This window comes from Phaethon aethereus, assembly GCF_964289735.1.
Source record: "Phaethon aethereus genome assembly, chromosome: 19".
Taxonomy (NCBI): domain Eukaryota; kingdom Metazoa; phylum Chordata; class Aves; order Phaethontiformes; family Phaethontidae; genus Phaethon; species Phaethon aethereus.
Window position 1 is genome coordinate 4,640,941 of NC_138595.1, and position 113,754 is coordinate 4,754,694.

The 113,754-nt window shown below is 42.8% G+C and overlaps 5 protein-coding genes across 5 annotated transcripts; 1 reads left to right on the plus strand and 4 right to left on the minus strand.

The window, feature by feature from the left end:
- Positions 1 to 1,899: 1,899 nt before the first annotated feature.
- LOC309411686 (transient receptor potential cation channel subfamily V member 2-like) lies at positions 1,900 to 11,396 on the minus strand (the record flags this gene model as incomplete). Its single annotated transcript, XM_082008373.1, has 15 exons — positions 1,900 to 2,030; positions 2,770 to 2,864; positions 3,674 to 3,792; positions 4,196 to 4,503; positions 4,584 to 4,650; positions 5,380 to 5,545; positions 6,252 to 6,322; positions 6,851 to 6,946; positions 7,083 to 7,241; positions 7,690 to 7,866; positions 8,320 to 8,618; positions 9,100 to 9,240; positions 9,911 to 10,063; positions 10,385 to 10,518; positions 11,158 to 11,396. The coding sequence occupies 15 exons, from the start codon at positions 11,394 to 11,396 to the stop codon at positions 1,900 to 1,902; spliced, it is 2,355 nt and encodes a 784-aa protein (XP_081864499.1).
- Positions 11,397 to 20,069: 8,673 nt separating this feature from the next.
- LOC309411906 (polyubiquitin-B) lies at positions 20,070 to 20,921 on the minus strand (the record flags this gene model as incomplete). Its single annotated transcript, XM_082008678.1, has 1 exon — positions 20,070 to 20,921. One exon carries the CDS (start codon positions 20,919 to 20,921, stop codon positions 20,232 to 20,234), a length of 690 nt encoding a protein of 229 aa, XP_081864804.1. The 3' UTR covers positions 20,070 to 20,231.
- Positions 20,922 to 20,927: 6 nt separating this feature from the next.
- On the minus strand, positions 20,928 to 21,377 carry LOC309411907 (polyubiquitin; the record flags this gene model as incomplete). The annotated part of the gene is made up of 1 exon (XM_082008679.1): positions 20,928 to 21,377. A coding segment is annotated over one exon (450 nt), but the record flags the coding sequence as incomplete, so codon positions are not given.
- A 7,878-nt stretch (positions 21,378 to 29,255) lies between these two features.
- CENPV (centromere protein V) lies at positions 29,256 to 32,536 on the plus strand (the record flags this gene model as incomplete). The annotated part of the gene is made up of 5 exons (XM_082008403.1): positions 29,256 to 29,543; positions 30,537 to 30,635; positions 31,474 to 31,543; positions 31,958 to 32,072; positions 32,412 to 32,536. Exons 1-5 carry the CDS (start codon positions 29,293 to 29,295, stop codon positions 32,534 to 32,536), a joined length of 660 nt encoding a protein of 219 aa, XP_081864529.1. The 5' UTR covers positions 29,256 to 29,292.
- Positions 32,537 to 34,296: 1,760 nt separating this feature from the next.
- On the minus strand, positions 34,297 to 97,602 carry PIGL (phosphatidylinositol glycan anchor biosynthesis class L; the record flags this gene model as incomplete). Its single annotated transcript, XM_082008425.1, has 7 exons — positions 97,246 to 97,602; positions 92,602 to 92,701; positions 56,357 to 56,447; positions 49,604 to 49,671; positions 41,483 to 41,514; positions 35,547 to 35,680; positions 34,297 to 34,395 (listed from the first exon to the last, which is right to left on the minus strand). Exons 1-7 carry the CDS (start codon positions 97,517 to 97,519, stop codon positions 34,297 to 34,299), a joined length of 798 nt encoding a protein of 265 aa, XP_081864551.1. The 5' UTR covers positions 97,520 to 97,602.
- Positions 97,603 to 113,754: the final 16,152 nt, after the last annotated feature.

Below are 113,754 nucleotides of genomic sequence, written 5' to 3' on the forward strand. Positions count from 1 at the left end.
AGGAGAAGCAGGTTCAAGGAACGGCTGAAGAAGCAGGTTATCTTGAAAGCAAGCTGTTGCAGCCCACAGCTATCAAAAACACTACCAATAAACAAGATTTCTCTTTTGTTGTTTATTAAGATTCCAGGCAGGGATGGCAGATCAGATTCTGCATTTCTTGAGAATCTCTGTTTCCCTACCACAGCAAAGCACCAAGCATAGCAATAGATTACCATATGCCAGATGATCCTTTTGTGCAATATGAGCACCTTGCCAAATCTTGGGAACACTTAGGACAAAGCCATAGATGGAAAAAGCAGCTGAAGGCTTCACAAAGCAAGAAAACAGCAGAAGCTGAAGTGAGAAAAGTTAGTTACAATTCAGAAACCCAATGCAGTGAAGCTGCAGAGGGAATTGCCCAGCACTGGAGAAGAACCTGAAGTGACAGGGAATAAGTTCCAAAAGCAACGCTTTTGCTGCCAGTACCATGCATGTAGTAAGCAACGGGATTAACATGGTTGTCTCCAAGACAACCCTCCTAGTTTCACTTGCTCAGAGTAGAAGTGAGAGACAGGAGATCTTGAGTTGCATGGTTTATCTTACTGAATGAAGAGTGCTGCCAACATTTGTAGTCTGCAGCTTTTTCAGGGTTATCACTAGCCATTCCCTCTATGAAGGATGCATCCAATGCAACACCAGCTGTTACAGCTTCAGATGCGGCTGCATAAACTAACACGAGGTCATGAAAAAGAGTTCACTTGCATGGCAGTGAGGTCAGCACAGTGCTGGGTGAAAGGTAATCAGGAATTTGGTAAGGCCATATAGTCCACACTGATCACATCTTCTCCTCCTTTTTGAGAGAGCCTGAAGCTCTGAAAATACATCCAAGGATGAACATTTTCTATTAAGGAAACTTGCTATATTGATAGTTTACAGAAATACACGTTACTATTTTTAAATATAGACCAAAAGTGAGACAGCTCGTGTTTATCTCTCTTCCACAGAGTTTAAAGTATGTTTCCCATCCTGCCTGAGGCAGCGTGCACATTACAAAAAGCAATGAGGTCCTTGTAATCCTTCACAGCAGGAGAGGACACTCTCACTAAGACTGACAGGAAATATTAACCTCACGATGCATTTTGGCCCATCTGCCTCTCAGAAGCCACATACAAGATTCTGCTGCTGTTTTCTACAGAGACAAAACAATCTGTGAAAGACAGATGTTTCAGAAATTCACCATGTGAAGTTACAGGTCCAGGAAATCCATGTCACTTTTATGCTCTCAAGCAAAGGCACACATCATGCTAACGATTCCATTATAATACTGTAAAATGGGAATTCTGATGCAGGCTGAACACGGAGCGCTGCAGGTACTGACACAAAGACTCAGTATGGCTCTTGATGACTGAAAACTGAGTATTTGCCCATTCATGTCTCACATTGACAGTGTTTTTGTTATTCACAGAACCCAACTCCATCCTTAGCAACTCTTTTTAAGCCTCTGCAACAGTCTTTATTCCAAAGCACTTCAGTGCAGCCTCTTGTGCTAAAAAAAATAACAGTCAACCCATTCTTAGACAGGTCACTCCATCCTTTGCTCCTCTATGGCAAACAGCATCATTTCTATACAGCTCAGAAAACACCACCTTCCCAAAGACCACTCCCCACTGCCCCTATGATCTTGTTCTTGCACCTTTAGACATAGCAGTAAGAAAGTGTCAGGCAGAGAAAAATGAGTAAAAATAGTTTCTTCAGAGGAAATTAATGATTAAAGTGCATGAAAATATTTAAAGCCACAGGCTGAACCAGAGTCTTTGATGAAATGCACTTTAATACTGATAATGCCTTCAATTCTTCCAGCCGCTATAGGAAGAACTACTCCTTTGAAGTCAAAAGCAAGATTGCAATCCAGAAAACCTGCTAAAGATTTCTGGTTTGTCCCTCTAGAGGCATCATCTCAGTTGCTGACAGCTGAGGCTGCAATAGTGACTGCTCCTCTGAAACAGCTGATCTCAGTTGTTTCTGTGGCATCCGTTTCCATGATCTTGTCTCTACAGCAGGAGACACAAAAAAAGCAGCCCTTTGTCAGCAGGAAGCTGACAAAGGGATCCAGTTTTTAGAAGAGCGCAGGTTTAGGACAGTATTTTAAGTGTTGCAACCTCCCCCCTCCTAGAAAACTAGCATCTAGGAAGAACCTACACTGGAAGAGAAAGGGGACGTGTTTAAATCCGGTGGAGCTTCTGCCCAAGCTCTGCCAGGCTGAACAAAATACTTCTAGAGCTCTCCTTTTTCTGCAGAGTTGCTTCCCAGGTGTAACAAGAGAAGCAAACATAATTATCTTAGGCAGAATTTGACAAAGTTGCCAGTGTTAATGCCTCGATTTGTGCTATAAAAGCCCTGTGATTTTAATACTTACAGTATAAGTGGGCCTAAATTTTACCTTTCCTAGAAAAAGCACCAGACATTTGGGCTACTGAGTCAAAGGGAAGAACAGCTCTGGCTTTTCTCAGCAGCATTTCCTGCCCATTTCTACCAGAGGCAAGTAGGAGTGGCATCTCCTTCATTGTCATTATTTGCTTCCTAACTCTGACCAGGTCACTACCTACTCTAATTCTTTATTTTCTTATAAAGAACTGATGCTGCTACTCTTGAGGGATGCTGTGTGGAAGAAATTTCGTAAGCTGGCCTGCCTAAAATTTCTGTTACCAAAGACATAATAACATGCCAAGAATAGTTGCTGAGCAGGAGGCTAAAAAGATACTGAAGACCTTTCTTCATTATTTAATTTACCTTCTGGATTTATTTCTGAATCACTCGTGTTTCCAGGGTCTTCCTTAAGAACTCCAACATCCTTTGCCCAATTCGTCCATTTAATTTCCTCTACTCTGGAGAGACAAAATGCAACAGACACTGAGGCATGGAGCCCAGCATTTCAGTCCACATCTCATTGCCCCACAGCATCCCAACTCAGCTCATCCTGCCAACACAATCCTAATGGTTTGGCTGTAGCAACAACATCCTACAGAGCTTTTTTTTTTTTTTTGAGTAAAGATCTTCTGTAGTTTAAGCTCCCCGAAGTAACTATCTTCTTCCCCTGCATATTGTCTGCTGGTCTATGCTGTTTGTTTTAAAACACTCCAGTTCCTCCCAGGGAACGTACTTAATACAAAAGAGAAGACTGCATTTTCTATACATGCTCTGTAGCCCATAACACCCTGGAGTTACAGAAGTGCTCCCTGGAGTTTGGTTCGCTGGGTGGAGAAAGGTTCATCCGCTCTCCCAGCCCCTACCTGCGAGGAAGGGTGTTGCCCTCTCATGTCGCACATTCCTGAGCGAAGGGGTCACCAGCCTGCTTCCCTCCCACCACAGCCTGCTCTGGGCCAGCTCTACTCGCAGCAGCAAAGAAAGCATCATTGCAGAAACCCTGCCGCCATAACCACTTGCACAGATGTGTGTTAAACAGGACATCTTTCGGTGACAGCATGTCTTGGTGACAATGCTGGCAGCTCAGCTAGCTCTCAAACTTCCAATATTGCAGTCACCAACCAATTTGCATGTACCAGGAACCTGTGGTTGCGTCACTCCGTTAAGTCAGTGCTGAAATGCCCTGTGGTGGTCCAGGGTTACCAGCTTACAAATCACAGGAACCCATTACTAGGCTGGAGCGTAAGGGGTAATGGTGCATCTGTCTTACCTGAAACACCATCTCTCATCTTTCTTATTGAGGCCCACTGACATGAAGCAGCCAGATCTCCTCTTCCCACCTCGGCGCCACAGCCAGGCCTTCTCTATTTCTAGAATAGCAATAGCCCTCTGAAAGAAGAAGTCCATGTCAGAGAGAAAACAGAGCATACAGAGCCCAGCCCCTCTTTTCAATTAAATCTTCCTCAATCAGCAACTACTTTGACTTAGAAAATCACTTTGGAACTCAATCCTAAAGTGCTCCTTAGCTTAATAGTACCAGTCAGTCAGTCACTCACTCTCTCAAGTTACTTATGCACATGGATCTGGACTGGCTGGTAGCCATGCAAACAGCATGAGTTTCAAATACATCTAAAAGTGATGTTAGGATTTACCCCCAGAGTGGAAAATCTGTGTAAAAGAGAAGTTTATAGCTGAGGCTTAGGACAAAGACAGGCACTGTCATCTCCGATGCTATGAGACTCAAGTAGGAGTTTGGGCCACGACATAACCGCTGAGCAGCACTGTGTCTCACCTGCAGCTTCCAGACACTTTTGCTATAACCAGAAATATCTGTGACAGTCTCGCTCATGAGTGCAATCAGCATGTTGAGCAAAAGAATGTAAGTGAGGATCACAAAGAGAAGCAGCAGGAGCATGACGAAGTATCTGAATCTGGCATGTTCCTGGAAATCCAGGTCACCCATCCCAATGGTGATCTTGAAGAGCTCCAGGGAGACGCTAAGCAGCCCGCCATACATAGCATGGCTCCCTGCGCTCTCCATCTGTGCAAGAGACTTGTTCTGAGAGACTGAAGGAGCATCCCCCATCAGCGTAACCAGAGCTATGAGAAAAACAGAATCTGCTCAGAAAAATTTACTTCTTGCAGCCCAGCCTACAACATAATGCTGAGTAAGTCCTTACCTGCAGCAAAGCCAAAAAGGAAGATCATATAAACCAAGAGGAAACGCAGCAGATCTCTCAGGATAGTCTGAAACACAAATAAGGAGGAAGTGCCATTCTTCATCTTACCCGAAATCACCAGGATGATCTCCTGTTCTTACACATGATAAACCAACCCCCAGTAACAATACTGAAAGCAAGTTGGAATTGCTTTTATCCAGTTTAAAAAACTACTAATACATCCTCAGATAGGTAACATCATTGGTAGTTTAATCTGAGAGTACTACATGAACTTATTTGTTGTTACGTTTTTATGAATAGGTTCTTTGAAACAAGTATCATGTCAGTTCCCCAGTAGGGCTGTCTCCAAATTGTTTCAACAGGCACATCTCTCTCTTTTCTATCTCCACTGGGTTTCACACAAGTGGTGATCAGAATTCTTCCTTGACACCTGATTTCACCTCTGCTTTGTCTTGTCTTTCTAGTCGCAGACTCCTCTAAGGACCTGTGTTTACTTCTCAGCCCAAGCACAACAGTTCCAGAGAACTTGCACTGGTTTTGACTGCTAGTTTTAAGTCATTTTATGACAAACAGTTAAATATCAGCCGCTCTCACTTGCTATATTCAAAGATGGCAAACTAGCAGTTTGCCGCAACTGTACTTCCTTGAAGACACTGATCTGATCTCCTGCAATTTCTTTACTTCCATGGTCAGTACATCAATTCCATTTATGGTTTTCATGATCCTAAGAGAAGAAATTCCATTAGTTCCTCACACCCAAAAGCCTTTCATACAAAGTTTTTTACCGAGTACCGACCTTCTGTATCATGACACTGTAGATCCCAGTGCGTTGAAAGCCCCGAGTGTAATACAACATGTTCACCCATCCCAAAAGCAGGGAGAACACCATCACTGCCACATAGTTCTCTGAACTTGCACCATACAGGACTGCTGACAGCAGCAATGAGAAAGCCTGGATGAAGCTGGAGAGAAGCAGAATGAGTGACACAGTGACTTACTCAACAAAAACGCCCATTTGCAGATCTGTTCTGTTTTGCAAGGAAAAGCAAACACATTTTATGAGGCTACATGGAGCATATAAAGTGGCTGTTAATCGGACACAGTTTATATAACAAATCCTGCTATAGCCAGACCCACCAATTGTTGCAGTTTTGTTATGAACTGGTTAATCTCATAGTATGGAAACTCGGAACTGCTTGATGTAACTCACACAACTGATACTAAATGGAAAAGAACTTTAACACTGAAGAAAACATACACACATCCGTGCACACACATGCATCTATCCACATTTCTCCTCAGAAAACTGAGAAGTTACTTTCCTTTCAACCAAATCAGAGCCGTAATGACTGTATGATCTAAAACTTGAGCTCTTTTTCTAACAAGTATATGTTCTTAACTGTGGAATAATTGAGGGTCTGACCTTTGCTGCATTCAGCTACAAATCCAAGGAGAGACCCTACCCAAAGTCTATTACAACACAGGGTTATAACAAGATGCAGCAGGTAGGAGAAGCAAACAGGGAAGGGATGGAAAGAGGAGACAGTGGCAGAGAATCAGTCTTTGCTGCTCACCATCTCTCTAGTAATGTTAGGGCAACTTAGCTGCACACAGCACAGAATCAGTTTCACCCATGCTTTCATTGCAAAAAAACCTCAAGAGACATACATCAAGATCTCAATGCAGCTGTCAGAACACATAGTCTTCAGGGACTGGCGTCTCCTCCGCAAGTACAGACTCTAATAGAGAAAAATCAGTGGTAGCCATTCATCAAAACAACAGGGCATGCTAGAGTGATTCCTGCCTGGCATGGCCTATCGCTCAGGGGAGAGGTTTGCTCCATAATCTCCCCTTCATGCTTTCATTTTCAAGATCCCAAATTTCAGCTAGTCATCCTTCCAAGATGAAAAAAAGGCTTATTTATAAAGGGCAAGGATAAACAAGGGCTGAATCATGGCTCAGCCCAATGTCTTTATTAATAGGCTGCATTAAATGCCAAAGATTCATTTTAGTACCGTAAATCACAGAAATCTCTCAATTATTTACTGTTGTGAGTCTATTCTTCCTCTTGCCCAGCAACCTGGCTTATGTCACTCCTGTCATTGCTAGATTGCACTGACACTTCAAGTGTCTCAGAGCAGGATTCCCTCCTGCCATCCATTCATGCACATCCTGATATCAGGAGAACCAAATCTGTTGCCTCAATGTCAGTGATGCTCTCCTGTTTTTTCTTTCTTATAATGAAACTAGATGAGAGATCCCCATACCTGAGCAAAAATTAGATAAATGCCTCCTAGCAAGATAATGATCAGTCCAGAGACCCATAGGAAGCCTCCAGCTGTGAACTCCACTGGAAATGAAGGCTGCAAGACAAAATAAAACAACTCAAAACACTGAAGACCGGCAGAGGTAGTGATGATAACCACTCCACACCATTTAAACATAGCCCCATCCATTCAGGCCTTTCCAGATAAAAGATTTACCTGTAAGGGTACCTACCTTTAGCCGTAAGGGTTGATAGTACGCAATGGCTGTAAAGATGATCATGAATGACAAGTATGAGACAAAACTGAAGTAAAATCTCTTGGAAGCAAACGTTTCCCATTTTTGCTGAAGCAGTTTGTTCAGTGGCTCCAAAACCACCATCTTGTACCGGTTCTATGGAAAAAAACCAAACAACAAAAACATACCCATGTGTCAACAGGAACGCAAATTCAACACAGGGTTGTCTTTTTCAGGGTTGGAGCTCAGTGGCTCCAACGAGGGCACCCCTAAAAGTTTATTTGGTTAGGTCCTTCAGTATGAGAGATATCAACTATCCCATAACAAGTTACTTCTGCTTGGCTTCATCAAGGTACTTGGGGTATTTGGACACAGCCAGGCTTAGGACAACCAAAGGATCAAAAATTTCATATTACAGATTATGAGAGGCATACCAAGCAGACTATAAATAAGAAAATACGCAAATACTTCCATTATAAGTTTCTTTTCCAAAAAAATGATCATGTGAAACACTACATTAACTTGAAATGATTTGCATAATTACACAGCAACACTACAGATAGATGGCAACATTTTTTTCTGCCTTTTTAGTAAAAGCACTCACCGGTGTGTCACTACTATATGCCAGAATCTCCAGCACAGAATTCTCCTCAAAGCTGTCTATAGAGGACAAGTCATAGAGAGACACGTGGATAGGTCCATAGGTCCATTCAGTGAACTTGCGTGACAAGTGCCTGTACATTGGGTCTTTGATCTCTCTCTGGATGATGTGCTTGAAGATCTGAATAGAAACAGGTTGCATACCAGAAAAATGTGTATGTAATAAAGGTGTAGAATGACACAAGCATACCCAAACCACATTCAAGTACAGGACACTTGGTTTTCTGCATTATACACTTTGATGTACCCAAACACCAGACTATCTGGCTAAAAGCAGGCAATCTAACTACACCTTGTATCAGCTCTTCCAGGAGTAAAACCAATTTCAGTCCATACCAGCTGTCTTGGCTGGGATAGAGAGCAGCAGGAGCCAGCTGAGACTCCGTACGACACTAACTGGAGTGACCTGGAGGAAGCCTCCTTTGTCTCCTGTGGCACTGCCACTGTCAGCAGCATTACTATGGGTTGGGTGCAAGATACTCCCACATCAAACCCCACTGCTATGCTGGGGATGTATGCTGCAGTCCTTCCTTGTTTCTCAGCAACCCCAGGGATTCCCTGTAGTTGTCTTTACCTCCACTTTGCCCGTCTTGGCAGCAAGCTGCAGAGGATTTAATCCATCATAATTCACTATCTCCTCCAGTTTCCACGTTGGGTCAACCTTCACACCTGCCTTCAAGATCTCAACGTATGTTGTGCTCACAAACTTGGTGTTCTCCTCGGTGTCATCTGCAATCATCACCAGGGCATGGAGGACTGTGTTGCCCTGTGTATCCTGCTCCTGGAGCCTGGCTTTCTGGTGGGGATTGTTTAGGAGATATTCCACCACCTCAAGCTGGTTGGTACAAGCAGCCAAGGACAGGGGAAGTTCACCTTAAGAGATTAGAATGGTATTTGGAGGGGAAGCAGAAAGGCATAAAAACAAATTAAAGAAAAGAAAGCAATTCTAGGAAAATATATTTAGCCTATAGTTTAACCACTGGAACACAGAACAAGTTCTTTCTCAGTATCCCTAGATTCACAAAGGGGTTTTCAGTAAACAATTACTCCTTATTTCTGGGGGCAGCTGAAACACTTTCCCAGACCCCTAACGTGGCTAAACTAATCAAGTATTTGTCTCTGTCTGAAGCCTCTCAGATGGGATTAAACACAAAAATCCAAATATGATGGCAAATTCTCATTGAACACCTCAGTCTGTGAAAGGATCCTGCCATTCAAATAAGTCAAAAGCTTGATTACAGGACAGGAGAGATGGCAACCCACACACAGAGGGACAAACCCAACTGAGAATTAGCAGCATCGCATACAGTAAGGCAATAAAAAAAGCAAAGGAACATGTTCCAAACTGACTCACCAAAATAAAAGTAAACTCCTTCTTTCTTCTTCTTGAAGAATTCACCATGGGCTCTGGCATGGACATCAGCTCCATTCTCTACTAGAAGTTTTACTAAATCTAGGCTCCTTTTCTCTATGGCAATATGGAGTGCTGTCTGGCCTAAGGAAACAGGCAAAACTTGTCACTTGCTGCCACTATCGGAGGAAACAGGCAAAGGACTCTTCAGCAAAGCGCTATGTCAACAATCGCAGTAAGTTCTGCATAGCAATCCTACAGTCTCAGTGCTGGGCAAGGCATGGGTGGCAACTGATGACTTTCAACAATGTTCATTGGAAAAGCACATTGCAAACACTGAGTCAGAAGACAAGGCCCAAGACTATCAAAAATTCAACAGAAGACCAGGCAATTAAACCTGCCTGGCACTAAGATCCCAAGCAGCTACGAGAGGATGAAGGCAGACGTACATGTACATGACTATGCTGCATGTCTGCTATTAAAAGGGTAACCCAACCAGCAGAACTCATTCTTTAATAGTGATACACTATTTCAGTTGTAGACATGCTTTTTAAGCTTTCCAAGTTATTCCTCAGTTATTAAGCATCTATCACTTCTGTTTTATAGACTGAGAACAAAGTTGTAGAAGTGAAGTGCATAATGCAGGGCTGAAGAGGGCACAGATCAGAATCAGAAATCAGAACTAAGAGGTCAGTAGGCTGTTACTGGAACTGCAGTGTTGCAGGTCCAGTTCCCCTCTTTTTTCTTGTATCTGCACATCTCGCCTGTCTGATGGGGAGGCTACTTTGACACAGCGTCAGCACAGAAACCTTACCTCTGTAGTAACAGTCAGAGCATGCCACATTGACAAGTGGCCTGGGATTCTGTGTCTTTTGGTCTATTTCCAGCAAAAGTGGGATTGTGTCATTCTTTCCATTTTTTAAGTTCAATAGGGCTTTCATTAAGCAGGTCTTCCCCGTCTTTGCATCTAGTAGAAAAATGGGTTATGCATGTACTTTGCACACATCTATTACCCAATTCAGTGTGCCCACAACTTAACTGTCAACTGCAGAACCAAATACAATAATAGTTTTAAAGGCCTTTCTCAGTATTTTTAGTCTGCAGTAGAGCCAAAAGCCTTAGGATATATACAATTAATGGCATTCTCCATCCTTAGATGGACATTAGGAAAATAAAAGGATAGGGGGCTGGAGAACGCAAAAAACCATGAATAGGCTACCTTACTTCTCTCCTACATTAACAAGCGCTGCCTCTAACCCTGTTTATGGATTATTGAACAGGAATCTACCTGTGTATTCAGAATTGGTGAGAAATTTGGAGGTCCTCCTTAAGTACTCAAGTAAACCATCCAGTGCCTCGGGCCTGCCCCTTGAGACTGCGCTGAAGAGCCTGTCTCTGTCAAAGCGATTGGGGTCCTTTTGGCTATGGAAGAAATGCAAAGCATTAAGAAGTTCTGGAGAGAGGAAGACAAGAGTGTGTAGTAAGTGAGACAGCACACAAAAGGAGGGAGGCAGAAAAATTTGTCAGAAAAACCAAGTATTTTATTTGAGTCAAGGGAAAAATAGAGATAAGTTATTTCCCAGAATTCTCTTAAGTGGCTGCTCTTTCCATCAGCTGGAGTTCTTCCCAGATTCAGTCTGATGTGCAACCCTGGAATGCATCCAGAGCACAAAGAAAGAGAAGCCCAAGATAGCTGCAGGACCAGAGTCAGTCCCATCACATGGTGTGAGACACTGTGAGCCAGTTTACATCCCTCCCGGGCAAGAGCAGTTCAGTTTTATAGGGCTCAATGCTAAGCTGCCCTTACACCCTTGGCTTATTTGGTGCTAGTTCACATATACTTGAAATACACCACAACACACACCATGCGCATACCTTCCAAGCACAGAAGGAAAAAGCCAATATATCCCCTTTCTGCCTTTAATTACCTCCCACCTAACTCCTGTAATATTCTTGTATTATCATTTTTAGTTTAGACTTTAGTAAAGTCTATAGGCGCCTACCAGCAGGGATCAGTACAGATCAGAGATCCCACCCTTGTCAAATATCCAAGTTACTCACTTGCTGACGAGTCCTGGCCGATAGTTCAGATTAATCTTGACTTTAGGAGGAAAGTCACTGCTCTCCTTCTGATAAGGTGTCTCCAAGGGCCGTGGCTCTCCTTTCTTTCCATGTCCTGCTCTTTCTTCCTTTTTACTAGATGCAGGTTTATCTTCCTGGATACTGTCATCTGTTTCTAGCAATCCTATAAACCTGTTCCTCTGAGCTGGGCCCGGCTGCCCATTTGTGAAGTTATCCATTTCTAGTAGAGATGGTCTTGCAGATCACCAAAGATGTTCCCCACTTGGGAGACTAAATCTGCAAGGGAGAGTGAGAACTAGCACAACTTGTTCACAAACCTACAACATGTACAGTGTGGCACAGACATAGGGGAAAGCCTGTTTCCCGGTCCAGCGTTCCTACAGTTGACTATGGGTCCCTCGAGAGATGGAGTCACTAAAACTGCACAGTGGGAGTATTTGAATAAAGGATCAAGGCCTTAAATAGGGTATCACTGGTGAAGAAAAATTCAAAAGCAGTTCATGAAATACAAGCAACTTGTCTACCGAACGTATGAACCCCCTTTGTGAGATGACCTCACCTGTTGGCAGCAGCACAGGTTCCTTACATAAAAGGCAAAGAAAGTAGATCTTTAGGAGACTACGATCATTGTTCTTGTCTCAGTGCAGCCAACAGAGGCTAGTCACCAAGTGGCCAAAAAGATAAGATTGACCATAGGCCTTCTGTGGAACATAGTGACATTTGTTCATGTTCTCTGTTGGTAAGCATTACACTATTTCTACAGGGAAAACATGCACAAATTATGTTCTTCATGCATTCTTGCATTTCATCGTGGGGCAAAATGAGTCTGATGTCCCCAACATTCGGAGCTGTTGGCTACCCATGCAAGCACAGGCTTTGAACTTCCAGCTCCACAGCACAGGCAAACACACACCCCAGCTGCCATGTGGACACTCACAGCCCTCAGAGCCTGAACACAGCACAGCTCTCCCAAGAGCAAAGCTGGATCCAGATGTGCTGTACAGAGAACACCGGTATTCATAAGAGTACCCAGACAGCCCACTTCCCTCATCTAATATGTCCTGTACTCCTTTTTTACTCCTTTGAGACATCTCTTCATATATCTGGATCCATCTCCAATCCACACCCAATGCAAGCTATCTGTAGTCAGTACAAGACTGCAGACTGACACACAGTTTATGAGGCAGCAAGGAAACATCCATGATTACCAACCTGAAGCAGAGCTTTTTTTAATAACTCCGTCTTATTCACATGTACTCCCTCCAAATGGTTAACAGGTTTTCTCTGAAGAGAAATCTCCCTTGCTGGGACTACAGCCAGACTCCATAGCCTGTACCAGCAAAGAGGTAAATTGACACAGCATAAGCATTCTGGCTTAGATTAGGATGTGGAGAAACATAGTTCTAGGCAGAAAACAGCCACAAAACATCTTTATGCAGATCACAGCAAGAAATTCAAGGGCTGATTTCAAGACAAACCATTACGATAACTCAGCCATTCAGTTTAGTCTGCACTCTAATGTCAAACATTCCTCTGCACACAGAGGCATACACCCTATAATCACATTTCAGTCTTATTTCCTCCCCCAAAACACTTACTGGTACATTTGCACTTCCGTAATAGTTTGCTTGTGCTTTTCTGTCTTCCCTTCCCCAAAATCATTTCTCAGCTGCAGTTTCCATCTCTCCGCAGTGCTTGAGTTATTTATTGTCAGTCTTGTACAGACAGACTGTCTGGTTTAAGAGCAAAATGGTCCTAAAAAAAAAGGACACTATAATATATACATCCACTTTGTGTGTCCCCAGAAAACACAGAGGGCACTCTGTGTTTGCCAGCTCAACTTTCACTTCTCTACTCAAGAGCTGAGTTGTTTCTTTCTGCAACTTTACCAAGCCATTTTGAGTAGCGCAGCACAAAAAAGCCCTGCTGTCAAAAGAGAAAGAGCACAGCACTTACCCCAAGTTGCTGCAAGCTCCACCCAAGAGCTGATCTGACAAGGAGTCCCAACGGATCCTTCAGAGGGTAAATAATCTCTCAGTAGGAACCAAGTCAAATACCAACAAGTGTTAATAAGCATGAAAGCAGACCCCAAATCATTTACATCCGTGTGTAAGAGTCCTCCTCTTCTGCAGAGGAGATCACGCTTATATTAGCACTCTATTAATGGCACAACGTTGAACTCCTAGTTGGTGGTGGTCCCGGAGAGAATCCAGGCTGCCTGTGAGAAGGAATAACCACAGATTATTGTTATTTACTCCACTTTGCAGAAAGCTATACAGTAAAGAAAGGCTTGCACAGGAAATGACTAGATAGATTTCTCAGTAAGAGAGAGCCAATGAGTGCAGTGCTCTTATATGGGAAAGCTGGCTGGCTATTGCAAATTCATAATGCTTAACCCCTGCCTGCACACGTAGAGGCAACATCTCATGGCTTTCCACAACAGTCCGCTCAGATCTCAAGGGAGGTGGCTGATTTGACCTGACAGTGCTAGAGCCTGTGGTTTAGTTGTGAGGTTTGTCACAAGGCTCCCTCAGCTAGCCCGGGGACAAGCAAGTATGCATTCAAGCATCTGAGGTCAACTGTGTCTGTGGGAAGCCAGTTCTCCTCACACTTCACACACCCCAGTTACAAGGCAGCGCAAACCCTATGAGAGAATAAACTATCCAGAACATTACCCTACGAAATACACAGTGTCAGCGGCTCATCACAAGCACAGGAGACTGCACAAAGCCGCCCCAGTTCCAAAACACTCAGGCCATTGCTTACTTAACTTGCCAGTAGTGCCCATTTCTTAATGGGCTGGTTCTCCAAAGGGACAGTACTTCTGGGAGCACGGCCTGGCCATCCCTACAACTGATTGTAGTTGATGCCATGCACACACACCAATACCCCTTCACTTACCACCCACAAAACAGGACACTGGGAAACAGACGACATCAGCCCACACCAAGTATCTTAGTTTTTTCTCTCGTAGTCCTAAGAGAACTGAGGCCTGAAGGAGGCAGGGTGACCACCATTTCCCACAGCATCAGTGCAGGGTGACATTCAGCACCCATAGTCTCAACAGCCTTCCCCAGCACAATGTTGCTGTGGAGTGATTCTTATCTGCACTCTGTAGAGGACTGATGGTTTACAAAGCCATTTATGCGATCTAGAGAATCTTATTAACTAAGAAAATGGTATAGAGCTTTGTAACCAACAGCTTGATAGCAGGGGCACATTCCACAAGAAATCTCAAAAGTTTAGTTAACCATTGGTCCAAAAACATTGAGAAGGGGTTTCACATCACAACATACTGAACTCTGGCTGTGGCTTTCTTCTTCCAAACCTACCATGAGCCAAAAGAGAGCCTAAAGCAATCCTCATCTGACAAGGCTGCAGGATGATGCGGGGCTTCCTGGAATGTGGTTGTCACCCATAGAAACATTCCCAGATGGCTTCTACTTTGAGTCAGATGCAGGCTGCGAGACAACCTTCCTATAAATACACCCATTAAATGGCAGGGTGCCTTTTTCCTCTTTCATGGTTTTGCATGAGATCACAAGCTTATTTGTCAGATTCCTGTGTTTCAAAATTAAGCTGATGCAGAAACACCACAAAGCTACTTATTCTTTCCAGGCATAATGACTTATTGGGACCCACAGAATAGCCTATTAAGAACAAACATAGGCAGAAAAATGCAGGACCAGATTTCACCTCTCCTATCCCTCATTCCAGCCTTGCACTGATTTAGTTCAGCTTGCTTTAGTTGTGTTACACTTAATTCATGGTGGTATCAGACATTCAGGCCTGGGAGTTTAGCTCAGACTTATGGGTTTAAATCCTCTTGGGCTTTTTCTCCAGCTTTCATGGGAGTCAGCCCACCATTCTAGCCAAGGAATGAAGTCAACCCACAAAAGCGCATCATACAAGTTCTTTCTGTGCATCTGGTTTTAATAGCTTACACAGAGGAAGGAGAATGCGCAGCTTGCTGGGAAAGAAATCGTTGCCAGCTGAGAGGTCACCACAGCAAAACAGAAACACGGAGCTGCTGGAGGAACGCAGAAACATTGGTATGCAGACACACATGCGCACATGCTTTCTCAGAGAGTACACTAGGGTAAACACTTGCGCTTCCATTTCAGAGAAGGGAGAAGCAAGGCAGGAAAAAAAAAAAGATCTGCCCAAACATGTACTTGGCCAGTGACAGCGTTCTGAGATCAGTAATGGGATTACGTCACTGCAGTGCACTAGCTGGTTATGATGCTTAACAAGTATTTTGCCACCAAAATTTAAAATCCTGATCACTACTAGAACTCAGGAAAAAGCCATCCAAATCAGCACGCAGGGAAAACAAAAGCAGCAATTTAATTACAGCTATGTGCCAGCCTGAATTTTCAAAAGCAACATGTGATCCTCTCGCCTTCGGAGGCTTTTATTTTGGGGAACAAGGAGGAATCTTGCAATTGCTCAGTACTTATTTTGCTGATGAAAATTAGTCTGATGGCACTAAGCTTCTCCTGACAGGAGACACACGTTCTATGGAAACCTTAAATCTGTGAACAGAGAAGTCGAACTCTTAACTACTAAGTGAAATTAAGTCAATTCCATTTTTTTATATTAGAAATTATTTTCATAATTATGATATAATTATAAATTAAGAAGCACAGTAATTCATGTCAGGAAAAGCAATGACGGGAACCTGCTTAAATAAGGCAAAAGAAAGCATGAGGAAGACGGCTTTCTGAAAAGGTGGAAACAAGCACATTTCCTAAAAATATTACTCTGTTCATTTTTGTGCACATTTTTACCAGATACTGAAAAATTTAATACTCTCATGATTAATACCACATTTTCTGTATGCTGTAAATAGAAGATCAAGGTCACTTACACATATCTGTAATTTAATTACAGCATTGATCCGTAACCACTCTAAGCAGCAGCAGCTCAAAATCATCTTCACAGGAGGAGGGAAGCCTGTAGTAACAGCATGCAAGGGTGGACCATTAACATTTTTCTCCAGAACAGGTAGGCCATTGCTTCATTCAAACCTCACGAAAGCCACATGGCTAAAAGAGGAAACTTTATTTTAAAGGTGTACTTTCACACTTGGGAAAATATCAAGTATTTTTGCAAGGCCAGACTTTTTTTTTTCATGCAACTGTTACATAAAACCCACACTGAAGGGATGAATTTTATAAGTTTCATTGGTTACAGTTACACAGATGGAACCCTATACCTCTAGAGACACCACTCAGTGCCCAATCTAAAATCCAAATATTCTTAAATACAATTCCTTGTCAGAACTTGTCTAATAGCCCTGGGGACTCAATTTATGTGACAGTATTTCCGTAACTAGTACAAACGCTTCCAAAATAACACTTTTGTGGAGCAACAGTGACATCCAGTGGCCATGAAGTAAACCTGAATTCCTGCTGCTTGTGAAAACAAGCCTCGATAGGAAATTCCTCAAAAATAGCAAAAAAGTTGCAAGCTTACACTTGAGAATTATAGTCATTCGCTTACTCTTTACACCAAAACAGTTAACAGAACTTGTCTAATTTAAAAACTCAAGTTCCAAATAAGGCTGGTTTTGATAATGCAGCAATGTTCCATAAGTATAAAATTGTGCAGCCAAGGATCTTTGAACACAGCTACTACGCAATGCCTTTGGACCTGCAGACAAGACTGCAAAAATACTGGTGAATTCCCAGCAGGTCACTGCCTTAGCTCTCACCTTCCCTACATGATTATGTTTTGGTGCAGTTGCTACCACAGCAAAACACTAAACATATCCAAAACTCAGTTAACAGCATTATCTCATAGGTCTTCTTAGAACAGGTTTGTTTTTTTTTAAAGCACAGAAGACAAAAACCCTGAAATCTTAGAATTTTTTTTTTTTTTTAAAAGAGACAACAGACTAGAAATTAACTGAAGCTGTAAGAAAAAAGGCCAGTCACAAAGTTCAGCTTGCAGCAGGATTAAAAGATGTTACCAGAATCTGCTGTCACTATGGAAACATTAGGATTATTCTATTTTAACAGCATATAGATTCTGGCTAAAGCCTATTAAATTCTTATTTTAGTTAGGAATAGTTAGCTCTAAGCAGATTGAATTGAGGTACCACCTCATTGTAAGAAAAACAAATGTTGTATCTTAACAACATCAGTCATTCATATTGCCTGATACCTCTTGCTTTGTCTTTCGTTTGTAGCCTCTTCACTGTAAACAATGCCCGTTACACAAATTCGTATTTACATTTCCTTGTAAGTTATATGTGTTTCTCTAATTTACTACCATTCTATCACTGAAGATAAATTGCATTCCTGCTAGTGACTGCCACCTCTCCGTCAGCTGGGGGATCAGCAGCCTGGGTAACAGCTCCCGCAAGGGAAGCGGGCGACCAGCGCAAGCGCCTCTGCATCCTCGCGGCAAGCCCAGCGCCCGGCTCTGCGCTGACCCCGGGCAGTGCCGCCACAAGGCAGCACCTGGGGATTTCACTGGCTTTAAGGACGTGCTGTTCCATGCCATTTCTAAGAAGCCAAATGTAGAACCCAGCTTTCAGCACAAGTCTCACCTAAGCAAGCCTTCCTACAGGGCTGGGGAAAAGAGCACATGGACGCGTGTGGTTTCACACAGTCACGTCAGGCTGCCCGCACTAGTCCCGAGCTGTTCCTCCCTCTTCCCGCTGCTTATTACCTCAGGTGCAAGGTCAGAGGGAAGCAGGCTCCACGCACAGCTCCACTTATGGACCACCCACAAACAGGAACACCAGCAGAGGCAACAGCTCAACGTAGGTTTGGCTCAGGCGGAATCAAGCTAGAGCGAGCACACGCTGGGAAGCTGGTGCGGCTACACATCACCTTCCCGGGGGCCCCGTTCCAGCAGAGCAGACCAAACCCCAAAGATAGCTCCGCACAAAGCCAGCTGCACCCGCCTGGTGGTCCTGGGCATCACACCACACTTGAGCAACACTTCTGCAATGGTTCCATCAGTGACTGACCCTGGAGAAAGGCTACCTGCCATTTACAGACTCATCTAAAACAAAGCAACTGTACCTGCAGCCTGCATTATCTGACCACTTCACAGCTGTCATGGTTACCACACAGCACAGCTTTATTATTAGAACTTGAGAAAGGACATCCCTTAATTACAAGCCAGAGAAGATAACGCAGCTAGCAAATCTTGGAGCAAATCAACAGCAGCATCAGATTAAGTAATGTAAATCTATTCAGTGCCGTATCTCCTCTGGACTATGAATTGCTCAGGGAGTTTAGACACTACTGAGCAGAGAGCACGCTAAGGCACCCAGTCAGAAGTGACAGGAGAGGAGAATGGTTGGGGCTGGGGGGCTGGAAGGCTTGTCCAGGCCCCCTACTCAGCCAGGGCCAGCTACAGCTGGTTGCCCAGAACCACATCCAGATGGCTTTTGAGTATCTCCGCAAGCTCTCTGGGCAACCCGCCTAGGTGGCTAAACTGGAAAAAGCAAGTCTAAACTGCAAAAGCATAAAATCAAGGCAAGGCAAAAAAAGCAATTGCAGGAAAATTGTGGGGCTGGACTAGATGACCTTTAAAGGTCCCTTCCAAGCCAAACTATTCTATAATTCTATGAAAACTCAAGTAATCTAAGAAAAGTGTCTCTTATGCCAGAAACAGCAAATGTTTACAGAACCTTAGATTTCTGCTACCACAGCCATGTATAGTAGACAGGGAAGGAAACCCTGCTGCTGGGGATTCAAAAAAGAAACTTTGATATCAGGGTTATAACCATCAAAAACACATTTCATATTTTAAGTTTTCTATGAAAACTGTAACTTTTTGGCTGGAATTGCATCCGTGCTAAGAATGCACTGCTAATACAAGTGCATTACTTACCACAGAAAGTAATGTTAAATTGAACGCTGAAATTCAAGAGGCACAAACCTTCATACCAAGACTACAGTAGACAAAAAGTCAACCAAGATGGTGCATAATACAGGGTTATCAGTAAGAAGTGCACCAGCACAGACGCACTGCGCACACAGCATACAGATGCCAAAACTCCCATTTCAAGTTAAGCAGCTGTCAAAAGTCAACAGGTGACATTGACAGTCATGATCTTTACAACCTGGCTAAGTATCTGTGGAAAGGCACATTAATTTTATCTACCCTTCAAGGCCCACCACTACACAGTTGAACCCATCTGTTTGGGTGGGTTTCCTTAACCCACCCCATTAAAAAACATGAAGAGACAACCCAGACTCTAGCAACTCCCTAGCTTATGGCATTAAATGACTGTGTGAAGAACTTTCACTTAAACCAGGATGGCTGCTCAGTCACATCCAGCCATTTGGGATTTAAGACGGCAGTTTCCACTGGAGCCTACATACTAAGGCAGCCTTCCCACCAGCCCACCACACACCCCTGCACCAGCAACCATTCTCACTGCAATCCCACACCCACTTTCATAAAATTCACCTCAAAGAGTAATTGACAGTAGTCTTTCCACTTAAAACATGCAGAACATTTGCTCCCATAGTCCCCCCAGAGCACACCAAAGCTCAAGCCACTTCACAGCAGCATCAGGCAATGAAACTGCCTACACTCAAGACTAGTAGCATCCATTTAAACACACATTGCAGCAAAACCCACCCCACTTTGCTGGCAATTATACCACCTCTAGTTGGTTTGTGGCTTTCTGGGGTCTTTAAAATAAAATATTATCCTTCCAGGAAAGAGAGCTGCATTAAACTCTAGGAAGAAAAAATAATATGGTGTTAATGTTTAAATTAAGACTTTAATCCAGATCTGTTTCATCCACAAGATCCTCATTATACATACAAAGAGGCTTAAACTGCCAAGGAACAAAGCCCAAGTGAGCATGTCACTTGAATACACCAGTTTTACCAGCTTAAACTGAGACAGACCACGAATTGTCATGTGCAACAGAAAACTTTATTAGCATTTCAACAGACAGTTGTTCAGCAGTTACTGAAGCTTGCATTAACTTTGCATTTAACTTAAGACATTAAAGAACTACAGTGCAACCACAAGTGCTATTGGCAATCTTGTTGTCAAGCAAGATGCACAATAACTTAACAGCCACCCCTCAGGCGCAGCACAAGGTGCAGGGTAGATTCCTTCTGGATGTTGTAGTCAGACAGGGTGCGACCATCTTCCAGCTGCTTGCCAGCAAAGATCAGCCTCTGCTGATCAGGAGGAATGCCTTCCTTGTCCTGGATCTTGGCCTTCACATTCTCAATGGTGTCACTGGGCTCAACCTCAAGGGTGATGGTCTTGCCAGTCAGGGTCTTCACAAAGATCTGCATGCCACCTCTCAGGCGCAGCACAAGGTGCAGGGTGGATTCCTTCTGGATGTTGTAGTCAGACAGGGTGCGACCATCTTCCAGCTGCTTGCCAGCAAAGATCAGCCTCTGCTGATCGGGAGGAATGCCTTCCTTGTCCTGGATCTTGGCCTTCACATTCTCAATGGTGTCACTGGGCTCAACCTCAAGGGTGATGGTCTTGCCAGTCAGGGTCTTCACAAAGATCTGCATGCCACCTCTCAGGCGCAGCACAAGGTGCAGGGTGGATTCCTTCTGGATGTTGTAGTCAGACAGGGTGCGACCATCTTCCAGCTGCTTGCCAGCAAAGATCAGCCTCTGCTGATCGGGAGGAATGCCTTCCTTGTCCTGGATCTTGGCCTTCACATTCTCAATGGTGTCACTGGGCTCAACCTCAAGGGTGATGGTCTTGCCAGTCAGGGTCTTCACAAAGATCTGCATGCCACCCCTCAGGCGCAGCACAAGGTGCAGGGTGGATTCCTTCTGGATGTTGTAGTCAGACAGGGTGCGACCATCTTCCAGCTGCTTGCCAGCAAAGATCAGCCTCTGCTGATCAGGAGGAATGCCTTCCTTGTCCTGGATCTTGGCCTTCACATTCTCAATGGTGTCACTGGGCTCAACCTCAAGGGTGATGGTCTTGCCAGTCAGGGTCTTCACAAAGATCTGCATGCCACCTCTCAGGCGCAGCACAAGGTGCAGGGTGGATTCCTTCTGGATGTTGTAGTCAGACAGGGTGCGACCATCTTCCAGCTGCTTGCCAGCAAAGATCAGCCTCTGCTGATCGGGAGGAATGCCTTCCTTGTCCTGGATCTTGGCCTTCACATTCTCAATGGTGTCACTGGGCTCAACCTCAAGGGTGATGGTCTTGCCAGTCAGGGTCTTCACAAAGATCTGCATGTTGAACTGTAAAATATACAGAAGTTTCAACTTTAGCTACTTGGGAAGAACGCTCTTCAACAATTTCTATATGAAGCAATTACTACTGCTATTTTATACTATATAAATAACAGTTGCGACTTTTCATCAAAATTTTCTACCACCCTTCTTCAACTCTTCACTCTTGCCTAACTAAACCTCTTTATGACACCCACTACACTATGTTGCTAAAACAAATTCTTTACGCTGCTTCTCACCAGTTGTCTCCTACACCTCCCCCGCAGCAATGCGGCAATGGAACGGACACAGCACCGTAGCCTCCCGCACAGCTGCTGCGGGACCTCACGGTGGCGAATTGCGACAACAGCCCTGTGCTGCTCCCGCGAGGCAGTGACTCAGCAGCCTGCTTCCGGGGAAGACATGCGCAGCCTCCGCCATTTTCACCGTAATGCTACTTCTTTCTCGTAATGCAATACTCGTCTGTTAGTTTTTTTTTTTAACCTCTTCTCAGTTCTGAACGACATGGTTCAGAATAAGGCAAAAAGTGACACCATCTCCCAACCGCCCCCTAAAAAAAATACTGCCTCACAAGCACCCACTACCACCCTCTACCTTCCTGCCCACAAAAAACGTCCTGGTTTTCCCCCTTCCAACCACCCCAAAACCTCCCACCGCTCAACTCACGTCGCCGGCTCTGAACGTTGCCTGTCCGCAGCTCCACTCCGTTCCACTGCAGCGATTCCTACAGCGTGACGCAGACCCACCCGCATTTATGCGGTTACAGCCACACAGACCCCGCCCTCGTAAACTGACGTGTCCATCCGCCTCCCAAAGTAGTCCCAAGTAAAAGACGACTGTTGTGACAAATACTCGCCTTTCTCCCGCTCCAATCTCTCTTCCGGAGGACCAAGGGGTCCTGGACACTCGGTGTGGGGCCTGAGACCCTTAAAAATCTGGAAAGTTCTGAGGGCGAGGATGGATCTTGAAGTGTGGTGAAGCGGTTAGTAGAAAGACCGGGAAGTCCGGCACTGATTGGCGCAGCAGTAAGAAGAGTGGGTGTTGATTGGTTAATCCGGGGGGACGGTAGAGAAGAGCGAGAGGGGGCGGCTGTAAGGAAAGCTCTGGAAGGTTCGGGTCCTGCTCGGCGCCGATTGGTGCGCGGTGAGGTCAGCGCTGTTGCTAGGGCGGAGCCACTTTACGGCGGCAGATTTCGGCGGGGGAGGGAGCTGTGCGCATGCGGGGTAGCGCTGCCGCACTGGCGGGCGGGGGGGTGAGGCTGGCGAGGGAGCAGCGGCTAGAGCCCTGCGGGTGTGGGGATGGTCTTGCTACTGGGGCGCTTTTTTTTAGCCCCACCGCCCCGCCCCAACCTCAACCTCAACCCCAGGCAATGGTTAAGGAAGAGCCTGGCACGGATTGGGGGAAAGGTGCCCCGGAGAAAGAGGGGTTACCCTTGGTGCCAGCTTTTTGCTGACCCACAGAGATAGCAGCACATCTGACCGACCCCTGTGCCTGGGGTGGTGTGAGGCATGCATGGCAGAGGCTGGAAGAGTCTGCAGGGCTAGTCCTGTCGTGTGTGGCTGTGAAGAAAAGCCGGGAAGAGCAGAAGTGAGTTAGCAAAGCTGGAAAAAGATGTTATTTAGAAATTTGGCAAGTGTTACTGGCTCCTGGTGCGTCACGCTTGCTACAGGCTGAGCGTGCCCATCGTCATGCGGCCCATTTCCTGAGCAGTCCTTTGAACCCATTTCAGTCGCCTGACAACTTAATTCTTTAATGTGAGGTTGCAAAACAACCCCTGTGATGAAATGCTGACATTTGAAATTCAAATGGCTGTTTACTTGCCTTCAGAACAGGAAGCTTTGATCAGGTTATGGGGCAACTTCCTTCTGTGAACTGATGTGGAAGTATGCTTTGTGTTAATGAAGCTTCATTATACCTTTCAAGCTCTTCACTCATTTTATATCATATTATATCTGGAGTACACAAAATCCAAAAAGGTTTTTATGTGGTCGTGTTTTATCTGCTGCTACGTCCTTAGTGAAACCAGGTGAACTTGCTGTTAAATCCTCCACTCCCAAAGCATAAGCACACGTGAATGGCAAGACTCAGTACAGAGCTACTCTACTGCCGTCTTTAAAAAAAAAAAAAAAAAGGAGAAAATCCAAAACCACCAAAAAACCCCGACAACAACAAACCTGTTTTTCTTTCCTTTCTCCTGACAAGGCTTGTGTCTGCTAGCACCTCGTGGCTTACAGTAAAAAGGAAATAAATCATCCCAACAATAATTATTCACAATGTAGAAACAGGAAGAGAAGAAAATGGTAACTGGAAAGTTCAGAGACAGCTCCATGGCAATAAGCAACTTTGGAAATATTATTCAGTTCCATAAATTTAGGACAAAAGGCAGACTTAGGCAATATCACATTTGTTTTCTTTATGCTGCCAGTTTTGCTCAGTGTTTCCAATAGGCTCATTTTGTTTGCATGGTACCAGGGTGACTAAATGATTGCTCCAAGGCTGGCCTGTGTATGCTGTATATCCCAGGCACGGCACAGGAACCGTGTCCCCCAGTCAAACAATATCATGGAGTTCTGAGAGCAAGGCCATGAGTAACTAATATTTACAAATGTGAAAGGCCACATCTCTTAAGATGGAGATTAAGCACTGGCTAATCTAAAGACTGTCCTGCGTTTGAGCACATCAGACTTGTATTAAGGATTTTAGTGTGCAGGTCTTTGTTTTTTAATGTCCCTCTAGGTGGAGGAGGAGACATTTCTGTAATTTTTTTTTTCCTTTCTCTGTAAACCAGGAAACACAGGAGCCCTCCCTTGTTTTTTCCCAAGTATGGCTAAATCCTATGACTAATCTGCTTTCATTATTATTGTTCAGTTTCTGTTTAAGTATTCAAATCAACAGATCAGAATAAGGTCCCAACAAGATGGGTCTAACACAGGTAGTTCTTTAAATACCTTGTTTATAATGGCTTCTGAAAAATTCATTCTTCAGGGAAATGACGTTACCCAAAGCAAGTGCAGGCAGCAGCATGCTGACATTGAATGCAGACTCCATTTTAAAAACAATTATGGATTAAATTCATCAATTCCATGCAAAAAGCCTCATTATTTTCCTCAGTTATCCCTCTGTCAAAAGAGATAAACAAAAGAGTTAGGCTTTGTGCACACAAATCCAGGGCTTAGCAGAATCAAACTAATCTCTATAGCCTGCAGGCAAGGTACTCTACACAGGCCACCATTTTGCAGCCTCCACTGATTGGATTCATTTAATTCTTCTAACTGTTAATCTGTGATAGCCATCTACATGCCTGTACAGAGCCCACCTCTTTTGTTTCCGGGCTGGGCTGAATACAGAGAGCTTCTTAAATACCTCTTGTCCTGTCCCCTGGCTTTTCTGTGTGGTAAACTCATGCCCTGATTGTTACACACTTCCTACCTGCGTAGATTCTTTATAGTACTTCAATGATAATTATTATCAAGTTGAAGGGTATTTCTTTTTAAAGTGAGAATGCAGTGTTTATATATTGCGGGACAGATCATGCCTCATTTTCACATCTTAGGTGTACAGAACAATCTCCCAAGCTGGAAGTCATGGCCTTGTGACTTCAATTTACTGAATTTCAGCTTTACCTCAGAATTTCTTTAGAAAATATTTTGCTACCTGAATTTGATACAGACAAAGGAGATCTGTTTATTCCTAAATGGTGCGGTAACTGTTGTGGTTGTACAAAGCATATGCATTTAACATACATGCCACTCTTCCTCCAGTAGCTCTTGGTGAATAAGAATCATCAAGCAGCTGACCATGAACTGTATATAAATAAACACAAAGCTGAAAAAACAGAAATCTGTATCCTGTGACCGGCCTGACTGCGCAGGTGGTTCCAGCCTTTGCCAGGGCATGGGGCCTGCAGTTGGGAACACGTATTTCTTTCCAAGTGGTTTCAAAAGTAGGTCATAGGGCAGTAGTACAAAGCAACCTACTTTCAGAAGGGAAGAATCTGGGGTCAAAGAAATGTTTCCAGTGAATCTGTACATTCTAGAACACAAGCTGGGTCTGGTTTTTATGTACATTAAGGTCCTAGCAACAGCGTATCATTTCTACATAAGTAATGTCAAATGAAACAATCTTTAGTTACAAGGGTTTAAGTCCAGACGGATATAGCAAGTTCAGTACTGGTACTTTGTTCAGGTAAAAATAGGGCTACTTGCCATAGGGAAGAAACAATGTATATTCCTATCTCATGATATTACTCATACTGACCTCAGGTCTCCCTCACTGTGTACAAAGGGTAATTATATTCACCTGTTTACAGTTGTAGAGATAAATATTTTCTCCCCAAACCTGTAACACTGCAATAAGGCCCAGTCTTTGCTGAAGTTCCAGCCACAAGACAAATCGAGCTGTGGCATGTTACTGCTTGTCCTTGTACTCCCAAGCTCAAGGGTTATAAAAATAGTGAGTCACAATTCAAAGGACTGTGAGATTGACTGTAATATTATGAGACTACCAAAAAAAGACAACTATCTGAGTCTTGGTTTTTAAGCCCTATGCTAAAAATACCTTAAATAAACAAAGTTTTTAATAAGCTACCAACTTCAGGAGCTGAAAGCTTAAGAAAAACAGATAGATATCCAGATTTGTAGTAAAAAAGAGGAAAATGAGCAATACTCCTCTGTCTCCGTGTTTGTTTAAAGCGTATTTTGACTTCACAGGACACATGGGATACAGCTTTAAGATCTGTGCTGCCATGATAAACAGGCTTGGGCACATCTTTCTCTGTTGGTCTAAATGACCCAGAGGAACATATGGCAATTCACTATGCTTCTGATGTAAGGAGACTTCTAAAGGGCATTTTATAAAGACGCCATCAGCCTAAAATCACAGGTTTGTGTCTGCATGTTATGCCAGTGAAAGCAACAATTAATAACTAGGTCTATTCTAAAAATTACTTGTCTGCATCTTTTCAGTCTGTCTCCTGCCTGTGAGCCTTTTGGATCTGATCCAAGCTGCACTGCAGTGAAGGAGCTCTCTTTGTTCACATTCTGCTGCGTCTGAGCTGATATAGCATGTGGTTTCTGGGGTGAGGTTTTTTAGCAGGATAGCAAAGCAGCACCTTGAAAAACAGAAAGACAGAAGAAATAAGTCCTACAATGCTGTTAATCATTATTAATATGTTTCAATAGAACCTTTCTAACAGTGAACAAGAACAAATAACTGTCAAGGCCATTCTGAACAGCTTTCATCCATTGGCCCAGAGGAGATACCGCCTGTATTTTGTTTTTAGATCCAGCTTGGATCCCTTGATGGTGAGGAGACTGTCCAGAATGCTTCCCCCTCCGCAACAGGAAGACTAAAATCTAAGCACTGACATTTTCCTCCCCTGCACAAACTATGTAGTTTTAACTACCTCAGTTCTTTTAAGTGTGATGTTAGGTATACACTGCTTCTAATTCCCTGCTTATTAGATTAAAAGCATCCACCGTTTCCAATTCTCTTTAACCCACAAACATGTAGCTGCTTTCAGTGCTGCTTTTGCAATGAAAATGCCCTTACAGACAGAATCCTAATGCGGGCTGCAAGCCAGGTCTGCAGAGCTGAGTCATTGTTATACAAGCAGAGCTGAGATGGCACAGAAAAACACCTCTGTACTTTAACATTAAAACACGTCAGCTGTTGAACTTCGAATATCACAAGACACCCAAAGAGAACAAACAGTGATTTTCTGGACTTTTCCTCTTGTCCATCCCATCATCTTTCTGAATAATTCTTCCTTCCCCATTTTGTCTCAGAAGCTTAAAAGCAAAAGCATTCTTCATCAAGCTATTGGTTTCTACTAAAGTTTGGCAAACATTGCATCAGATTTGGAATTAATGTACCAGTGAAAGCTGTTAACTCTTTGGGCACTGCGAAACCCCTGCCACCCGGTACACTGACAATACAATATGCAACCATTTAACTTTAGGGCTTGCAAATCAGAATACCAGTGAAATTTATCATCAGCCAGAGACACACTATAAAGCTCTTGAATTGATTATTTATGTGAGAGCCAGTTTTGAGCTTTGAGAGTCCTTTGTAATAAAATATGAAACAAATGAAAAAGGGGGAAGAACTTCTTTACTATAGCCTTCTGAAACAAAACTGCATTTTGTTCTTCCATTTTTGTCTTCCAGTTCTTTACCCTGAAATGTCATAGGGCAACAGAATTTAGCTTCTCAAAACACTTTTACACATTTAAAATATGCTGAACTAATTGTGGAGAGGCACAGAGAGTGATAAATTTGCAGATATTACATGGACTGCATACTCACTTCAGTTTTCTCACTGGAACTGCTTTTTTAGAGTCTGCAAGTCCTGTCTTGCAGAGAGGACATCATTTGTGTGAACTGATCACTAACAAGCTCCTAAAATATGCTCTGGCTTTCAGTTTAGTGCAGTTAACTGTTTTGAGAAAAGGACAGATGATGTAGGCTGAAACCTGCAATTGCTGCTGGCCGTACCCCACACTAAAGGCAAATGAATCCATGCTGCAAACTGCACAGGCTCAGTTTCAGTTCCTGCTCTCCAGTTTCACCTCAGTGACTTTTCCTCCCAAAATACAAGGTGACTAGCATGAAATCTAGTGTGACTAAAGGTCTGGGAGTGGCTCAGATCAGGAGCTACAGATGAATGTGCTGGCATGGGCCAGAATTTGTCACATACAGTGTATTAAAATGGTTCCATTAGGATGAGTAACCAGTACAGAGGCTCACATGAGGAATAACAGGAAGTTGTAACTCAGTGCCCTTTCCTATTGTTGGAGAAGAGAGGTGCTGAGCCACAGGATTGTTATGTGAGTCCTGGTATGTGCCATCTCAGGAGGCAGTCTCCACACTGTAGTCGCATGTTTTTAAAGCTATTTTCCAGACCAGAGAGTGCTGATAGCTGTTTCATCGTTGTCCAGTTGCAACAATAATGGCTGAGACATGACCCTTCAGTGACGACTCTACCCCATAACAGACTGTTAGCGCACTTGTTTACATCTTTCCCTGTTCCTTTTCTTGAGAAGAACAAGACATTAAGTCCTGTTGAAGATACAAATTCTTTATTATAACACAAACAAAATACATTTCCAGTTCTGCAACATGGAGCACAAAGATTCATCCTTGGAGTGATTTTTTTTTTTCCCCCAACCAAATGTGACTTGGACACCTACAAGTTTTGTATTCCTCCCCTGCATTGAACAGTGTTCCTAGAGAAACAGCATTGCCTTTCAGATGTTCAAGAATAACCTTTTCTAAGATATTGACCACTAAAGGAGTGCTTTAACATTTTCCTAAGCCTTTTTCTTTTTTTAAGTATGTACTATCTATCATCTCGATTGTTTTCCTTTTTAAGACTTTGGTGACAGAATTTGTGGAAAGTTGTCTAGTGGGAATCATGTTAGAATCCATTTCTCTGCAAGGCTGACGTAATGATTTCAAACCTCAGGAAGGATGAAATACACTTCCAAAGGTGCATCCTGACACACTACAGTATTGCTAAACAGCAGTCTTGTTTCTAAATGAGAGTAGGCGCACGGCAGAGACGTGAAACAATATAATTTTAATAGCACCTCAGGTCGGCAAAGCACATTGACATCTTTGAATACGTGAGGCATCGTATGTCTGTAATTAAAGGAAAAACCTCATGCGAATGCTTGTGGGTAACCGGCATTTCTGCCATCACAAGGGATTTCACAAGAACGAGGCGAGCCTGCTTTCCTTTGGGGCAAACCGGTTAACAGCCCGAGGCCTGAGGTTTCCCCAATTTCCAGCTTTGCTCGATGATGGTGCCCGCTCCCCGCCGTCCCCGCTGTTAACAGAGACCCGGCCCGGGCCGCCCCGCTGCGCCGCGACACTGCGGCGCCCCCTGGCGGGAGCAGCGCAATAACGCTCGGCGGCGCATGGGGCGAGCCACGGCGGGCAGCGCGCGGCGGTCCCGGCGGCGCAGCGCGGCCGCCATCTCCCCCGCGGGCGGGAGCCGCGGGGGGCGAGGGAAGGCGGCGGGCGGACCCCCGGCCGGGCCGGGGGCGCAGACGCAGCCCCCCGGCCCCGGCGCCTTCGATCTGGGGGCGCAGAGCGCGCGCTGGGCCGCCTTCCAGGAGCGGCACCGGCTGAGCTGCGAGGAGGCGGCGCGGCTGCTGCTGGACGCCTAGTGAGTACGGGGCCGGGGCGGCTCTTCCCGCAGCTTCCAGGCTGAGCCACCCTGCCCGGCGGCTCCTTCCCCCGTTAGATCACCGTCCTCTTGGCAGCCTTTGCACAGAGCTGCAGAGAAGGGCGGGGGGGTGTCCCCTCACGCACCACGGAGAAAGTGGCTTTTTATGATAAAGCTTCCTGTGTTCTAGGGCTCTGCCATCAAAAATGCCCTTGGGGGCATCGTGCGGGATCAGGGCGGCTCAGCTTCTAAATCTCCACCCATTTCCTGTGCTCTTTCTTTCCAGAGCGCAGCTCATCATCGCTGGGCTGTCATCAGTAACTGTCCGTGGGAGTGAAAATCTGAAAGGAAAAGGGTTTTCCTTTGCATTTTGCGTTTGACCTTTTGCGTGATGGTTCTGCCCAGGTGCTATGGAGGCGTCCCAGGGGAGAGGGAGAAGCACAAGCTCAAGAATTACTTGATCATGTTCCTCTGCAATTACAATACAAAATAAAATGCATTTCAAATATTATGTTGAATCCATTTATCTCTGCTTTTCCCAGCTTTTAAGTGGAGGAGTATTAGTAGTGCTGGAGTAGTTGTGGGAAAATTGTGGGAAAATTCAGCTCCCAGTTCCAAGAGTGTTGTCTTGTGATAATGCCACTAATTTCTAAGGACTGTTGTGCATGCATAATGCTGTAGCCTGGGTCAGCATTTTGACCTGACCTGTGGCAGGGGAGCAGATGTTTTGTATTGCATGCAGAGTGTACTTTACTTAAACTGTTGCTCTTCTTTTCTTTTCACCACTTCGGTTAAACCAGAGAAGCAGAGGACAAAAGCCATTCTCTAGCTCACCCTAGCACATTATTAAAATACATTTGAGTGGATACATTTTCTGCTGTTCTGCAATTGCCCAAAGCAGAATTGAATAATGTACTATATAGCCTTACTGTTTTCTTGTCCCTCTCCAAAAAAAGTATGATCGCAAAACCTCTCTGTTGTTTCTCTCTCCAGTGAATACAGAGGTTTGGTCAAACACACAGGAGGCTGTCACTGTGGAGCCGTCCGCTTTGAGGTCTGGGCTTCAGCAGATCTGCATGTTTTTAACTGCAAGTGAGTTTGTTGTTGTTGTTGTTCTCTATACTCATAGATGAATATAAGCTTGTATGCTTTTCCAATCAATACCTTAGTGTTACAGAAGATGACACAACAGCAGAACATCCTCTGAGCTGTTTCCATAGGGTATACCCCTAATTATGTCCTGATCCAATATGGGATCAGTCCTGGTGATTTCAGGTGCTGCTTCTTTGGGCAGGACTTCAGGTCCCACATCCAGGCTCACGCAGAAAGTGTCTGGAAGGATCTAATGAGTACAAGGGCTCAGCCATCTGCTTTAAGGTTCCTCCAAGTGCAATGTGCTCAAAACACATCAATCCTTTTTTAACTTGGTCTTCTCAAGTGCACATTACATGTCTGACCACATATGCTTCAAATTACAACAGTGTCTGATTTCAATAGTGATCCCCCTTTGCCTGCAACTAGTTTGCTTCTAGCTCATGGGTAAACTTCTGAACCTTTCTTGTTTGCAAGGTAATTAATGTTGGCAAAATTGGCAAAGTCCAATCTGAAAGATCAAATGGATTTCTCAGGGCTAGAGTTTGTCCTTGTTATGTCTGTTGAGAGTTGGGTATGTGAAGAAAAAATGGCATGTAATGTTTGGTGTAGGAGAATACCTTAGTGTACCTGAACAGGGTCAGTCTGTTCTATGGGTGTGCCTCGCCAAACACTATTGATACCACGAGTCCACTTCTGCTGCTTACCTGTGTGATGCTAACCAGGAGCCATTTTAGCTGCAGCTGGAATTCCTGTTGTCAAGAGGTCCATGCTAGATCCGATTGCCGTACTACAACTTGTCCGCTGCTTCTAGAAAGGTCTGCTTTTTCTTTTACAGTTGCAGCATTTGCACAAAGAAACAGAACAGACACTTCATTGTCCCAGCGTCACGTTTCAAGCTGCTGAAGGTAGAGTAAGAATGCAGTAAGAGCATGGCCATGAATACCAACAGTATAATCCAGTGCTAATCCTCAAAGATGCAAGTGACAGCCAGTTTTCTGTCCTAAGTCTGTCTATGGCTGGTTGGGGGAGATGGCTGAATTTTTAACACACCCGCTGCCATTAGGTGCAGGTGTGTTAGTGCATCTTATTTATAGTGAGCTGACGTTAGAGCTCTTGCAGTTCTCAGGCTTGAGTGGGATGGACACATATATATACAAAGCACAGGGGTTCAGAAAAGGAGCATGAATGTGGAACTCTGTATCTCAAGTAAAGACATGAAGGTGGTATTTTAAATTTTACATTTCTTAGCTACAGGCCCATAGAAAGTAATTAATACATCTATTTATGTGGAAAACTTACATTGCTTTTCATTTGCTCAGGGTGCTGATAATTTGACAACATACACCTTCAACACACACTGTGCCCAGCACACATTCTGCAAGACCTGTGGTGTACAGAGCTTTTATACTCCTCGTTCTAATCCAGATGGTTATGGTAGGTAGAAAGAGTAAACTGTGGTAACCAAAGCTAACCACCAAGCAAACCTTGGATAAAGACTCCATTGGCTACTAACATGACAGCAGTGAGCAGCATGTGTCTTGTTTGTTCCTAAAGTGCTAAACATCTGGAACCTGTAGCTCCTCCATAAGAAATAGTCTTACTAATGACTTGTGGGCTTCTGACCATGACAGGTTTCTCATCTAGGCTCCTCAGCCTTACAGCAATAGCTGGACTGAGCATTCACCATTCCCTGAGATGCCCCATCCACAGAGCGGTGCAGGCATCTCCCACACTTAGCTATGAAAATCAGGTTTCTGTGTACTCTTTCTTCAGGAATAGCTCCCCATTGTCTGGATGATGGCACCGTGCAGACCGTTGTAACAGAGGATATCAATGGCAAGGAATGGGAGAAGGCAGTGAAGGAACATAAGACCATCAGAGACATGTCAAAACCCTGACACACCCTTCCAGCAGCTGAACTTGGAGCACTGCCATGGAACTGTAGTCTGGGTTTTCCTGGGTGAGGGTTGGAAAAATCAGTATCTACATTCTTGTTATCTGTTCTCTGTTTCTTAAATAAATCTTTCTATGCTGCCTGCCCCATTCGATTGTGACTTTCAGTTTTCAAACTACCTCTGTTCCATAAACAACCCCAGGGCTGCTATTTTGGTACTTTACCCTTAGCTGTGCTAAAGTTTAAATCACAACGAACAAAGCAAAGTACAAAAAAAAATTTCTAATCTTCGTATGGATATTTCCTGTGTTTCAAATCTGGCTTAAAAAAATGCCCTATATAAGACAGTCTCTCACTTTGGACATAATACTAACTTACACTGTTTTTTCTCCATTGACTTAAATGAATTGACGATGGTTTTAAAGAAGATTTGAAAGAGCTTATCAGGCTCAAGTTCAGTAAAGCTCAGGCACAAGTTCAGTAAAGCATTTACACAGGTGCTTAGCTGTATGCAAGAGAGGGGCCACTGAAGTTATTCATGTGATTAAGTACTGTTTTGCTTAAGCTTGGACTTACTCGTGGTCTTAAGGCTGAGCAGGCATATGCTTAGGCACTGACTCATGGCCAGGGAACAGAGTTCAATGCTGTCATTCTCTCACAACAATGGGCACATACTTCAGTACAACCACAGACTTCTTTGTTGTTTTCAGGAGGAGGATGTATTCACAGCAACAGATCAGGGTCTGGTAATTTGGGCTCTGATCCTGACTATGCAATGACTAACTGTGTAGAAGCAGGAAAGATGCTCCTGCAGAGGTTAGGCCACATTAATGAGTGCTAAAGAAATGTTGAGTATTGCTGACTTTGCTCCACCATGATCCCATGGAAATCCAAGTCACAAGTATAGTCTGTACATACACTAATAAATGAAACCTCGAAAGCTGCTTCACTTACCTTTTAACGTAAAGGGAGAGGATCTTTAACTCTTGCACTTGTTATTTACATAAGTGGAACAGCTTTTGAAACATCTCTTGCAATTTTTATCTCCACATCTGTTCTATAAAAGACCTAGTTAAAATCTGGGTCTCTTCTGCCTCATATGTTCTGTTGAGACTCTTGTGAGTTGATCTCGAGCTCCATGTTCTGAAGCAAGAAGAAATGCTCGTGTTTCATGAGGGACATGCCTGCAACACAGTATGTATGAAAAAAGCAGCAGTAGCAGCAAAGATCAGTGCAATTAGAAAAATTTGTATGGTTTCTGTTGTTTTATTCATAAGCTTTGGCTTTTGAAAGTTCTGACTGAATAAGACAGGTCTTGTGGTTCTGGTTTTATGTGTGGCAATAGCATGATCCTTGAAAAGTCATTCCTGATACTTGGATTTTACAAAAGCACCAAGAGATAGTTGCCAAGCAGTCCTCACAGCTATATCCTCTTGGGGAAAAATAGTTTATGCCGTATCTTCTCCGATGCAGAATACTCCTGCATTTTACTCCTAATTAGGTTAACCAAAATTTCTTACCCTATTTAGCTTCTACAGTGAGAAAATAGAACAGCTGTTAAACCCTGTTCATCTCAATGTATCGGGCAACAAGATACTCAGAAGCAAGTTCATACAGCCTGTTTTTTGTAGTCTGAAAGAACACTACACAAAGAGAATCCTATCCTCTTGAGCTCGTAACAGGTGAGTTTTCTTCAGTCCTTGGCCTGACACAGTCTTTTTTCCACTCATTCTTTTACTCCTGAAGTTGTGAGCGGTGTCTCTTCTACAGAGGGCGGAGTGAATTGATCACCATATAACGTGAGAAAAGCATATAGATGTGGCGAAACCAGAGGAGCTGGCTGCGATGACACCGCATGGCGCTCTAGAAGGAAAAATAGTTGAGAAAGCATTACAAGAACCTTCCAGACCTAATGTGAGGGCAGTTTCCTAGGCCTCCTTTGAAGTTCACTGCCAATTGATGGGACAGCCTGTTTTCAGTGAGCAGGGAAGAAGTAGTGGGAGGTAGAAGGCTGCCTACTCTATGGGGCCAAAGAGCAGGGAGGGGCCTGTCTGACCCTATGTTGCTGCTGTTGTGCTGCCTGGTGTTCAGAGGGGTCCTGCTAGAAAGGATGTTATCAGCTGGACATTGGTGCTGTGACAGTCTCTTTGTCATATGTAACTCCTTCTCCCTATGTGATCTCATGCCTGGGTATTCACATGCTGGAAACAGAAACCTAATAGGTGTGTATCTGAGAACACTTTGCATGCTGCTTCCGATCACAGATTGGCAGCTGAAACTTAACTTTATCTATTTATAGTACACCAGCTTAGAAAGATCAGATTTCAGAAACAAAAAACACAAGGCAATAATGCCACCTTTATCAGACCAGTTTCCATATGTAACTCTCATCTTCTAGCAGCCTCAAAAGCAGGAAAGTTCTGTAATTTGTGGATTAACAGGACTGTTTCCTGGGCAAATATTTTCATGCGATGGAAGGGGACCTAATCAGATTCTGATATAGGGAACTATGGACTCAATGTATGAGATCTCATATGGCAAAATAGTTCTAAAAATACAGAGTACAGAAAGGAACTCATAAAGAACTTTGGGCCACAAGTTCACAAGCTGTCTCCATCTTTAGTAAGAGCTATGAACAAAGGACATTGTTTCTGGCATGCGGGCATGCCATTCTTTGAGAGGCCACTCACATGTTCAGAATATTATGTTGGATCCGTTCTCCTCTGAAATACATCCTACATCCTTGACATAGTGTAAAATTCAATGCACTTGACTACTGAAGATCTCTGAGCTGCGAATCTGCTCAGCACTGGCCTGCTATCCACACAGCACATGAAGCAACCTGTCTTGTCCGTTCATGTTTTACAGATCACTGAAGATTGTTCATTAGTGACATTTATAATCCATGTATGCAATTATTTTTGAAGTTCTCTCTGAATATGAGACTTCTGACTGAAGTCTCCACAATGATGATGAGCTATTCAAACAGGTTAAGCAGGTACCACGCATCTCACCCTGGCTTGTTCAGTCTCCTCCTCTGTAAGTATGAAGAGTGCATCTCTGGGCAGGATGCAGGAAATGGGTACATCCAGGACGGAGATGTACTTCCGGAGGAGATTTACTGATTCAAGCACGAGCACACGGCACCCTAGACAGAGAAAGAGGGTAAATACTTCAAAACAACAATAGTCTTGTAAGGTTCCCACCTCTCCGGGCTCAGCAGGTCTTTGCAGGCTCCCCTGTATCGCTGGTCATGGGGATACTTTTTGTGCAAAAGGGAAGCAACTCCTACTCGTGCTTCCACCAGGATCTCTTCGTGCCCAGTGCATGTCAACAACCATTTGTACTGGCTCTTGTTCTGTGTGTGGTCTGTGGAAAGCAAAGCTAGCTCTAACTACCAGAGGGTTTGGGAGTTTTTTGCGTATCATTTAAATTATTCCTATGTAGTTAGATTCAAAGGAAAAAGCACAGGATGGCTCTCTGAATGCTGGCACTATATCATATAATGGAACTTTAAAACAGGAGTCTCTGGTTCAGCTACAAAAATGAAATTTTCTCTTTCTCATAGCTACAGAAAAAACATTTACAAGATCCAGGAATGGCTGTATCAAATATTAACACAGGCAGGCAGTTACACTTTAACAGAGTTCCAGAATTCATTGCTCAGATGTTTGTGATGAAGCAGATGAAGGTAACATGTATAAACATTCTGCTGATATGGAATTTTTTTTCTATTTTAAAGAGCCCCTTGAACTCAAAAGTTAATTACTATTTTTTTACCATGGCTAAATTGTCTTCACTGATGAGCTCAGAGCTCCTGACGGTCCCATTAAGAGCCTGTAGCTCTCAAGGGAGCTGCTTTGGGATTTCTTAGCGCTTGGAATCTGCTGTGATTATGCTCCACACTTCAGACATTGTATTAAAGTTCGACAGAAGAGGCCAAAGTCACAGTTTACAGAGGTGGTCAGATAGGCAAGTAGATTTGCAATGAGATTTTCTTCAGTGTGCCCTTAAAGAGTGGAATTATACAAAGGAGAGAAAGAACAATGCTGAATTGCTACAAAGGCTGCCTAATGGACCATTTTAGTGTGTGAAGCCTGTGCTCATGTCTAATAGTGCTTAAGCTGTCATGCCCTGAGCACAAAGTGAACTTAAGGTGTTCAAATAACTCTTGGCTCTAAAATGTAGGCAGGACTTGCGTCTAAGGCAAGTCGGACTTGTGTCTAAGACTCCCTACTAAGGGAGAAGACTCTCCAGGACAAGGGCAGAAGGAAACATCTTTTCTGAAAAGAGTAACTATGTGAGGCGGGTTTCTGTAAGAGAAGCGATGATGCCTCTGCTAGGAGCCCTCTATGCAGATCTACAAAGGAATCTCACCCCACAAGGATCTGAAGTCAACCTGCTGCCAACTTCCCTACTTTGGACACTCGGTAGATCCTTCAGTCTAGCCTCTATCAAGTATGAGATAGGAAAGCAAAACTTGCTGCTCTTATGGTGAATTAATTTCCTGGAGACAGAAGGGGAGAAGCCCCCAAAAGTCTCTAAGGTAGAGCACAGTACTGAAAGATATCCCACCAGCACCATTCCTTCCCCAGCCAGGGGTCTGTGACACACTGAACCGAGGAACAAACAGCATGCACGGGACGATCCTCCACAAATCCCTTCACAACTGATTTGTGTGCCCTGCCTCTTCCCTGTGACACTACCTCATTTCACTGCAAAGAAAGGTCTTGCTTTTATTCCAGCCAAAGCCTGCAACAGCAGGACAGGGCAGCCCTGACGGACTCCATCCAGCATACCTCCAGGATCTTTCAATTCCTTCCTTTCTTCTCTCTCCTTCAAGACAAGGATGTACAATTTGTTACAACTTTTCAATAGCCTTTTCCACTCTCAAAAGCAGAACTGGTAACTCTTTATTTCAGTATCACAGAGGGCTCCAGGACCATGCTACCCTTCCAGTTCTCTTTCTGCATGGATCCACTCCCCAGCAGGGTGGACAGAGCATTCAGAGGAGATATTTTCTCCTGCTGTGGGCAGCAATGGGCAGGGTTAGAGGCCTCAAGGGAAATCACCGGCACTTCCATGCAGACAAACGCTGACCTAAGTCTCTGCTGTGCCAGGAACCGGAGGAAAAGCCCTCCTGAAACTCGCGGACGTGTGCTGCAGGCGCGGCCTGCCAGGAGCTGCCGGGAGATGGCGGTGTCCGCCAGCGGCGGAGGGAGCCGGGACCCGCAGCCCGCTTCCCTGCCGGCACTGCCTTGCCCGGGCTGCCCATGTTAGGACGCCTTTTGGCACCCCTCTCCCTGCCTTGAAGGCCCTCCTGTCTCGCCTTAACTATGTCAGTGCTGTACCATGTCCCTACTCCCGCCCTACGGCAGCCTCAGCCATCCAGCCCCCGCAAGGCCATCGTGCCTGTCCCTGCAGAGCAGCAGCTGTGCAATGCCATCTGGAAGGACCGACGGCTCTGCCAAGCCCCCCGCAGCGAGTCCCTTTGACGTGCAGGAATGCAGGCAGCTGTGTGACCAGCATGGCCTGTGCCACTTCCTGACGGCGAGCCCGAGCCCCCCTCTCGCTCACGGGCCACCTTGACAAGTGACAGACTGAGCAATTGCTGTTTAGCTGCCATAAGGCTTCAGCCTGCTATTGCGAAGGATGCTCTGCAGCAACAAGTGTTGCCGTTGCACACAGAAGTGCCCCGATGGTTCTTTTACCCTTGTTTCCATGCAGCAAACTTGTGATGTGCCATGAGTAGGGGAACCACTCTTCCCCCGCTTCTCTGCAGAGATTCTCTGGGCCCAATCTGTTGGTGGGTAGTTTCAGAGAAAAGAACTAGTACAGTGCTGCACTACGGCACAGCAGAGGAAAGGAATAGGTATGGATCCCCTTGCTCCTGTAATTAGTATTCCCACTGGCCACCTGTTTGCTTTTCAGTTCTTACTGGGGAGGACAGGGCTAGAGCAAACATGAGGCAATGGGTCTTTCCTTTCCTGGATGGTTGTTAATGGACCCTGGCAACGCCACGTGAATTCCTACTTGCAATCACAGAATCATTAAGGTTGGAAAAGACCTTTGATCATCAAGTCCAACCATCAACCCAACACCACCGTGCCCCCTAAACCATGTCCCCAAGTGCCACATCTACATGTTTTCTGAATACTTCCAGTGATGGTGACTCCATCACCTCCCTGGGCAGCCTGTTCCAATGTTTGACCACTCTCTCAGTAAAGAAATTCTTCCTAATATCCAATCTAAACCTCCCCTGGTGCAGCTTGAGGCCATAAGTGACCCATGAGCAAGAGGGGGGCTCAGGCTCACGGTCAGGAAGTGGCACAAGCCATGCTGGTCACCCAATGGCGGGAAGAGAGGCCTGGCGCAGGGTTACCCGCCACCAATCTCTGAAGCCTGGGCTGCTCTGTTAACAAAATGTGCTCTCCCTTTCCTCATAATTTTTTCCCCTAAGAAATATTAATTCATGCAGCAATTACGTCCTTTTGTTCCCCAAAGCTCAGCAATAAGGACTCAAGCTGCAAGTGATTTCAGTATTGATCAGCCTGACCTCCTGGGCCCCCGTCGGTCAGATCAGGCAAAGCAATGGCATTCGAGCCTCACAAAATGAAGAGCACTGTAAGAGCCTTCTGTGTTAGTGATATGACAAGGATCTCCACATGCTGACAGCAAAGGCTGCTCCGCATGGGAACGTGAGATGAAAGTAAGCAGAGAAGGAATGTACAGTCCAGGGGGAGATGGAAAAGGGTTCAGAGAAACAGGTTGCTTCCTGCCAAGCAGGGTAAGAGAAGTGCTGCCATTGATGAGTCTACTCCTGTGACACCAGCAGGTGAAGCTTTTCAGAGCCTGTTGTGACTGTGACCTGGGCAGGATGGGATTAACAGTGTAATACAAGCTCTCTACATTGGCAGAAAGGGCAAGATCAATATAGCTAGTGGATTAGGACTAGAATAGAAGTGCATGAAGCCTGCAGCCTCGTCGGCTTGGTTTTCTACTTCCAAATCACTTATGCAGCAAGTATGTCTAGAATGAGAAGATTACTAACAGATCTATGTGTGCTAAAGGCTTGCACTGCTCCTGACAGACATCGGCACACCAGTTCTTTTGGAAGACCACTGGTTATAGCTGGATGGGGCCAGCAGTAGGGGTGGATGCATATCCAGCAGCTGTCTCGGCTTCTTAAAACAAGCCTATGTGCTTGTGCCTGGGCTGGAGAACTTGATTACAGATTATAAAAAGCCTGTTGTGTTTATGCTGGCTAAAGGCATTAGAAAGCAAAGCAGGATATTTAAGGTGCTCATTTGCATACCACTGAGGTAATGCAAGGCTTAGCTGGCTTTTGCATTTGCAGAGAGATTTTCTGTAGATTCCCTGATCACATGGGCCTACACAGGTTCACCCACAAATAGTTCCCTCTTATCAACAGGAGAGCAGCACGTTTCCATGCCCTCAACATGCCTTTCAGCGCTATCCAGACAGCCTCAATCCCAGCATCACTCTTGTTTCAATTAAGCCCCTCTGATGCACAGCCCTGCACGCCTGCCAGATCAAATTATAAATACTGGGAATTTCAATGAGACTGGAACTATATTTGGAAAGGCTTAGCGTAAGCAGCAGCATGGGAGCTCCCCGTTCCTTTGGTGTTTGTAGGTCATGTCAGATGTGATGTAATCAGAGCAGCAAGGCTTTCACATAGCTTCAGGAGTCTCTTGATGCTGCTAGAGAAATGGAAATGTTGTCTATACATGCGTCTGTTTCAAACCTAAACCAATTTGAGGCACAGCCCATATTCAGGACCATGGTGTATCTAACAAAACCTGCATGAACAGTACGTGAAGGTGGTTCAGTCTAGATAAGGCCTGATATCTAGCAGTGACATCTACCACTGCAGTTCCTTTCTCTGTACTGCACACAGCACACACAGAGCTCTTTGCTGCATCCCAAAGCTGAACAAAGAAAAGGTCCTAGGAAAGAAGCTGGCATTAATACTCCTCTTTCATAGATGGGGGAATTGAAGACACTGAAGTCAGAACTCAGTTAAAGGACATTCTGCCATCTTGGCTCATGCTCTCTTCATCAGATCTTGGTCTGCAACTTGCTGCTAGCAGAGAATAAAAACTGATTTGCCATGACACATTCAAATCCTACAGTGATTCGGGAATTAGCATTAAAGAAACACAGTCCGGATGACTGTCAAGGGAGCAGGAGGTTGACTGGGTGGGCCTGGTTGAGCCATCTTCCTATGCTGTGTCCAAACAGCTGACAGCTTCGTGCTTAAACTAGTTCCACAAATTTGTCCTTGAGTCAGGCACTGTTTGCTAGAGATAAGGACAGCAGATCTTCTCTGGGACAGCAGCTAGAAAAGGGGATCAGGAGCAACCTGCTTCTGTAATTTGCTTCTTTCTTTTCCCTACTTATACTGAGAGTTTCTCAGAGAAGCCTTTCCAACAATTTGTTGTGCCAGTGCAGACTTCAGATACCTTTCCCATACTGACCACATTTTGATGGAAGCTTAGCTTGGTACATGCAACCATTTTTGGCTGAGCTGGTAATGGTTTCTGAGGCCCTTGTCACAACCCACCCCAAAACCAACCAACCAACCAAACCAACCCAACCCAAACGCTTGGAAGATGTGACCAGAAACTGGAGCTGAGCTGAGGGACCTGGAAATAGCACTCATATTCAAGCAAGACAGCAAGAGGCACAGGCCAGACACTGAATCACACCACCATGACAGGACAACCCCAAAGGGCAGAAAAGCGACTGTAGAGAAGCCTGAGCTGGTAAAAAACTGCAGGGAGATAAAAGGGCAAGGAAGAGTTCAGCTGCAGGTTTCATTTGCATTGCAAATAGAGGTGAGTTAGGCAGATGAAACCCTGGACAGAACATTAATGTAAATGATTGCCTAATGCCTGCAGGGTCATGGATGTGTACTCTGACATACCTTCAGGTAACTTCCCCTCTGAATGCAGGTACCTGTGAATGAAGAGATACATGGGGGTAAACACTCAATGAAGTTACTCACATCCTGATTTTACAGGTATAAACTCTGTACACTAAATCAACCCCTTTCTCTTCATACACACATGCATTTATAATGGTTAATCTTGTAAGAAAGTTCAGGAGCCAACACAGGGTGCACATGTCAGGCAGTGGTAAACCTCATTCCCTACATGATTCTGCCATTACGTTCCTCATCCTGGCTGCTGGGACACAGCACAAATAAGCTCCATAAAACCAACTTGCTCTCAAACTTCTCATGTGACACTAAGGGAAACTGCAAGAGGCTGCCAAAGGCTATTCACCTCTGAGAGCACTGGCTCTTTAAACTCTTGTGTTTGCTGACCAGGGACATTGCCTCAGTGACAGCTCCTGTTTGGGGACTAGCTTCTTTCTTTCTAACCCATGCTGACACTGGGACATCTGAGAAGCTGCTCTGACTTTTTGCTTACTAAGACTTTGATCCCTTCATGACTTTGTCCTGGGAAGTCTCTAGCAAAAATGCGTCCCTTGGAAACAGAATGAGGGGACCAGTGCAGATGATGTGAACAGTGATGGTGCTTCCATCAAGAAGTGTAAGCAAATGATCCTGATATGGTGAAGACATCAGAGGGTATTAGCTTCAATTCTTTTTTAATTCTTTTGTTTCTCCTGCTCTAGCTTGTGGTTCATGGCTTCAGAGCACATATGCTCACATCACCATTTGCATTGTCTCCAGATTTGGCCCATCACAGGGATGGGAGGAAGCAGGTCTCCAGCAGATGGCACTCAGAGCTGTCCCACACCCAGGCTTGCTCTTCCATAAGAAAAAAGAAATCCAAACAACGGAACATTTGCCAAAAGGAGAAAGGAAATAAAAAAAGAAAAGTTATTTAACCCTGTGTAATATTTAAAGAGATTGTTATCATCTTATAGTGGTGTATTTAACGAAGGACAATGTGACAGTTCATGTGTAAATCAACCAAGATAAAACATACATTATATGTAAACTGTTATGCTTCTCCAGTCACTTTCAAACTAGGATTACCTCTGGCTATTGGTTAAGTTCAAGGAAAAGGATTAGCTACACAGGTGTAGACAAAATAGGAAGCACGGAGTAATGAATACACAAAGCAATTAAAAGCAAAAGTCAAGCCAGAAATGCAGGTCATGGCAGAACTCAAACAGCAATCAGAATACGTATGCCTTAAATAGATTCTCCTGACAATGGTCTCCTCTTCTCCAGAGCCAAAGATCTGCAAGCAATACCAATTTCTACTAAACAATGGCCCTGTAATACTTGGCCACCTTCTACCCCAACTACTCAAGTCCTACTGTTCTGACAAAGATTGTTAAATATCGCCTTGTAAACATTATCAGCAATTTTTCGGGGGCAGTGGGAAGGAAGGTTTAAGTATCTCCTTCAGTGTCTGCTCCGCTTTTCTGCCAGAGGTTTCTTCCCCCACAACTAGCATCTGCCCACCCAAAGAAGTGGTTCAGCACTTGGTAAAGCTAGCAGGGTGGGAACTTTTTAAAACAAGCTTGGAGAGATAAAGCAGTGAGTGGTTGTGAAATTTGGCTAAGTATCTGAAGTCTTACTGTCTGGGTGTGCTGCTCTACCATGGAGGGACCTTCAAAGCACTAACTGACAGCAAATTAAAGGATGTGAAGAGCTGCTCCAAGAGTGAACTAATAGCCATTCCGGGCCACTAGAAACAGAAGCAAGGAGAGATCCAGTTCATATGGAAACGTTTCAGCAGGAGCAGAGAGCATCTTCAGCAGGGAAGGAAGGTTTGATCCAGCAGTGAATGAAGGGGTTTGTGCTTGTATAAAGGTTCAGGGAGACACAAACTGTATTTTGGTTACTGAAAGGTCCTCAAGGCTGCTGCCAGGCAGACCTGACACTGATCTGGAAGAACAGGCATGAAGAAACTGATTCTTTCCTCATCCTTTTTGTCCTGAGCCAAATGCTTCAGTACTCAGCAAGGCTCAGTGCAGAGCTCCACCCAGCTGTAATGCTGCAGAGGAATTGCAGCCTTGCTCGTTTGTATTTCTCAGGCAAGAAGATGGCAATGAACTGTGGTTGCAGAGAGAGAGAGAGAAACACAAAACTCTACCTCCTGCACACATTCATAAAACTAGCCAATCCTCTCCCAAATCAATCTTCTCACTCCCATCTCCACCCTGCTGGAGCTGTCTCCGTGGGATATTCCAAGTAGGGGAGAGGTTGCAGCTCTCTTGTTGCCATTTTGGGAACGTTGTTTTATAGATTGGACTTGCTGTGGTTTGAGTGAAATGAAAGAGTTTGGCATAAAATCTCAAAAAGTCAAACACAAACAGGCTCTTTTTCAGGAGCTCTTTCCATGTGTGGTTTTTTTTCCAGAGAGACTTTTTATAAATTCTTTTTCTTTTTAAACATAAAGTGATCTAAGGTGGCTTGTTCCCATCCACCCACCAAGTGCCAGAGGCCGGCTGATTGCAGGGCACCTCTCACTTGCACCCTCTTTGTTATGCCTGTGGTAGGTTCAGACCCTCATTTGAAGGAAAGTGAGACCCTCTGCAATGAAGAACTTCAAAAGGCTGTGAGATGTCTGAAGGCACCCACCATTTCTGCACTGCAAGCACTCAGCACCGGCTCCTCCCTCAAGGACTAGCTGCTTTGAAAGCTATTGCCGTCTATAGCTATCAGCTGCGTCCTCTCGGCAGAAAAACTGAAATGGTCCAAGAATCATGGTCCTACAAACCGCAGGACTGAGCTAGCTGCCAAATTCCCTGTCTTTATTCGGTCATCCTCAAGGAAAGATGCCAGCAGAATGAGTGGGCTAACTCCTATGAAGCACTGACCACTGATACCTCCCTCCATGATGGCAAGAAGGAACAAGTCAGGATGGAGCTGAAACCTCGATCTTGGGGAACACAGAACTCCTCTGGGGTAGAAGCAGGACTGATGCCCTGGTGGGCGGATTACAGTTTTGGTCATGTTCTGTTTGATGAGAAATTTTCATTGAAATCAATGACTTCACTCTCCAAATAGTGAAGGCAAAAGTTTTGCCAAAGGCAAAACCATTCCCTGAACTGACTGCACTGGCTGCTGTAGAGCATGGGGGAAATACAATTTTGAAGAGCATGGCAAAGAATGGATGTCTTAAAGATGCGTTGGGGCTCCATTTAGGATCCTAACCTCTAATCTGCCCAATTAATCTGATGAAACAGATGTGAAAGAGGAAGAACAGACAGTCTCCAAGGAATCACAAAGACATTAGAGGGATATACTTGCCAGATGTTGAATGTTTGCTATCTGGAATGCCTCCTCCCTCCCTAACCAGACTTTCTGGCTCCATTTCCATGCACCCTGAACTACACCATGTAGCAACATGCAGTTTGTAAAACACTATTCAGGCACTCTGTACTCATGTGTATTGCAGTGGCCAAAGATGGTTCTGCCAGTCAGGAAAAAAAGGTGTTGATTCAGAGATCTTCCAGTTGACAGAGCTGCCCTGTGGCTCTGTGCTTTGGTCCCTGCACTGCCTGGGAGAAGAATGTGCAGTGTCACTGCTCCACTCATGCTGCTAGCAGCCTAGGGATGCTGGGAAGGACATTCCTTGAGGCTGTTTCTTTGGAAAAAACCTTCTTGGGGCGGGGGCATCCCTGCAATGCTGGTGCCCTGTGCTCAGCTTTATCCTAACTGCTCTCAACAGTATCGTGAAAGGGCACTGGGATGAATAACTTAGTCAATTTAAGGAAGAAGGGAGCAGGGACAAAGGAATGAGAGAAAATCTAGGACAACATACCCAGCTATGGGATATATGCCAGGCACGGGGCAGAGTCCTCTGATGGGCAGGGACAGAGTTTCAAAAGGTAAACAGAGAAGGACAATTCTGTCTTGACCTTACAGGGGCAGTCTGGGTGCAATCACAGGCACCACTCATAAGTTCCCCCTGGGACATTTGAGTAAAACAAAACACCAGAAGGGAGCTGGACTGTGAAAGGACAGGCTGAAACATAAGGTACTGGAACCTGTTACTTCTTCAACACTCTTCTTCATTTTGCAGGGAACCTAGAACTCCAGCAGGGGCTAAACAATCCCAAACAAGGACAACAGTGATGCAGGAAATCCCTTTCCAAGACAGAGCAAATAATAAACCAGTTTTGAAAAAAGGATTTTCTGGGAAAAGGCAAGGGAAATACAAAACAGCACCCTGCTTTAAAAACATAAACGAGATGCCATTCATTTGAAATGCACGGGCTACAGTTGCTTAATCAGAGTCCCTTTCTAGCCCCACACTGTAAGAAGGCATAAAATAAAAATAGTGGGTGGGATACCATTCATTATCATCAAGCTAATCACCCAAGAAACAGCTTGCTTCCTCCTCAACACGTCCTTAAAGACCTGGCCTTGGAAATTCAATACAAGCAGAACTGTGCTTTGTAGGGATGTAATGGAGTTGGTGGCTTTTGAGAACCGTACCCACCGAGTCTGTGGGATTTGGCTGGACAATGCACTGTTCATTGTTTCAATATATTTATTTGAAACGGGCATTTAATCAATCCTCCTCTTTCAGGGAGCCTCAGTGCAACCCTTCTGCACAATTCTATGTTCCATGGCATTCATAAATGGGGCATTCAATAGTCAGGCTGTGACATGTAAGTGCAACAAGGCACTGGTGGCACTCAAGCTGCATCATAATCAACTCAAGAGTGATAAAGCACTAAGCTCCCAAATATCACCTCTGCAGTCTCATTTACAACCTGCCACTGAGATGGTGAATGTTAAGAAACATCCTGCAGGACTAAGAGTTTTTTTCCCAAATGGAATTGATGAGAATAGGCTCAGCTAATGATTCTTTGATGTAGGTTTTCATATGGCATCATTGATATAAGTTTTATGGATGCAGTTGCTATAACAACATAATGCACAGTGGTTAAATATAGCAGCTCCTATTTTCCACTCCGTTTGCTCTGCCCTAAGCAGACAAGGACTATTCTTCTCTGTTCTAGCTGGGATGAAATGGATTTGATGCTCACTGAAGAAAAGAAGTGGTACAGTCCTTCCTCTCCCTCACAAAGACCATTCCTCTCCCCCCTAAGCAAGCAAGCAAGCAAGTAAACAGCAAAACCAACAGCCCCCCATTTGCTAGGCTACTGGGCAAGAGGGCTTGTTTAAAATCAAAATGCACAATGACTCTTGCAAAACTAAACCACCTTGATATTACATGGGATCTCAGTGCAAACACTGTCATTTCAAAGTGCAGGAAACAGAGGTTCTCAAATATTCCTGTCACGTAGTATTTACCATGCTTATTACCATAATGCCTAGTGACTGGCCAAATGCTGAGAGGGGAGTGTAGTGACCTTGATGTCACTCAGGACCTGCTCTTCCTTGTGGATGTGTGTACAGGATCCAGCCTCTCTTGGCCTCAGGGAAAGCTCCTATTTTAGGGATAAGAGAGAACGATGTTGCCAAATCAAGGTGACAAGGAAAGAAGCAGAGCTACAGAGGATTGCTTCCAATTCTCCCTTCTTTGCTATTGTGGATTTTTTTTGTTTTGGGCTGGGTTTTTTTCCGTCTGGAAGCCAGAACTGAAATACTCCCAAGGGAGACTGAAATCAAATAGAAATTTGCGTTCCTGTCCCATCCTGTTTTTTTCTGATTTTTCCCTTGCAGAAGAATAAATTCACCCTCAAACCTTGGCATTTCACAGTTCCTCCCAGATCTGAAGCCTAGACACATAGCACCAGCTGGATTCCCTGCAAGCTGTCAGGAGGAAGGTTGCTGCAAGGGGAAAGGCACATTTCTTCTGAAATAGCTCCTGGTCCTTTGAACATAACCTCTGTTCCAGACACTAGACAGAATATTTATGCCCTTAGTAGATAATGCTGAGCATCTGCTCAGCTATGACCATTTCCTGAACTGTTTTGTTCCTTGAAGCCATTCCATAATTTGCGTCTCCTGAAGGAAGGAGTTGTGGGATGGGTCACACGGCCTGTTCAACCCCTGCTTTTACAGAAAGTAGTCTCTTAGGTAGTGGGCACAAGTCTATCTTCCACAGACGGGAAGCACCCAAAAGAGCTGAGGATCACTGCACCAGCCTTCTGCTTCAGCTTTTCCACTTACTGCCACAGTGGAGGCAGAACCCTTCAGACCTTGTTTAAAGATGGTCAATAAATACATTGTACGTGATACCTGGAGGGAAGAGTTCATTTGCCTTTTTCTTGCCATGCAGCACTGGAGCCCCAGGGGCAGCAACCGCTGCTTTGCAAAGCCCTGCTGGCAGGGAGGTACGTGAGAAGTCTCAGCATATGCTCCCAGTGCTGCCTGTACTAGCCCATATATGAGAACTCACCAGGGCACCAAAAATCAGGAGTGATACAGTCACGCTCTACTTCTTCCATGACACAAACAGAAAAATAATGAGGGCAAGCAAGCCACTAAAAATAAACTTAACCTTTCAGTGGCCACAACATCTCTCCTGCCACATGCAGATGACTGGGCCACCATGCTTATTTCTGCTGATTCAGGACTGGAAGAGAGACAAGACACAAACCAGCCCTTAGTTAGTGAGAGCTGCTTATACTCTGGTGTCCCTATCAAGATGCATCTCATCAGCTCAGGACAATGTTCTGCTGTAGGCCAAGGACTATTGCAGAGATCTGAGTTCAAGGGACTTGCAAATAATGAGTACTTCCTAGTAACATACTCTGAGACAAGACGACGGTTAACATCCCTACTGCACACACAGGAAGCCTAAAGCACGAAGGTGGGAAAGTAATTTCTGCACAGCCACAAAGTGAGACAACAGTAGAGCTGGGATCAAAATCAAGAGTTTTCCTTAACTTTCTCATACATAATTCAGTTGCTACCTTGTTTTCCCTGTACCTTTTCAGGACGTAGGGGTACACAGAACAATCTGCCCTCCTTTCCAATTTGCAGGCTGTACAGCAACTGACGGAGCAAAGAGGTGCAGGCAGCTGGAAGCTCTCTAGTCCCTCTGTACCAATGGTGTGAGCATCGGTCATCAACGTCTATTCCTCACTCACTCAAATAACACTGTGCTGGAAAGCATCTCCCCGCTTAGCCCAAACACACACACTGCTTTAACTCCACCCCCTTTCCTTCTGTTAGGCTATTTCAGAAGTTGCTGGGAAAAGCCATGATGCCCTCTGACACTGAATTCCAGCCATCAGATAGCATCAAAGACTTTCAGCATCTTCCCAGAGGAGCTCAGCAGGTCACAGTAGGGGCTCTGTGGCACTCCAGCTTTCTCTAGGCAAGTGAGAAAGGAAAATCACTGTGATGCTGTTAGCAAGGAGAGCCAGAGAGTGAAGTGCACAGATGATTCAGAAAACAAATGGGTGCTAAAAATACAAGATATATTGCAAGGAGTTCTTCTAACGCCTGGGAAAGGCAGGGGCAGCTGTGGGGGAGATCTCTCTAGGACACAATGCAGTCTGAATGAGCAGAGGGTTAAAATAAAATACAGTAGCTGTCTTGCCAGCAAAATTTGGGTGATGTTAATACAAGGGATTTTTGTCTAGCAACCTTATCACAGCACAGCACCGAGACAGAAGTTCTCAGAATGTAATATAATGAATAAAGTGGTGAAGGAATGAACTGACTTAGGAAGACTGGTAAATAGGTACAGCTCCAGTGAAAGATCAACATCCTTGGGTCAGAGAGGTAAATTCAGTTACTTGGACAGGATGGCAACAACCTCTGGAACAATGGTGCAGAACTCTCCAAAATCCAACTACCACCAGCTCAGGCATCAGCTCACTCTCCTCAAACCAGAAGTGCAAAGTGACCTGCGGCATATGTTAGTGGGATCAAGGGCAGGAAGAGCAAAGAGGGCCCAGTGAAAGGGCTACTGGCAAAGCACCAGCAGATGAAATAATAAAGGATGCTGTAGGTCATTTATGGAGCTGTGAGAGTTTCTCCAAACAGTATTGTGTCCCACAGCCTGGCACTCAGTTATATTAATGAAGTTAATACTGTTTTGCGCTCTAGCTGTTATGCTTACACACAAACACTACGTTCACTCTGTAACACTATAGAGGGGCATTCAACGAAACGTGCAGAACACTGTACCTTAAAGCATTGTAAAGAGAAATGTGGTTAGCATGACCACTCACTCCTCCTGCATCAAAGGTTACCACCTGCAATAAAACCACAAAACAATAATCATTTTGAAGGTGACTGTGCAGTTACCAACTTTGACATCTAACACAGCACTGTCCCAGCTCACTGTATCTAAAGAATTGTTTTTGTGTTGCACAATGAAGCCTCATGCGTGAACTCATTCTACCGAAATACAAGTAAACAAACAAGATACTCTGGAACTAGATGACTACACAGTCTAACAGCTTGAACAACAGAAAGATGACAAATACTGTGTTCCTACTGTCAGGATGCACTTTTTACTTATTACTGGGCCAAAAAGTTACTTTCAGAGTGATCTGTTGCAAACTTGTTTGTGACCCAAGAGGTCCAGCTCTGTGAATCACTCTCTCCTGTATTTGAGAACATACTAGAATGCCTGTGGATTACAGGGTGAAAATATAATTTGTTGTACTGTGAATCAGGACGTACTGCTTTATCAAGAGCAACACAATCATGTATTACTGTCCTGATTGTAATGAGGCTTCATCACAGCATAACATAGTGATAAAATAATCTGAGAACAAGCCTTTTTAAAGAATCATCTGACTGTACTTTTTGTACAACAAAATCAGGCTTTTCGCTGAACAAGAAGATCATATTGTTTATTGCTTCTCTGCAGGGAGAAATGGGAACTTTATAATGCAGAAGTAATGTGTGAACACAAGTCACCACCCAAAGCACAAAATAACCCTTGGCTCCCTGCCCTCAGACCTACCAATAATGTGTCAGGGGTGAAGCATCTATACTAAGGGCTCACTCTGCACAGTACTGTGAAGTGGGTACTTAGAGGCTCCCACTTCCATCCTAGAAGACAAACTGACAGTGCAAAGCATAGAGCAGACAGGGTATGTGTGCTGGTGGGCTTTCCAGATGGTGGAAGTGACAGTCCTTGGACAGTCTTAAAGTTGGGTTTTTGCTCTGGGAGAGGCCAAGCAGCAGAGCTCTCCACAGCTCCCTTCTCTATGACCAGGAAGAAATCATAACCTCACTACGTTTCAACCAATGTCTGCTTCCTTGCCAGCTTGTTCTCTCTTCAGGGAAAGAAATGCTACTGTCTTGCTTACTCACCACAGCTCCCTTCTCAAAATCTGTTTTATACACAGGGCCTGAAGTAGTGGGTTAAAGATCAAGGGAAGATCAAAAGCCATCCTGCCTGTGCTGCAACTTGCTACTCCACCCTCCAACAGGAGAGGCCCACTCAAACATAGGGGATATTGTGTAAAGAGGGAGAGGAAACACAAAGACAGAGATAAGAAATACTTCAAAAACCACAAACTCCAGACAAGCCTGCTTATAAACCCATCCACCCAGTACAAGTCCGCAGTTAGACTTTCCACTTTGCCCACTGGCTGTAATAATGCCGCCACCAAGCAGCGGAGTTATTCATTGCTGGCAGGAAGTGGTGGGACCCACTTTGGTTTTGTTCAGGTACAAAGAAGCATTTTCTGGTCAACCCCTACTTTATAAGGAGAAAAACGTCTTCAGCTTTGGCTGCTTTTGCTGTACACCAGCATTACCTGAGAGGCTCTCTGCAGGGACTGCACGGTTTGGCATGGTGCTAAGCTCTCCTTAAGAATATCAGCTCTTTGAGTAGCTCATCTGGGAAAGACGTTATTAAATTCTGTACAGCTCAGGGAACCAGCATGGCATCCTGTATTTGAGAGATAAGAAATCACTCCTACCTAGAGTGGCACTTTCCTAAGATGGCAATGTACCCCACTCACTGCAGGCAGAATAAATTCCTATGCAGGTGAATAATAGCATGAGTCTGCTAAGGGCTGGACTTGCACTAAACCTTTTTACTAAATGGGGACAGACAGAGGGTTTCTCCCTTCTGCCTGATCATTTATTTTCATGTAACCTGTACAAACGTAACATTTTTAAGAGTACTAAACTGCTGTCAAATGGGACTGAAATTAGCCAATGGCTCTACAGAGTCTTTTGAAACATGCAGGTGCACCCAGATACAAATAAAATTGCATTATTGTTTCCTTAGGAAACCAAGCTAAAAACCCCAGGCAAGCCAAAACACACATTTTTCCCTTCTATGGAGGGTTCAAGAGAACAAACCTGAAGACTGAGATAAGAGATTATAGTAAGCAGACTAAATAAACTAATCATTATTTTGACAAAACTGGCTCAGGCCAACTGTAGGAGCACAAGACTGAGTTAGGAAATATTCTTGACGTGGAAATTACCTGTTCAGAAACACCTTTGGAGGTTTTTCTTCTCCACATCTGTTTTGAAATAGGAGCTGCTGTTCTTAGTGCTGTGGGGCTTACGCAACATCTGAACTAGCTAAAGAGACTCCATGGAGTTAATTTTCAATTCACGTTGTCTAATTTACTGTTAGGACATTTGCACATGAATTGCCTGTCTCTTCAAATATACAAATTTGTAAGTACAATTCCCAAGGTATCTGCACACTGACCTGGCCATGATGGCATTCACTTTATCTGCAAAGAGGCCACCTCTGAAATACTGGCCCTTCACCTTTAGAGATCCCTTCCAGCACACAGGCTGGCTCTGACACAGTAGTGATGTCCCACCTATCCAGCATGTAGCTCCAAGGTCTGTTGTCTAAACAGGGCACTGATTCCACAGCATCATTGTGATGCTCGTGACCTAAAGCAGGCAGCAATCACATGTAAATATACTCCTCTGGCTTCAGGGATTCATTTCATTGATAACAAATCTGAATTTCTCTCTCACATGCTGAAAATATTTTCACACTGGAGCATTTGCTTCTTCCACATGGTGCAGCTAGCTAGTGTGCTTGTTTTTAGCACATAACCTGACCCAGGCTGATGATGAAATCAAGCAAACAATCAGGGCAGGATGAAAAAACCTGAACATCTTGAAACTGTCTGGGTTAAAAACAGGCTTAGCAAGTTCTGGGAGCAAAAGGCTGGGATAGGAAATACACTTGATGTGGAAATTATTGCTCAATGAAATCTTTAGGGCAAGAGGGAGTTCCCTCCCCACACCTGTTCTGAAATGGGAGCTGCTGCTGTTGGTGTTGCTGGGTTTTCTTCGGGTGACCTTGGTATTCAGGAAATGGAGCTTTCACTAGTGGAAGCCAGAGCAACAGCCAAGACAAACAGGTCCAGAAATCCCTTCCGGAGGGGGGAGAGCACAGAGGAAATTACTCAATTACTAGCAGAAGAGAAAACTCCTGAGAGGTCTGGAGTCCATGCTCCCTCTACACACCATGTGCACTGGAGGAAAAAACCACTTAAAGCTGTGGGTCTCCCTCACTTTCTGGCATCATCCAGTGCTTCAAACAGAGCACACATCTGCTCAAGTAGAATGGTGGGGATAGAAAGGTCCCCTTCCTTTTTAAGAAGGGCCATCCCATAAAACACCATAGCAAGCAACTCAATTTCTAACGGCGTTCCTCTGAGCATCATTTCCTAGGCCCAACCTACACTTGCAGAGGCCAGCGACATTCAAACCCCCTTTGAGTCTCTCGTGTGTTTGGAGGTGTCTCTTGTTGCTAGTAAATCAGAGAAGCTAAAGATTAAAAAGATGGACAACTGGTATAAAAAAGGAAAAATCTAATGATGATCAACATCCCAGTGTCCACTGGGTTTGAGCTGTGTGTAAATCATGCACCAGCCCTTGGAATGAAAGGTCCTGGGGGCCTCCCACATACCCTAAAGCACACCTGAGGAGGCTGCAACATAGGGGAGGAAGGGAGGGAAAGGGATGACAAAGTCTGTCCCAGCTCTGTTGCAAACTTCACATGCTGTACTGCAAATCTGGTGTTTGCAAAAACATTTAAAAATCCTCTACAAATATCACACAATAAAATGCTCCCAAATTTTAGGAGAGTGTGGAGACCAAGATCCAAAACATGAGAGCTGAACTCACCCTCTCAAATATAAGCTCCAACTTGAATGCCTTTTGTAGAAGGATCTGGCTTTCTAGGCTGATTTGGAGCTGACCCAAGACAATGGGACTCTTCCACAAACAGTTGCACAGATGATGTTTCCATCAATCCATAGCAGAAAGCAGCTTGTAAGAACGTGGTATTGCTGAATTCTGGTCTTGGCACTGCATCTGCCCCAAACACAGTCTGAATGTCACCTTCTAATCCAAGCTCTGCTATCACCAAACCTGAGAACGTGAAGAGTGGGATTTCATAACCTAGAACCTGCCTGGGGCTCATACAATACTACGTAACATATTTTTTACACACCGAATACTTTCTAACCTGGATCGACACAGACTAGCCTTGCCTGCCTCTCCCAGCAACACTGGCTTTTGCTTATAAATCCAGCAGGCAGGAAATAATGTCCAAAGCCTCTAAATTAGTTTTGGCTTTGAGTACACCAACTGTTAATTTCTGTGTCTGCACTATTTAATGTAGAGCTTCAATGAAATATGTCCCTGTAGCTCTCAAATAGATTGAGTTACTCATGGACTTCCAGGGCAATTGAAGAAATGAGTAACTATGCAATGGAACAAAACTATGCATAACATGGTGTGACTCCTTGCCTTGCAATCTTTCCTTTCAGACATGTTGGAATTGCAGCCTGCTTCTCCACTGCCAGATGACACATATGTTCTGTAAATAAAAGGTACCATTGTCTATGCTATCACTACAGGGAGAACTAAGGAAAGTTTTCCCACTGGGATAGCTAAAACAATACATGTCTTCCAATCACGTTAACTCATGCAGTTAGCTTGTTGTGTTTGAAACCTTGTTAGCTGACGTTTTGACCAGGCTCTTTTAACATGTTAAGCCAATTCTATCAATTTCAACATTATTGAAAAAGAGACTCAGTTTAACTTTCAAAACAAGGCCATTGTCTCAGGACAGCAGAGATGCTCCAAGAATGGCTAACAGATAGCAAGCTTTCAAGTTTTAAAATGCAGAATGTTGGACAAAGGTAATTAGGCACTTGCCTTGCTGTTGTTAGCAAACTAGGTCTGCTCCTAAATGAAAGGCATTATGGCAAACATCTGAAATCTGTGTCATTACTTGGGACACTTAAAATAATGTAAGTTTACAGAGCAGTTCATTACCACCATCCCTGAAAAGCTGCTTCAGCGGCCTTTGGTACTGCTGACATGTTCTGCTACAGTAATTTGTCATCACTGCTGCTCAGGGAAGTCCTGAGGGGAATGCAGTGGGCCCTGCTGCAGTGTTCCTCATTACTACAGCTATCCCCAACTCCCGCAGCACAGCAGGGAGAGTACCAGCGATTGTGCATGTTTCTTGCCTTGAAAATCCCGCACTTGATTTTTCAGCTCACGCTATGTTAATAGCAGCCTCCTGCCTCCCCCAGCATAAACAGCTCGAGTTTAATTTCCTCTGAGGCAAAGATCTAACCCTTTCCAACCACTTAGAAGAAGTTCTAGTGTTTTCAGAATTTCTACTGAGATTCTGGTGCACTTGTCCTAGTGCCTGTGAGAGTCACACACATTCAATATAAATCCTCTTGTGTTAGAAGCTTTCAGATTAGATTAAAACCTATCTATTCATAGGGCCAAAAGACACAAAAGGAGTCCACAAAAACTGCATTTGTCTCTGTGCACAGCAATAAATTTCATGGAAAATTAGCCTCAGAATCAATACAAAGTCGGATGCATGATGCTGGGTTTTGTGCTCATGGGGCTTTCATGCTACAGGAGATATGGTTTCTTGCTTTGTGAATTGCTGAAAGCCTTAACACTTTTGTGATTTTGCCCCTACTCAGTGTGTGACAGTGACATGCCTGATCACAGCAAGGTTCAACAGAAAAGAACAGAACACAATCTCTTCCATGCCCTTATTCCTGTTCTGTAGGGGAAAAAAACCAAAATCCAAACTATACCAGTGCTAGAAAATCTCCCCTATTTAATATTCTTCAATCCCGACCTATAACCCTGCTAATTTAGCTCTCTAACACATGCCTGCCAATGTTCTTTAAATCTAAGCCTAAACATAAGCCTAAATCCCAGATGTGCTCTCTTCATCAATGAAACCTAGCAACAGGGGTGAAATGGTTGCTTTAAAATGTAGAAAACATTTGACGAGTTAGTGAAGCAAAATTCCTCCACTGTTCATTTCTCACTGGGAAGCAAAGAAAGATCTCCAGAGAGCAAAGATGCATCCAAACTACACCATCATCCTTTTCCATATTTTTCAGTGGGGCAATTCTATTTGTTCTGAACTTCTAGCAGTTGTTCGGAGTGTTTGAAAGAGGGTCTGAATGACCATGTCTTAATTGTTAAGACATAGGAGCTGTACAAATACTTACAAAAAGTCTTAAACTACAAAACACAAAATTGCTTTCAGGTATCATTTTAGACCTGAAATTCAGCTGGGCTTATTCAGAGGGTCTTCTATAATTAATGAACCCCAAGATCTACTATAGTGAAACTTAGTAGTTCCCACAGAGTTTGCAGTTTTTAACCAGTTGAAGCTTTTACTTCAGTGAAGGTTGGTGGCACTACAACCCAAAAGAGGCTTCATAAGATTTAGCTAGAAAAATGGATAAACATTATAAAGCAAATATTTAAAGATTAGTAAGTATGCTTTCTCCCTCTCCTAGGCTACTTCACAGACAGTCCAGAAGCAAAATCCTAACTTTAAAGACTTCAAAGAAAGCTTTCAGAGGGAAGGAAAAAGCCTAGAACATTAGCTCAAAAGTAATGCAGAAATTGCCTACGCTGTAGAAAGTTTCACATTACCAGGTTGATGTCATTGGCTTCGATATGCTTGTGCACAAAGGTGGCGAGGAGCTGTGTGTCCCATTCAACAGCAGGATTATCTGGAAGATCCCTGAAAATGAGAAGTGCAATTAGTCACTTCACTGCTGAGAACTATAAAGACCATGCTAGAAAAGAGAGATCCTCTTATCAGAGAATGAAATCCAAGATAAATTTATTAACCATATAAAACCACTGAACCTTACGTAAGAGTCTTACAAGCTTGTATACTGGAGGGGTTGAAGGGGAAACAGCAGTTCCAGCACCCTCCTCATAGATTTGCCAATGTCTCCCTTTCGTCTTACCATTAAGGTAGACTTTCTGGCTGCTTTACTTTAAGCAACATCTATTTTGTTCAGTGATTCTTGTTCTCTACTCATCCCAACCAAATGTATTTCTCTCCTTATTTAAAACCCCTTTTAAAACACATTTTCCTGAAAGATTTTCCAGTCATAATCTACTAGTGAATTACATATGAAAAGTAACAAGCAAACTCCTGCTTTCATTTATACAGAAATAACCCATTAACCTCAACCAGAAGACAACAGGGCCATAATTATATTGCATGGATTTGATAGTAGTTCTTAATCTGTTTATTTTATGCTTTGCATACCAACTGGGCATGCAAAACATACTGTGACTGAATACTCTGCCTGGGTATTTTAGATTGCGGGCTCCTAGGGGCAGGGACCATGAGCCAAATGCAAAATAACACCAGGCAGCCAACAGAATGATTCCGTATTTACACAACTGAGAGCTGAATTTGACCCCCCAGTCATTATGTTTGAAAGATGCCAAGAAAACATTGCTTGCAAAGTTATAAAGGTTATTAGTAACAATAGGATAACACGCAGCTGCTAAAGACCAATAATGACATGTTAAGCTGGTCTTTTTCTCAGGCCTTTTCCGTCCTCTGATAATTGCTGTGAGGTGTTGTAGCAGAAAAGTGACTACACAGCCTTCTCACACAGACACATGGGTTTGGATCTGAACTGATCCAGCTGTTTGCTGCAGAGAGCAGGGGCACCACTTCCCAACACTCTTCGCGCCTTCCTGGCTCCCCAGACAGCAAGAACGATAACATCTGCAACAAAACAACAGGAAAGTGTCTCCTTGGCACGTTTCAAAGTAAAGCTCGGCCTGGGTCTTCATGAGAGGTCTTCTGGACACAAACTTTCCCACTGCTGTTAACAGTAGTAGTAGTAGAAAGAAGTGCCTAAAGTACAAACTGACTGTTAGCATTTTACCCATTGCGTTACATAGCCCTGCTCAGCACAGGCCAAAATAACATGCTGTTAGAAACCTCAGCAACAAAGGCAGGCATTTCTACATTAGTGTACACATCCTAGCTACAGTCCTGCTCAGCACAGGCCAAAATAACATGCTGTTAGAAACCTCAGCAACAAAGGCAGGCATTTCTACATTAGTGTACACATCCTAGCTACAGTCCCTGTAGCAGTATTACGAGCAACAGAAATTCCCTCTTGTATAGACAGCATCATTGCCTGATGTATAAAAGACATTTGAATTTCATCCTACCAAAGATTCTTCGGTATATCTGGTGCCTGTCTCATCAACTTAACAAACCTGCATCTCAACTGCTCAAGGCAAAAAACTTTCACATCTCATGTTTGAAGAGGAAGTCGCCCTGTTGACCCGAAAGGTATTACAAGTCCCACCATGGCACAGCAAGCTTTAAAAGGAGCACATTTTAAAAATATGCTTCAAGTAAAGCATCCCAAGCAACATGCACACTGAGCAGAGTCTAAGTGCAAGTCTAACAGTGCTTCAGTTGTTCAAAAGGTACCTTTGAGGTTATGTCAAGGCTTAATCAAATAATATTAAAGTAGTAAATTAGTCTAAAAGGAATTCTTCACTGGTCATTTGCAATGCAAATATCATCCCCCTTTTTGGAGAGGGGTTAAATGGAGCTGAAGAGTTGAAGAGTCCCATTAAAACAGGAGGGATGCTCCAACAACTGAGAGGTCAGAAAAAAAAGTAGGGCTTGGAATTTATGATGTCCAGGAGGCTTTGGTGTCACAGCCACTGCACTCAGCTTTATTGGGCTGTCTCCAAAAAGGCTGCTGGGTAGTAGAGCAGGTTTTAACTAGTTTAGTCAGATAAAGATCACCCTCGTTCAATGGAAATGAACAGCTGGAGGCAATGGTTTAGAATCCCTGGAAACAAAACAATCTGAAGGCATGAACAAATTAACTCCATGAACACTGAACTGATTAAGCAGGAATACTCTGCAAAAAAACCTGCTTCTACCCACTTACTGCTGCTTATGGAGAGACCACTCATTCCTCATAAGGAAAAGGAATTATTTTTCTTGGATAATATTTGTCAGGCACCAAAGACAGAGAAGCTGATCTTGCCAAACAAGACACACATGTACATAAGCACATTCATAACTCATTAATAGCCATGATGGGCCACTGCAGTATTCTTAGCTCATTCTGCAAACAAGAAAAGTGACACACAGGTTAAATGACATGTCTAAAGTCACCCAGGGAAGTCAGCAGCAGAACTGGCAATATATTAATCTACATTGCTCCAGTAAATTACTTTTTTTTTTTTTTTGGTAAAAGTTTGTATAATACTTTGTAAACTCAAAAATTTAAGCATTGCCGTGATAGTAGGGACCCAACTGAAAGCACAAGACCAATAACTTTCTGCCTGTGCTCTGAACATCAATAATTTGGGCCAGGTAAGGATGATAAGGTGACTAAGAAAACCAAGTTGATATACACCATATAGCAATGCACATTCTTACAGAAGGTTTCTACATGCCCTAGGAACTTTGTAGGGCCATACAAACTTTGAAAACCTCTATAGTTCACAAAATCATGTATTTAGTACAAATATTTTTCCTAGTATTTTCCTAATCAGTCCTCACCAAACCTGAAAAGTCCACTGACCTGCTGCATTATTGAAATAAGTTGCATTCATTGTGTTTTTACCTTCAGGACTTAATACCAGAAACATTCAGCATTTAAATGGTTAACTCCACACTGCCTTTCTGGCTAAGGCTGATAATGCCTCTGAGCTCAAGGTCGAAGGGCTGAGATAAAGGACTATAAAGGAGTGAAAATTAGCACATTCCCTGGAGCAGACCGGAGCTAGTCCCAGGAGACCCGGTTCCCCAGCCGCCCTCCCTGTCCTCTGCCCCAGAGAGCTCCTTGTTGCTGCCCGTCAGTCACTGCGACAGATCAAGACATAAATCCTGCGCTGGAGAAGCCTCCCAGCACATGCTGCTGGAGGGTGCTGGTGGGATGGGTAGAGGGGTTTGGTCACTTGGCCTCATTTCCACCAAAATATTACACCCTGGAAGTGATGTTTATGGGCATTCCACATGACTGATACTGAATGCAGGTGGCTGCTTGGATGCAGCCCTTGTTGACAAGGGAAAAATAGGGAGATGCATAGAAGCAGCAAAAAAAAAAAAAAAGCTTTTAATGGAATAAGGCTCCAGAAATGTTGTTTTCCCAGCTATTTTCAGTGAAAGCCATGCTGTGCACTGTACAGGGAATTTACAGCTGTGCCAAGCGATCTATAGACTGAATACAGAGAGAAACAGAGAATTATAGTGCTGCAGTTGCTGTAGTATGCAGTAGTGTCTGTCTCTGCTTACTGATTTCAGCAGGACCAGTCATGGGAAACATTGTTTTCTGAAAACAAAAATCTGTACCTTTCTATTTATCCATCCAGTGCTGGTAGTGAGAACCGGACAAGCCCCCTGGATTTCTCCTTCTCACCTCCTGGCTTTCCTCCTTGCCAAGCTCAGCAGACAGAGCAGACACTGGCATCTGCAGTTTCCCTTCCCAAGGTCTGCACAGGAAGAATAAGGTATATGTCCTGGACATCCTGGCCCAGGCCCCAGAGAGCTACAAGGGAGCTTGTAATGTGCAAATCACATCAGCACATTAAACAAAACCTCAATCTTCTGCAGATCTTGCACAGCAGTCTTATAGCTGGCTGAATGAAAGAAATGTTAAAAATCACTGCCTGATGCCAGTTCCTCTCCAGGCCTCCTCCTCTTGCCTGCTGTGGGCTGTGGAGCATAGCTCCTCTTATGCCTCAGCCTTGGCCGTTAAAACACCGTGCCTGTTGCCAGTAATGCTATCCCTGCCAGTAGCCTGGACAATTTTGTAGGGTCATCTTTCTAGGAAAGTTTGGGCTCAAGATGGCTAGATTCCGGTCATTTGGAAGGTCTCTTTTGGCCAAGATAGAGATTTAAAAACCTTCACAGAAATATATTGCCAAGTTACACTCTTCTTACATGATATACTGCTCAACCCCTGTCCAATTTTCCACTGCTCATCTTCCACAAATCTTTTAGCAACAGCCAGTGCAATGTACAATCTTCTTCCATAGCCTTCCATGGAATTTGTTCTGCTCGTGAACTAAGCTCGCATGACTGCTCTAAAGGTTAAGTTAAACTAAACAGTTAGTCTATGCGATGTCCACATGGTTTAAACAAACAGCAAATGGGCTGTCCTATATGGGACACTTGCAGTTAGAATAACCTTGACATCTGTCCCTCCTGAAATCTGTTGAATCGAGCAATCCTCAGGCCCCTGGGTGCATTATGAAGCAGTGCCTCTCGTTATGCGACAGGTACCCTGACGGGGACTGGCAAGCACCCTCTCTGCCTTGACACGAAGCTTTTATAGGTGGTAACGGCAAAGGGAGCGGAGTGGCAATAGAGCTCCTTCTGGAAGATGCTTAGGTCTCTGTGAATACATTCTGAGACACCAGAGTAAAACTTTCAAGATACTAATGTGATTTTCCATTCCACTACACAGCAAAAGGGTCAAGATGAAGGAGCTTTCCCATTCCTTATTGCCTTTTTATCCTGCAGCGCGACCTTAATCAATCCAAGGCTAGGGACCAGGAAACATTTTTGCATAATTTCTCCTCCTTATCCCTCCTCTCCCCAATGAATGATTTTACATTAAATCAGCACAAAGGTCGGTAGATTGATGGCGGATTACATAGGAAACAGGTGAACTGCTGTGCACTAGGTTCCCAGCTGAGAACAATGACCGCAATGTGTTTGTTGGAACAAAGGATGCCCTTTGTATAAAGTTAACTGTATGAAATGAACATCTGGGCAATTGAAACTGGATCAAAAAGCAAAAGATCCCACAGAACAAAATGACGTGAGTGCACAATTAGTGAAAAAGCCATGTGATGACTAGAGGCAATCAGTGACCTTTATATCATAGCATCAAAGTAATTGAAAAAACTGTGTAAACAGAAATTATTTCATGCTCTCTAAAGTAGAGCAGAGAATTCTTATTTTTGAGATTATGCTAAGATAAGTTAAGATAGGCTAGCCCTAGATCTTGAAGCAGAGCCTCTAAATCCTTACTTTAATAACTATTTATAAATTTCTCTTCCTATAATGGCCAATTACAGGCAGGAGGGGAATATTGCTGTTAGGCTGCATGTACATCTCTGATTCAATTGAAAAAAGCCCACTTAGGCAAATTATCAGCATCTTGCAACATCATGTTATACAGAGAACAGATGCTGTGTGCTTACTGGAATTTAACAATCTACAATTTAGGAGAGAAATGGACTAAACCAAGATGCTGACTGTCAAATGAAAAGCCACCTACGACAGAGAAGCTCAAGCTGAAATTTTTACACCAGCAGCTTCCTCTCTCTCCTCATAGTGAAGAAACCCAAGTTATTCTGAGATTGGTATTTTGAGATTGGAAATAAGAATCTTAGGTTTTGGTGTAAATAGAGGGTAAAGGAAGTGGTGAAAATGTCAGTGACTGGAGTATTAAAAATAAAATACACTTCCAATATTTCACAAAAGAAAAAAAAGCACAATGGACATAATCCTTTTCTCCCATCCTTAACTTCTGTAGTATGTAAGTTTGGATCTACTTTATACAAATTTCTAAGGTAAATTAAATAAGTTTAGATGCCAGGTTAGTGCTGATATCACTAATGTGGCCACATCAGGCTCAAGTCATGCGTAAAGGGAGAGAATACAGAGAGTACTCCATTCAGCTTGCTCAAAAGTACAGGCAAGCTGTGCAAGCTTCTCCACTGAGCTATGTAAAAACACAGTGCACCTCTGTCAGATAATATTCCAAGCATCTCCATAACTCCCCAAAGATAAATGGTAATTAGACCTCTAGGGAACAAACTTTTTGACTTGGGCATGATCGTGTTTCTGCTTGAGAAATAAGCATCCTTTGGGTTTAAATTCAGAGGAATTATTACAGAACACAGGACTGCTTGTTTGCAAAGACCTATCCAAATGTCCCTGTACTAATTTTTTTTAATTAATTATTGATGATTTCTCAGCAGAGTTTAATGTCTATTCACAGAGATGACACAATTGCTTATCATAATTTGAAATCTGGTATTCATTTGACGTCTGTGCCTCAGCGCCTTGTTGATAAATTACAGCACAAAGCTCTGTAGGAACAAGTTCATATTCAATGTCTTTAAACAAAAACAATTGATGGTGCCTTTCAAGAACAGAAATGCATAGAAACTACAGTGGCTAAAGCTAGTTTTAAAAAGTAACTTTTAAAAACTAGTTTGGATGGGGTATCCAGGCCCTCCTGTGTGAGACGGGAAACAAAATTCAGCTCAACTAATTCTGAACTGATCACTGATTTAGTCACAGCTTTCCTATCTTCCGCTCTTCACACCTGTGAAATGGAAATAATTATATGTTTACACCTATGGAAAGAAGTCTGAGATCCTTCTAAGAAAAGTATTATGTCTGTTATCTGATTTCTAGATCGAAATCTAAAACACACGTCTTGGCAATCCTAGGTAATAGGAAGCCCCCAAACCTGTCCTCTACTCCCTGCACTGTCTTCCCACAGAGTATGGAATCAAGTTCAACATCTTAGTCCTGACTTGAAGGCTTGGCCCCAAACATTTAAAAGACTGCATGAAGCTCCAAAATGATGGATACAGTGAACAGCTCTGCCTCTGTGGTGCAGAGGAACTCTGCAACAAGGATAACGTCTTCTCAAGCAGTTGGGACTTCCTGAGGGGCTGGTACCAAACAGTGAATGGACTCCCAAATCAAATGTCATCACAAACCGCTTTGCTTTCAGCTACAAATACCAGGAATACTGCTCAGAACATATCCTTTTTAGCAGAAACACAGCAATATTTAAAGTTTAAAATTCCCCAGATTCTCCAGAGCACATAAGAAAGCTGAGACATCTGGGCCAAATGTTATCCTAACAACGGAGACCCTGTTTGCTAAAACACATGACAGGGGTTTGGGTGTGTCACCTACTGGGCACCTTGCTTTGGTCATGTAGTGGCAAGGTATCACCATGCGATACTGCAGCTAAGGAACAGGATTTCTAGTAGGGTCACACTGGTGGAAAACAGGATTTCCAGCATATGTCTACAACTCCTTGTGTGATCCTTGGTCTCACATAGCAAATCACATCAGTGGCTGACACGCACTTAGTATGCAACAGTGCCCCAGTGCTGTCCTGCAAACATATAACCTGCAAGAGGAGAAAAAGACCTGGGAGTCACATGTGCAAGTGTCCCACTCCATGTGCGACACTCATGTTATTATTGTGCTGCTGGAACATGTTCAGGAACTAGTGTGAAGAACACATCAGAATCTTTGTAGTCATCATCACTGATTGATCAGCCACACAAGGCAATGAGCACCAAATACCATGGTGTCATGCACAGCTTTGAATTCAGCTGCCAGAGGAAGGAGGGGCCTCTAGTTCATTCACTCCAACCTACGCCAAAAAGCCCCAGCTTCAATTTAAGCAGATACCTGCAATGGGTTGTTTGCAAGAGCCACACAGTGGTATGGGGTGTATCAGGATCCCTGGTGAGACTGGTAGTAACAAAACAATTAAGTTAATGTCCTTAAAGAGAATTCTTTTAAAAATACAGCACTTTCCCCACCCCTTACCTTTCACCCTTGAGTTTGGTGCAGTGTTTCATGCCACATTCCCAACTTTCATTCATGTTTGAGTTGCATTCATTTTGCACATCCACTACATGCCAAGCCAAGGCCAGTTACAGCCCTTTATCCCTGACAGCCATTATGTGACCAGATTATGTGCCCATGGACAGAGTGGGGCCCACAGATCCCACATAAGTGAGACATTTTCAGTCAGCCACCATTTAGTGTGTTTCCAGCACAACCAGCAATTCCCAGCACTAGAGACTGTCCATAGCGACTTGCCAAGTGCTGGGCAAGAAGCCTCCCTTTCATTTTATAGAAGCTGGACTTCTGCGTGATCTATTGGGGACCATTAACAGAGTTCACTGAAAACATCAGTGAGAGGCCAGAGTTAATAGTCTCATGAGATTTGGGGCTGCCATGCTGAATTATGAGTCAGCAGCTCCTCCTCTGGCCCACTGAAATGTGGTTTTGGCAGCAGACAATAGTGCAGTGTGAAATAAAGTCAATTCCACTCACACCTCAGAGAGGTATGCAGGAAAGTAGACCATTAAAGCCCCCACCCAGTTTAGGAAAACAAGAATTCACCAAACTTTTTCTGAGTATCTGTTGGAAAAGTGCATTTCTGGTATTTGTCCCAAATGACTGACAAATAACAGATCTATTAGCAACATCTGGCAATCTCATCTGTAGACTAATGAGAGAAACACCTTCAAACATGCAATTGTCTGGCATCTTATGGCACAATTGCTGGACAAAGGTATATATGCAGCAGCACTTCAACACCTTCCTAAGGCCATGAAGACGTTTGATGGAAACGCTCAAGCAGAAAGCTTGAACAGCACACACAGCTACAGCAGTTGGTGGCCTTTGCGAATTATGCTCCACATTCCCAGAACAATCTGCTCTTATCTGTGTCAGCTCCCAGAGGAAGAATAAACTGACCACCAGAAAAGGTGGACTCGCCTCTAATAACATCTAGCTTCTCCTTGGGCTCAATTACTTACCACTTCAGCATGTTTTTGGCCACTCTGATATTTCTGACAATAACAGGGGAAGAACACAGACCACATTTCTCCAAAAGCACCATCTGTACTACAAGAAATGAGCATCATCAGGCCTATAAGAAATGATCGGGCAGTTCCCAGAATAGCTCTGTGCTTGCTTCCTCATTATTATTATTATTGGCTTTGCCATACTGCCTAGGAATTCATCTGGGGCCTGGCAGTTTAAGTTGTCCTGAGTGAGTACAAAAAACCTAACAATCCCATAATCAAAACTTATGTTTTAAAACTGAAATACAAATCACCATCAAAACCAGGATTCTAAGGAGCAGACCACAGACTCCACTTCTCCCTTACTAATTTCTTTTGTTTTGTAAAATGCTTTGTAAAAAAAGATCGGCAAAGCAGGGCAGAGCTTGGGATACTGTACACTAACCAATGCACCAGGAAGCCATGTCCTGGCACCACTGGTTCGAGGACAGACTTCCAGTTTCAAACTGCTGGGCAGGAGGTCTCACTCTCCTGGCAGAAGAGCAGTAAGCAGACAGGTAGAAGGCGAATGCTGTGTGTTCTTCCTAGCTAGGTTTTTACTACAGTACTGGCACATGAAGTTCCTGACATGCATCGTAATATGCCCAGGACTCCACAGTGGGAAGGGTACAAACCCAAGGGGAAGGAACAGAAAGTCTCTCATAGCAGCCAGCAAAATCCTTCTGAGGCAAATGACTGAAATACCACAACCTGTATATGCCAAATAAACCTAGCACCACTTCATCACAAGCCTAATATTCAATCTCTTTGCCTTGGAATGATAAATACGCCATACTGTATAGGCAAAAATGGCAGTTCTGATTCTGGCCCAGGTAAGTCATGGAGAACTTTGCCACGGACTTAATGGCATGGGCCAGACCCTCAAAGAGAAGGAAAGCCAAAAGCATAATCGCTCCTACCAAAGAGCAAGTTGGTCTACTCCTTGGTCTACTCCACGGAACAAATAAACTGCAGTCAGAAGCCTCAGGAGAAACCTTGTAGACAAATCAATCCCTCAGCCATTTAATTATCTAGGAGAAGAAAGCACAGAATAGTCACTTCATGGACATTTATATCTCGTGCCAAAACTTATGTAAATGCAGATGCAGCTTCAGCAGAGATCTCAAGAGGATTATGGCCTGATTCCAAATGCAGCTTCCCATGTCACAACATTCCAGCTTCCCTGTACCAATTTCATCCAAAAAGTGGTTTCCTGACGACTCAGCCTCCCACAACCAACCATCTCCTGCAATCCATTTGATCTACGCAATGATACGGGAGTGTTACTTCTTGAAGTCATGTGTACCCACCCTTTATAAGTCTGAGGTTCTGATGCCCTGAGCTCTCTAGCTCAGTGCAAATTTTATTACTACCATCAAATCACTTCCTTTTATAAGACAGCTTGTATCAAGAAGTTAAACACTTATATTAACTCTGAGCTTGATCCCACAAATTTTACGGACATGCAAAGTTTCTACTCATGCAAAGAATCCTCTTGCAGGCACTGTCTTGCCAGCCTGATTCACGTGAATGCCCCAATTACATGATTACATGAGCAAGCGCCAGGCCAGGCCCTGCTCGCTCTCTGCAGCCGGTGAAAACCCGCACCGGCTTCCACAGCAGCCCAGCCAGGAACTATGCTTGGAACTCAATTTGCAACAGCTAAGTGGGACTCGGCAACAATGAACAAAACGAGTACAAATGCAATGACCTTTATCGTTTAGCCTTCCTCTCCTCAGCGCTCTGATTTCATGCCAGCGTTATGCAATGGTTTTGCTATAGCAACAGCTGGGGTGATCGGCAGTAACCCCGCCGCTGCCTGCTCGGCCGCTGCTGCCGCAGGGCCGTGATGCAGCCACTGAACTTTGGCCCACTAGCGAGCCTCCCACTCGCCCGGCAGCGCTGCCGGCCTGTTTACACTACTCACATGACGGGCGAGAGGGAGGCTCCTGGCAGCCGCCAGCAGCCGGCCGGGTTTCTAGGACCAGGCCAAGACTGGCAGAGGCTGGAAACAATTAACTCTTGCGGGCAGGGGCTTCATGCTCTGGCAGCCGCCTGCAATGGCCCAGGAGAAAGGCCGCTCTACCCAGTCTGAGTGGTGCTTCGCCCTCCCAATGCCAGTGCAGAAAACCAAGCGGGATTAAGACCTTCAGCTGGGGTGGGGGTAAGGAAAGCAATAAGCTTTAAAGAAGGCAAAGCTATCCTTTTTTTGTAATGAGTAGCAGATGAGTGAGGATAATGAGCTGGGAACGTAATACCCTCATCAAGCACTGTGTGCTATGAATGTACCTGGGTTACTCCAGTGGCACAGAACTGCGCCGGTGCAGCCTCCCAGTCCTGAGCTCTGGAGCAAGTACCAGAGGCACAGGGAGTACCTTGGAGACAGGGAAGCTGTGCTCTACAGGTGCCTTGCTAAAACGGTTATTTAATCTTACAGCACAATCCCGTAAGAAGCTGCAGATTACCAACCTGCAGCCACGCTGTCAGTGTTTGAGCAGAACTGCTACTGCTTTAGCGCTTTCACAGCATTTATTTCCACGCATTAGCAGATGTTCATTAACTAACCCCGCTGTGAGGCTGATATGGGGAAGCAAGCAAGTAATAACCTCTGCATTTTATAATGAGAGAATTAAGAGCTCACATAACTCTCCCTAGAGAGCCCGAGGCAACAGAGCTGAGTCAGGGGCAGAGTCTGGAATGGAGCATGTGAGCTCACAGCATGGCTGCAGCCCAGCACTGCATCACCCACACTCGGTCCAGGAATATATTTTATTGCCTGGGGCAAATAACAATCCATTTTTCAACAGGCCCCTTATAGGTGCTCTGCAGAGCCTTGTATATTCCTGGGTATTTGGATTGAGCAGAAAACACATTAACAGTTGCAAATTATCCACCATTACACCAACATCATAGGAGCTGCTTAAAAGTACCCCCCAAAACCTGTCGATGACCGAAGTGTTGACCTCTGCATCACCTAATTGTGCTCTAGACTGCATTGGTATGACACAGCCCTGGATGACTGTTTCTACCAATATCCTTGGCCGCTTTTCCTTAGGTACTTGTTACTCAGGGGTAGTCTACATAAACTCATGTCTTGCCCTAAAATATTGCACTGCCCAATGAAACTTTGTTTTTCCCAGAAAGAGGTTGTATGGATTTCTTTTCTTTGCCATGATGACAAGATCATGGTAACAAGAACGGACCCTGCAGATACAGGACTGAAAAGCAGCCTATGTCTTGATATCAGAACTCCCTTCAATAGCTTTATCCACAGTTACACCTACATCCAAATATATATGTTTCATAAAAAACATTGAAAGGAAATTTGTTAGGTCTAGCTAAAAATCTAAGCACTGAAAAAGTTCAAATGAAATCAGTGACTCAGCCTCATTTTTCCAAAACAGCATCATTGCAATAAACTGTTCTCTGCCCCTTACTGGTAAGACCGGCTGAATTCTCTGATGTATGAGCTCTCCATGTAGAACTCCCATTCTAGCCTCAGTTTATTCGCACAACTTCTGCAAACCCCTTACCTCTCTTCCCCACAGATCAAAACTCTGTTTGCCAGTGTTTTATCTTGCAATATTATACAACGTCTTTTCCAAGGCAAACGATAAACCAGCCTTGGCAGCCCATTGTGTGACTACTTACAAGAATAAGAGAAATGCTGAGTATTTGGCTTATGAAACAGAAATACAGGAAGAAAATATTTATAACAATGCTACTGTTTAAATAAGAGACACCATAGTTTATTACAGATGTGACCCTTCCAAAACGAAGGGTTTAAATCTTGCTGATGTTATGTAATGCCACGAAGTAGAATGGACTTAATGAAGAGTACATCCAACTTAAATTGTGAATTGCCCCCTTTTGTGCCCTGCCATTTTGTACCCCAAAATAAGCACAAATTTTCCTTCTCTCAAGCATTGTTTGCCAGACTTTTTCAGTGCTCAGAAGATTTAAAAACCAATTTACAGGAAAACATTCACCCTTCATCTGAAAACAAACTGAACACTTACACACTTAATAAAATTCAGTTAAATATTAACTGTTAAAGAAGAGAAAATGGCACATAACTCAGACAAGATTTATTAAGCTTACAGTCACAAAAAATATCAAGAATGTAGAACATACATGCATGGAGGGAAGGCTATGTAATGAACTGAATTATTTCAATGCAAATAGTACTTGCAGAGAAATAGACTGCAACACAGAAATGTGAAAGTACTGAAATTACTGTATAAGGAGTATAGAGCTATAATGAGATAGTTAATATGTGACTTGTTAGAAGAGGGGGCATGACTTGTCATGGAACTGTAATCAAACTGTTTTCATTTAATGCTTCAGTTGGTACAGAAGGATCAGATAACAAAATATTCATGCCAAAACCCATTTCAGTTTCTAAAAAAGTATATCAGTTTCCTGCACTGCAGTAAAATATTTTTTTTCCTTTTAATCAAAACTGACTGAAGAAGCTATAGGAGGCGAAAGATGCTCGACGATGTCCAGCAGAGCATTCATTTCCCTTGTTCTTGATCTCTCATGCAACAAAACTGAGATTATGGGTCATAAAACACCATTCACATTTGCAAAATATAGTGTACACTAGAAAAAAAAGTGAATATGTGACAAATGAAAACATACACTTCCTATTTGCTTCATCAAGTTCTGTTTTCTCCTTTTTAAAAAGTTGGTGTTGCATCATCAAAACAGCTACGTTTCGTACAGACCAAGTTACCTAAAGTGCTCAAAATTGGCTTCAGTATCTCCACCAAGAGCAACAGTAAAACTCCATAAGAGAACTTGTAAATCCCATCTCACTACTTTGACATGTTATTCTGAGTATCTTTTACAATGTTTTACTCATTATAATGAAAATACCTATACATTTTTTTAACAATTTGTCAGCATTACTTACCTCCTAACAGAGTATCTTGTTCTATTCATAGTTGTTGTAACGTTGGGAATTCTGGATTGCTGGCACTCTTTGTTGGTGGGCTGGGTTCTCTTAAGCAAAATTCTTATTTGGTGGTGGGGTTACGTTAAATGTACTTCCAACCTAGCAACTGTCCCTTTAAGGAATTTATTCTTTTTAATAGTTTGCACTAATCTGAAGTAGCGCACCCCCCCAACTTCTAATTCAAGTTTACACTGGAACTGAAAAACTATATAATTTCATGTATACTGATTGAACTAAGGCCAAGGGGAATAAAACCATTTAGCTTTCAGATGAACTCAAAAGAAGAAAGGCTTTTTCAGCAATATAATTACAGAGCACAGATCTTCTAAGAGGAAACGAACTACAGGGATTTATATGATTAGACTTTTTTTCCCTTTTCCTTTTGAATGATATCTAGGGCTCTCCTTCACTCACTCCTTCCAGTCTAAAAGCATATAATGAAATTCTTAGAAGGCAGGATCTGGAACTGTGTCAGAGAAGTGTTTCAATGGGACACTGTTATGAGGTGGAATGCGTCAATGATTTTTTCATGAGGCCCAACAACCTTCTTTTACCTACCTGCAGCCCTAACACATTTCCTGAAACTGATGAAAGTTTTAAGTAATGCCTGTAACCCCTTACTAGTGCTTTCTTTTTCTGGCACGTTAGAGACATTACGGCTAAGCACATCCTGCACTGTTTGGAATCTTTATGTTGTTCCACCAGTCCAGCTTTGAGTATCTGATCCATCTCAGTTGTTGCTGCTGAGGAGACCTAAACAACATTTCCGCTATATCAAGAGCTTGTTTGTACAAGGAACTGAGGATCTGTTGCATCACATCATCTGTCCAACATCCAGATGAAGCTGGAGTAGGGAACTGTGAGCCATTTCATGCTGTCGCATTCAAATGCTGGCAACACTGTGGGTTGCAGCAGGCAATACTGAAGGGCAGTGACTAGTTTACTTAGTTGTCTTGGTAACATTGTGGTTGATGAGATCAGTGTGACTAAATCATTAGAAGCAGAAGGAAACAATTGCAACAAGTGGCAGAGCTAATTAATGTAGGTTCCATCACTAAATGGACGTTCTCAAACTTGTGTGTCTCATGTTCACAACCTTTGGCCTGCCTAAACATTCAAACAATTCTGACTGTGTAGATACCTGTGACAACCAAGTAACTTTCAACCATTTACTATGTACTATGTACCATGGATCTGTATATATTTATTACCTACACATTCCCTATGGGTCACAAGAAGCAATCAGGTTATAAACACCTATTTACACTGTGTCAATACTCTAGGATTTCTACTGACAGTCTGTTAGTTACAAGGTTCAATGTAAAGTGCATGTTTTACCTATTAAGTGTGTTTAAACCCATTTCCCTTAAAGCCTGTCTTTCTCTCCCTATACAATAATGCAGCTGTGGAGATCATCAGAGACACTACAACAAATGGTCCCCTGATGTAATCATAAGAGAGCTGGAGGAAGGGCATTTTCAGCATGAACCTTGACAGCAGAACCTGCTCCTGTTTAAGTCTAACTTGTTCTCCTAGGAGAAGCAGTATGACAGAAAGTTTTGCAGATATAATATTTATATGCATGGCTGTCAGTCCTAAATGTTGCTCCTTGTCCATATAATAATTATACCGAATGCCCAATGGAGATGTTTACTAAATTGAAATAAATAGAATCAATACAGACTTGAGTTCACTGCACTGTAACACTGCATGAATAAAACACACCTGATGGATACTCTTGGCTAGTATTCAACAGGGATTTGGTCATTGCTATTGCTATGCAAACTGCATTTTAAATGGTGTGCTAGCAGTTTAAAAATTCCATTTCTGTCTAACTTTTATCTGCTATTGTTACCAGTAACTCCCAGGATTCCTCAAATAGAAAGAGTTGCATATTTACCTCTGTCACACAGCACAAAGGAAGAAAAATAAACATTTCAGAAAATAGATGTGTACAGCCGTAAAACCATAACACTGCATAGGGATCTAGGGGATAGACATTATACAAAAATTACTCAACATATTTTTACAAGTTAACTTCAAATCATGTGCATTTCTTGTATGTATTTCTCCAACACCAGACCATCATTTTTTCATGCTGCCTGATGAACTGCTACAGTAAACCAGACTCCTGGACCTTCATTTGGTGTTGCAGTTTATATATCCTTTAGAGGATCTCACAAAATGACGCCAAACTTCTAAACATGGTCACTTCCTTTATCATCCCAAACAGACAAAGGTTGTTTCAGTTCACTGCTAAGGCACTGAAGCATGTACAGGTCTCATCTGATTACAGAGAGCCTGTAACGCCCTGAGGCAGTAGAGACTGTCAACACAGCTGTCCCTGTGTGCTAAGACAAATGTCCTGCTGGACAATCTCTGAATCAAAATGGAAACACATCTTCTGAAATGGATTAGAGTAAGGACGAGGATTGCAAATAGGCTAGGCAGCCAGGAAAGTTTATAAGGTATTATTAAAGGAGTTTCTATGGAGCTGTTACACAAAGTACCTTGACCCTGGTGCTGTTTTGCACGTTTAAGTATTCTTAAGTATTTTATTCCTCTTATACTTCTGCTAGCAACAGCTGACATCTAAATTAACATCTTCTGAGCCTATCTTGCTTTAGACACACAAGACCACACAGAGTATGTAAAAAGCTGGCAAAGAAGGGAGGTGCAGAGATCTGCATGCTAATGGCATAATTAGGTCTTGCAAGAAAAGCAGTCTTGCCGCATCAGCACGGAGCGGCTCTCACCCTCACCCATCCAGCTGAGGGGAAGGGCTAATTTATCTGGGCAGAGGGCTGTGTTAATGCAGCAGTGCTGCTCGGGGGACCCTCATGGGTTATCCCTGCCCAGCAATGCACATACTCCTCCTTCTCATCTCAGGGAGGACAATCCCTTTCAGAATTTCTCACAGCCTCTGATGAATAAGAGCTGAATAGAGAATGCTTTAATAAAAACGTGCCACTCTGAGAAATCTTTCATTGAAATATCTCCAAATCTTCTCTAAACATGTGACCCAGCAGACACCTTTGTCCACCCTTTGAAGTATAACAGACATTATACATGTAGTTGTATGGGGAAAATGTGACATGGAGAGGACAGAAAATCCTGGCACCACTGCAGCCAATGGCAAAAATTCTGTTCCTTACTGGAGCTCTGCGTAGGGACTTTTCTCTCCTGACACACTCTGTAGCAGCAGCAAACTGGCACGATCCTGTCTCCTAGTCTCTGTGACCACTGAACAAGACTACCTCATGAATTTAAATCCTGAGGGTTAAACATTCCCAAATAAATTACTGTTAATGCAGATCACTTTAAGGCCAAACTAGTCTGGGCTACATTGTTTAAACATTAAGTTCTGCAGGTTTACTTCTCTAATCTCTCTTTTTTTTTTTAATTAATTTTCTGGTCATCCGTGGCTTAGAAAATGATTGATTCAGTAGATATCTACCCCCACATCTGGGTTTTCTTTAAACAAAGTCACAAAAATGATGAAGTTTCTCCTACATAATACTTTATTGCTTCCTATGTCCATGCTTTTGGTGTTTTAATCATAAGTAGAGGCTCACACACTCACATCACAGCATGTACAGTGCAGTGGATAAACCAAAAAAACATTTTAACTTGAAGGTTTGCCCAGACATCTAATATCTTATCACAACAATCTGAAATTTTCTTTTGCTCTGAGTCACTGATAAAAAATTTACTTCAGGGAACTTTTGAAGGGCGGGGTGGGGGGGGAGGGGGTGGGAACAGACACATAAATCAGAATCTCTAAAAGCATTGGCAGGGAACATTTCCATTCCTATGCCTTGTCTCTCTCAGTTGGGCTGCTCAAATGGCCAGTGATTGTTTCTGACATTACAACAGTGGCTGCCTTACAGGCAAACTCAACGCCGTGATAAGGGCCCAAGGCCGCAGTGATCCCTGGCGATGACGCGCGACTTTTCACTTACCAGGAAATCCACAAATGCTGGGATCACTCCCACAGTACAGGAACAGCAAAATTCCTACCTACATCTGCCTGCAGTGCAGGACAGGTTGATTTCAACCCACCCATTTTAAATAAGTGATTGAGTTATTTCTAAAACAACTCTACAGCTAATCATAGAATTTAATTTTTGAAGTTTATTGTACTAAGAAGCATGGAGTGATGTATTTGTCCCCACTAAATGAACTTTTATTCATGGTTTGTGCAATTTTGACTTGAGATGGAAGCTGGAGCTCAAAGTCATTAAAACAGGATTTTATAATTGTTTTCTAACAACAGGGTAAATTATATCAGAATTTCTAGAAATATATGGAAAAGCTTACCAAAACATAGTATTAAAAACTACAGTTAATTGTTGTCTTTGTTTACTGGATCTACTACTTATGGAAATAAAGCAGTTGATCACATGTGCTCTTCAGGCATCTAAAAAATTAGTAGAACAGACTTTCACATCTATTTTTACTCACAGACCACAAGACGGAAAAAAGCTTTCCTCCTTCAGTTTTGAATGAGCTTCTCAACTCTGAATTACCCAGTTTCTGAATTAGGTAAGATAAGACAACTAAAATGGAGTCATTCACTCAGAAAAGTCAGTGCTTAGTCAGACACCTCTATCAATTCAGTGGTTTTACTTTCTCTTAAACATTGGCAGGAAAAAGCATACTGCCTGCCTCTTTAATTTCATGTAAGTTATTTTATTAGACTACTTGAAGCTTAGTTCTTAGTACAGATGGTCATAAACGCACATTAAATTATGTTTTATTTTAAACCACTTAATTTAACATAATAAAATATTAATAATTGCAATAAATTTTTATCCATCCTGCTCCAGTAGCTTTTGGTTTTGCAGTGGAAAATCAGGCTTGCCAGCTAATTCATTCTTAGGATTGATTGCAGTTATTATCATTGTCATAGATTTTTAAAGCCAGCAGAGACCACTGTGGTCATTACTCTCATACGACACGCTATATAACAGCTCAACAGACCTCATCCAACACACCTCTTCCCCATGTTGATCCTCCAGTATCACTATCAAGTCATCTCATGAATAAAAGCAAATAGCTCAAGCATCTTGAACACGCATTATTAGGTCTGTTTTCCACATCTCTCATCATTCCGGTGACTGTTTCCCAAGCATTTTCCAAATGTCAACATCCTTTTGGAAATGTGGATTTTACACCAAGATACTGAACTAGAACAAGAAACTCTCAAACAATATGTGAAGAGGCAATAACATCTCCTTACTCTTACCTGTTATTCCCTTGCTTCCACATTCTGTGTGATAGCTACGGCTCTGGGAGCTGATGTTTAACTGGCTATCTGCAGTTACTCCCTTACTGCTTCTCAGTCTCACTTCATACATCTGTGAATACTTCAATGACTAATTTTTAACAAAGAATGACTGACTTTGTAGTTGACTGAAAATGGCTATATGCATTTGTCGATATAGCCACTTTCCCATAACAGTTTTTGCTATTTATAATTCACTGGGTTGCTAATAGGTTCCCACTTTCAAAAACTGGGAAATACATATGCACAGGTGAAGAGATTGTTCAAGTGACACAGTGCAATATTCATTGAGCCAGGCTTGGCTTAAAACAAAGGGATCTTGGCTCTCATTTCCATGTTCAGGTTACTGAATACACTGCTTCAAGCAAATGAGTGTATAATAACCACTTCAACCCCTTCATCTGTTTAAGTGCAGATGAAGAAGAGGAAACAGCACAAAGATGCAACATCAGCAAATCAGACAGGTACCTACTGCAGCCATCATGTTCATTTTACTGGTACAATAAAGAACTGATACCCTTGCATTTGCCCTCAGGTTCTGCTGAAAGGGCAAAAAGAGCCATTGGTCATTACCTTTCCACTACTGAACCAAAGCATGTGAACTTACTGACATGGATTCAGTATTTGCCCTTGAACTGGTGTGGGCTGCATTTGGCACTCTGCTTTTAGATCAATATATAACCCAGGCGTAATCTTATCTGGCAGGAACAGGGATACTGGGGGAGGGGGAGGAACACAGCCTCTAGAGGTGAGGAGAGCAGCTCTTCTAAATGTTAATGGGTTAAGAATAGAAAGGTCAAATGCCTGTCTTATCAGAAGGCCCCATGTACAAACAGGCACCAAGCTGCAGCAATCAGAGCACAAGCTAGGTATAAATGTCAGGAGTTAGCTACTGTAGCTGTAAACAGCAAGAGCAGAATGGTGGAACTGGGAAACCTCCCAAGACACTTCTGGTTAATACAGGTCACTGGGAAAGTCCAACCGCCAAGACTGGCTGGAGATTACTCACGTATTGCAGCTGCTGTGGAGCCACTGATCACTTGTGAGCTGTGTGAAGGCCCCAGCCAGGGTACTGTGGAAGGATACTGGGAGTGTCAACAGAACGAGCCACTCTGGGAGGGGGTATTGAACACGTTGTATATCAAACATCCTGTGCTGGCTGAGCACTGCTTCAGATAGCTTTTGCAAGAGCATATCCGTTCTTCTGGAATATGGATACAGGAGGATGGAGACAAGAAGTCCTTCCTTACCTCCTTGTAGATACTGAGAGCACTAAACATAGCAGAAGCTGTATGAGGACTCTGTACAGAGGGTCTTCAAGTCTGCTGTATGATACCTCTTTGAGCATAATGCATAAAGGATTGGAATGGAATAAGAGACGAGGCAGCACAGGAAAAAAATTTATCTCACTTAAATACTAATCCATTTTTAGCCCTGTTCTAATTAATCTTCTTATTGGCATCCAAGGAAAGAGGCCAAAAGTTGTATCACATTAGACAGTAGTCTTCTTGCAGATATAAGCAATCAATTTGAAGCAACAACAAAGTGTACCAACGTACTGGTGTGTAGAGTTACTCCGTTGTGAGTAATATCGCATGGGACCTATGTCTACTCTTTACCAGTGCTTTCAGTATGGCACCTTTTGCCTGCAATAAGTTGTCAATAAAATTAATCAACCAACCAATTGCCATTCTCAGAAAAGACCAGCAGTGAGCAGCCATGTTTGAGAAGATTGCTGTTCCCTGTCTCCTGGTACCGGGGTTGCCCCAGGAGATGGCTACCTGGCTTGGGGAAACAGATACAGCATAGCTACCTGGCACGGTTCCCTCCTTATTGCAGGACAAAGAGCACCATTCTTGTCAGCCTGTTCCCAGCTGTAAACAACTATCAATGGATAGGGCTAATTAGTGGTTAAAACACTAAGGAGGAATAATAACTACAAATAAGTCAAGACTAAATATATTTTATCCCACGAAAGGGGTAAACAGGGTTTGTGCTCATAGCTGAGAGATCATATTCTAACCATTAAATAGCTACTTTAATTGGTAAAGATAGGGTTACATTTAAAAACAAAAAAGAAATACACCCGTATGATGCCATTGCCCTCTGCAAGACAATTTTAGTTTAGTGCTTTCATGTTTGTTCCACAAAATGACTACTGTGCAGTTAGCTGGACTGGCCTCTAACCCCAGCCACAGGGGGGAACATCATAACCTACTTAAATTTGCAGGCTGCATCCTTTATGCAGCAGATCTCCAAAATGAGCATAAATGACTTATTTCGTACACCAGCATTACTCGGCATCTGTTTATCCCACAGTCTTCTGCAAGCGTCTGTTCATTCACTGACATACAGGCACTTGCTCTTCTGCATTACCAACCTCATTTTCAGTCTAAAAACTCTCAAATTCATTCATCTGAAAGAGCAAAAATATATGTCAGCAGCCATTTTTCATACACATGGCATTACTGAGTGCTATTAACAGTTGCTGTTTCAACCCAGAAGCTACTGTACTTTCAGTGACAGCTCTGATATGCTAATGGTTTTTAATGGTTTCTGGACTCTTTTGGGGGAGGAAAAGCCCTTACAAAAATGTAGGATTTAATCCTTTTTATTCACAGCAAGAGTGACCAAAGTTACTTATCCTGTGACATCCCAAAAGCTTCACATACATGGCTGTGACAGCTTCAAGAGATAAAATACACATTCTGGAGAGCCATTACAAGACAGAATCTTTTCCATCTTTCACTTCTTGAGCTAAGAGCTTAATTCACCTTAGTTCAATTTAGAGAGTAAGGAATACAACCCAAGTCTTCCAGCAACATAGTAACATTTTCTGAGTTGCTATGAATTTGAATGAAAGAATTCATCATCTCTGAATAAAGCTATGGAGATTCTCCTACAAAACCTTCTCTTTTCATTATGTAGAAGGCAATTTTCAAAATGCTGCCTCAGCTGTTTATTGTGTGTAGGTGTCCACCTGCTACAAGTCCTCTCTGTGCCTCTCACTCTGACATGTGCTGCCGTTTTTTTGGCTCTCAGACACAGATGCCAACAGCGTAAAAGTACAAGGGTATTACAGAAATACTAACTTTCTTCATCCCTGTTTAACATGTTCATATTTCAAGAGATGATTATATGAGCACATTTATTTCAGCTGAGACTGTTTAAAGGTTCAAAGGCATTGGACAACTAAAATGTACAGCCTAACATGACATTAAAAGCAAGTTCAGGAGAGACCATATGCAATTTTCTGACCTGTACGATTTCTATGCTGTGGTCATTTTGAGGCATTTGATATGCTGCTCTTTGGTTTAAACCCTCGAATAGCATCTGAATTTTTACCATAATAAACTTTCTCATCAGACTTCGCATTTTCATTATTCTGCCCATGTAAGCCACAAGGATATTTTTCCTCCCTAACTGTGCAATCTGCAGGGAATGGTTGTGAAACTCCATTATTTCCAGGAATTGCTGGCAACCTACTGCTGTCTGTTCTCCTCAGTATTGCCTGTATTTTCCTTGTTCAGCTTTAAAAGCCAAAATTGGGTTGCAAAAATGTCTGGGTTTCTCGATGCCAGAAGTGAATAAAGACTAGAACAGGACAGAATTAGATGGGTTTATTTTGTTGAAGAGCCATTAACTCACATTAAAGTCCGTAAAACAACAAGAATATAAAACTGGAAATAGATGCTCAGCCTTAAATCCTATTACTCAGAAATTTTTCTAGACGTTACCAATAGCCTTTCTAAGCTCCATCACCCTTACCTGACCCCTGCAATTTTTTTTTAAGTACTTGGATTTTCATTATTCAGTAAAGTCAAAATAATCTGTAAAGAAAGGCAGCCTGAATTCTGCAACGTGCGTGATGGCTGACACAATTTGGTCTTTAATTGGCAGAGGTAACAAACACAGGCATCTATTCTCAGTTACCCAGGAAAAGAATACACTCCAGGCTATATGGTCAAGAAAGCTGGAAGATGTGAAAAAGATTCTGGGTTATCAAAATCTTTCATCAGTCATGATGGTCCAAAAGTTATAATGGAAAACTCCCAATCTAAAGGTTATCTGCAGGACCACACTGTGATCTCAGCCACACATGGCAGTAGCTTCAGAGAAAGCAAGGGAATTACTCCAAATTTACTTTGGCAGGACCAATACCAGAATCTGGACACATCCAAATGAAAACCAAACAATGCTACAGGCTATAAGAATAATTGTAGATGGGGTGTAAGAACAATAAAGATCTCTGTGATTCTGCTGCATTTCAATGACTGAAAAGATTCCAGCCCTATTGTTCCTCCTCTCCAAAATATCCTGGACTTCATTCTGTGTTCCTGAGGCACTCCTGACAGACAGCTCTAAACATGTATCTAACAAACTCACAACTCCCTGAGCTTCTTCAGCTAAATATGCTCTTGCATTCAATTTGGGAGCCATAATGTATGGAGTGATGTCTGAGGCCTGCTTTCTGGGAAGAGGAAATCAACCATACACAATGTCAAGCAAGTTCATTCCTAAATGCAAACCACATTGGGCTGTCGAGCATGATAATAAAAACCTGCTGACCTAGTTTCCTGCAGAACAAAATCCTCTGTCTTCCCTCCTCCTGTGCCAAACCTAAATCAGATCTCCTTCTTGAGAGAAAGAAATTAACCCTTTAACTAGCAAGGAAAACTCTAAATGATCCTTAACACTTATAGAGCATTTCACACCATGAGAATAGCGCGTAAACAGTAATCGGTCCATCCCTACAGCTCTGCAAGAAGGCAGGATTATTAGAGGCTGAAAGTAAAACACAGAGAAAGTCAGAGACATTCGCAGAGTTCAGCAGAGAACTTAAAATTTCTCTTCCTTCAAAAGGATTTTGATGTGTGAAGCTCCGTGCTCTAACCACTTTGCTTGGTAACCCTTCTACATTTGCTCTATGCAAATATAAACCCTTCATTCATGATGTGGCAAAAAAATAACAGCACAGCTCAGCTTTTTGAAAAACTGCATCAAACTGCTCAAGAAAGGACTATTGTTCTTCCCAAATTTTGCAATGTCAACTTGCAAATCCATTTCTGGTAGATGAGAGCTGACTGTATTTGCTCCAAGTGTTTGGCGAAAGCATTCACTTTTAATGGCTTCACTTCCTCAGTGATGCAATATTTCATTTGAAGGGATGCCTGAGGGAACTTCAGAATGGACACAGAATGCAAAAATAACAGGGCATGTCACAACAAACTCAGCCAAGAAAATACAAATGGGAATTCTCTTGCTGTAGGATGCTTCAGAAGGCAGCCCTGGATCATGCTGCTGCAGAGCAGCACCCCACTGCAGTCAGGTAGAAGCATTTGAGGAGCCTGAGATTCTAGGCTGCTGAGAACACCTTTGCTGCTTCACACCGATACTGTCAACTGGAACAGCTTTCAATCATCTGTCAAATAGGGTTTTATTAATGGAAAGAGTAGAGATAACAAATGCTGTGCCTAAATGCTACATGGCTTTACAAGCAGTGTTTTACAATGAGGTGGCCAAAGTGCAACCTGTAAGTGAAATTGCTAACGGAGCTCTGTACTGCAGCCAGAACTTTCACCATCATTTTAAGAAAGACCACCCCACAGTAAATAGTTTTGTCATGCACTGCTCCCTTATGAACTGAGATGGCTTTGCCTATATCCAGACAGTACCCCAGGACCTGAAACTCTCCATCACCACATGCTCCATTGGCATCTGTCTCACAAGGTGAAGCACCCAAGCTCCTGACAAGCTACCAAATAGAAACTTCTGTACAGCAAAGTTCGAGAGCCTCTGCTACACAAAGCAGCCTAGTTTATTAACATACCATTGCAGAAAAGACTGAAACAGAAAAGTGATAACTAATAGGCGTGCTAGCAGTACCATTCTACCTGTGGAGAAGTTACTGTCTCTGTCACTTCGTCAGTCTGCAGGGAACCTGTTAAGAGAGTACAGGCTTACAGAGCAAAGACAGTGCTTAACATAGTGTAGCCTTCAGGGAATTTGAAAGTGAAGAACAAAGAACCTGGATTAGAGAGCTATGCAAAGGTTGTCATAACTATGTCTATTCTTTGGATGCTGCATCTTCACAGGTGAACTCTGTAAAAAGCTTCTGCTCCAGCTTTGAAATGAGGAAGCCAAAAGTCTGAGTTCTCACAGACTTATTACTAACATTGGTCAGGGTTAGAAATGTGATGATGGAAAAAGAGAATTGTATTCATCATATCTGGTCCCTGAGGGGTTATGAGTTGTATATGCTTATTTTATTGACACAAACAAGTTTTAACTTCTATTGTCTTGCAGAGGAAGAGCAGGCTGAATTCAATTCTGGCTCACACATCATCTGCAATTCTAGCCAAATCCCAGCCACACAACTTTTATTACTGGGAGGATGTCAGAGGCAAAAGACACAGCTGGATATTCAGATCCCAGACTGAATTTTGCTGTGCTGGCAGTTAGACAAACCAGCTTTTGATTTGTATGTAAACAGAGCCAATCTGAACTGGAAGGTCATTAAGAGAAAACACATTTTACACAACAGCCATTGTACAGTTGCTTTTCCAACTTTCCCCATACTAACACTTTTTTAAACAAGACTTTGTCTTCTCTTATTGACTGTTTCAATGACAATTTCTGGTCCTACTGAAGTCAATGGCCAACCTCCACTGATTTTGATGGGACCAGAAGGTAGCTCTAAGGAAAGAAATTAAGATGTCCACGATTCTACAGCTCTAGTTCTACCACCTATGTGGAAGAATTGGGTTGATGTGGACCCAAAACATATGTTGTATAAAAACACAGAATTCGTAGTCTATGTCCTCACAAAAATTCCACTGAGTCCTTACAGTGTCTGCAGTCCAAATATAGCTATTCCTATGAAAAATAAAATACTTCGACATGAAAGTAACTAATCAGTCCCCACAAAATGCCCTGCAATTATTTTCAGGGGGAATTTCCTTCACCCCATGGTTCTGTCCTAAAGGCCCCAAGGACACCCTACTTCTGCAGCTGATCAACTCAACCCTTTGAGTCTGCTATAGAAGGGGATGCTTCCCACTCATCCCTCAGGCACTGTATGCACTGCTTCCTGTGTTCTCTTACTAGCTGCCAGCATAGGAGTGCTTTCTGACTTCAACGAGAATTTTGAAAATGAACTCAAGAAATGAGGGTTATATTGCTGGCACTCAGCAAGACAGTATATCGTGGCATTTAAGGTGGTCTGACAGCCTTTGACACTATGCCTTGTAATTGGAAACATTCTGTTCTTAATAAGCCTAATACAGGCCTTGCTCCCAAGGCTCAGATACTGATTATTACATAAATTTTCTAGTGACTGTCTGAACTAGCAAAGTTAGATGAAGGGAACAGGAATAAACCAACAACTGTTTTTAATGTCAGGAGGCCCCAAGACACACTGAAACTTCTTGTCTCCCAGAGACTGAGGCAACTTTGGGAAAGTTACTGCAATTACCTCCATCTAAAGTGTGAGTACAGATACCTACTAGCTGAAGGAGCTACCTAATACATCTAGGATCCTGACCATTAGGAAAAACAGGAATTGAAGTAACTGCCATTCTGCAGACCGAATCCCAAAGGGGAGTTTGACCAAGAGAGGCTGCAAAACCCTTTCCTCCGCTTTCCAGCACAGTAATAAGCTGACATGCAGAAAATGCAAATCCATTGCAGATGCAACTGGATGATGTTTCTAAACCATGTCATAGCCTCAGATCTCACAGCTTTATTTTAACTGGGGCACTCAACATTTTGTACTGTAGCTACAATTAAAATAAGATTATGAGAATACACAAAGAAACCACACAGTTCTTGTGAACAAGGCGTTAACGCCCAATCCGTTATTGTGAGAAGGCTTTTAAGAGTGTTCCCAGTGGAAATAGGAATATATTTTCCCTGAGTAAGCTGGGAGGAATGCAGAGATTCAAAAGCTTAAGCTGAATCCCTGCTAGATTTTATGTTTGTTCCTCCTCTTTGATTAACCTACTGTGACTAATTGATATAGCTGTTACCCTTTTTCCTTCAAGAGTTGACCATTTTCTCTTCTCTGATAAAAGACCTGAGTCTGCCTATAATTAACAGCAAGGCATTTGCAGCTGCAGGTTAAAATGAGTGACTAACAGAGATGTTGCTGGGCTATCAAAGCAGGGAACCTTCTGGGGGCAAAGGGGAAACGCCTGTCATTCTCCATTAGTTCCTCAGGGTGTCTGTTGGCAAAACACTCTGTATTGTTCCACAGTGTGTAACTGGCAAAATCACAGAATCACTAGGTTGGAAAGGACCTTCAAGATCATCAAGTCCAACCATTAATCCAGCACCACCATGTCCCCTAAACCATGTCCTGAAGCGCCACATCCACACGTTTTTTGAACACTTCCAGAGATGGCGACTCCACACCTCCCTGGGCAGCCTGTGCCAATGCCTGACCACTCTCTCGGTGAAGAAATTTTTCCTAATATCCAATCTAAACCTCCCCTGGCGCAACTTGAGGCCATTTCCTCTTGTCCTATCGCTAGTTACTTGGGAGAAGAGACCAACATCCTCGTCACCATAACCCCCTTTCAGGTAGTTGTAGAGAGCGATAAGGTCTCCCCTCAGCCTCCTCTTCTCCAGACTGAACACCCCCAATTCCTTCAGCTGCTCCTCATCAGACTTGTGCTCCAGACCCCTCACCAGCTTCGTTGCCCTTCTCTGGACACGCTCCAGCACCTCAACATCCTTCTTGTAGTGAGGGGCCCAACACTGAACACAGGATTCAAGGTGCGGCCTCACCAGTGCCGAGTACAGGGGCACGATCACTTCCCTACTCCTGCTGGCCACACTATTCCTGATACAGGCCAGGACACCATTGGCCTTCTTGGCCACCTGGGCACACTGCCAGCTCATGTTCAGCTGGCCGTCAACCAGCACCCCCAGGTCCCTTTCTGCCAGGCTGCTCTCTAGCCACTCCTCCCCAAGCCTGTAGCGTTGCATGGGGTTGTTGTGGCCGAAGTGTTGGACCCTGCATGTTTAAAAGGGGGCTCTTGAGTATAACTGTTGAAAATAGCTTTAATCTAATGACTGTATCTACAGCTTACTAGTGTCATGAAGAAAGTCGACTCAAAATATTTTTATATGAAACCCTGAATTTTATACTGGAAACAAGTAAACCCAAAGACACTTCCTTCTGCATGGTCGCAAGTGGTCTAGTTACAGAATTACTCCAGTCAGCATAGCTATTTGTGTTACCAGAAGACAGCAAAGCTGAGCCATGAACCACCTGCAAATTCAGGATGGGTTGTTGAAGCTTTCTGTGCTCCAAAGATGATGATTGTCTTTAACATACGTGGGGCACTTTTAAAAAACTTTAATAAAAGAATAGCAAAAGGCATTTCTGAAGGTACGAACTAAAAAAGAATGAAAAAAATCTGACTTCTAGTGGATTTCCCTGTCTTCATCCCTAGCCAGTTTTCCCAGACTCCTGAAACACAGCTATTCTGCACAGCCTTATTTCTTTTCTTAGTATCAGCTTACCAACACTGATGTTTTTTAAGTTGAAACAAACTTGCATCAGTTTTGGGGGATGGCTATTCTAATATTTCATGTTTTGAGATCAGTATTTCTTAGTTTTTATTCTGCTAAAATAATCTTGAGCATTAAAAGTATAAATCTCAATGCTTAGTTGATTTCATTTCCAGACATTTTGTCCTTTAGCAGTACTCCTTCACTTCACCCTGCATTCATTCAGAGCCCTTGGCTTCTCTGGCCAGACTCTTGCCCTTAATCAAACCCTGCTGTGACTTCACTGATGTGGTTTGACAGGCCTCTGTTGACATCTGAAGGAGAATCCTCGAATGTTTTGAAAAGGACCATTGCTCATTGCTCCACAGAGGTAATCTGGGGGACATGCCCCTTTAGCACTGAAAGGATCATTTTCCCTTTCACCACAGTCCCTTCCCCCTTTTTGTACAGCAAGGAAGTTAATTATGCTAGAAAGCTGAGAAAGGACCTGGTTCACAGAACCCCCAGGGAAAAAAAAAAGGGCAGATTTCCTTATTGAGGAAAATATCTACTTTAGGACAAAATACATAAACCTAACTTACTGCAATACAAGCCTTTGTTTCAGAACACAGCTTTCCTGGAGGGCAGAGAGACATCTCAATCCCCAGTAGAATTTCCTCTTAAATTATTGCATAGAGCAACCCTTATAAAAGCAGAAGCCAGAAGGCAGACTTTGATATAATCTTTTTTCTAAAGTGTTCTGATGTCCTAAAATATCAGCATGAGCTGCCATGTGGTAGGCATTTTGGAAAAATTATCTGTTTATTTTGAAATGTAAATAAAAATAGGTGGCCAAATATTTTATTGTCTTCTCAGAAAGAAAACAATTTAATTTTCAAGAATTATACTACACAGAAGTGAAATTTGGCTGCAGTGATTACATAAACATCAAGGTACCCACCTGACTGACAAAGGCTTCATGCCGTCTTGTAATGGTAAAGTGTGTTATTATTCAGGATGATTGTGAGTATGTTTGATTCAAAAGATGTAGGTTGATTTCCCTGTAATACACACTGAATGTGTGACTAATTTACATCTAATACTTTCTAGTCCCACATATGCCATTCTTAATTAAAGAAAACTCTGGGAAAAATAAAGACCTTTACAGCATTGCTGGAGTAAGAAAGATGAAGAGAATCCCATAACTCACTACTGAAATATGCAGCTCTTGTAGACTAAAGCATGGCAGCAATTTTAATCAGCACATAGATCAGCTCTTTAGAATTAGCAATAAAATGTCAAACTATAATACTATGAGGAACTTAGGAAGACAAAATGTAACTAACACAATTATTTCAGCAGAATTAAAACTATTAAATACTGATCCCAAAATAAGAAGTATGAGAACAGGGAAAGAAGAAACATGATGGAATGGTACCACCGTTCTGATCAGAAGCACATAAGTAAGATAAATACATTTCAAAAAAATCCCATTCAGCAAGATGACACAGGTCTGCAAATGAGTGAGTTAGAAACTGGTATGAAATCACTGATAGCTTTGCCACCAGACTTAGTCGACTGAGGCCAGGATTTTATCTCTGCACTTCTCCTGGTGCCCTCAGTTTTCAGGCAGGATTTCTGAACAGCAGTACATATTCTTACTATATAGCTGCATCTCCAGCTTTCATGCACTCAGAATCCTGCATTCAAATCAATAAAGCCATCAACAAACCACCTAAGTACAGTAAAACCGAACTGGATCAATGGGATATACTTCTTAACTGTCTGTATATAGGTTTCAAAAAAGGTTCAAATTTCTAGTTACATATTTCATTCTCTGAAGGATCCGAGTGCTTTTATATCTTTCTGATCATCACAATCAGACACACACACTATTTATTTAAGGATATATTTTTCCCATGACCAGACAGACTCACTTGTCCGACACAGGCAGCTCGTGGAAGGAAGTTTGCTAGAAGTTAAGCATGAGGAAGTGCAATAAAGCCTATTTACCTTGTAGGAGGAAAAAACAAGCCCAACAGCAAATTATTATATGAAAAAAAGAAAAAAAAAGAATTTGAGCCTCCCTGCAGCCTCATAAAAAATTTGCAGATAGCCTGTGATTCTGCATGGGCAGATGTCCTCTCTCCTGTGCATTGTCCTGATTAGGACCCTTTTAGACTTAAGTGAAATAACAGTAATAAAAAAGCAAATGGAGTGCAATTTTCATGGAAACTTGGAAACAGATGTAACATTATTTGCAGTAAGTCTTTGTACTGTGAATGGAAAATTTTCTAGTTTACACAAATCTCGGCTATTATTTTCTTGGCAGTGCAAACTTGGGCCAAATACTTTCTGTCATATTAAAGATGCAATTAGCCAGTTTTACTTTCTGTCCAGTACAACTGTGCACAAAAGCTTCAGAAGCTGCACTAAAACACCTGATATTTATCTTTCTATGAACCCAAAACAGATATTAGAAAAAAAGAATAATTTGGACAGATATTAGAAAAAAAGAATAATTTGGACAGATATTAGAAAAAAAGAATAATTTAGACTTCCTTTTTGCTTGTTCTCTTCAGAAAGTGAAAACAGCTTAGAAAACATCTCCTGTTTACGTGTAATGTTACAGACCAGTAGACAGCCAAAGCATTGGCAGATGTGCCCAATGTTAATGGGAGCTTAACTAACTCTTAATATTAGATCAATTAGATACTAACTCCCGGTTTTCCATACACCATGAGAGAAAGCTTTCTAGCTCAGGAGCATTTAGTCATAGATTAATTACTTACAGGTAGCTTTCTTAGCTCTAAGTAAATTCCCGACAAAGTACATTTACAAGTCCAAAAGCATGGCAATGTCTTGTGACCTGATAATTGCCTTTAGAGACTAGAGCACCTTCATCTCACTATGTTCTCAAGACCAGACAACCAAGAAAACGTGCACCAGTGCCACATCAAACAGCACTCAAAGCAGCTCTTACATGCACATTTTTTCTTTTCACAGTGCTACTGAAGCACTCTTTTCTGCATATTCTAAAGAGAAGGGAAAACATCTCTGTGTTCTATGATAATGCAGGACTTGCTTTTTACTTGTTTACAAGCTCTCCTCTTGCTAAGCTGAACCTTGTTTTTGCCACACATCTCAAGTGCAAATCAGTTACTCAGACTTGTTCTCCTCATGATGGAGAGAGTTCTGCCCTGCTCTGCAAGTACTCATGTCCTTTAAGTGGATCATTTGCCCATACATTACCAGAGCAATTTAAACTTTAAGCTAAATGTGGCAATAAAGTCTAATGCATGCCTAAAGAACAACAGAACTTCTAGTGAAAATGGATGTCCCTTTTTGTTTGCAGTGCAGCCAAATGCTTTGTAAATTAGACCCTTCTGCCACCACATAAATATCCACCATCTGATTTACCAACTATTTTAGACAGATCATTGCAGCAGATTTGTCAGTGGAGTTAGTCTGTGTTTGCATTAGAGGTATCTATACCACTCATATTTTAGCTATGCTCATTTTACCTTCACTGCAGATCTGTAGAACTATACCAGTCTTTGTGAAAATTAAGCTGGTATCATGGCACAGTAGATAAAACAAATTATCTCTCAACTTTACAGCTACAAAAAGTCCATTGTTGCAGCACATAAGACGATAAAAATGTACCAAAAGCACAGCGTTCACATGACCATTTACATCATTAATGAACTGACTTTTATCTTACATGAGTTTCAGACTCCACTCTCTTGCTACTCCTCCCTCACCCAGCAGCAGGAGTAATTGTGACAATACAGAAATTACCTTTGAACAATACAAGTCCTCGTTCTGAGCTGGGCTGCTCCAAATATTAAGCCTAGTGTGGGAATGGTAACAAAAGCCAATTGTAAAATTTTTCGCTCTTAAAAGCAGCTGTTCAGTTGGTATAGTGTTGGAGCTATGATGATTACATGACACCTCGGGGGACACCTCTGCAACTCTGGTGCCCGACCTGCACTTTTCACAGGTAGGTAGAGTCCAGTGCCCTAATCTAATTGTTTGGAAAAGGCTGTCTGCATGCCCAGCTGTTCACCTACAGTAAATGGGTGCTGCATGGTAATGCATGGCCCTTTTCACTCCTGGACACGCCCTCTACAGCAAAGAACTTTTCTGCAGGAGATTCATGTGGGCTTCCAATCTCTAGGGCTGAGAGACTGCATAGAGAGAAATGTGGGTACAGTTTGGGACCATATTTGTACAGAAGATTTGAGTTGTCTTTAACTGAGGTAAGAAACACAGTAACAACATCAAACACCTGCTGAAGAATCAGTGCAAAGCAGTTGTCTGGTGAAGATTGAACTAGTCCTGCCCTAGGAATCCTGGCTATACTTAAGAGAGTCACTGTTTAAGGCAAGGAACTGTTTAATAAGGAACTGGTCTTTAACACAGATTTCATCATGGGCTGATTGACTGAAGCTTTCTCTGTACAAGTTCACACACAATTCAAAATGTCACATTGATTTTATACCTGCCTGGCCAAGTGAGATTACAGAGCAAGTCAATCACCTTGCTTTTCAGATCTATTTCCCCTTTTACATCTTGAAAATTCTACTCACTCACTTGTGGATCATGCAAAGAAAGAGGAAGCAGCATGACTCAGCTCCACGCTACAATGGCTGGAGCAGATCCAGACCTAGCAATCCTTCGGGCTTTCCTTACCAAAATACAAGTCTGCAGCTTGGATAATATAAAGCATCCAGTGTTTGTATAAGAAATGTTAGATGGGCAGCATGCCAGCTGCAGTCCTTAAGCAATGTGCTAGTTCTTTACATTGATGGAAAATTATCTTCTGAAGAATCACAGAATCACTAGGTTGGAAAGGACCTTCAAGATCATCAAGTCCAACCATTAATCCAGCACCACCATGTCCCCTAAACCATGTCCTGAAGCGCCACATCCACACGTTTTTTGAACACTTCCAGAGATGGTGACTCCACCACCTCCCTGGGCAGCCTGTTCCAATGCCTGACCACCCTCTCAGTGAAGAAATTTTTCCTAATATCCAAACTAAACGTCCCCTGGCGCAACTTGAGGCCATTTCCTCTTGTCCTATCACTAGTTACTTGGGAGAAGAGACCAACACCCTCGTCGCCACAACCCCCTTTCAGGTAGTTGTAGAGAGCGATAAGGTCTCCTCTCAGCCTCCTCTTCTCCAGACTAAACAACCCCAGTTCCTTCAGCTGCTCCTCATCAGACTTGTGCTCCAGACCCCTCACCAGCTTCGTTGCCCTTCTCTGGACACGCTCCAGCACCTCAACATCCTTCTTGTAGTGAGGGGCCCAACACTGAACACAGGATTCAAGGTGCGGCCTCACCAGTGCCGAGTACAGGGGCACAATCACTTCCCTACTCCTGCTGGCCACACTATTCCTGATACAGGCCAAAAGGCTCTGATCTTAAACAGTGCCTCCAGAATACAAAATGCTACAGAGGAACAGCCTCCTGAACTGTATTCTGTAGACATTAATTTACATGGAAATCTAGCAGTAAATAACATCTAAATTTAGAAAGTTTCACATCATGCCATACTGGCAAATATTTTTGTATAATCTGTAAATTACAGAAGTCATAACAGAGGCATAGGAAAGCTACTGACTTTAAGGAATCCAGGAACTTTGAGTAAGTTTCAGGAACCCTGAGTCCCAGTGCTTTGTCTAAATCACTGGAAAATAGTAATCTAAAAAGTACCTACTCTAAAAATTCAGCGTCATCTAGAAATTATTCCTGATCCTCTACCATTCTGCTAACATCTCATCCACAGATGTTTTCCATAAAGAGCATCCACATGGTCAGTTATTGTAGAGTAAATAATGCACTGTAAACACACTTAACTTCACTGTGTAAACAAGCTCTGAGCAAAATTCAGCAAGAACTTCACTTCAGTATACCTCCTGAATGCACAACAAAGTGATTTGATGGTTATCTCATAGCAATCTAACCTCAGAGATAAAGACCTGAAATCAAAACCTGTTTCTTAGAACAATGCTGTACATCCTAGTCCATGCACAGAAGCTCTGGGTGATGGGATGGATCTGTCTTTTCAGACACTACATTCACTGGAGGAAATCATGTATCAGTCATTACTTACATAAATATGTGTAATACAGATAATGAAAGTAATACAGAGGCATGATCCAAGCTATTTCTCTGAAATGGCCCTCACTTTCCTACAGAGCAAACCAAAGTATTACTTGCAAAAAGCAGTCTCCTCTGGATTGTGTACCCTAGGGAATGCCTGAGCAGTACCAGGAAACTTGCAACACGTACTGACCAACCTCACACCAAGTTAGAGGATGAAAGGACAGCAGGCGTCTGGGCTCTGTGTTAATTTCAAAAGATGGTTCATTGAGCAGACTTCATGCTTAGCAAAGCTCAGCAGTTTTTTTCCTTATCCCTCCCCAAAATGTTTTGGGCATTATCATATGATTGTACGACAAAACTTGAAGTTATCCAAAACCAGTTCATGAGAAGTGAACGGAAACATCTCTTTTCATTCCAAAGGAAAAACAGCTCTTATGCTGTTTTCCTAAGTGAGCTGAAAACTTGGAGAGAAACCTAAAGCTAAAAAAAGCAAAGAACTCAAGAAGATTCATATTCTGGACTGTGGCTTCTGTTGCCTTAGCTCAAGGGAAAATATGTTCATGGGAAAAGGGCCTGCCTGGAGCCAGGTTTTTTTCAACTCGGACTCTTCTAGTTGGCGTGACTTTAAATCAACATGTTGCTATTAAAGTTACTTCTTCATAAACAAAAATGCGTACCTTGTTTCCTAGCAATCAGTAGCTAGTTCAGCTCCTATCAACCCTAGATAGACAGTGATTGGGCAATTTAAAAGGCCTTTACAATGTTAGTTCTGAGTTTCACTGATTAAAAGTGTTAAATCACCTTCCCAGAAGACAGTTCCTGAATTAATCCCAAAACAAAGAAGTGTCAGCTTTATCACTTACCTTTGTATCTACACACAGCTGAAGAAAACAACGTCACACCTTATAAAAAAGGAAATCTTCTATGGCTTAATTTGAAAGAATCTTACTGTCATGTTATTATGGACTGCAATTCACTTTTGTCTTTAGCCAGGACTAAACCAGATTATAAATATAATAGAATTCCACACTAACCCTGTAAAGACCAGCCTACAGAAAAACCTGCCATGGGCAATTCAGAGAATTTCTAATTGTGTAACACTGCAACAAGTGTAACAAGATGTGACCAAGCTGCCCAACCACACTGTGCCAGACCCCAACAAGTATGGTTATCATTATTCTGAATGTTGTATTAATAGAGCTTAACCTAGGGATTATGATCCCCATTATACACTTGAATTTTCTTCTGCATGAAGAATTAACAAAAATATCTAATACGGTCTTTTTTTGAGATTCCTCAAGACTTTTTAGAGTGACACAGTATGCTTTCACTGAACGTTAAAGTGAACTTCACCCCCTATTTAAAAACTGCAATGAAACTATGTTATAAATGAAAACTGGTTACCTGTGATCAATGACTGTAACACTGGAAGCAGGAATCCCCAGAAGAAAACAACTCTGTTCCAGCTCTTTCTTACGAATCTCTCCTTGATTGTAATAATTTCCTGAAAATAGCAAACACAGCAACACTGTCTTAGTTCAGGTTCGCTTGGAATTAATTCCTCTTGTCTTTCTCAAAGCATTAAGTGTGAGCATCACACATTAAATAGAAGGGCATCATTTGAGGAAGAGATAGATTGCAGGGGACAAACTCCATAGCTTTTACCTGATCAATACTCAGCTTAGCTCAGGGTAAAATGCTGAGGAAAAGTTCTGCCCACCTTGACTACATTCCTCATGATTATGCCCTGAGCGTGGCTGGCAGCCATTCACGAACTTATTTGGCAAGGACATCAGAAATTGCCATGTCTAATCAGTTCAGTGATCCAAACAACCTAGTATCTTCATCCTATGCGTGGTGAAAGTTAAATGCTTCTGCCAAAGACATAGGAGGTCTTCCAAACAGCAATTCTGGAATAACCTGCTTGGGAAACTGCTTCCAACCACCTGTTTGATCAGCAAATGTATTATTCCTTGAAACATCACAATTTCTAGCTCTTCCAAGTTTTTTGTTTGGGCTTTTTGTTTTATTTTCGTATATGCCTAATCCACTTCTGAACATTGCTAAATTTTGGTGAATTCCATAGGCTGACCATGATTTGTAGGGAAAAAAAAGTGTCTTCTAGTATGCATATACATGAACTAACTGCTTATACATTTTCTGAATGGGGGTCACCAATATACTACAAACCAGTTGAGCAAGATCTTTTCATAAACACAGGAGAAACTGCCTTTGCAGTGAGGCGACTAAAAGTTGTTACCACCGGCAAATTTCCGGATTGTGAAAGAGGTTAGTGGGATCTTAGTCCACTTTTTAAAAAGGAAGTATTCACAACAAATCAGTAATAATTAATCTCCTTAGGAAGGGCCAAAGAGTCATTCCTTCTTCACTATTAGACACGCTGACATGAACTCCTGTACTCTTAGGAGCAGATCCACAGAGCCAAGCTGAACAGCAAGTCCAAAGTACTTGGAACAAGAATTGTTGAGATAACACATGGAAAGCCTGTCCCACGGGGTATTCTTTAAGTGATTAAAACTTATAGTATATTCTGGGCCACTTCTAATGAGCAGTAATTGTCATATAACACTAGGACACTGCAAAAGAATACAAAAGTGATGGAACTAAAAGTATTTGAAGACATGAGGAATTCCATTGTAACAATCTCTGTTTTGAGACAAAGATTTCTCGGAATTCTGCATCATTCACAGAGGAAATTCAGGCAGAAACTAATATGGCAAGATTGCAAAGAACTTATAGAACCAAAAGAAGAGAGAAAACCTAATTTAGATATGGCATTTGGGAAAAGTTACAACAGACTGGGACCAACAACTAGCAGGGAAATGGGATCCATTATCTTAAAACACTGCCTCCGTCTTCACTTAATTATTTTCTTCTCATCTTGCCCTAACATTGCCTTATTTTTTCTTGGCATCAGCCATGAAAAATCCATGCCAGAACCGCAATGGCCCCTTCCAGAATGTTACCCTGTGCAGGGCAATACTTGCAAGCCAATTTTAACTTTGAAGCAATAAAATGAAAAAAATACAGCTGAGTACTAATGTATGATTCAAGTCCGTAGTCAGCTGTCTTGAATTACACTAAAATTTTTTATTGTTGTGGGTGTGAGTCATCTAAATCTAGCATTTCTCTCGAGCAGTGTTGCAATCTGAGCCATCACTAGCAACCTTTGTAAAATTTTCAGAGAGGGAAAGAGTAACTAGAAAAAAAAACCCCTCTTCTTGCAGACTGTGAGTGAATGGTTTTAGGAGACTATGACAATGGTTATCTGTGGGTTTGCCGAGGAACACATCAGCTTGCTAGTCTGAAGCTTAGATTGCAAGTTCCAGCTTCATCAAAATTAATTTGTGTGCACCTTCACTAGACAGATTACATGTGTGCAGAGGAACTTATTTGAGACTAGTTTTTTGCAAGGCCATTAACAACAGTAGTGTTTCAAGATAACATATCCTTTGCAATGCAGTGTAATAGCTGACTGCAGGTGATGTTTTATCCAAATAGTACCACTGTTTGCAAAATACCTAACTTCTACTGAACTCAAAGGAACAGATCCATGTTCCACAGCTTGAGAAATGTGTCAGGACATCAGGAATATATAAATGCTAACAAGAAAAAATGGGCAGCTATTGAGAGCATAAACAGCTGAATAGCTGATGCTGCTGGACATTATCCATGAAGCACTCACAATAGAGAGTCAGTTACTACAGAGAGCAAAGCACGTTTATACTGAGTTATTATTTCAACTGAAGATTATTCAGTGTGGAAAAGACTGATTTTTTTTCCCCGCAGTGCTATAATTCTAATTAATTTCTAAGTCATTTTGATTGATAACTAAAAACTGCAAGTATGATGGTTTCCAAGTACTGATTTTGCCTCAGTGTTACGACTTGCAGTCTTTGATCAATTCATTTATCATCAATCATATAAACAATGAGAGAATGAACCATCTGAACTGCCCAAAAGACTAGTAAGAGGCACAGAAAAATCTATGAGCTCAGTGAATGTACGCTCCTATATGGGCTGCTAGTCCTGTTATGAAGACATGCAAGAAAGTACATGGCGGTGTCAAACATACTGAATGTTTCATGTCACTGTATCATGAGTAAAGAAAAAGAAAATTTAACAAAATAAACAGAAACACAACACTTCTTTGGAAAGTTCTCTAATAGCAGGAGAGTATTAATCCCCAAAACTGAAATGGCAGAGTTGCACTTTAGTAATCTCTCCGTAGCTGTGAAAAAGCCAAATGGTATCCGCAGACCTTTGTCCCTCAGCAAAGACAACTGAAAGCTCTGCACTAAATCTTGAATGGGAGGTATAGAGTGATCAGTAAAGCCATTACACTGCTGGACTTCAACAATAGCTTAATCTCTGTCTTCTCACCTAGATGGTGTTATGACAAAAAGCTTTGAGAACAAAGAACAGAAAAGTTGGCAGTGAACTAGCTGGAGCTTTCAAAAACAGAGAGGGCCCTTTTCCCACATGTAAGTACCTGTCAGTGTAAATGTTTGTAGCCTAAGATACTCTTCTCAACAAACATAAAAAAAAAAAATTTCGTTTTCACCACAGGCTCGTGAGTTCTGGTATAGCAGTATGGTCTGAAAGATCAATTAAAATGAGGTTGTTTCTTATGCACAAAAAACTGAACAATGTAATAACTGATAAGGTATCAGTTCTGCAGAAAAAAAATTTTGGAGCTTTAGTAGGTCACAAGAAGAACAAAAGACAAGAGTGTCACGTGCCATGAAAAATTCTTGTCCTGGGAAACACTGCAGTCTGAGAGAATCTTTCCGTTCTATTCAATCCCAGAAAGGCCTCAGTGGGAGTACTGCTTCCAGTTTTTGATCACTTCCAAAAAGATCCAAACCAACTGTAAGAATCCAAAGGAGAGTGATAAGAATGATCAGAGGTTTAGAAAACATGATCTATGAGGAAAGATTACAAGAAATGGGATTGTTTAGTCTGGAGACGATAAGACAAGAGAGGCAGATAACAGCGTTAAAATATGTACATTGCTACAAAGGGATACTCTGACTTCCATGTTCATGGCAGATAGGCAAAATAAACAAACAAGCTTAAATTACACCAATGATTCAGGAAAAAGTGATTTGAAGAAAAGCTAATGCAGCACTGACACAGACCGCACAGGCTGAGGATCCTCCCTAGAGGTTCTTAAGAACAAACTAGACATTTGTCTGCAGCAAATGAAGACACATTGATGCTGCCTTTGGGTCGACTGATGGACAACATGACCTCAGCTTCCCTTCAGGCCTATTTTTCTGTGATTGGATTGTTATGCAACTGCTATTTTTAGATGTGTTACAGCGAATGTATCATGATGACATTAAAACTGGATCATCCAAGCAAGTCCTCTACAAGACAGAATTATGAGATGCAGAAAGGCTGTGCTAAACAGCACCTTTTTACAACTTACTGACACTTCCACACAGTTCGAAAGCACCTCAGTGCTGCAATATGAGATTGGATTGTGAAACCTCTGCAGGAGGTTCAGATACAGAGGGAGATTTTGTAACCGACAGTAGCTGCAGAAACTCTGCAGAAAGCAACATTCTGACCAAAGTCGCCCATGCGCGGCGGCTCTCCAGGGAGAGCAGGATGTTACAACAGTGTGCTTCGACCCAGAACCATGCCATCGAACTGCAGGTGGATGGCAAAGCACCTCGTCCACTGCACAGGTAGTTCACAGCAGTGCCACATGATCAGCACAGGCCTAGAGGACCGCAAGGTTCAGCAGAGCAATGACATCGTGTGTGGCATCACAGTGACATCACATGCAACGTCACAGCAGAGCGGGGGTCGCCCCCACAGCGCAACTACCGCTCGCTGCTCCAAGGCGCTGCCACGTCGTCACAGCCCGGAGCTGGCGTCACAGCACGAGGCCACACATGGCAGGAGACCATGGCGGCCTTCCCATTACGTCACGGGCGGGAAGCCCAGCCTCTAGGGGCGGCCGCAGCGGCACCTTGAGGGTGGGTGCCCCGCCGTTCCCGGCGCGTCCTCCCTCACCTGCGGAGCAGCACAGCACCGCGGCGCGGGCGCCGACCCTGCCCAAGCCGAGCACCGTGGGGGCGAAGAACATCGCTTCGTCATCAGGGTGCGCCGTCACAAGCAACGCGCGGACGCCATCTGCCCGCGCCGCCGCCCTTCCCCTCAGGGAGGCGCCAGCGCCGTCGGCCGCGTAACGGCGCCGCAGACGGCGCGCGCCACCGAGCAGCAGCGCGAGCAGCAGCGCCAGCAGCGCCAGCACCGCCAGCCCCCAGCCCCATGGCCCAGCTGACATAGCGACGGGCACCGCGACCCTTCCGCGCTGCTCCGTCAGGAAACGGGAGGGGCGGCAGGAAGGTTCCGGGCCACGAAAAGGTTCCCCACACACCCCTCCCCTCTCTTCCCCGCCTCGGGGCGGGGCCGCTTGGCCGCAGCCACGGGAACGTGCCCCGGCTCTGCCGCCCCAGGGCTGCCCGGGAGGAGGGGCACACCGGGACGCCTCTTGCCGCGCCACCCTCGCCAGGCTTGGCAGGGTCCCAGCCGGGGAGCGGGGTCCCGCCGGCGGGGCTTGAACGCGGGCCGTTTCCATGGGGAGAACCTTCATTGCCCGGGCCTTGCAGTGCAGCAGGTGACCCTGCTGGTACGTTAAGAAATAATAACTAAGAGTGATCAAAGTTGAGCTTTTCAGCGTGTAGTACCTTTTATCCCTGCGCTGTACTACTGTGGAAGAGACGTGGGTTAAGGGAAACCTCAAATGCAGGGCAGGAGGAGCTTATCTTCAGACATGTTCTGCTATCTGCAAATCTGCTGGCTATCCCGAGTGTGGCTGCGAGGGGGAAAAAAAACCCCCAACGTTTGGATACGTCTTAGAAGTGAAGTCAACCATTGGAGAAGGCTGCAGACCAAAAGGAGACAGGAAGTAGTAAAATAAACATGAAGAAGCCAATAGGATACACGATGGCTTGGAAACTTTGCTTTTCAAGACAAACAGGCAATATGGAAGACAAGTGTGTTAGTTCAGCAACAGTGATGTTAGCTCGGGAGGTTTAAAGAATAAAATAGGGAAAGCAACTCAGAGGAATTCAATATCTGAAGAGCAGCTAAGACCTCACAAAAAAGTATGCATGTCTTCACAGACTTTTGTTTGGACACTTTTAACTTCCAGGTGAATAGAGGTAGTCATCGGCATGTGTTGGGATTAAAGACTGCAAACACTTCAGCCTGGAGATGTGTCATGTCACCTTAAAAGTAGCACTTAACTGAGTGGAACTCAGCTACTGTAATAACTACATATTTAGTACAATACATATTTTATAAGTAACCCTCTTTGCAACAGGGTGAGTGCCTGCGTTATTAGTCTGAGTAAATAATTGCGTGGACACACATCCTGCAAATGTGCGATACGTCTTCTTGTATTTAATAGAAATTGTAACACCAATGAGGTAATTTAATCTTGTTTAATGGTATCTTTTTTTTTCCCCATAGTAAACCTGGTAAGAGATTCATTTGTGGTCTTAGAACACCTAGAAGTACATATTTGCAGGTAAAACACCATGCAGATTTTAAATACCTTATTGAAAAATCAGGGAACAATTTACATATTCTTCATTCGGGGGGATGCAGGGGGAATAAAAAGACATTTGAGATTTTAAACCTCTCTCACGCGTTTCAGAAGTCGTTCGTCGCTAGAAGCACGGTCAGTGACAGCGCAGGAGCCCGTCGGGCCCCGGCGGAGGTGCGGCAGCCCGGGGGGCGGGAGGGGCACGGCGGGGGCCGGCCACCCCTCGGGCGATGCTCCGGGCCCGGGACGGGTTCCCGCCCCTCCGCTCTGAGGCGCCCGCGGCTCCAGAGGCCCCATTCATTGGCACCGCCGCGGCCTGCTGGCTCCACGGGTGCCCTCCGCGCCGGGCCCGTTATCAATTATTATAAACTTGTATCGATTTGCCCGTAATGCGGCGGGGGAGAGCGAGGCGCTGTGGTTCTCCCGCGTTCCTACCCCTTCGGTCAGTAACACCACTGACAGAGCCGCCGGGCCGAGCCCCTCAGCAGCGCCCACCGGCAGCCGCTGCCGGGGGTAACGGGCCCCCGCTCGCCTCATGGCGGCCACCACCCCCAGCCCCCTCAGCGGGGAGGGGGAGGGAACCCTTCCCCGCCGCAACCGGCTAGCGGGTCCTGGAAGGAGCATAGGCAGACCGCCCTCTTACCGCCGGGCCGCCCATGGCTTCTCACAGGCTGGCGCTGCCTGGGCAGCTCTCTGCACCAGCATGGCGGGAGGAAGGGGCGAGCCCCCGCGGCCGGTAGAAACCACCGAGCTGTGGCACCGCCGTTTGTTCAGTAGCTGCCAGGACCTGGTGAGAGGGGGCGGAGCCCACCGAGCCGGGGGAGGGGAGGCAAGATGGCGGTGGCGGTGGCGCTGAGGTTGAGGTGAGACGCCGCGACCGTCCAGCCCTGCCAGAGTCTGCCGCCCGGGCCGCCTCAGCGCCGCGCCGTCGGTAAGGGCAGGGGGCCCGGCGGGGCGGCGCAGGGGGGCGGCGCGGCCTGGTGGGACAGCGGGGCCTAGCACCTCCGCTGTGAGGAGGAGGAGGAGGAGGAGGAGGAGGGGGAAGAGGCGGGGGCCCCGGCCATCCCTTCCTCCTCCCTCCTCACCGGAGAGAGAGCCGCTCTCGTCCCGGGGGAGTGGTGTTGAGCTGGGAAGGGGATCCTTGGGGGAGCTGCCGGGGGTGAGGGAGGTGGGTGGATCAGGTGTGGGCTGGGGCTGGGCCGGGGGGTGCCCGGTGCCCGCGGGTTTTTTTCTCCATTTACGCTGTTTGTCTGCGGGAAGGTCTGGAGGGGACGGTGCGTGGCCGTGAGAGATGGCCCTTGCAGGGAAGTTTTTGGAAAAATCCCAGAGCCTCGGTGTGTTGGGTGTTGATCCTTGTCCTGTAGGTAGGAGAAGTGCAAGTTAAAAAAAAGAAAAGAAAAAAAAAGTGCCAGTTCTTTAAAATCGGCCACTTGGACGCTCGTTAGTTGCTGAAGATGTCCTGCTTTCAGAGCTCGCGTGTTGGAGGTGCATCGCGGCCGCCTGCTCCAACCTCACGTTGAGGTTGTCAGTGGTGGGGAGTTGCTGCTGATGCTGACGCTGAATTATTCATATAGGACCTGTAAACATCCCCAGCTTCTGTCATCTCCGGGCTGCTGGAGGACACAATGGAAGTGGCTTTTTCTAGAATTATTCTGACTTGATGGTAAAGAGCTTTGTACTTACTGATTTTTCTGTACTTATAAAATCTGTGGGTATCAACTCGGTTGCAGTTAGACAAGGTTCTGGATGGACATATGTACTGTTAGTGTTGGACAGGCTCAAGTAAGCAAGCAGGTAGTCTGAAGAATTTGTTGTTGTCCAAAACCTGCTTCTTATTTCACAGACATGGTCTTAACAAGTGTTTTACCTTTTCGTGACTGTAAATGTTGGTGTAACCTAGGAACATAAAAAAAGAAAAAGGGTAACTTATTACAATGAGAAGGGGATGTCTAGTTCTGAATACTTGATTTTGTGGCAACATTCTTGTATTACGCAGTATTTTTATGTATAGTATTATAGTTATGAACTGCTAGAGCTCAGGTAGGGATTTTTATCCTAGGCAGTATGATTTAAGGGGGCAAAATGGTGCTATTACAAAAAACACCATTATTGTGGTAAGTAGGATGGACATGGGCACAGCTTAAGTACCTGAATAAGTGGACACATAGCATTGTGTCACTGCCCAGAAGGACCATGCAGATCTGTTGCATTTTGCACTGGAATTTTATTCTGCAGAATGTTGCTATTCATGATTAACTAAACAACCTTGACATTTGGAAAGGAAGGTATGTAATATTTGAAGTGGATTTCTAGTTATCTGAAATCTAGTGTCTTGTGTTGGGGGATGAAAGACCTTCATGCTTATCACAAGGATTCAGAAGTTCAGAGGAAACAAGCCAACTACAGTCACCCTTTTTGTGAAAGCATGGTTAATTTTTTTCTTGACATCGTTTTTCTATGTGATATAGTATAGGCCGCTAAGGAAAAAAAAAAGTTCTGTTATGCTTTACGTGCACTATGATTTGCCTGTTTGAAATATACTGTCTGATAGTGGTCGTTAAACACCTAAATTTGTTACTGAAATGTGGGAAGGAATAGTATTTTGAAGACTTTTCTCTGAGTTATAATGGGCATTTTTTTAATGTGTGGAGAGGATATTACAAGTGTTTGCTTCCACAAGTGTTACTTCTCTCTAGCTTGTTAGTTATTGTACAAATCAATTAAAAGTAACTCTCCAGATTGACATTACATGCAGAAAATTGGAGTATATTCACTTTTCTATGTTGTGCTGCTGATGATTCATTTTAAATATATTTTATCTCCTATAGCCACACATTTCAGTTGCTCTTTCTGGGCATACATGTTTTTTATTGTGATCTAAAGGGATCTAGAAAACTCTCTCAAAAACTGTGGTTGTGGTAGGGACAGACTGTAAAGCTTCCTTTCAATTTCCTCGCTCTAGTCTCCTTCCACAGTTCTTGTGTTCTCTAACTGCATCTTCTGAGTTATTTAATTTCTCAGTTACAGCATGAGTGAGAGATGCTCACAGGGAAGGGAAGCTGACACTGCTTCAACTACTGTTAAATGCATAAAAGCAACTGAAAAACTCTTCCATATTAGAGAATTTTTTTTTTCTGTATTATGTTCTTAATATTGGCATTTAACTTAATCTTTCAAAGCCAAAATTTTGGTTAAATGTTTTATTCCTCTTCTTTTGTACTTGCCTAGAAAATGGTTTTAATGTCTTCTTGCATGATCAAAAATATTATTCAGAGTTCTAGCGTGCGTAGCTACTTAAATTTAAGATTTTAACAATTGTTTAAGCTGGAGGGGATCTAAGCCTCATGCAGGTGCACTGCAACACAGTACAATCTTAAGAACAGACTAGTAACGAGACAAGGGTTTCATAATGCAAACAAACGTTTCCTGGATGCCAGTCTTGAACTCTTCAAGTCATTTATGTTCTTTAGTCAAATCTGAATCAGTGTTTCGGATGACAAGCTTTTAACTGAACGTGTTACCTTGTCTCTCTACCGTAAATGTTCCAGACAAAAATTCCGACCTATGCAGGACTGCTGTCTGTAAATATTTACTTTGTGCTATTTCTAAATTATGCAAATAGCCAGGAACGTGCTGAATATATCTTCCATTTTAGTTTCTCTCTCCTTCAATGATTCTCCATCTAGTAATGCTGTTTTGTGATGTTCCCTTCCTCTTCCCTGCTAGTTCAGTGTTTATCCACCATCTGTTAAATGACTACCACAGTCTGGGCCTACTGGGGCTTAAGTTTAGTGAGTTGGTGTACATACAGAAGGCTGAATCTTAGCTAGGAGCTATGTTTCCTCCCAGTATCTGAAGAGAGATGTTTATGTCCTTGAATAGCTTCATGTCTAAACCACTTGTGTAATGTTGCCACTCCCACACTGATTTGATAGGCAGGTTTTTTTCTTCACGCTTAAGGAAGATGTTGGTCTATGTGGTTTTGAGGTAACTTCACCTGCTTATGATTACAAAGGGTATTGCAAAATTAAGACACTGTATTGGTGCAAAGGTGCATCAGCCATCTCTGAAAAATCCTATTGTTCATAACTCAGCAACAAAAAATTCAGAAATTAAGTTTTTATGCAAGACCGATTACCTGGACAAACTGTTGACCAGGACTTAAAAATTCTGTGCATGCTGAGTGACTAGTCTTGGGTAAAACTGAAACTGAAAATATAGTCACAAAGATGGTGAGGGGAAGGAACACCTGTAAACGAAAAAGGATGAGGTAAAGTATAAAATATGCTTAAACTAGTACGATATCTTTTTTAATACCTTCACTCGTGCCATACGTTCAGTTGTGCCTTATGCCGTGCTGCAGGGAAAGTGCATTTGGTTAATTCTTTGTAGTCTTCATGAAGTCAGAGTCCTGTCGAGAGTTGAAAACAGCCACAGTAGTGTTCCCTGGCTGCGGGGCACAGCCCACACAATCTGCGTGGAGCGTCCGCTGGGCCGTTGCCTGTGCGGTTCCTGGGCAGAACCTGGGGCTGCTTTGAAAAGTGGATGCTCTCTGAAATGGATTAAAATACATTCATGTTTCAAGGCAGATGTCTAACAAATGTGAATATAAATCAACTAGGAAACCTACTGATTCCTGTCCTGTTTGTCGATGTTAGAGAGTTAAGCCCATGTAAGTTCATTACAAGTTCAAGTGCTGTTCAGGAAACTAGATAGGTATATTCTTACTGTTCAGCTGTATTATTCACCTCATTAGTAGTAGTTTGGGGGGGAGAACAACAATTGTTGGTTTAAATTTTTTAAATTGTACATACTTGGTTATCCACTCTAGAGTTTTGTCTCAGGTTCATATTCTTCACCTCTTGTTTCTGTTTTTATGCTATCTGAAATACTGTATTGACAGAGATGATGTCTGGAAGGTGGGAGTTTTCCCATATAATCCGTGTAATTTCATGGTTTAGTTTTCTTGGAATGTTATTCCCAAAACCTTTCTTAATAAATGTGGTCCCTTACCTGTTCCATTATAGCCATTATTTCTATAGGTGCTGATCACAGAATCACAGAATCACTAGGTTGGAAAGGACCTTTAAGATCATCAAGTCCAACCATTAATCCAAATGGATTTCACTATGGTCTCAAAGGTCGGACTTATGCCTATCTAGAACCTTGAAGTTCTGTTGTTTGGTTGTTTTTGGTTTTTTTCACAGATACAAAGGTTTACTTATACCATTCATAGTTCAAGATCTCTTCTGCTCTTTGTCATTTTCTGTGACCTAGAGGCTATTGTGTGAGCCTCAGTTAGGAGTTACATTTTTATATATTGTTGCATTCCCTGTGAAGTAGGACATCTCAAGCTTAATCTTGAATGTAGTAACAATAAACTTGGTTTCGAGAAGGCCCTGTTGCATTTCCTGTAGACTGTGTGAATAAGTACAGGAATTGCTCTTACGTACAGTAAAAAAAAAAATCTTATTTTAACCTTATTGTATTTTTAGCTAAAATATAGACTTGATTTTATCTGAACCCAGTCAACTGAGGAAAATGATGAGCCTGCTACTTAGGTTGTCCTGAACCCCTCTTTATAGTATGTGGTTTCTCTTATAATATGTCATAGTTTGTGGAGCTATGGATTTAGTCAGTATGGATTAGTCAAGTTATATTTCCTCTTCCAAACCAAAGCTGCTTTAAAAAGCTGCCACTACAGATGTGCTATTGATAATGAATGAACTACAAGAAGTTGGAAGCTTAAAACTATGACCACATAATTTCTTCCATGTTAGATGATGTCAGAAGCAGTTTTACCTACAAACAGATTAACAGTGGAGGAATAAATTCATGGGCTGTAGCTTTTTTTAAAGTGCCTATGCTTTCAGTCCAAGATGGAGAAGCAAAAATTGCTGTTTTGAAAGAATATTTTATGCATAGTGTATGATATATATGAAGTTTGACATCATCGTAGCTATTTCTAAATCAGGTAAAATGGGAGGAAATTGGTAAGTTCAAGTAAATCTCAGTGAGTTGTGGGGCACTGACTCACGAGTGAGGATGACTTGCCGAGGAAGGTTGTCATAGTTCTTGCCACCGCTGTTTGCGCAGCACCTCTTGAACCTCTTGCATGCTGCAGACTGGTACATTGGAGCATACTTGGGTTGGTTTCTGTTTCACCTTACAGTTTTGTGGGTGCAGTTTGAATGCTTCAGTTGATGTTTCGTAACCAGTTGAATTACCCCAGTGGCAGGGTTAGATGGGGCCCTTCAAAAGGGGTAAGATAGATGTCTGGTGTTTGGGAACTGCTGCAGTTATCTCAGAAAAAGCTGTCTCCCTTGTGAATGAGAGACCTTATCTATGAAGCTTTTGGACTTTGTAGGGTTTGCTTTGGACATTCAACTCTGCAGATTTGGTTTCTGGTCTTTGGCTCATGAAAATTTTCTGTGGTGTACATTAATTGCATGCTATTTGCTATCTTGGGGCAACGAGGAATGAGAATCTGGTATTGCTAGGGAAACCAAAATATGTTTTAAATGTCTTTTAGAATACAAACTGTCTACTTTTCTGTGATACACTCATAAAACCAAAAAAACATGTAAGGTTTGTACCCTTCTTTGATTTAAGTCGTTGCTTAGTGGTACTTTTAGTCAAGGAAATGTTTACATCCTTCATTTCCATTCTTGAATGGAGGACTTCCACCTACCTCTTTTGGATAGTTTTGGTGTTATTGTGACTCTCCTTGGCAGAAGAGAGCTGGATAAGTTCCTTCAGAATCAGTAAATGCTAATCCTTGATAAAACTCTGGAGGTTTCTTCCCTCAGGGATTCTCTGTACCCCAGTATCTTAACATGTTAACTGGTAAGTAGCTGCTGAAAATAGGCACTTGTTTTGGACATGTATGTGCTCAGTACCCCTCTTTTTTTTTTTTTTTTTTGTGAGGCAAGTAGGTAGCTGATAAGAAACTTCCTAAGATGTTAACATAGCCTTAGTTTTTCCTGTTATGATCCCCCATATAATATAGCCAAGTTGTGTATAGCCTGTGTCTTGATACTATATATGAGCAACTTTTCTTTAAGCTCATAAATTACAGGAGAGATTAAAATAGAATTTCCTGGAGAAGAGTATCTTGTCAGCTGAATTTGAGTGACCTCATTTTGGTAGAGCACAAATTCTATTTGTATTTGTAGTTACCTAGCAGGAGAGATAGAACCTGTTATGTAAAGATTCATCTTTATGAATATATATATATAGTATAACAATGTGATCCTGAGATTTGGCAACAGTTTGGTTGTAAATACATATGCAAATATGTAACCAATATTCACCTTTTGGAATGGTAACAAAAATAATTTTTAAGTACTCTTTTAATACTTAGTATCTGATGTTCCAAAAGCTATTACTTAAGTACTTTAAGGAGTTGGTAGTCTCTTAATGGAACATCTTATTTCTATTAAAATTTGAAGTATAAAATCCTATTTTAATTTTTTAACTATCTTGATGCAGTATAGAGTAAATGTGACATCTTGAATTGACTGCTGTAATGCTCCTTGACTTCTGTAATTGGCTAATTAAAGTATACCATGCTTCCATGTCATGTAGAATATGAGTCAGACACTGTATAGCATAATTGTGAGTTAATGGTTTGGACATTCAGAAATAAGATGATATTGTGTGCTTGTGGAAATTTCAGGGTCTTAGAAGGGTCAAATTCAGATGTTTGGGCATTTCTTAGCATTTTTTTCAAATACCCCCATTGCTGTATTTATGGCTTGATACATATGACGTTAATAATTAATGAAAGAATGTTACTTAGTGTTGCTAGTAAAACACAGCCTTATAGTTTGGGTTTTTTTTTTTTACTGTATTTCTAGCAGGGATAGAAATAGCAATTTTTTACGTCAATAACCTTGTAGAGGGAGTGCAACCATGTGAGATTGAAGTTCTCAGGAATTTATGGTATATTTTAAATGTCTCTCACAGAAGAAAAGCCATTTGCACATGTGCAATTATTGTGGAGGAATCAGGAGTTAGTTGTTCTCAATGTGGAGAAAACATGTTAATTGTTTCCCATAACATATGCCCATATGCTTTGACTATGAGCTTCAGAGTATTCTGCAATATAAAACTCAGTGCAAAAAGATTAAAGAAAGTGTGGAAGAGGTCCTGAGCTTTGAGGGTGATACCTGTGTTCTGCAAAAACAGGAAGCACAGTATTCTGGAATGTGTTTAAATAGCCGTTACTTAAATTGTCTTTAATTTGTGTTGACCTATTAACATTTTTTTGCTTGTAGCATGCAAAGAATCTTTCATCTTTTGGGGAGTATGCCTAACTGTTTTTTATACTTGCAAGCTTGGGTATTGTAGCTGGAACGTATTTCCTTCAATTTTTGTTTTAAAGCGCAAAATTATCTTAAAGCTGCTCAGGCATCAACCTTCTGGTAGGTTCTTGAATTAAAACCCTGTATCTTTAAGATTGTCCTGTGTAATGATCCTGTAGCTAATTTTCTCACTATCCCGTCCCATTCCACAATACTTTGCAGAACTTTGTATCATCAGCCTTGAAGGGTTAATATGGATCAGTTTGAACCCAAACTTCTTTATCACTAAATTTTTTCATTGTTGTTTTTCTGAATAACTGTCATATGACCGTGCTGATGATTGGACATTAAGGCAGTGACTGGAGGACTAATAACTGTTCTTGAAGTGTCTAATGCTTTTATTTGAGTCTTTTAAACCACTAAGTCAGTCCTAACTTGTATCGTCCCGTTAATGTTCTGAGCATTGGAGTTTTAGATGGTAAGTAATACTTAGCCTTTTATTGTGTCTATTAGTTTGAATAAATAACTTCTTATATGGAGGTTTTACCCATGAAGCTATTTTTAGAAATCTGTCAGAAATGTGCATGTTAGAATTTTCTTGTGTGGCATTTCCCCAAGATGCAAATTTGATGTTTTTGCTTGAGTGCTTGAATGGATTTATGATTATCTGACAAAGTAAAAATACTACTAGGGAGATTTGTTTTCCAAATCTAGCAATATACTTGCAAGGTTTTACTTTATGTGACTCTTAACTTGTAGTTTTGTGTTATTGTATGTGAGTTGGAGCTTTGTGTCTTGAAGGTACAGATACAGGTCTGTAGTTCATGAAATCTAGTTATTGTGGTTTGATAGGTTGGTCCTTAAATACGGCCTGTTTTGGTTTGTTTTTTCCCAAGAGATAGTTTCATTATCTTTTTATAAAGCGGAATCACAGAAAGAATTATTCACAAGTATTGTTATCACGCTTTGGATAAAGCCTTTCTAACCAATGCTGAAACAGTCCCTTCACTCTTCATTTTCTTGCCAGAATAAACTTTGAATAAATATCCCTGAATTAATTTTGTGATTTGTTGTAGATCCCCTGCGTAAGGCAGAGCTTTCCTTGTTCTGCCATAGGTTAGTTACATCAGAGCTCAATTTACTAAGGCTGCTGATGTAAAAACAAAATCCTTCAACTCTGTTTAAGCCTTATATGACTGTAATCTAATTCTTTGCACTCTTTATATCACACTTAGTTTGCTCAAAACCAAGATGAGCAAAATTCCCAAAAGGATGTGAAATTTAATTAGCAAATGTTGGTTAAGTACTTCAAGATGGCATGAAAATTACTCTAAATGCAAAAATGTTAGCTTGTTTCAGCTATGTGAAGAAAAAATGAGTCTACCCATGAGACTGGTCTTTCATCTGTGGAGGCGAATGTAGGAGACAGGGTATTCCAACAAGCAGGGCCGTGGTTCCACAAACAGCGAGTAGGTGACTCTGCCATCCTTCTGGCCTCTTGAACCCTTCCCTTCTGCTGGCGTAAACATTTGTGTGGCCGTGCGTTGAAAGGTTTTGGGGAACTGGCCTGCTAAAAATAGTCACAGTTTTTAACCTGCTGTATTTTCCCGAGTGAAGAACTGTTTTTCTCAGGCAATGCTAGCTTTTCCCTGCTCAAAGTGCTGCAAGATTTGAGTCTTATTTCTGATTCAGTCATTGACTATTTCCTGGGTAGTCTTTGATAGAATTCTTAGCGTTTCAGTGACTCATTTTCCCATGTGTATACTTGAAGATAGTAAGTACTTCTGCTTCTTTCCGAAGCATTTTGAGTTCTGGAGATCAAGAAAGATTGTTCAAATTAGTATTACCTCATAGAAATCAAATCTGAAATTATGTTATGACTGTTGCCCATATAATATTCAGTTCTAAGTGATTTGTAACTTACTCAAAATTCTCCACATGTGACGAATGTGTGAACAGTAGCTTTTAAGGGGAAGTCTGAATCGGATCTGTTCAGGAGTTTGAGCTGGCCAAAGAGAAAAATATTGTCATACCTTTAGAAATAAACATTGTTAAACCATTTCCTTGCCTGAGAAGCTCAAATTAACACAGGGCCGAGTATCTCTTCATAGCTCCTGAAACCGTTACTCTTGTCACTGCTTTTTTTTCAGCTAGGTATCTTCAGACTTCATAGTTTATTTTTTTACTCTTTGCTCCTACTTCTCCTGTAATTATTTTATTTTTTTAATATTATCCATTTGACACAACTGAGTTTCCCCACCCTTTATGTTTTACCACAAAGTCTGTGAATGTTAGTGAAGTGGGACACTATAGCAGAATTGACTGGGTTCTGAAGTACAGAACAAGAAATATTTCTTTCTGCCCCTTCTAATTGTCAGTATTTATTGAGACAGACAATTTGCCAGCCTGGTTGGCAGCTGTATGAAAGTTTTCATGACCTAACTTTATCTTTGTGAGACATTTAAGGTAGAATTCCAAAGTCTGTAACAGTTCTTATAAATGTTTATGTGAGAAGCCTCTGAAATTTGCAGAATAACATGAAAAGGCATGGAAATACTTGTCTGAAAAATGGAATCTTGCTGTCATTGACTGAGCAGAGCTGGAAGTTGATTTCTTCTATTGTACTTTGTCACAGGTGCTGAAGATGAAGATGTGCAGAGAAGAGGGAACCAGTGGAAAGATTGGAGAGGCAGAGAGAGTTAATAGCGAGGAGCTTTGAGGGAGAATTCTGTTTGGATTTGAGTGGAGAAAGACAAAGTTTGTCACGACTAATGGAAAGATACAGAAGTGAGGAAAGCCCAGATGCGACTGTTTACAGTCCGCACACGCAGTTACAATTTTATGTTTAAAGAATGCTCTATTTAAATATAATCTGAATGTATGGGGGAAGCTGGAATTGACCTCACTGACCAAGAAATAGATTGATGAAGAATAATCTGTGTCTGCTGAATACATGTGAGCAGATGCTGAGGAGAGAGGCAGCTGCTTTTACATGAAAGGTCATAAGGTTGCCTGCAGAGAAGTAAGAGTTGAAATAAAATACTTACATCCACAATTGCAGAATTAAGGTAGTAAGACAGAGCCAGATAAGCAGAATATTGGTGGTAATTCTATGGGCAAATACTGGCAAAACACCCCCACACACACACCCTTGCAGTATGGCAGAGTGTAAACAAGCTCATACTATAGGAGACTGGGAGATAAGATGGGGTCTCGAGGGCATGGAGAGAGGTCAAATTAGGAGAGCGTACAGGCACGTATAAATGTCTGTAACAAGAAAAGGAGGCTTAGAGGGAGGGAATATTGTAATTCAGTGTCATTTTACATGTTGTTGTACTACAGTGCTGATTTTTGTCCTGGGAAGAAATGAGATCCTATGCAGAGTCCCCATCCTTTAGTTCCCTCCCCACCTTGAAATTGCCAGTATGTAACCATGTATTTTCCTCTACTGTTACCGCCCTTATCTCTTCCTGCTGTTGTATCAGTTCCTTCAGGGAGGAAAAAGAATGCACCCCCACCATTGATAACTTCACTTTTTCTTTTTTTTTCCTCTCTTCACTTCCCACCTCTCTTATTGAACACAATTATAACCTTTAATGATGTTTCTGTTGCCTTCCTCTGTTGGCAGCTTTTCTTTGTTTCACTTTTAAAAAAAATTATTATGGTGCTACAAACATGATCATACTTGCAGTTCTCAGTAGGAAGGCAGTTAGATGGAGTGTTTTCATATGTATTACGTAAAACCTGTAGGTTATGAGATACGGGGTTAACATTCCTGGGTGGATGAAGGATGTTCATGCATGTGTGCTGTGCCCCTCTCCTCCTCCTCATCTTTCCATGTCTAGCACAGAATGTGGAGGGATTTGTCAGGACCTTTAATTGCTGTTGGTTTTGAAAGATTCTTGTATCAATGAACATTTCAAGACCAGCTGTCCTAACACAAAGGTAACAATCTGTACACTAAAGCTCTTGTGAATGGAGAAATAGCCTTTATAGCATCATAAAAAGTGAGCGCGGATTGAACTTTCAGCACCTGGGTTAATGATCAACGTGTGGGTTTGACTGAATATTGAGAAAATAAGGAGAAGATGTAACCTGACAGAGAAACTAGAAAAGACCTTGAATCATGCAGTAGTTGGCCTATATTCATGTGTGATTTTTCAAGTGGTCACTCTCCTGATTCCCTCTGCATCCCCAGATTCTTGAGATCTGCCTGACTGTGGTCAGCATGTCAGGGAAGAGGATAAGAACAGGATGAGTACTTACTCATACTTTCACAGAATGTAGCGTGCTTTTCTGGCTCCCTGTGCCTCAGAATGGATATCACAGAACTAGAGGGGGTTTGGAAGTGGTTGACAAGGAACAGCCAAGTAGACTAGGATTCTTCGTCATGGAAAAGATATGGCTGAAGGTATATGGTAGAATTCTACAGCATCACATGTGCAATAGGATAAAAAAGAATAGGCAGTAGATGTTTGGTCTGTTTCAGTGCCAAAACTAGAGATATCAAAGGAAGGTAGAGGTTCCAGAGTGAACAAAAGCCACTGGTTTCTCATGCGAAGTGCCACTAAACTGTAGAAGTTCTTGCAACAAGCAGTTGTGAACGCTGAGAGTTTATACTAGTTCAGAAAACAGCTGGATAAACTGATGGAAGAGAAAGCCATTAAGAAATCTTAAACAGAAAGGCTCTCACTCAAGGAATCCCTGAGCCACAAAGGAGTGTCTCTGGGAGCCACTGGAAGGCTGGAGAGTTTGCTGGGAAAGGACTGGTATGTGCTCTCTAAATGCTTGCTGCTGGCCATTGTCAGTCACAGCGTATTGGGCTAAAGGAGCTTTGATCAGATCCTATATTACTGTGTTTATTCCTCACTAAAGTTTTCAGGGTGTAGCAGACATACATATATAAAATCCTGTTAGTCATCTTCCGCATATTTATGAAGACTGCATAGGAAGATGCAAAGCTTGTGAGGTAGCACAAGTTAGGGCAATTCATCAAACTAAGATTTGTACTTCTGTAACCTTAAGTTGGTTGAGCATCCTTATACCATGGAGCCCGTTGTTCATTTAATAATAAACGTTCACCAGGCTTTGATGGGAGTGGTTATCACATCAGTAAACGTTTGATTGAGCTGACAGTTAGCTATATGACATAGTTTTGCATGGACTTGCGTGGAAGTTGAGAGGGAAAAATCTGATATTTTTGTGCTGTAGCTTGGATTTAGGAACACATTTGAGTGTTCAGGTACTATAGCTTGCAACTAACTAGCACAATGTATATTAGCTAAAAACTGCTTGCTTTCTGACACCGTTTCTTGATTAAATAGAAGGCATATGATTCAGACATATTAGACCATCACATAGTTGGTAAAGATGTGATCTAATGAATGCAGTATGAATGATGAAGTATAATAAATGTTAATGGTGAAGAATTCTTTGTTAGAACTTGTCACTTGGATATGAGTTATAGGTACTATAATATATAGGTACTAGAGAGTACACAACTAGTGATCTGTAGTTTTTCTTTAATTTTTAATTTTTGAAAATCAGGTTTAAGAGGTAAATCTAAATTTGTCTCATTATTCTGATAGTCCAGCATGCAAAGCTTGCTTTGTTTGATGGAGAGGTGGGGAAAAAACCCCAACCAGAACAGGAATGGTAAAATATGTCAGATAAAGTTTAAGATCTGTTTTTATAGCTTGCTGTGTCTGATCCTTTGCTGGCTGATTTTGTGTATTGACTGTTAAGGAAAAAAGCAGTTCAGAAGTATAACTTCACATGTGATGTTTGTGAAAGACTGCAGATTAATGCACTTTGAAATGAAGCCGTCTAGGCGGGGATCGACAGCTACTGTCTTTGAAGGTCTGATGTGACTGCTAGGCCGTGGACCAGAGGTTGGGAATTTGCTACAGGTCTGATAAAATTCTGTATTTAATACATAGCCTCCAAGGATTATACCCTTTGAGTTATCAGAGAGAAATATCTTGTCTTTAAAAAATATATACGTCCTGCACTTTTGGTTAGAGCCATAATTTACCGGCTCAAAGCACTGATGGGTGCAGTGTTTAATGAAACAGCTGAAACTATACACAGCTTCATAGATGCTTGGACTTTGTTAGTGAACGTGTCTGGATTTTTTTCAGTATTTGAAATCTTTCCTGGACCAGTATGCATTTCAGTGACCATTGTTAATCTGTAGCTGGAGAATACAATACAGCAAAGTAGTCATCGAATGTCAGCTAAGCAGGATTGCTTTAAAGCTTCATAGTATATTCTGTTTCTGGTATCTCATACAAGACAAACTATGCTGTCAATTGAAATAGTGTGGTTTTTTTTCTTTGTGACTGCCTTTTTTTGTAACTTCTGTAAAGCTACTGTTAGATCGTAATAGTATTTTAGGGCCTGAGTAATACACTGTGATTTAATGAACTGCAGGTGGCATTGGATAAAGCAGCCCTAAGACTACCTGAATCTGAAAGTAAGACAGTTCATAGAATCCAAAAACTGTAGAAGAAATGAAAGTGAACTTCACATTGTGCTAAAGGAATTTACTGTAAATAAAGAGTCCAACTATAGACTATTATAACGTCTTTAACATCTATTTAAAGTGACCTGCTTTTCTTTTAAAATCCTCCTAATTCAACTGGTAACCACTAAAATGATGTA